Raw genomic sequence first — 123,956 nt, forward strand, 5'->3', positions numbered from 1 at the left:
CCACTGCACTATGGGATACCTGATCTATGTCTCAATCTCTCCTAGTAGAGCATTAATTCCTTGTGCATCTTGGCCCAGCTAGGGATCACACTCATTATTAATTATTGTTGAGACAGAGATATTATATGAAGGAATCCTATAAAATACTACAGATATTAATAGGTTTTCAACAAAATACTCTGGAAGAACTACAGAATGCAATAGACAAAGATGTTCTTTTCATAGAACTGGCCAGATCCTCAAGTGATATAAATTGGCCATAGCTCCATTGAAGACAGTGGGTCAGATTGAAAGAGATATTGGCCCAAAGAGAGAAAGAGAGCACATGAATGGCTCTAGATCCTGGTGATTCTATCACTCACCCTAGATGGAGACCCAGGATCTTGTTTCCTTGGTTCCAGTGTCTCTTCTACCCAATGGGGATATGGCCTGCTGAGTTTAATGGAGCTGCACTGATTCAGACCAGCTGAGGCTTTGGCTCAAAGTGTCAGATGCCAGTGCTAGATGCCAAACACAAGTTATCCACAATTCTATGCTCTTTGTTTTGGTTGGTTGTTTGTTTTTAATAAGATCGACACTACTTGAAAAATTTGTATTCCCCCAACATTTTCCCTATAGCTGTTTTCACATCCTTGTTTTTCAGGCTGTAGATGATGGGGTTTAACATGGGAGTCAAGATGCTGTACTGGATGGAGAACATTTCATCCAGAACCATAGATGAGACTGAGTTGGGTTTGGTGTATTGGAAAAAAGCTGTCAAGTACAACAAACCAACCACAATAAGGTGGGAGCTGCAGGTGGAGAAGGCTTTACGCCTGCCCTTGGCAGAGCGTATTCTCAGGATGGTGGAGATGATATGAATGTAGGAGATCAGGGTGAAGAGAAAGGAGCTTGATCCAAGTATGACAACAGAAGTAAAAAGCATCACTTGATTGGTGAGGGTCTCAGTGCAGGACAGACGTAATACACTAGGGAGCTCACAGCTGAAATGGTTGATTTGATTGGGCCCACAGAAATGCAGCTTGAGGGCAAAAACAGTGTTAAGCAGGGCATCTATGAAGCCTATCGCCCATGCACCACTCACCAGCTGAAAACAGATCCCTTTGCTCATTGTATCCATGTAATGTAATGGGTCACAGATGGCAGCGTAGCGGTCATAAGCCATTGCTGAGAGAATATAACCTTCTGTAACAGCTAGCAGGAAAATGAAGAATATCTGTGTAATGCAGCTATTGACAGAAATGGTTTTGTGCTCTGCTAAGAAATGCACCAACATCTTAGGGACAATGGCTGAGGAATAGCAGATATCAACAAAGGATAAATGAGACAGGAAGAAGTACATTGGGGTGTGAAGGTGAGGATCAGCCCTTATCACCAGCATGATCACCATATTTGCCAAAAGCGTGATTAGGTAGACAACTAAAAACACCAGGAAGAGGAAAATCTGCATCTGTGGGTCATTGGAAAGTCCCAGGATAATAAATTCAGTCACTTCGGTTTGATTTCCCATGGATCCTTACTCAGGAAAACAGACCTGTCAGACTGGAAAAAATAAAATTAACACACAAGTAAATTGAAATGTCCTGTGGAGATCGTCTGATCAGTAGGATGAATGTAAAGAGGCCTACTACATCCTATAAAATGTGTGTTTAAAATAGACAAAAATGGCTAGATGCAGAAAGGACTTTGGTGCCAAACTACCACTTTAGTCTCCTAAATCCCAGGATCAGTCCCTCACTAGTACTCACAGAAACTCCGCTCAATTCTAAAAATATTGTACAGAAACTACAGAATATAATATCTGTAGTATCTTATTGGATTGATCCCTATTAAAATCTCTAGAATTCCAGAAGAAGAGGAAGAAATCTGTGAGGTCTAGAAATTCTTGGTTTTCTACCCAACAGAGTATATAGCCTGTCAACCCAAACCAGTATGGAAAATATGGCATTCATAATAATTATCAATTACCTCTAAAGTGGGCCTCAGAAGACCATATCTGGATGACAGCGTCCTCCCCAGCAGAGTGTTTTGTGTGGAGGTGGGCAACCTCATGAATCATGCAACTGTCCAAACAACCAGAGATCATTTGTGACAACAGAGTGAAAAGGATTCGTCTTATAAACCAAGAGGTGATCTGCGGTTGTTTTTTGACAAAACCAGAAGAGAGAGCCTGGAGCAAACAAATGCTTCAACACTGGAAGGAGAGAAACGACAACACTGAGAAAGAAATGACCGAACATAGACTCACTGCACAACTGAGAGCTTCATTCCAAAGAGGAGAATTTACACAAATGAAGATTGAAAGCCTGAAAACGGAGATTAGTCATGTAGAACTATGTACAAATGTTTTGGTGGGAGCAGTGACATAGGATAAACAGAAACCAGAAATGGAAGTAAATGTGAGGACAAATATGAGTGAAAAAGTACCTGAAGAAAGTACAGAAAATCTGAAGGATTTGTTGATCAAGATCATGCAGAGCCTAAGAGACACTGAGCATCAGCCCTACCAATTGTGAAATTTGTAGACCATCACACACTGGATAATACAATGAAAGCACTTAATGAAATGGTCAAGGAAACTGGAGAAGAAACAACAAGAATTAGCCAGTACAATTACATAATTTATGCTACAGTTACAGTAGCAGCTCTTGGTTTAGCATCAAGCGATCTGAACATATGAACCATTGGAAAACTTCCTATCTTCAAAAACCTTCATGAATGTTAAAACAGAAGAGTACGGTTTTATATTGAGATACCAGCCTACTGGATGAATTTGAGAAAAATCATTTGAAGAGAAAAAAGCAGCAAACAGCCTTGGAGATGAAATATAAGAGCTGGGAGAGTATGAAGTAACAAGTAAAGAGCAAGCTGATCGCTTAGTGTCATGGACTTGAAAGATTTCAGCACAAAGTTATTAGTATCAAGAGAACAGCCACTTCACCAGAGACTGTAGGAGATTCTTTCATCTGATGATATTGAAAAAAAGAATAGGCAAAAATAGAGAGCCAATAAATGATGTTGGAGAGTTACACTGTTTCTGGAAGGAAATCTGGTCTCAGACTGTACAACAGAAGCAGAGAGTGAACCGGATTAGAAATGAAAGAAAACGTTTACAAAACACACCACAGAGGAATACACAGAAAGACCACAGAAAGAAATGAGGTACTAAGATAAATGAAGAAATGGAAATCAGCTGGACCAGACAGGATACATGGATTCTGGCTGAAACACCTTACAATACTCCATAATTGTTTATTTGAACAACTTAATAAATGTTTGAAGAATGGATTTCCAAGATGGATGGTGACAGGGACAACTCTTCTCATTCAGCAGAAAAAAAAGAATGAAAGAAGCAGGTTGCAGTGATCCTATGAATTATAGAACTGACCACGTTTAAAACTATATGGAAACTTCTAACAATAATTCTGGCAAAGAAGATCTGGATAAGGCTAGCTCACACATGGAATGCTGGTTCCTGACCAAAAGGCAGCACAGTAAACCTGAAAGGAACAAAATTCCACCTCTGGCTAAACAGGAGGATCACAGAAGATGCAAAACAAAGAAGGAAAAAAGTTAGTGATTGTGTGGGCAGACTACCAGAGAGCATCCAACAGTGTCTCACAATCAGGGATCACTGATACACCGAAAATGTCCAAGGTTCATCCACAGATCATTTCCTTTCTGCAGCAATCTATGTTTAACTGGAGCACTCGACTCTACCAGGAAGAGACTCATTGATGTGGTTCAAATTAAAAGAGAAATCTTTCAAGAGGATTCCTTAACACCAGTGCTGTTTGTGGTAACCATGCTGCCACTGACATGGATGCTTGTCGAGATAACCACAATTTAACATATTTAGTCAAAGAGCAACAGACCAGTTTGGTTGATATAAAGCTACGCATTGGCTTGGCTAACTGTGTGTCAGCATCTCTAAAGATGGCCAGACTGGTACAATCTGATAACATACAAATTAATGAAGGAACTATCCAGGATATCTCAGTATGACCCCTACAAATATCTTGGAATCAGGGAACTGTCAGAGCTACAAAAAAAACCGAAAGAAAAAATTGAGGAAAGAATATTACAGATGTACAAGAACTACTCTATGGACAAAACTCAAGTCTAGGAATTTGATCTGAGCCATTAATATGTTGGGGGATGCTGGTAGTACAGAAATGTTGCTGGAGTGATCAAGTGGAATGAAGAGGAGAAGGAAAAAAAATGGACATCCAAAGAAGACAGACAGCTGCTGGTGATGCATAGAGTATTAGATAGCAATCAAGTCATAGACAGGATGTACATCCAGTGATGTGATGAAGGAAAAACTTCTGCTATCTGTGGAGGAAGCAATTGATACATGAAGACTAATAATATCAAAATATATGAGGAAGTCAACCAATACAGAGTGTCTGTTTCACGATAACAAGCAATGAGTGAGCTGCATGCAAGCTAAGAAAGAATGAAAGAAAAGAGAAGCAAACTGCTAAAAAGATCTGATAGATTTACATAGAGATCAATACAACGGACAGTGGTGGAGAGAGATCAAACGTATTGGTGATAGAAGATTGACAAACTCATGATTTGTAGAAGGATCCCTCAGAAAAGGAAACAGAGCCTCATTATGAGTGGACAAGAAAATTCCTTAAGGGGCTTAATTATTTAAGAAGTAAAATTGTCCGACAACTGTTCCCGAGCTGCAGAATGTGTTCTGAAAAGGAAGAGATGATGGAGCATGTGTTGAGCACCACTACAAGCCTATCTGGGAGAGAATATTTGAACAGACACAGTGAGGTTGCCAAGTGTCCATGTGTGCCACAATCTATATGCTCAAGAGAATGAAGAGGTTAAGATTTATGGGCTCTGGCAATTGTCACAGACCGAATGGTGCGGTCAGGCATAGTTGTAGAAAAGAAAACAACAAGCCCATGTTAATTGAAGTTGCTGTGCCAGCAGACAGAAACATAACAATAAAAACATAAAAACAAGGAGAGAGAATGAGGATTATGAAGAATAACAATCCCAGCAGTAATTGAAGCACATGGTACAATCCTTAGGGATAAAAAATTTTAGGACTGCAAGACATCATGGTCAGTGACTTCCAGCAGACAGCTCTCTTAGGCACTGTGAGAATGTGCAGGAAAAGTCAAATGACAATGACAATTGAATGAATTTGAGTACTAAAATGCAAAGGAATTCTGTAAAGGTTTTAACAGAACTCCTGACCACACAAACCTGCAGAGTTCCATCAGCCAGGATTTATTGTGTGACTCATGGGGACACATTTTAGACAGCAGTTTTCTTCTTTTTAAGCTTAAGATTTAATATGTTGTGAAAGCTATTTCTTTTTTTAAAAATCCACCTTGTGTAATACTGAGGGACATTAATAATGATCATAATAAATGAATGTCCCCAGAAAACACTCAAGGAACACTGACATGATTTGAAAATGAGAGGTCTGACTGAAAATTAACAGGACTTTCATGCCTAAAAATCACTTTAAAGTACCTTTGAAAATCTGATCTAGTGGGACTTTAGATTCAGTGTCCTGAACATCTGAATATCAAGCTGCTCACACATAAGAGAATCTCTCCTGCTCTCTTGGAAGTGAGTGGCTATTATCATATTGATTTTTAGTGGCAATGGGAACAAAGCCAGCATTCTGTCCAATGTCAAATCTATGTTAATCCTGTATGTCTCCCGAGAGAGAAATTAAATCCTTTCCCCCGCAGCTAATCAAACAAATGCCCAAGAGATGAGATCTTGTACTAGAATCTGAATGTCAGCATAGGCAAAATCTGTGCGAAGTGAATTCCAAAGCTTAACTCCTTCTCCAGAGAATGTCCATCACACACACACACACACATCCCTCATTTATCTCAGTGCTGTCCTGCATGAGAGAGAGAAAGCTGAGTGATTCAAATAGTAGCTGGGTTGCCAGCCATGGTCCCTGTGCTGTAACTAACTCTATGTGAGCAGACTGCTGCATCCAGGCAGAAGTCAGTGGGACTCCACAGAAAGACCCACCTCTAGATAAGTGGGGCAGAATCTGGTCCTTTAAATTGAAAGAATAAAGAGATTAAAAGGATTAAAATTATGAATCAACTCACCTGCCTATTAAACATGGATCATAAATATGGTGAGATCATTCTGACCTGTAGTTTTCTCTTTCTGTTTTCTTAGTCTACCTAGCTACTTATTGATTTGACTATCTAGTCTGTCTGTCTGTGTCTGGAATAGAGAATCTCAAGACATCCAGTAGCTCTATGGATGCGGCCTTTGGGCCTTTCACTAGGAGGAGTGAAAGCACTGAAGGTGTGCAGGGTTATCTGTGGGAGTGGAGCCAACAGAATTTCCTGAGCTGAGTCCAAGACTAAAAGCTAATTTCATGAGAACTATTTTAAATGCTGTTTTGTTCCCCCTGGGAAAGTTCCCTGAAGTTCAATCTCTGTAACAAGCTCTCAGTAACACTGGGTTGGTTCAGTACTTAAGCAATGCTCTATAGTGCCTAAAAATGAGAGTAATTAGTCTTGGATTATCAAAGGATTTAGGTACCCAATCTCAGCAACAGTCAATAAAAAAGACAGGTATTTAGGCTCCTATTTTCAAAACAGTCTCAGGAGCTAGACGTCCTAATAGCAAATCATTTCATCTCCCCTACACTCCTTTGAAGCTCCAATCATAATATATAATTACCACAAGACGATAACATAGACAGATAGCCTGAAACTTCCCTAATAAATGGACACAAGCTAGGGAATGGGGAAAAAGGAGTAAATAGACTATATGATGACAGTAAACAGCTTTTGAAACAGAGGAGATAAACTGTATGTTTTTTAGAGGAATCATTTATTCACCAAAAAGGAAGTTTTGGTCAACCCCAAATTATTCATGGTTTTACCAGAAATTTTACTGAATTGTTTCAACCAGAAAAAATAAATATTGGGCTAAATTCACAAAAATAGCAGAAGGAAGCGGAGTCCTTTTGCTGCTGCTTTTCTTGTAACTTCAGTCCATTGGTTAGGTTACTTTCTTGGCATGTGGGGGACCATGGTTCTCTTCCCATGGCTATCTGTTTGGGGGGCAGAGATCTCCCATCTCTGAGGAAAGTGCCTGAATTTCTGGGCTATAAGGTATTCTGGAGTATTGAAGCTGTTCCATACTGTATAAATAATTTAATAAAATACTCAATGGATCACAGAGTTGAACCTACCAAAGGAGTTCCCTAACACTGAGCTTCAGTGTAATTTTCCACAAGCTTTCTAGCCCAATGACAGCATCGATAGGAAAGCTTGAGAAAACTCCACTCCAGTGTACCTATATACTGGTGGTTAGAGCCTTCAGCTCGGAGGTAGAATTTTCAGTCCCTGCTCTACAGGTGGTAGAATGAGGAAGTGAACCCACATCTTCCAGAACACCAGTAATTAACCCTGGGCAATGGTTGGAAGAAGGAGCACCACCTCCTCTTTCAGACATTTTGGTCAACCAAGACCCATTGACTTGTGCTCTACATAATTTAGGTGCTTCTGGCAATGTCACTCGCAGTTTCCATTTCATGAGGGAAAATGCTGTAGTTTGTTGTATTGGGGAAACACTCACGGTGCTCTCAGGCAACTTGACTTCGTTTTTCTTTGTTTGTTGTTTGCCTTAAGGTCCTCCTGAGAAGAGTGTGATTGTGATTTGTGTGTGTAAAGCAATGGAGGCTGAGATTTTTCAAAAGAGCCGATGGGATTTAGGCACACAACTTGCATTGAAATGCAATTTTCACTCCGTCAGTGGGAGTTTTACAGGGAATAAGACCTGAGTAAAAAGTGAGATCAGACCTAAGGATTTCGGTATTAAAAAGTACATTGGATAGGACTCTTGTTCATGAAGATTCATATTTTGAAAACCAAGAACTGGGGAGACTGAAGTATTTGAAGAAGTCTCTCTCTCTCCCAACATGGAGATGAAAAAAGATTGGAAGACAACTGACCTATAAGTTAGAAGGCTCAGGGGGAGGAAGGCATGATTCTATTTGAGAAAACTTTACAGGGAGCAATGCAAAGAAATTAAGGAGAATATTTAAAATCTGAGTCTAAGGGAGACCAGTTGGATGTGGCCTTATATTTTAAATGGAACTTAAGGAGTTAGGTACTCAAATCCCATTGACTGTCAACTAACTCCCTTAGGCTTCTTGAAAAATCTCAGCCAGTATATATGTATTTAGACTGGTAGATATCAACAAGGTGAGTGGGAAGGTAGTTCGGCCTACCAGGAGGGTATAAAATGGGGTAAGTTAAAGTAGGTTACTACCTATTTTAATGTTCACCTTTATGGAACCCCTTCAGTGTTCCAGAACCCCACAGGGTCCCACTTTTCTTTAAATCCTTGTGGCCTTTCACCCCATGAGTTCTGCACAGCACGTCCAGTTGAGAGAGACCACTGGTCACACAGACTGATACATTCTTCAGGGACCCATGCGCCTCAGCAAACATTCACAGTGACACTAGGAAGCCTTTTCAACTGGAACACAGCACCGGGGAATCCTTGTGTTGGCACAGAGAAGCACAGCTAGCTGTCAATCCTGGCTAAGCCAGCGCTCCACCCAGCCAAGATGCCATGGAATCCATTCCTCTCTCTCTTTCTCTGTCAGTGCTAGGTGAGGGTTGCTGAGCCGCCCTTAAGCCAGCCACCTCACCTCTTGGCCCATCCTCCTCCTCCTGCAGACCCGTGCTGATTTCACATGTCCCGCCTGCCCAGAGTTATTCATGGGCAGGTGTAAATTGTTCAGTTCTTGGGGCTCTCATTATCTTTCTGGATCCTCCACTGAAATAGGTCAGTTCCAGATGTTCCTTAATGACCTCCCCCTCCAAGACAGTGACTAGAGTTAAGGCCCAAGAACCTTTTAACCCTTTTACATCCACTTCGTAGCAATGCCTAAGCAAGTAAGTCACTGCCATGCATGTCATTTATCAAACTATTACAGAAAACCTCCACTTCATCACATATAAATTTTGACTACACCTCACAGAATACACCCAGATCACTCTACACAACCTGCCCAGTCCTCAGTGATATTTGAAAGACTATCAATGTCAGGATCTCAACAAGGGCAGTCAAGGCCAAGGGTCAAAGCAGGGCAAATCTGAGGCTAGGAGCAGCCAAGGAGTTTGTGGTCAGTTCCAGGCCAGGGTCGGTATTGAGTGTTAAAATCCAAGTCAGGTTTCAGGGTCCGAGTCAGGAGATAAAGTCCAAGCTCACGACAGAAGTTCAAGAGCATACAACAAGAACAGTCATAACAGCTACAGAGATCCACGTTGTTGTTTGGATGCTTCCTGGAGTGCTCCTTGGGTTTAAGTAGGGCAGGGAGCCAATGAGGAATCATTGGGCTGCCGTCTGTCAAACCCTGGAGATGGAACTTCCTATGATCTGTGTAGACAGAGGGTCATGGGAAGTGGAATGCAAGCTGTTATAGTTGCTGTTGGGAGGCAGCCTGGAACTATTAACTGCCTGGTAGCTCTGGAGATCTGGGTTCTGAACATCTGGGGGTTTACATTCAAATAAAGAGAACTAGTAGACTTGTTCTAGTTTAGGGTTTTGAAGTCAATTGGAGAATTAATAGGATTTAAGCACCTTGCTCCCTTCCAAACCTTTAAAATCCCAAACTTGAGCTCTCTAACAACCAGGGTAAATCTTCATTGCCAGGGCCGGATACAGGTTTTTTTGCCACACCATGCAAAAACAATTTTGGCTGCCCCTCATCCTAGCCCTGGGCTCACCCCCTGCACTCCCCTGCTGCTCCAGCCCTAGACTCTTCCCACACACCCGCAATCCCCTACCATCCCAGCCCTGGGCTCTCCCACGCAACCTGCCCCCTCCTGCCATCCCAACTCTAGGTCACTGGTAATTCCCTCCCAGGATGGGTCATTCAGCAGGAATTTTGGATGTGCACAGAACACACATAGGGCTGGTTCCCATATGGTTACAGGACTGCAGTAAAGGGGAACAATTTTCAGCTTGTGTGATTGGAGGATATCTGTTGAAAATAGCAATTCCAGTCCTAAAAACCACTGGGAAGCATTTCTTGCTTCTTCATTTCTTATCCTACTTTTTCTACAGCAAATTGCAGTGGATCAGTATATTTGATTTGGGAGAAATGAAGTAACATCTGCCCAAATTGAGCCTGAGCACTCCTGAATTTTCAGGGTGTTCAAATCTGGAAGATAGGTGCTAGATTCCCTTTCTGAATATTATCTAAATCTGGAAAAGAAAAGTCAATTTCTGCTTCCATGGCTCCAAAGTGGAAATACTCCTACGTGCCTGGTACTGTATCTAAAGCTGCCGAAGTCGCCTAGCAGAGCCTCCCCTCCCTTACTTTTCATTTTAAATTCTAGTGCAGGGTATGGCAATCTTTCAAAAGTGCTGTGCTGAGTCTTCATTTATTCACTCTAATTTAAGGTTTTGTGTTCCAGTAACGCATTATAACATTTTTAGAAGGTCTCTTTCTATAAGTCTATAATATATAACTAAACTATTGTTGTATGTAAAGTAAATAAGGATTTTAAAATGTTTAAGAAGCTTCATTTCAAATTAAATTAAAATGCAGAGCCCCTCAGACTGGTGGCCAGACCTGGGCAGTGTGAGTGCCACTGAAAATCAGCTCGCATGCTGCCTTCAGCACGTGTGCCATAGGTTGCCTCCCCGGTTCTAGTGGGATCCACACACCTCTCTTGCTAGGCTTCAGATAGAGAGGTGCACTGTCCATTTAGATCACCCACTTCCTTCTTTGTGGGCTGCAAGCTGAGGTCACACCAGTATCCATAATGCAGTCTGGGAAAGTCTTCTGAAGGAGATATCTGGGGCAAAGTCTTCTACTCCTTGGGCATACTTGTTCCCCTTTCACAGTGCCACCCCTTTCGACTCGCAGCATGGCTCAGCTACTTCACTCCCTACCCCTCCCTTTCCAGTTGATAGCAGCCAAGGGATTACTGGGAAATATAGTTCTTTCCCTGCTCCAGGGCTGGCTCAGTAGGCAGGGAGCAAGGCAACGAAATACAGCTCCCAGGGTCCCGTGCATTCTCAGCTCCCATGCTGAGTCTCCAGCTACTCCATGGCTCCACTTCTCCGGGGTTGTGAGAGAGGAGGAAGTGAGTTAAAAAAAAAAGAATGGCCAAAATGCCACCCCCTGGAAATGTGCTGCCCCAAGCACCTACTTGTTTTGCTGGTGCCTAGAGCCGGCTCTGTTCATTGCTCACGTAGGCTGAGCTGAATGTGTTGTCCAGTATTTTCAATGAAAATAACACTGGTTTTCTGAAAACAAAAAAACAAACAAAACCCCCACATATATACAGTAAGAGTCCTCACAGCTCCCCATGGAAGGCTGTTCCAGAACTTCACTACTCTGATGGTTAGAAACCTTTAAATCATAATTGGACATCTCTTTCTAAAAAGATAAACTCTAGCCCAACCACAGTGTATGAGATTGATGTAAGAATGACCAAGTGGCTTTCTCTGGTTTCAAGTATCAGAGGGGTAGCCGTGTTAGTCTGGATCTCTAAAAGCAGCAAAGAGTCATGTGGCACCTTGTAGACTAACAGACGTATTGGAGCATGGGCTTTCGTGGGTACGGACGAAATGTGTATTCACTCACGAAAGCTCATGCTTCAATATGTCTGTTAGTCTATAAGGTGCCAGAGGACTCTTTGCTGCTCTCTCTGGTTTCTATTACACAAGAGATAGAGCTGAGATGATTGTAATGGTCCCTTCTCGCCTTAAAATCCATGAATTAAACGTTGATATTGTCATAGCTCCTAAAAGCCAACAACAATGGATTCCCATTGTGCTAGATGCTGTACAAAGAAACATAAAATGGCAATCCCTAGTTCTGATTTGCTAGAGTTTTACATTGCACTGACATTACAAAGGGACAATGCACGGGGGGGAAGGCCAGGCATAATCAAGACCGATACCTGTAAGAGTGGTGTGCTCTTCCCTCATTCATCTTAATGAGGTGCAAACTCTGAGACCTCATGATTTCAAATTACATACCAGCAATGTCATTTTTGCAGAAACATCAAACTCTGTGTGTTTATCTCATCTCCTTGAGGTGTTAAATCTAAAACACAATGATCACAATGTTAATGTCATTGCTGGTCATTTTTGCATATGTGTTTGTGTCTGTTGAATGTAATATCAAATATTGGAGTGTAGGAAAGTAAGGCTACTGGTTGTGGCAAATAGGAAACTAAGGCCCTTGTTCTATAAATTGCTTTGTTTATGTGTACCCCTGCATTCATATGGAACCTAGCTGAGGTCAGTGGCGAGGCATGTGAGCACATGGTTGAGGCTCTGCTGGCAATATTTGGATGAAGTATTCCCCATGTCTAATCACTACCGGCACTGCCTACAAGGGGCAGGACATACAAAATCTGCATCTCCCCTCTGCTGCTAAATACATAATTTGCCTCCTGGGTGCCAATCCAGGTGTAAGCACAGCATAGCTCTCTGCCCTGTTCTGAATAGTTTACCAAGAGTTGTAGTGGATTCTTCATCACTGACAGTTTTTAAATCAAGCCTGGATTTTGGTTTTTTCCTAAAGATCTGCATTAGGAATTATACTGGGGATTATTCTATGGCCTGTGTTATACAGGAGATTGGACTAGGTGATCACAATGGTTCCTTCTGGCCTTGCAGTCTGAGAATTTAGCCAAGCTCACGCAGGAAACATGTACTTGAGCAGGGAACTGAAAGTAGTTTTCCCAACTTCCAAGCTAGTGTCCTAGCTACTGGCACATCCTTCATTTGGTATTAAATAGTATATGTATAGGGCATCCAAATCCCTTTATCAGCTTTGACAAAGGTTGGACTTTGGGCTATTGACTTCAATGAGACTAATTGTGTGTATAAGGTGAGAAAGGATTTAGCAATCAAGATAGGACAGAGCCCCCGGTCATGCACTTAGCATGGATTTTTACTGAAAAGCTTTCTCAATGTCTCTTTGACCTCCTTGTTTCTCAGGCTGTATACAATGGGGTTGATCAGTGGTGTCACCACTGTGTACAACACGGAAAAGGTCTTGTTTAAGTTTGGCCACTGGTTGGCTACGGGAGCCGCGTAGACCACCATAAGTGTGCCATAGAACACAGACACCACAATGAGGTGGGAGGAGCAGATGGAGAAGGCTTTCTGCTTCCCAGAGGTGGAAGAGATCTTCAGGATGGTGGAGATTATTTTGTAGTAGGACAGTAGGGTTAGAAGGAAAGGCAAGAAGGACACAAGGGAGGCTATGATGAAAGCCGGTATCCTGACCATGTAGGTATCCCCACAGGAGAGTTTAATGATGGGTGTCAGGTCACAGAAGAAATGGTCGATCTCCTTGGAAGCACAGAAGGGTAACCTAGAAACCATGAGCATGGTGACCACCAGTGAAAGGAACCCAATGACCCACGACCCCACTACCAACTGAAAGCAAAGCTGGAAGCTCATGGTGGAGGCGTAATGCAGTGGTTTGCATATGGCCAAGTAACGGTCGTAGGACATGGCAGCAAGCAGGAAGCACTCGGAAACCACCAGAGATCCGAAGATGTAGAACTGCAGGAGACAAGAAGAGAAGGAAATGTCTTCTTGCACCACCAGGAGAGTTTTCAGCATCTTGGGGGTGATGCTGGTAGTGTAGCAGACTTCCAGGACAGACAGGTTGCCCAGGAAAAAGTACATGGGGTTGTGCAGGTTGTGGTTATATGATACCGTCACAATGATCAGGATATTCCCAGTGAGTGTTACTATGTAGATAGCCAGGAACACCATGAATACAGGGATCTTCAGCTCATGAAGGTCACCGAATCCCAGGAGAATGAACTCTGTGATGGTCGTTTGGTTTTCCCCCTCTACATCAGGCATGTCTTCACAGAGAGAAAAAGAAACTCAGAAGAATATTGTTAGCTCGGAGAACAGGGCTTTATTAATAATAATTATTAATTACTATTTATTTTATTACTATATCACATAAAAGTATCAGTACCGGACCAGACCCAAGTTGTACCAGATGCTGTGCAAACACAGAACAAAATGGACAGTTTCTGCCCCAAGGATTTTACAGTCTAATTATCAGATGAGGGACAACAGATGGACACATACATACAGGAGAGTACAAGGAAACACTGAGATTGTATTCTTTGATTCCAAGGCTGGAAGGGACCATTGTTATCATCTAGTCTGACCTACTGTATAACACAGGCCAGAGAAGTTCTCCAAAATATTTCCTAGAGCAGATCTGTTAGAAAAAAGCATCCAATCTGGATTTAAAAATGGTCGGTGATGAAAAATCCAACATGACCCTTGGTAAATGGTTCCAATGATTAATTACTCTCATTGTTAAAAATTGACACCTTATTTCCAGTCTGAATTTGTCTAGCTTCAACTTCCAGCCACTGGACCATGTTAGGCCTATCTCTGCTAGACTGGAGAACCCATTATCAAATATTTCTTCCCCATGAAGGTACTTATAGACTATTATCAAGTCACCCCTTATTCTTTTCTTTGTTAGGCAAACAGGTTGAACTCCTTGAGTCTTTTACTATAACACATGTTCTCAATTCCTTTAATCATTCTCATGGCTCTTCTATGAACCCTCTCCAATTTATCAACATTCTTCTTGACCTGTGGACACCAGCACTGGACACTGAATTCCAGAAATGGTCACACCAGTACCAAATACAGAGGTAAAATAACCTCTCTGCTCCTACTGTTTATGCATATCAGGATTGCATTAACCCTTTTGGCCATAGCGTCGCACTGGAAGCTCATGTTCAATTGATAGGCATTGGTCTCTGCATACCAATAGCCTAACCATTGTCAAGTTTTTTGTAGATATCATGACAAGGAAGTGTCTTTAGGAGGGAATAGAAGGTGGATAATGAAGTAGATTTGTGGGACAGCACTGGAGAAAGCATAAAATTGCCGGTTTTACTTTTATGAATTATTAGTAAACTTGGTCATATCTTTTTTTCTCTGCAACATTTTTGAAAACTTTCATTGAGAAACTGCAGATTATTAGCTGAAGCCGATTTTTTTAGTGAAAACCTGAATATTTTCTGCTGAAAACTGCTAAAAATGTAAAAATTTTGACCAAAAATTGATAGTGTTTGATTTTCAAATTAAAAATAATGGGTCAGGATTATTATTTTTTTTCTTGGGGGGGTGTTGTTTGTTTACAGGAGCAAACACTTTCCTCTATAATTTTCATTTTGTCAAAAACCCAGTTTTCTGCAGAAAAAAATGTTTTGATGGAATTTTTTTGACTGGTCCTAATTATTGGTGTTCCCCCTTTCCCTCTTTATTCTTCATAAATAAGAGTTTTTCCTCCAGTAGAAAATTTAATTTTGCCCTTCAGTTTCAACATGCAAAAACTGTGTGATTAAAATTGAGGCTTTGCAGACCCATATTAACTTACATTGATTTGTAAAGACACATTTGATATTTTCCTTTTTTTCACCCATCATGGTGTCAAGTGTACAGAGTAAGGAAACATGGTTATAGTTCACATTGGCCAAACCTGAGAAACATTTTTATTTTAAATGAGCTCCTCTGGTCCACACAGACTCTTTTCTTTTTTAAGGGAAAAAGGTGATGGTAGACACAATAAATGTAAAACAGCATTGATAATATCTGTATATGATTGCACACAACAGCGAGTAATTCTCAGACATGGTCAAAATTGGATGAACAAAAATTTTCCCATTTTAAAATGTAATTTAAATAAAATTGAAAGGAAAACAACTGAAATAATTTTTTTTATTTTCATCTAAAATACTGTTAGTTTTACATTTAAACTTATAATGTCATTTAAGTCAAAATGTCAATATCAGAATACATTTTTCATTTCATTTTGACATTTCATTTTTTTTCATTTTGACTTATAATTTCAAAATAAAATGTTTTTTATGTCAAAATAAACTTTTCATGTTGATCAAAAATGTTATTTTTTCAATTTAAAATACACAAATTTTTGTTTGACAATTTTTAAAATATTTCAATAATTTGCCTCGATTTGGGATGAGAACAAATGTTGAAGTATCAAAATTTCCTACCAGATGCAAATTCCATATTTTGAGGAGCCTTACTGATTCTGCAAATCCTATGACATATAGGTCAGCTTTGAAGAATTAATTTTTTTTGGCAAATGTTGGTAAATGTCGATGTCACAGTAGACATACAGACTGAGGGGAAATATTTCCATCTATAGTAATTGAAATGTATAGGTAGGCAAAGTTAAAAAACGACCAGAAATCCTTCAATAACTACAAAAAACTTCAATAGAATTATGACAATTTGCAGCAGCTGAAGATGTGGAATTCATGTGAATGGATGCTCCCCATAGTAAGCACTAAGCATGTTTTTAATTGTAGAAATCTTAGGGACTAATTTTCAAGTCCGTATCCACTGAAAAGTCTCATCACATTCAATGGGAACTTCTGTTAGTTAAGACTGCAGAGTCAAACTCGTGCAGATCTTACATAGTGTCTTCAATGGAGTTTGGCCAATTTGAAAGTGTTAAGGATCTTGTCTTGCATATGTTTAAGAAAACCAATTCAACACACAAAAAATGGCAAATCTTTCTCTGCAAAAGAGAGGGACAACACAGCTTAATACAAAAAGGGAAAACTTTGAAATGCTGCCAAATGCAAGGTTTTCAGACATACACAGCTGATTCATTTCACAATCAAGACAAGAGGTTCTTTAGGAGACTAAGTCCTATTTTTAAAAGTAACTTAGGCTCTTAGGGGTTGAAATCCTTGCCTAAATGGGACGTAAATCAACCAGCATATCTATTATGGAATAACCTATCTGCAACATCTATTCCAGAATCACTCCCCATGTAAACACTGTATTCCAGAATAAAAATTACTTTATTACAGAATAATTACTCTGCTTACAAAGCAGAGTGATTTTTCGAGACTAAAATCACTTTTATTCTGAATATAGTGTCCATATGGGGGAGTTATTCCATGATAGCTAAATTAGTCCAGAATAGTTATGCCAGTCAATTTCCCCTATCTAGACAAAATCTAAATCCCATTGACTTTCAATGAAAAAAAACAAAACTATTTTCTGGAAACAAAACTCTGAAGTTGTCTTTATTTCACTCAATTTCCCCCTATTTTCAATATTTGTACTGATTTGTACTGATTTGTATATTTGTACCGATTGTATTGTGAAAGCTGGCTGACCCTCCTTAATAGATTACAAGTGGCCAGTAGGTGGGGGGAGAGTAAGTACTCCTCATGGACACAGTAGCTTGCATTTTTGCACTCTCTCTTTTCCTCTGCCTCAAAGCAGGAAGATCCTGCTCCAAACCAGTTAGTTCTACTTAGATAAGGGAAACATGAGATTTTACACTTACCAATCAAGTATTAACACGCAAGGGTCTTTGTCTGAATGTGTATAAAAAGTTTGTGAAATTTGTGTAAGACAGAGTCTTTTGTACCAAGGTATAGGCTCTCCTTTTTCTGCAGAATAAAGCATTTTTCCTCCTCTATCAGGCTGTTAATTGGCTCTCAGCTAGGCAGACCCGATATTTCGGTAACAGTCCAGAATAGTTATGCCGGTCAATTTCCCCTATCTAGACAAAATCTAAATCCCATTGACTTTCAATGAAAAAAAAAAACTATTTTCTGGAAACAAAACTCTGAAGTTGTCTTTATTTCACTCATTTTCCCCTATTTTCAATATTTGTATTGATTTTTTAAAAGATATTTTTGTTTTAATATAATTTTGCACATTTTTTTTCAATTTCCCGTGGTAAAATTTCAATTTTGATACAAAGCCATTTTTTGGGCAAAGAGGGAAAAATGTGTTCAAAATATTTTGACCAGCTATATTATGGACTTTAGAGGAAGTTATTTCAGATTTATAGATCTCTTACGTGATATCAGAATCTAGAACTTTGCTTTCATTTCTAAGTACCTTAATAATAAAAACAGTATTTCAATTCACAAATTCCATATTTTCTGTACCTATAAATGCTTAACCCCGTTATATAGAGACACTAAGTATTATGGCAATTGGTATGGCATGAAAAGAATAGAAAATGAGGTGGTTTACTCTTAACTAAGAATGATCATATTTTACCTTCAAAAGTGCTGTGACCAGAATGCATCATTTAACTCCTCTCAGAAATTCAGCAGTTGAAGTTGTCTTATGTGGATCTAACACGACTCACTGTTTTCTCTGTGCATATACAGTTATTTCAACAAATGACCTCATGCTTCTTGCAGTGGTTTTGTACTGTGTAGATGCACACAGTAAAGAACATCAGTATCACCGGTTGCCTTTATCTGCAGGGAGTAGCAGAACTGAAGACTGTGGACAGGTCCTATTTAGTTGATTTCTTCTATTAACTATTATCCATCAGGGAATTTCTAGCAGCAGCCCGATGTCTGCACAGTGTAACAACATTGAATTGTTGCACCACAGTTCTATTTCCATTTGGGAAAATTTACCTTTCATGTGATAGACCAAAGCTCTGGTGGATGAAGATGGAGGATGCTCTACACCTACTGGTCCAGACATTGCATGACAAAGACAAAAAAAACACCCTATCACTCATGGGTAAATACTTGTCACAAAACAATCACTCCATATCTGACCTCATAGTCCTTGTCCTCAAAGGAAACCTAAACGACACCCTCAAAGGATGAGTTTGGGAGCTTAAATTCATAACTTTGCTAGAAACTAAAAATCATGGACTTAATAAAGATACTGAATCTATGGCTTATTACAACAATCTATAACCCACTAATCCCCCTTTTTCCCCCCTGGATAAAGATCTGGGGAAGAATGTAGTGCTTAGATTAATAGATTCTAATGCCAGAAGGGACCACTGTGCTAATCTAGTCTGACTCCCTGTATAACAGAGGCAACATAACTTCTCCAAAATAATTCCTAGAACATATCTAAGAGGTTACTCACACTATATATGTCCTGTGGATGAATATAAAGTTTAAGTCAAGCAAGTGTATTTTATCTGGCCAGCCTGATCCAGCACATCCAAAACACACAGCTTGTGATTTTCAAGGCTGTCACAGGGTGTGATTTCCAGAAGGGGCCTAAGGGAGCTAGGTGGGATTGAATTTCAGTGGGATTGGGGACCCGATTCCCTTACGCTCCTCTGTGAATCCCAGCCTAATGGATTTGGATTCCCACTTCAGTTAAGGGAAACTGGTGATCTTTGAAAATCTCAACCACAGCAATCTACTCAGGAAAATGGCAACTGAGGTTTTGAAAAGGAAAGAAGGGAGTTAAGTGTCCAAATCCCACAGAGAGTCAATGGGTCAATGGGAGCTATATGTTTAACTCCTTTACACTTTGCCTGCCTGTGATAAAGAATCAGATCTGGAATTTTAATCATCACTAGATATATCAGGCCAAATTCTCCCATCACTTTCACTGAGGTAAATGATGAGTGGCTGCATTAAAGTCATTGGAGATAGATCAGTGCAAAAAACTGGTGTGAGTGAATTATCAGGGCAGTTGTTTGTCCTTCTTTTAACCACAAAAATTAGGGGCTGAGTCCTGCAAACACTCAAATGGGCCTTACTCATGTGAATAGGTCTGCGGACATCAGTGGTTTCACTGATAACATTGTGATATCTGAGGTAAGTACTATCATGAGTAACAGCTGGCAGGGTCAGCCCACTGAATAGTTCTTAGTCAGGAAATACTGATTGTGCCAGATATTCAGCTGCTGTAGACTGACATAGCTCTGTTGGTTTACACCAGCTGGGCATTTCATCCCATTGACCTCAGTGAAGCTATGCTAGTTTAAAACGGATGGGGAAATGGCCCATTGAATCCAATGGAGCTATGAAAATACACACCAGCTGGGGATCTGGTTCCACTGACTTCAGTGGAGGTATGGCCAAGTTGCACCAGCTGGGGAACTGGCCCGTTGATGTAAGGGTAACTATTCCTGATTTATACTAGAGAAACCAGGAGGGAGGGAGATCAGGCCCACAGACACTGACATCTATATTTTTTTGAAATAATAATCCCTAGCACTGTTCAAGTGGGATTCTCAAATAGATTAAGTGTCAATATCCCCAGATGGGGAAGGTGAGGCATAGAAGTCTATGATGATTATTTCATTCCCATGCTGCTGGGGGAAGAGTTGGCCAACCATGTTAAGCTAGCCAAGAGTGTAGGAATATGGTCTCCCGCAACCAGGGTAAGCAAGCGTTCACACCTATCCCTGTTCCTGAGCCTTCTACCAGGGCCCCATCTGTGTTATCAGAGACCCAGACTCAAGTGGTGGAACTGAACCTCATTCCAAAGCCTGCGACAGCAGTAGTAGATCCAGTCCCAGAGACCCAACCAGAACCATTCCCAGAACTGGAACTGATGGAGCAACCAGCACCAGAACCATTGCCAGCACTGAATCCAGCACTTGCAACGCCATCTGCAACTCTAATGCCAGAGTGCACCACCGAGATTGCACTGGCAGGAACAGCTAAATCTGAACAAGAGGCTCAGCCGGTGCCTGAAATACAACCTAGTGCACCAGCGGAAAGTGGTTCACAGTCAACAGAAACAACCCCATCATTTACATCACTTCCTGAGGGACCAAGCCCAAGTCTACAATCCAGTAAGGAACTGATGTCTCCAGTGTCAATGTAGCAGTTCCAGGTAGAGCAGAAAGCAGATGAGAGACTAAGAGAGCTTGAATGGCAGTACAGAGCAACCCCACCATCTCTCAGCTCTTCTAATAGGTCCTGATTTTTTGTAGAAAGAGGACTTTTATACAAGGAAACTCTTTCTGGTGGGCACATGAGGACCAATATCCTCAAAGACAGTTGGTAGTTCCCGCTAGGTATTGGGTAAAGCTCTTGAGCTTAGTCCATGATCATCCTAGTGACCATGCTGGAGTGAACAGAAGCAAAGAACGTTTGGGGAAGTCATTTCATTGGGGGTGAATGGGCAAGGATGTTTCTACCTATGTCCAGTCTTGTGAGGTGTGCCAAAGAATGGGAAAACCCCAAGAGCAGGTCAAAGCCCCTCTCCAGCCACTCCCCATAATTGAGGTCCCATTTCAGAGAGTAGCTGTAGATATTCTGGGTCCTTTTCCTAAGAAGAGACCCAGAGGAAAGCTGTATATACTGACTTACATGGATTTTTGCCATCTGAGGGTTGGAAGCGGTAGTAAAATTTAGCACATAAATAGTGTTTGCAGAATTGGAACCTAAATGTTAATTAGTAATATCCACACAGGGCCTGATTCAAAGTCCATTGAACTCACTGGAAAGATGCCCATTAATTTCAATGAGCTGAGGATCAGACTCATAGATTATTTTTTAGGGCCACATTTTCAAAGGAATTTAGGTGCAAGAATCAAAAAAGGGGTTTCGGTGCCTAACTTCCACTTTAGATATCTAAATCCCAAGATCAGGTACCACTCAGATTCAGAAGGCCCCCGCTCGACTGCCATCAAACTCTGTAAGCACCTAAACTCACTTGTCACCTGTATTTTTGAAGGAAAAGATCCCCAGACATCTATGTTTCTGCCTCTGGGCATGTACACAGCTGCTTCCCTCTAGGCGTCCAGACCACTATGCCAGAATGTGATTCAGGAATCAGGGGAAGATAGGCATTCCTCTGCCTAACTCAGCTGTGGGGCCTGATCCCAGAGGCAGGCTCAGAGGCCGTTTATCAGATTGGGCTCCTCCCATGAGCTCACACAAAGTGGGAGTGGATAAAAAAAGGAGAGTCTCCCTTGTACCTTTCAGCTTAATGGTCAGGGCACTCGTCTGGGGTATGAGAGGCTGTGGCTCAAGTTCCCCCCTACCCCATCCATTGAGATGTTCTGATTGGGGGTGTGGCCTCAATCTCTCCTGTTGAAGCTGCTCCACTTGGATAAATAACGAGAGACCTTGGAGCAAAGGGACTAGATGCTGGGGGCTCCCACTTCCTGGGTGAGTGCCCTAACCACCAGGCTACAGCATGACCCTACGCGTGTGCCTTTGCTCTCTAGCACAATGATTCTTGAATTATGTAATCCACAGTGGAACAGCTTCAACCAGAGAGACTGAGAGATCCCCTCATTAGACTATCCCATAGCCCAGTGGCTTGGGAACTCATCGCAGAGGTGGCTAAGCCCTGCTCATATCTCTTCTCCCTTCGAAGGGATGTTCTTGTTCTTTTTCTTCCCTGGGGCTCTTTACAAAAATGGAGTAAGCACCTAGTGCCAAGAGAGAGTTCACAGCTGTGACTCCCAAGCAGGGAGAGGTGCCTCCCTTCAGCCCGGACTCAGGCACCCGACTCCCTGCGCGGGATGGGGCTCAGGACACACTCCTCTCCTTGGCATCACCCATTAGCTAGCTTAGGCAAGCAGCCGCTTATCTCATCTCTCCTCTTCCATTGAATAGGGAGCTTGGGCGCCAAACTCCAGGTTTGCAAAACCAAGTGATTCTCTCTGCCTAAGCCTTAGGTATCGTGATGCAGAGCATTGCAGTGCCCAAGCCCCTCTGTGAATCTAGTCCCCAGGCCAATTAATGCACAGCCCGTTAGTGCAGTTTAGAAATCACACCCCCTTAGAGCAAATTATTTCTCAGTGTAGATCAGTCCTCCAGCACTAAGAACAGGATTCCCAAAAGCCAGCACGCTGAGCAGGAGCCAGTCCATTAGCCAGTAGGAAATGATGAGCCGAGGGTGTGATCCCTGCACTCAGGATTCTCTGTCCTGAACACTCTTCTGTAGCTAGGCACCAAAGTCTCTCCTACCAGCTATTTTGTGGGGAGTTAGGTGTACACTACTACCATTCACCTCCTCACTTACACCAACTGAGTGAGAGGCGCATCAGGGCCTGTGACTTCAATGGGGTCACAGTGGTGCTTTGGAAACTGTGTTAAAATTGGGAAGTGTAGGGGACAATTTCCTGGTGCAAGTGCTGGAGAAACCAACTAGGGGCAGAGCTCTTCTTGATCTACTGCTCACAAACTGGAAAGAATTAGTAGAGGAAGCAAAAGTGGATGGACTTTGACTCCCTCAGGGAACTGATGGGCAGAATCCCCCAGGAGAATAATATGAAGGGGAAAGAAGTCCAGGAGAACTGGCTGTATTTTAAGGAATTCTTATTGAGGTTGCAGGAACAAACTATCCTGATGTGTAGAGAAAATAGTAAATATGGCGGGCGATCAGCTTGTCTTAACAGTGAAATCCCTGCTGATCTTAAACACAAAAAGGAAACTTACAAGAAGTGGAAGATTGGACAAATGACCAGGGAGGAGTATAAAAGTATTGCTCAGGCATGCAGGAATGAAATCAGAAAGGCCAAATCACAACTGGAGTTGCAGCTAGCAAGGGCTGTTAAGAGTAACAAGAAGGGTTTCTACAGGTATGTTAGCAACAAAAAGAAAGTCAAGAAAAGTGTGGGCCCCTTACTGAAAGAGGGAGGCAACCTAGTGACAGAGGATATGAAAAAAACTAATGTACTCAATGATTTTTTTGCCTCTGTCTTCACAGCTCCCAGACCACTGCACTGGGTAACACAGCATGGGGAGGAGGTCACCAGCCCTCTGTGGAGAAAGAAGTGGTTCAGGCCTGTTAAGAAAAGCTGGATGAGCACAAGTCAATGAGGCCGGATACACTGCATCCGAGGATGCTAAATGAGTTGGTGGATGTGATTGCAGAGCCATTGACCATTATCTTTGAAAACTCATGGCAATTGGGGGAGTTTCCAGATAACTGGAAAAAGGCTAATGTAGTGCCCATTTTTAAAAAAGGGAAGATGGAAGATGTGGGGAACTACAGAACAGTCAGCCTCACCTCAGTCCTTGGAAAAATCATGAAGCAGGTCCTCAAAGAATCAATTCTGAAGCACTTAGAGGAAAGGAAAGTGATCAGGAACAGTCAGCATGGATTCACCACGGGCAAATCTTACCTGACTAACGTAATTGCCTTCTATGACAAAATAACTGGCTCTGTGGATGAGGCGAGAGCAGTGAACATGTTATTCCTTGTGTCATGGTACAATTCCCCACTCTGAACCTTAGTGTCCAAAAGATGGGGTACCAGCATGAATTCCTCTAAGTTCAATTACCAGCTTAGTACTTGTAGCGCTGCCACCAATCAGGAATTCCAGTGCCTGGTATACCCTGGTCCCCCCGAAACCTTGCCCGGAGACCCCCAAGACCCAGACCCTCTGGATCTTAACACAAGAAAAGTAAACTCTTTCCCTCACCGTTGCCTCTCCCAGGCTTCCCCTCCCTGGGTTACCCTGGAAGATCACTGTGTGATTCAAACTCCTTGAATCACAAAACAGAGAGGACAATTCACCTTCCTCCCTCCTTCTCTTTCCCCCCTCCCAGACTCTTCCTGAGAGAAAGTAATCCTGGCACAGAGAGAAATCAGCCTCTCTCTCCCTCTTCCCTCCTTTCTCCCCACCAATTCCCTGGTGAATCCAGATGCAATCCCCTGGGGTCTCACCAGAATAAAAAAACAATCAGGTTCTTAAACAAGAAAAGCTTTTAATTAAAGAAGGAAAAACAGTAAAAATTATCTTTGTAAATTTAAAATGGAATAGGTACAGGGTCTTTCAGCTATAGACACTAGGAATGCCCTCCCAGCCTAAATATACAAGTACAAATTAAAATCTTTTCAGCAAAATACCAGTTTGAACTCCTTCCAGCCAAATGCACAATTAGAACTCCTTCCAGCCAAAAGCACATTTGCAAATAAAGAAAACAAACATAAGCCTAACTCGCATTATCTATCTAGTACTCACTATTTGGAATCTATAAGAACCTGTATCAAGGAGATTGGAGAGAAACCTAGTTGCACATCTGATCTCTCTGAGCTCCCAGAGTGAACCACAACCAAAAACTAACAGCACAGCACAAAAACTTCCCTCCCTCAAGATTTGAAAGTATCCTGTCCTCTGATTGGTCCTCTGGTCAGGTGACAACCAGGCTTACTGAACTAGTTAACCCTTTACAGTCAAAGAGATATAAAGTACTTCTGTGCTATTAACTTTTCTTATCTGTTTATGACACCTTGACTTTAGCAAAGCTTTTAATACAGTCTCCCACGGTATTCTTGCTAGCAAATTAACGAAGTATGGACTGTATGAAAGGACTATATGGTGGATAGAAAGCTGGCTAGATCATCAGGCTCAACAGGTAGTGATCAATGGCTCCATGTCTTGTTGGCAGCTCATATCAAGCAGAGTGCCCCAAGGGTCAGTCTTGGGGCCAGTTTTGTTCAATATGTTCATTAATGATCTAGAGGATGGCATGGACTGCACCTTCAGCAAGTTTGCAGATGACACTAAACTGGGAGGAGTGGTAGATATGTTGGAGGGTATGGATAGGATACAGAGGGACCTAGACAAATTAGAGGATTGGGCTGAAAGAAGTCTGATGAGATTCAAAAAGGACTAGTGCACAGTCCTGCACTTAGGACAGAAGAATCCTAGGCACTGCTGCAGACTAGGGACCGAATGGCTAGGCAGCAGTTCTGTAGACAAGGCCCCAGGAGTTACAGTGGATGAGAAGCTGGATATGAGTCAACAGTGTGCCCTTGTTGCCAAGAAGGCTAACGGCATTTTGGGCTGTATAAGTAGGGCCATTGGCAGCAGATTGAGGGAAGTGCTCATTCCCCTCTGATTGGCATTGCTGAGGCCTCATCTGGAGTACTGTGTCCAGTTTTGGACCCCAGACTACAAGAAGGATGTGGAAAAATTGGAAAGAGTCCAGCAGCAGGCAACAAAAATGATTAGAGGGCTGGAGCACATGACTTATGAGGAGAGGCTAAGGGAACTGGGATTGTTTAATCTGCAGAAGAGAAGAACGAGGGGGGATTTGAGAACTGCTTTCAACTACCTGAAAGGGGATTCCAAAGAGCATGGATCTAGACTGTTTTCAATGGTACCAAAAGACAGAAAAAGGAGTAATGGTCTCAAGTTGCATTGGGGGAGGTTTAGGTTGGATATTATGAAAAACGTTTTCACTAGGAGGGTGGTGAAGCACTGGAATGGGTTACCTAGGGAGGTGGTGGAATCTCCTTCCTTAGAGGTTTTTAAGGTCAGGTTTGACAAAGCCTTGGCTGGGATGATTTAGCTGGGGGTTGCTCCTGCTTTTGAGCAGGGGGTTGGACTAGATGACCTCCTGAGGTCCCTTCCAACCATGATATTCTATGATTCCATGATTCTTTGATATAATTGTTCCCCAACACAACGGAGGATGTGCACTCCGGTATTTTAGCTAGGCGACTACCAATCCCACCACATAACACTGTGCGGAGCTCAGTGAAGGGAAGCTTAGAGTCTGGGGAAGCTGAAAGAGAGGCTGTCTGGGGCAGAACCTGAACGCTATTGGAGGATTAGCTTGGGAAGTCGGTGAGGACCACGGCACAGGACCATGAAGGAGAGCTGTGGAGTCCTCTCCCAAGGGAAGCTGGGCACTGGGGCAAGGCCTGACAGAAGCGAAGCATATACCTAGGACATAAGATTGGGATCACCTCATCCCAAGAGACCCAGAAGGAGGTATCATAACCTTAGTCCCAGATTTGGACCTTAGCGTCCAAAATATGGGGGTTAGCATGAAAACCTCCAAGCTTAGTTACCTGCTTGGACCTGGTACCTGCTGCCACCACCCAAAAAATTAGAGTGTTTTGGGGCACTCTGGTCCCCCTGAAAAACCTTCCCTGGGGACCCCAAGACCCAAATCCCTTGAGTCTCACAACAAAGGGAAATAATCCTTTTTCCCTTCCCCCCTCCAGGTGCTCCTGGAGAGATACACAGACACAAGCTCTGTGAAACTACACAGAGAGACTCCCCCTCTCTGTTCCCAATCCTGAAAACAAAAAGTACTTTTCTATTCCCCCAGAGGGAATGCAAAGTCAGGCTAGCAATCCAACACACAGATCTCCCCTTGATTTCTTCCTCCCACCAATTCCCTGGTGAGTACAGACTCAATTTCCCTGAAGTAAAGAAAACTTCAACAGGTCTTAAAAGAAAGCTTTATATAAAAAGAAAGAAAAATACATACAAATGTGCTCTCTGTATTAAGATGATACAACACAGGGTCAATTGCTTAAAAGAATATTGAATAAACAGCCTTATTCAAAAAGAATACAAATCAAAGCACTCCAGCACTTATATTCATGCAAATACCAAAGAAAAGAAACCATAGAACTTACTATCTGATCTCTTTGTCCTTACACTTAGAAACAGAAGACTAGAAAGTAGAACTACTTCTCCAAAGCTCAGAGAAAGCAGGCAGGCAGACAAAAGACTCAGACACACAATTCCCTCCACCCAAAGTTGAAAAAATCCGGTTTCCTGATTGGTCCTCTGGTCAGGTGCTTCAGGTGAAAGAGACATTAACCCTTAGCTATCTGTTTATGACACGCCCCCCAAATTGCAGACAGTGGGGAAGCTCACTGGCGGCGATTTCCTTCTAGAACTTGAAAATAAACAGATTAAGACAACACATACACCTTTACATATACTCCTAAGTATATAACTAACAGACTTCTACATTTTAAGAACACTTTTTAACTACTGAATTCTGGGAAACTCTCACGGGAGAGTGCATCAGCTACTTTGTTAGAAGCTCCTGTGATGTGTTGAATTTCAAAATCAAAATCTTGGAGAGCTAAACTCCAACGAAGAAGTTTCTTGTTGTTCCCCTTGGCAGTATGAAGCCACTTTAGTGCAGCATGGTCAGTTTGTAGTTGGAACCGCCGTCCCCAAACATATGGGCGTAGCTTTTCCAGGGCGTACACAATGGCATAGCATTCCTTTTCACTGACTGACCAGTGACTTTCCCTCTCAGACAGTTTCTTGCTGAGAAACACGACAGGATGGAAGTTGTGATCTGTTGCTTCCTGCATGAGCACTGCTCCTATACCACGCTCAGATGCATCTGTGGTTACTAGGAATGGCTTGTCAAAGTCCGGGGCCCTGAGCACAGGGTCAGACATGAGCGTTGCCTTAAGTTGGGTAAAGGCCTTTTGACACTCATCAGTCCACTTAACTGCATTTGGCTGGGTCTTTTTGGTCAGGTCGGTCAGTGGGGCAGCGATTTGGCTGTAGTGTGGTACAAATCGCCTGTAGTATCCGGCCAAGCCTAAGAAGGATTGGACCTGCTTCTTGGACCGTGGGACAGGCCACTTTTGGATAGCATCCACCTTGGCCTGTAGGGGGTTTATGGTTCCTCGACCCACCTGGTGCCCCAGGTAAGTCACTCTGTTTTGGCCTATTTGACACTTTTTGGCCTTAACAGTTAGTCCTGCCTGCCTGATGCGCTCAAAGACCTTTTCCAGGTGTAGTAGGTGTTCGGGCCAGGAGTCTGAAAAAATGGCCACATCATCGAGGTAGGCAACTGCAAATTCTCCCAGTCCAGCTAGTAGACCATCTACCAGCCTCTGGAAGGTGGCGCGTGCATTTCGAAGGCCGAAAGGAAGGACATTGAATTCATACACCCCTGCATGGGTGACGAATGCTGACCTCTCCTTGGCAGGTTCATCTAGCGGTACTTGCCAGTACCCCTTGGTTAAGTCTATTGTAGAGATGAACTGGGCATGTCCCAACTTTTCCAATAGCTCATCGGTACGTGGCATTGGATAGTTGTCCGGACGAGTTACAGCATTTAGCTTACGGTAGTCCACGCAAAAGCGTATTTCCCCATCTGGTTTGGGTACCAGAACCACTGGAGATGCCCATGCACTGGTAGATGGGCGGATTATACCCATCTGTAGCATGTTCTGGATCTCCCGTTCTATAGCAGCTTGGGCATGAGGAGACACTTGGTAGGGTGGGGTTCTGATTGGGTGAGCATTACCTGTATCAATGGAGTGGTATGCCCGTTCAGTGCGTCCTGGGGTGGCTGAGAACAATGGGGCGAAGCTAGTGCACAGCTCCTTGATTTGTTGCCGCTGCAGACGTTCCAGGGTGGTTGAGAGGTTCACCTCTTCCACGCCACCGTCTTTTTTCCCGTCGTAGTAGACACCGTCAGGCCACTCAGCATCCTCTCCCTGGACTGTAAACTGACAAACCTGTAAGTCTCTGGAATAGAAAGGCTTGAGAGAATTAACATGGTACACTTTAGGCTTTAGTGAGGAATTGGGAAATGCTGTGAGGTAGTCTACAGCTCCCAGGCGCTCTTGGACCGTGAAGGGCCCTTCCCATGATGCTTCCATCTTATGGGCCTGTTGCGCCTTCAAGACCATAACCTGGTCTCCTACCTTGAAGGAACGTTCTCTGGCATGTCTGTCATACCAGGCCTTTTGCTCTTCTTGAGCATCCTTTAGGTTCTCTCTAGCAAGGGCTAAAGAGTGTCGGAGGGTGCTTTGTAGGTTGCTTACAAAGTCCAGAATGTTAGTTCCTGGAGAAGGCGTAAACCCCTCCCATTGCTGCCTCACCAACTGTAATGGCCCCTTAACCTCGTGACCATACACAAGTTCAAATGGTGAAAACCCTAAACTGGGATGTGGTACAGCCCTGTAGGCAAACAGCAACTGCTGCAACACTAGGTCCCAATTATTGGAGAATTCGTTGATGAATTTTCGTATCATGGCCCCCAAAGTTCCATTGAACCTTTCAACCAGGCCATTGGTTTGATGGTGGTACGGGGTGGCAACCAAGTGATTCACCCCATGAGCTTCCCACAGTTTTTCCATGGTCCCTGCCAGGAAATTAGACCCTGAATCTGTAAGGATGTCGCAGGGCCAACCTACCCTGGCAAAGATGTCTGTTAAGGCTAGGCACACAGTGTTAGCCCTGGTGTTGCCTAGAGCGACTGCTTCTGGCCATCGGGTAGCAAAGTCCACTAAAGTCAGTACGTACTGCTTTCCTCTGGGCGTCTTTTTTGGGAAAGGGCCCAGAATATCCACAGCTACTCGCTGAAATGGGACCTCAATTATGGGGAGTGGCTGGAGAGGGGCCTTGACCTGGTCTTGAGGCTTTCCCACTCTTTGGCATACCTCACAAGACCGGACATACTTGGCAACGTCCTTGCCCATCCCCTCCCAGTGGAAGGACTTCCCCAACCGGTCTTTGGTTCTGTTCACCCCAGCATGGCCACTGGGATGATCATGGGCTAAGCTTAAGAGCTTCCCCCGGTACTTAGTTGGAACCACCAACTGTTTTTGCGGCTGCCATTCTTCCCGGTGTCCACCAGAAAGAATTTCCTTGTATAAAAGTCCTTGGTCTATAACAAACCGGGATCGATTAGAAGAGCTGAGAGGCGGTGGGGTGCTCCGTGCCGCCGCCCAAGCTTTCTGAAGGCTGTCATCCGCTTCCTGCTCAGCCTGGAACTGTTCCCTTGAGGCTGGGGTCACCAGTTCTTCCTCAGACTGTGGGCTTGGGCTTGGTCCCTCCGGAAGTGATGTAGGTGATGGGGTTGTTTCCGTTGCTGGTGAACCGCTCTCCGCTGGTGCACCTGAGGGTATTTCAGGCTCTGGCTGAGCCTTTTGGGTATGGCTGTCTTTTGCTTCTGCCAGTTGTGGCTCGCTGGCGCCCTCTGGCGTTGAGTTTGAAGATGTGGTTGCACTTGCTGGTGCTGGTTGCTGTTCCAGTTCCGGGCCTGGGACTGGAGGTGCTGTGGCTGTTTCAGTGTTAGGCATGGAATCCGGGTCCACTACCTCTGTCTGGGTCTCTGGTAACACAGACGGGGCGTCTGTGGACGGCTCAGGAACAGGAATGGGTCTGGAAGCTTGCCTGGTTTGGCTACGTGTAACCATTCCCACTCTCTTGGCCCGCCTCACCTGGTTGGCCAAGTCTTCCCCCAGTAGCATGGGGATAGGATAATTGTCATAGACTGCAAAAGTCCACATTCCTGACCAGCCTTTGTACTGGACAGGCAGTTGAGCTGTAGGCAAGTCTACAGCTTGTGACATGAAGGGGTAAATTGTAACTTTGGCCTTTGGGTTGATGAATTTGGGGTCAACGAAGGATTGGTGGATAGCTGACACTTGTGCCCCCGTGTCTCTCCACGCAGTAACCTTCTTTCCGCCCACTCTCAAATTTTCCCTTCGCTCCAAGGGTATTTGAGAGGCATCCGGGCCTGGGGATCTTTGGTGTGATGGTGGTGTAATGAATTGCACTCGCATGGTGTTCTTGGGACAGTTGGCCTTGATATGTCCCAGTTCATTACACTTAAAGCATCTTCCATCTGATGGGTCACTGGGCCGAGGTGAGTTACTGGAGACTGGTGAGGTTGAAGGGTAGGGTATCTGTGGCTTTACTTGGGTGGTATGTGGGGTCTTTGGCTGTCCTCGGTTGTAGGGTTTATGGTCTGTGTGCCCCCTGGGGTAATCGTTCCCCTTGACAGTAGCTTTCTTGCTTTCTGCCAGTTCCATCCATTTGGCTCCAATCTCCCCCGCCTCAGCGATATCTTTGGGATTTCCATCTTGTATGTACCGTGTGATGTCTTCAGGAACACCATCCAAGAACTGCTCCATTTGTATGAGGAGGTTCAGTTCTTCCAAGGTTTGAATGTTGTTTCCTGTTATCCAGGCCTCATAGTTTTTTGCAATGTAGTAGGCGTGTTTGGGAAATGACACCTCGGGTTTCCACTTTTGGGTTCTGAAGCGCCGACGGGCATGATCTGGGGTTATCCCCATTCGGTATCTGGCCTTGGTTAGAAAAAGTTTATAGTTATTCATTTGCAGCTTAGGCATTTCAGCTGCCACCTCTGCTAAAGGTCCACTGAGCTGTGACCTCAATTCTACCATGTACTGGTCTTCGGGGATGTTGTACCCAAGACAGGCTCTTTCAAAATTTTCCAAGAAGGCCTCGGTGTCATCACCTGCCTTGTAGGTGGGAAATTTCCTGTGCTGTGGAGCAATAATGGGTGCCGGGTTGTTAGGGTTGGCTGGCCCATGCAGCCCAGCTTTTGCCAAGTCCAGTTCATGTTTTCTCTGATTTTCCTTCTCTTCATTCTCTTTTTGTTGTTTTTCCATTTCTTTTTGTTGTTTTTCCATTTCTTTTTGGTGCTTTTCCATTTCTCGGCGGTGGGCCAACTCTTCTTCTGCTTGTTTCCTTCGGTAGGCCACCTCTTCTTCTTCTAGTTTTCTTTTGTGTGCTGCCTCTTGGGCTGCCTGTTCTCTTTGGAAGGCTGCCAGTTTGATGCTTTCTTCCTTTTCTTTCATCTCCATTTCTTTTTGTTTTATTTCCAGTTGTCGCCTGTGTTCAGCTTCTTTGAGTTGCTCTTCGGCCTCAATTTTTGCCTTAGAAGTCATGATTCCTGTTTTCTTGTGTTGGGGTGCCCTCCGGTGTTTATCTTCTGAACTGCAGGCTCTCTGTTGCCTCCTGAAGTCTGCCTAGCAACAGTGCTTTTTTTCCTTTTCTCTCTCTAGCTAATGTTCAATGAAAGGAAACCAGAAAAACCACTTTATTTGCATGCATATAAGTGCTGGTACTTGCCTCCTAATGGGAGGGCTATTGCATGACAAAAGACCCTTAACAGTTTGGTAATGGCTTCTTGCTTATTATGCAAGCCACAAACTGCCAGAGAGAGCAGAAAAAAAAATTCTCTCTGGTTCCCTTTTAAAACCAACTGTTTCTCTCTCTGCTAAAAAGCCCTTAGCAGAGAAAAGAAAAATATAATATTCCTACTGGCTTCTGGATTCTGTCTATATCCCACCAGCTGCCACTCATATCATAACCTTAGTCCCAGATTTGGACCTTAGTGTCCAAAATATGGGGGTTAGCATGAAAACCTCCAAGCTTAGTTACCTGCTTGGACCTGGTACCTGCTGCCACCACCCAAAAAATTAGAGTGTTTTGGGGCACTCTGGTCCCCCTGAAAAACCTTCCCTGGGGACCCCAAGACCCAAATCCCTTGAGTCTCACAACAAAGGGAAATAATCCTTTTTCCCTTCCCCCCTCCAGGAGAGATACACAGACACAAGCTCTGTGAAACTACACAGAGTGACTCCCCCTCTCTGTTCCCAATCCTGAAAACAAAAAGTACTTTTCTATTCCCCCAGAGGGAATGCAAAGTCAGGCTAGCAATCCAACACACAGATCTCCCCTTGATTTCTTCCTCCCACCAATTCCCTGGTGAGTACAGACTCAATTTCCCTGAAGTAAAGAAAACTTCAACAGGTCTTAAAAGAAAGCTTTATATAAAAAGAAAGAAAAATACATACAAATGTGCTCTCTGTATTAAGATGATACAACACAGGGTCAATTGCTTAAAAGAATATTGAATAAACAGCCTTATTCAAAAAGAATACAAATCAAAGCACTCCAGCACTTATATTCATGCAAATACCAAAGAAAAGAAACCATAGAACTTACTATCTGATCTCTTTGTCCTTACACTTAGAAACAGAAGACTAGAAAGTAGAACTACTTCTCCAAAGCTCAGAGAAAGCAGGCAGGCAGACAAAAGACTCAGACACACAATTCCCTCCACCCAAAGTTGAAAAAATCCGGTTTCCTGATTGGTCCTCTGGTCAGGTGCTTCAGGTGAAAGAGACATTAACCCTTAGCTATCTGTTTATGACAGGAGGGCAGCAAATATAGGAAGAGGCCTTGGGGAGGAGAATTGGGTCAACTTGTGGCTACAGTGGGAGAAAGTTCCTTTCCCAGGACCAGGGCCCATAGCAGAGGGTAATGTTGAAGATTGGCCCAGGCACTCCCTTTCAGCCTCTCAGTGCCAGTGTGCCCTAGAACCCTGACTGATTTAAGCTTTCAGAGCCTGAACAGAGTCCAGCCAGTGCCCCTATCATGTTGGTGTGGGTTCCCTCATGCTACCACCCTTGGAAAGGGTGCAGCAGCCCCTGATATTAAGGGGAGGAAGAGGCGATTAACCAGAACCCAGGAGGGTTGGAAGCTGAGACCAGGAAGAGGTGGGCCAAAGGCTGTTGTGGGCCCATCACAGATTTAGGATGGAAGATTAGTGTTTTCCTTCAGACTTTGATTGCATCAGAAGGGATAGGACAGAAGGTTTAGCTAGAGGGCTGAGTCACCTCTGTAACTGAACTGTGCTAAAAGATGAAAGAATCATTGAAAACTGAGGAGGGAAACTGAGGCAGGTTGACTTCAGTGCCACACCATGAGGGGATGTGCTGCAGGACTGCACCCTGCTACAGGTCTCCTTGAGAATCCCAGTCTTGATGCCTACTCCATTCTTTGAACTTCAGAATAAAGGCTACCTTGTATCAGGTAAGAAGGAAACAGACACCACAATAACAGAGTTAGCTAATTAGACAGATGTATAGACGGGGATCTGAACTCAAGCCATTGTCATGTGTTGGAAGTTGCAGTAAGTGCCCAATGGCTTTATAAACAAGCAGAGTGGAGCCCACTCCTAAGCCTTGTCTAGCGGATGACAGCACACTCTGCCCCTATGGCCCTGAAATAAGGGAAGAATGCAAGTGACACTGCTTTGCCCAAGAAAACATATCACTTACTGGCCTGAGGGCCCTTAACCTTCATACAGCTGTGTGACACGTGATACTTGTACCATGGGTGCTGCTGTCCTGTAAAGGCACCTCCTCAGCAGTGGGAATGGAACAGTGAGTCCTAGTGGATGAGAAAAGGGGGGCTATACCATTTAATGGGCATTAGGGCCAGCAGTGGGTGAGGGATGGGGAAGTGAGTTAATTTATTTTGGTTTACATCTGCTCAAGTTCTGGTGAGATACTTTGAAAATATGGGAACTGGGACTGCTTGACATGAATCAGGAGGAATTCCATTGATGCACATACGTTTACACTGGACAGTCTGTAAATTAAATTGAATGGAAAATTAAATCCTAAAATTACATATGTGAATTAATGGGAATATATGGGAGGGGAAATAAATGACCTCACGTGTTTCAGTGGAAGGACAGGTGAAGTGAGGTGTGTGAACCAGGGAATGATTGTTTTATTTGGTGGTGTACGTGCAAGGCCCTTTGTTTTCATTTTTTAAAAAAATATATTGTTGTTAAACATTTCCTGGAAATTTGTCAGTGTTTATTATAAAAATTTAAAAAAGCAGCTGAAAAATCAATGCAAATAAATTAACCTCACAGTTTCTGGGTAAATATTGAGGTTAATATTGGAAGGTGGGAGAACTGAGAAAAACAGCAAATAGAAAGTAAAAACAGTTAAATGCTGTGATTTATTTCATGAACAGTACATACACATATGCACATGTATGTTTTTGTGTGTGTGGATCTTCTACTACATTGCCGTAATTTAACAGAAACTCATGTATTATTAACATAAACTTCTACCTGATGTAATGTACTGGAGTTTCTTGACATAATCAGTATTTTCATGTACTTGAGAGGTGCAAAATTCAGGTGAAAAATGGTAAAAATAATAGTTTTTGGAAAATCTGGAAAATTTTCAGTAAAAATTGGTAAAAACTGAAAAAGAAGGCCCTCTGCATGTGTTAGAGTGATACTGTGTGTGGGGATCCTTATATGTGCACCTCCTTATGTGGAGTGTGTGTGTGTGTGTGTGTGTGTGTGTGCGTGCTTATGTGTATTTCTGTAGGTGCGTGTATCTCTGTGTCTCCCCCTGTGCCTGCATGTGTATCAGTGTGTGCATGTTGGGAAACGAATGCTTGGTTAGTATTCATGTATGGCTGCTCTGTGCATGTGAATTGTGATTTGCTGTGTAACAGGCAGCTGAAGCCAGATCCTCAGCTGGTGTCAATGAATGTAGCCCCACTGAGGACACCCAAGTTAGCTGATGAAAATGAGTGCGATGATCTAGCCTGATGTTCCGATATCTCCCTGATTTCTTCCCTGTACCTCTAATGTCCAGGTACAATTGTGCTCCACAGTGCAGTAACTGCAACTGGCTGATGCTAAATGCACCTCTGCCTGATATATCCAGGGGTTCATCTGCATCACTGGCAGCAGTTGTGCATTGCCACTGTCTTAGAACTCTGTCCAGGCCTCTCTGTGAATCACTTGGTGGTCTCAGTCTAATTCATAGCAGCAATGGGCCTGAATGAAGCTTCCTGGACTTCAGGAAGTGAGACAAAAGAAGCTTAGATCCAAACACCCCCAATAGAGGTGGGGAGTTTCAGAATCCAGAACTGAATTTCACAGCCCTGGTCATTCGCTTGTCATTAGTTGGACAAGCAGTCACATGAAAACCACAATCCTGTGGACCAATGGCTCTCAAACTAGAGCTGCCGCTTGTTCAGGAAAAGCTCCTGGCAGGCCGGACCAGTTTGTTTACCTGCTTTGTCCACAAATTTGGCCAACTGCAGCTCCCAGTGGCCACGGTTCACCACTCTAGGCCAATGGGGGCTGCAGAAAGTGGCGCAGGCCGAGGGACATACTGGCCACTACTTCCCACAGCCCCCATTGGCCGAGCAGTGAACCGCGGTCAGTGGAAGCCGCGATCGGCCGAACTTGCAGACGCAGCAGGTAAACAAACCTGCCAAGTCCACCAGGGGCTTTCTCTGAACAAGTGGTGGCTCTAATTTGAAAACCAATGCTGTAGACCACACCAACTGGCCTCCTTAATGGCAGGCTCACAAGCCATGTTAAGGGACAATAGGCATGGAGTGTGAACCAACTTTTGGGTTCTGACCCATAGAAATGATTATCTCAGGGCACTTATGCAGCACACTTCATAATTGGGGAGAGTAGGGGTAAGGCCAGCAGGAGAGAACATGAGCACATGTATCCCCATTGATCTACCTAATCATCTCTTTATCTAACTATCCATCCATCCATCTGTCCATCTGTATAATCATCTGTCCATCCATCTAATTGTCTTTTTTGCTGCCTATCTGTCCATCAATATGTCTGTCCATTTCTTCCTCCTTCTGCTCTTTGTCCATCCAATTATCTACCCATTGGTCTGGCCAATTGTCTGTCTTCACTTCTGTGACTCTGCCTTGCACACTGTTCATTTGTCTAATCATCTCTCCAGCCACCTGGCTAGTGATGTTTACATTCTCCTTATCTAATCTACCACTAATGGACCCACCCCCATGGAAAGTGGACTTCAATGGGCAGGGGCTGCTAAATGGGGACATGTCACAGTCAAAGGCATTAAATTGAAAGATGTAGCCTGATTTTTGCTAACTAAGGAACATTCCTCCTCACTCTGTGCAGCTAATTTCACAGTCAAAACAGGTGGGAATTGGAGGCGAGGAGCCTCACAGTGTGACTAAGTAAGAGCAGCAGTGACAAAGGGATAGACTTTAACAAGTGCTCTGTTGGTCCCTGGTGGCTGATCAGAGAAGTGGCAATACACAGTCTGTCCATGGTGCACAAGATGTTTGACCTTAACGATGCAGCTGTTTTTATAGGTCTGCTCACAGATCTGTGACAGATGCCCCATTTGCAGGACCCCTGGTCAATTTCACTTGGAACAAGTTAATTTCACTGATGCTTTGCTCAGATAAAAATAATTAAAAAAAAATAAAAGCTACTTCATTGTGTGCTTGTTAAAACCACCCCGATTAGCAACACACCTACTAAAAAGAAATCTCTCCAATTAGGCATGAAGCACCTGTGACTCTATAGAGATGTACAGGGGGACACACAGGTAATTAAAACTTCACTTGCCTTAATCAAGCACTCTGAAGAATGTTAAATCCAGCTAAGAGCTGGGTACTGGCTGGAGATTTAACAAACCTCTCAAGGAATTATGAGCTAGTGGCAGAAACTAAGTTACTCATTATTTTAATGGGTCCCATTGAGGGCCATTAGAATGGAAAAGCTGCCGGGAAATGCAGGTCTCAGTGGAAGTCCGGTTGTTGCTGATTAGAAAAGAAAGTCAGAGGCATTGATTAAAGTTAGACAAAGGAAGGGATTCCTATGTCAAGTAGCCCCTGATGGTTAAAGTGAAAGGGGTCAAGCCGTTCATTCCCAGTCCCTGTGAACTGTGATCCCTTCCTTTGTAAATTCCATCAGGCCCTCAGGTAGTGAGGGAATATAAGGGGGAGGGATGACTGCAATGAAACTGACATGTAAACAAACCTCAGATTCCCACTAGGTTAGCGAAGACAGCCTGGCCCAGATGTGGTGAGCAAAAGGCAAGTCCAGGTTTCTAAGCCTCAGTGACAGAGCTCAGACAATGTACCTGGGTTGTGACAGGCATTGCTGTCTTGCCCATGAACCCTAGCTCAGCCGATGCCCTGAATCCTAACCCACAGCCCCCTCCATTGTTCCATCTCCGGGTTGTCACACACACACAGGTCTGGTGATGCACCTCAATCCCAGCCTGCAGCTCCTTGTTATCCCAGCCCTGGGTTCCTCTCTGACACAACTCTACTCATGCACTTCAATCCTGATCTGCAGCACCCTGTGCTCCCCTCATCCATGCACAGTTCTTCAATTGCCCCTCAGTCCTGATCTGCAGCCCCTGCTATTCCAGCTTTGGTCTCTCACTCCTGCCCCCACATCTCTGCTGAAGCCCATTAGTCCTGACCCACAATCCCTCTGCTATCCCAGGATTGGCTCCTTTCACAGCTTTGGTGACATGCCTCAGTCCTGACTTGCATTACCCCTGTTATTCGTGTCCCAAAACTGCTCCCCAGCTTGGCCAATATATCATAATAACGAGTTACAACCATTCTGTCATTGCTGTCCTACCCCAAACACACACCTCTGACAATGCTCCTCAGTCCTGGCCCTCTGCTAGTCAAGTTCACACCCACCCACACACCCCGCTTTGAATGCCACAATCCTGACCCTTGCTAGCCCAGGCCTGCTGTCTTCAGAGCTCTGGTATTTCTCCTAATTCCGACCTGCCAGTCCAGTCCTGGAACAGAGCTGAGCTGTCTCAGTGCATCAAAAAGCAGCTTGCACTTTCCATCCCCTATGCGCACACACACACACACACACACACACACACAAAACCTACTTCCCCCAACATATCAATAACAGATAGACACACATGCACTCTGAAACACTCATTCCTTGCAGCAGGAACACATACACAGGGAGAGAGAGAACAGGGCTGGTTACCACCATCAGTGCATAACACTGACACCCAGCGATTCCTGCTCAGAGATGAAGGCTGATCTTGGATTAGAGGCACTTGACTGGCCCTCAGAACCCTTAGCTCAGTTCCTGGCTTTGCCCCTGACATTGCATGTGGCACTGAGACTTTGACTAAGGTTGAAGTTTACAAACCAAAAATAATGGGACTTGTATCTCCAAACCCCACAAGCAGGCTAGGAAAACCTCAGTCTTAAATACCACGGACTAGACCTTCAGCTGGTAGAAAATGACCATAGCTCCACTGGAGTCAATGGGGCCAGATCCCTGCTGGTGTCAATTGGCCATAGCTCAATTAAAGTCAAACTCAGTGTGTGATTTACGTAAATCAATCAGCCCGTGCCTCAGTTTCCCTACTGTTAAAAAAGGGATAATTGCACTTCTCGCCCTCACAAGGGTGTTATGACATTAAAGTCTGTTCATGACTGTGAGATGTGCAGACACCACGAGAATAAGGCCTATGTAAATACCTAGAACATATAGCTTGGTGGATTTGCAGCATCTGAGGATCCAGTCTTCTGTGCCTCAGTTCCTCTCCCTTTAACATGGGGATAATTCCATCTCCTTACCCCACATGAATGAAGGGAGGTTATATTTATCATTAGTTGTGGAGTGCTCCGAGTCTACCATGCTTGGAGGCATTTAGCTACCTACATAGATATTGTAGTCCAAAACAATGAGCCCCAACCCTACTGAAATCAAAGATCAAGCTCCTATTGGCCTCAGTGTTACCAGGACTGTGTCCTATGCGTGATACTTGCTGAGGAATTAACAATACAGAGGCAAATCTCTGTGGGTATGTGAGGCACTGCAATCCCATCTACATTTCAAGTGCCCCCAACATGGCTAACAAGCTGTTTTGGTTGAGCAATTTTAGACTCCTACTTTAGGGCCAGAAGGGCCTATCTAGTCTGACCTCCTGACTATGACAGACCACAGAACCTCCCTCTTCCCCTCCTCTAATAGACCCATAACGTCTGGCTGAATTACTGAAATCCTCAATTCTTGATTTAAAGACTTCAAATTACAGAGAATCCATCGTTTACTGTAGTCCAAATCAGCAAGTGACCCGTTCCCCATGCTGCAGAGGAAGGCGAAAGTGAGTGAGACTCACCCAGCTATAAGAATTCTTTGTAGCACTCTTCATCTAGTGTCCCATCTCTGGCCATTGGTGCTATTTGCTAATAGCAGTCACAGATGGGCCATATGCCATTCTGACAGATAGACAGGAAGCATTTGGAAATGCATCGTGACAGAAAAGTAAAAAGGAGAGACTGAGAGCATAGCTCATATCAAAGAGATTCTGTTTGCTTTATATGATTGCTAGAGAGCAGCACAGGGTCATAAATGAGAAGGAAGCAGCATTATAGGAAATGGATGGAAGGAGACAATAATTGATAGGTTTTAAGGCCAGAAGGGACCACTGTGATAGTCTAGATATCCAACTGTTTAAAACAGGTCGTAGGACTTCTGTGAATTAATTCCTGCTTCAAATCCAATAGTTGTGATTGAACTAGAGCAGATCTTAGAAAAATAAATCAGAAAGAGGCAGATTGCCTGTGAAATGACAAAGATGAATATGAATAAAATACATTGAACATCACATTACTATTGTTAAAACAATGAGGAGTCCTTCTGGCACCTCAGAGACTAACAAATTTATTTCGGCATAAGCTTTCGTGGGCTGGAACCCACTTCATCAGATGCATGGAGTGGAAAATACAGGGCAGGGCCAAACTGGGCAGTCTCTATGCAAAAGAATAAATGGACACAAATCTGACATCAGGAATCATAACATTCAAAAACCAGTAGGAGAACACTTCAAACTCCCTGGTCACTCAATAACAGACCTAAAAGTGGCAATTCTTCAGCAAAAAAACCTTCAAAAATAGACTCCAACTGATTTGAAATTGCAGAACTGGAATTAATTTGCAAACTAGACACCATGAGATTAGGCCTGAATAAAGACTGGAAGTGGTTGGGTCATTACAAAACCTAAACCTAATTTCCCCAATATCAATTTCCCCCAATACTAATTTCCTCCTACTGTTAACTCACACTTTCTTGTCAACTGTTTGAAATGGGCCACTCTCATTTCCACTACAAAAATTATTTGTTCTCCCTTGGAATACTGCTGTTAATTGAATTGTCTCGTTAGACAGACTTCATACTTGGTAAAACATCTCCCATCTTTTCACGTATTTATACTTGCTCCTGTATTCTCCACTCCATGCATCTGATGAAGTGGGTTCTAGCCCATGAAAGCTTATGCCTAAATAAATTTGTTAAGTCTCTAAGGTGCCACAAGGACTTCTGATTGTTTTTGCTGATACAGACTAACCCGGTTACCACTCTGAAACTGATTATTATTGTTGTTATGACCACTTTCTGCTCTTGATAGTCATCTAGTGAGTGATTTTCAATATTATAGTACCCAGAGGCCATAACTAAGATGTGGGCACAGTGAAACAGAGTTAGAGACAGTCCCTGCACTAAAAGGCTTACAGACTAAATAGAGAAAGCAGACAAAGGGACGGGAGGAGAAACTGAGGCACAGAGGAGGGAAGTGACTTGCCCAAGGTCACACAACGTGTCAGTGACAGAGCCAGGAATAAAATCCAGGGTTCAAGTTTTAGTAGAGAAAAATTTAGAATATAATTCATTTGAACATTATGGTATTGGACTGAAAATGAATAGGCGTGTTTATATTATCATTATCATCTTGCATTATTACAGCCCCCAGATGCTCCAGTCAAGACTGAGGCCCCGTTGTGCTGGGTGCTGTACAAACACATAGTGAAAAACAGTCCATGCCCAAAAGAGGTTATGATTAGGCTCAAAAGGATTAGATTTTTATTGGTAATGTCGATAAATGTCAGTTTCATCGGACACACACAGACAAAATATTTCCATCAATAATAATCAACATTTGCAGATAGGCAAAATAAGAAAAATGCTCTTATAGAACTTATTAGAGTTTAATTAAAGGCTAATCACTTTGTATAGTTTGACATGATTTGTTTACAATTTGTGTTTTAATGGTTATAAAGTTTTAACTTTTTAAATCTCAACGTCTACCATTGCTATATAATTATTGTCTGACACCCCCCCAATGTCTGACCTCCCCATATAGTTTCCCTCAACTGTGACAATGTAAAATCAATAAAAACTGAAAAAAGCTTTAAAATAAGCATCGATATTATCAGCCGAAGTTATTAAAAAAGCTAAATTGTGCTAAGCCTACTTATGGTGGAAATAGACAAGACAGACAAAGGTGGGAAGGAAACAAAGGCCCAGAGAAGTTAATTTAATGAAGACATTTAAATACATGAGGAGTGATGGGAAATTTTATACTTTCATAGTTTTATAGTGTTTAAGGCAAGAAGAGACAACTAAATCATCTAGTCTAGTGTTTCTCAAACTCGGGGTCCCAACCCAAAAGGAGGTCGCAAACCTATTGTAGGGAGGTCATGAGAGCGGAGGCTGCTGGCAGGGCACCCAGCTCTGAAGGTAGCACCACTGCCAGCAGCAGCGCAGAAGTAAGAGTGGGATGGTAGGGTCATCACTTTTTGGAGGGGGGTCATCACAGCCTGAAATATTTAAAAAAAGAGATCTACTTGGGTCATTGGAGATGAGAGTTTTAAATGACTTTATTCTTTCATGAAAATTGATGATGATCTTCATCAACACTATCTCTGAGCTAGCACTTTTCACAAGGGGACATCGAGGTGTCTGAAGAAACAGGCTAAATATCACCATCTCCCAATTTACAAATGGGGACTGCGAGGTTCAGAGAGGGAAAAGTGATCCATCAGGCCAATGGAAAAGCCAAGATTGGAACCCAATATCTGGTCCCAGACTCCAATAGCTCATTAGTAAAATGTCTTTGAACAAGGAAAAGAGTTCAGCTGATCAAAAAAACTCAAAGTCACCTGGATTCTATATGAGGATTGGTGCGGATGTGAAGTTTTCACCCTGACCTGTAGCTTTTGGACTCATATAAGTAAAAACATACTCTGGCTCACAAGTGCATTGTGAAAGGACACTGAATGAGCATAACCCTGAATGAGCGAATCACTGAAGAGACATCTACCATCACCGATGGTAGACTTAATGTTTGCAAAGCCCTGATATGCCTACCCTAGCTAAGAGATTAAGAAACTCCCTTTATCTCGTGCAATTTATACCAAATAATGTCTTAGATAATCCCTGGGTTCCTGTAGGCTTAGGTCCCTGAAAGTTTCTCATGGGTCACACTTATTTTCACTCAATAATTAATTAAAACATTTAACCTCATACACTTTTCAGCCCTAAGTAAAGCTCTAGGAAAGACATTATTTTATTTTATTTATGCATAGATATCAGTGCTCAGATCCCCAGAGAGAAAAAATCAGTGTAGCCCCACTGACTTTGTTCTCTCCATGGCAGTCTGCTCCCAACTTAATATTCTCCATCTCTTGATTTCACCATGTAAACTTTATTGTGGTGTTTGCTGGTGTCTCTTTGTGTTCTGGGGATGAGAGAACTTCCTTGACACTGTTGGTTTTCTATATAGTGTTATGTCTATTCTTCCCCACAGAAGTTAGGCGGTTGGATGCCACACAGTTAAAGGCTGTTCTATTCTCTGCTCATGACACTCATAGATTTGTACTGTCTCCTATCTATGTTGTATATCAGGTCAGCTGAGAATTGGGGACACCATTGAATCAGCATTTCTCGTTATGGGACCATGCAAAGCAGTATTGTTAGTGGGTCTATGTGTGTCAGCCTGTCACAGGCATGGCTTCTCTCCTGCTTTCTTCCCTGCAGAAACTGAACAGAGTCAACTGGTTGCGCTTTCACCGGACCCTGTTATTTTAAGTTCCCTCCACCATTTCCACAACCACCCCAATGCAACAATCTATTTACAGCACCTACAGCACTTTTTGTCTCTCTCCCCAGGACCTGAGGGGAACTGAGATCTCGCTTCCTTGAGGCCTCCATGTAACTGAGCTCAGCTAACCCTGGTCCCTGCTCTCTCTTCCTGTTTTGGACTCCTTCCTGCCTTTTTATGAGCCTTGGACTGATGGGCTAATTGGCTCCTTATCCCATCCAGCAGGCCAGTGTGATTGTCTAATTACTCCTCTCATCTTTCTCAGGGGGAACTAATTAACATCCAACTGATAAGAGTGCAGGCTTATCTGTTCGCTCGCTGCACTCTGGTCACTCAACCCCTATCTTGCTGCCAGAAGAAATGGAACCTGAGACTTCCACAAGGAACACCTGAGTCGGTACAGCCTGAGCTAAAGAGTCACTAGATACCAACCTAAATATATAACACTTTCTTCATCCTTTATAGACTGGACGCAGAGAAGGGGCAGGGAATATAGACTGATGAGGGGCTTATATACTTCCTCTGAGCAAAGGAAGATCAACCGGGCCCCTGAAGACCACATCACTTCAAATCCCCACTTGGGTGATAAATGCCATTTGTGTGACATACCAGGGATTGAACTAGGGGCCTCCAGAGCTAAAAAGCAAAAGTTGCTATTGCTTGAGCACTATGAGCTGCAGCAGACCCATGCCTTACGTAGATCAGAAGACACCTTGCCTGGGGTTATAGTCCTAGCAGCTTCTCAGCCCAAGTTTCAGTAGGCATTGGGTGGCAGCTGGGATGTGGGAGCTGTCTGGTGACTCCCAGACCTGGGCCCAAGACCTGGGACATCATATGGGCTTCCTTAAATTCTTTAGGAAAAATTCACAGATTCCATTTTGGGGACTTTTCAGAAGAACCTAAGGAAGTTAGGCATCTAACTTCTAATGAAGTTCAATGGGAATTTGATACCTAACTCCCTAAGACCCCTTTGAAAACCCCCACCAAGGACAACTAACCTGGAAAATGACCATGGATGGGATTAGGGGGAAGGGACTGCAGGCAATGAAGAGTGATTCAATCCTACTAAAAAATAAAGTACTCCCATTAGACGAAATCGACAGCATCCCTCCTCCCAGTTACAGTAAAACCCCATTGCAATTCTCATCTAGAAAATAGACATCATCATCAGACTTCGTATGAAATGGTTGGCTGAGTGAATTTTGTTTAGTTTTGGCCTAACTAGTTCAAAGCAGTATTGTTCATCCTCACAGGAATATCATAAGAATGTTCTTTCAGGGATTACATCCCAAAAGCCAGTGGATGGAATAAATACACCTCTCTTTCCTCCCACGCATTTAGTCCTTTCAAGCTAGGATAGTGGACCACTCTTCTTAAAAATGTATGCCATGACTGAATTATTTAAGCCCCCAATTGTTGTCACACTGTGTCCATTGGGCATTCTGCTGGAGACTGCAGTGGAGCAAGGTCTGATCTTTAGTTTCTTCTTCTGAATTTTCCATGCAGAAGAAGAAACTACTTTGTGTGTGTGTGTGTGTGTGTGTGTGTGTGTGTACATTCATACCCATGCTCAAGTGCATGTATCTCTGTGTATCTGTGTGTGTGTGTATCTACCTAGTCAAATCCCTCTGACAATCTATCTATTAGAATATCAATTCATCTCTTGATCTATGAATCTATCTTTCTCTCTCCATCTAATCCAACATTCTGTCCTCATCTAATCATATGTCAGGCCCTTTGCATAAGAATATAAGAATGGTCATACTGGGTCAGATCAATGTTCCATCTAGCCCAGTATCCTCTCTTCCGACAGTGGTCAATGCCAGGTACTTCAGAGGGAATGAACAGAACAGGGCATTTTCCGAGTGATCCATCCCGTCATCCAGTCTCAGCTTCTGGCAGTCAGAGGCTTAGGGACACTGAGATCATGGGGTTGTATCCCTGACCATCTTGACTAATAGCCATGGATGGACCTGGAACTTATCTAATTCTATTTTGAACCCAGTTATACTTTTGACTTCACAACAATGTTTCCAAGTCTTCCTATTTGGTCAAAATCTTCCCATCTGCCTTAAATTGTTCTATATAATGCACTTTGCACAGTGGGCCATCACTGTTTGCTTAGATTGTTTGATTTCCTTTTCTCTATTTGATTTCCAGTGTGTGTCTGTGTCTGTGTGTCCTGTTGCCTGCTGCTAGAAAGGATGAGCCCTGCTCGGTGTGTGTGAGAGAGACCCTGTTGCCCACCGATGGAGAGAAAGAGCCCTGGGGTGTGTGTGTGTATGTTTCCCTGTTGCTCCTTGTAGCAGGGGATGCGCCCTTCTGTGTGTGTGTCTATGTGTATTGAATATCCATGGGAATGATCCTGTGGTCATGGTATATTTTAGGTGTCAGAAGACCTCAGTTCCATTTCTGGGGATGCTGACTCACTGTGACCTTGCCCAAGTCCCTTTACCTTCCAACCCTCACTTTCTTCCTTAGTAGCTCACTACAGTTAGATGCATTGCTTTGTGATCCAGACATTGAAGATGCTAAGGATAATTATCAATATTTTTTTTATTTCAATATTGCCTTTTCACTGTAATGTCTATTAGTATGAAATTCCTTCTCAATAAATAATCTTGAAGCAAATGTCTGCAGAAAAAGTCTTTTCTTAAATTGTCAGATCTTTCTTATTGCAAGCTCCTTATAGCAAGTGTCTGAGACAAAGGTCCTCCATTGGTGTAAATCAGTATGATTCTACTGATGTCAATGGAGCCATGAGGGTTTACACCTGCTGAGGAACTAACCCTAGGTCTTCTTTTGTATAATGAGAGAAAGCAAGGCATTTAGGATGCTCTTGTGATAATGGCAGCAATGATTTAAATTCCTCTTTAATATGTAGGGAAGAATAATATATTTAGCACACCAAGGGCCAAAATCCCCCATTGATTTCAGTATTCTTTTATCTGAGATGCAGTTGACCCAAAATGCTTTTAATACTTCCAACGGCTTTAAACACAGTCCTTATTTATGTGAGTTACGACCTCAGTGGGAATACTTACATGAGTTTAACTCTTGTCATGATGAAGGCATGGATGAGATCAGAGTTTTGCCTGCATTTTGGAAATTCTATTTAGTAAACATGGTTGTAGAAAAAATATTCCCAAAGGCAAAAAGACTGGTCCCATTTTGAATTCTTGTGTAGATGGGTGGGGGGAGGGTAAATGCTCTGAGGCATAAGAATTAGATCCCCAGCTGGTGTAAATCAGTGTAACATCATTGCTGTCAATGGACTGGATCCTCAGCCAATGTACATTAGCGTAGCTTTACTGATTTCAAGTTATTATTTCCTGATAGTGAGGCTCAGTTGCATATTTATATACATAATGGCAGCAGCTTTTTGTTTGAAGGATTTCAACAGATGGGAAACTAGTACTAATTGTATAGTTAATATTCACATATTTGGGGTTCTTCAGGTTCAGTTCCAGAGTCTGTTTGTTACCCATAAAGGGGACCCATTCTGAGAGAGACCCTGGCCAGAACCAGACCATCCTTGATGGGGTTTGTGTACCTTGCAGAGCTGCATATTCTTCTATTTGTGGTGTTTCTAACTACCTACACCTCATCATTCTGGTGGGAAATTTGTTCATTATCTTCCTGATAAAACTCAACCCACCTCTTCACACCCCCATGTATTTCCTCATTGTAAGCCTGTCCTTCTTGGAAATAGAACAGGGGTAGGCAACCTATGGCATGTGTGCTGAAGGCTGCACGCAAGCTGATTTTCAGTGGCACTCACATTGCCTGGGTCCTGGCCACCAGTACGGGGGGCTCTGCATTTTAATTTAATTTTAAATGAAGCTTCTTAAACATTTAAAAAACCTTATTTATTTTACATACAATAATTGTTTAGTTATATATTATAGACTTATAGAAAGAGATCTTCAAAAAATGTTAAAATGTTTTACTGGCACGCAAAACCTTTTATTAGAGTGAATAAATGAAGACTCAGCACACCACTTCTGAAAGGTTCCCAATCCCTGAAATAGAATATCAGGATTGGAATTAACCTCAGGAGGTCATCTAGTCCAACCCTCTGCTCAAAGTAGGATGAATCCCCAAATGGTCCCCTCAAGGGTTGAACTGAAAACCCTGCGTTTAGCAGGCTAACATTCAAGCCACTGAGCTAGCCCTTAGACTCTGAATCACTACCTGGTGGAGCATAGAAGCATTTCCATGGCAGCCTGCACAGCCCAGATGTATGTTTTCACCATCCTGGGCATCTCTGAATGCTGCCTCCTAGCAGCCATGGCGTATGATCATTATGTGGCCATATGCCACCCCTTGCACTACACAGCCATCATGAGTAGTTGGGTGGGCAGGCAGCTAGCAACCACCTCATGTGTCTTCAGTATCTTGGTGGAAGTGGTTCAGACCACGTGGATCTTCAGCCAGTCCTTCTGCGGCTCCAACCGCTTCCACCATTCTTCCGTGACATCCCACCAATGGTGAAGATGGTGTGCACAGACATGTCCAAGATCAGGATTGTTTTCTTGGCCATGCCAGTGCTGTTCATCATGAGACCTTTCCTATTGATAATCTTGTCCAACATCAATAAAGATTTCCCCACCTTCTCCTCCCACCTCATGGTGATGATTTTGTTCTATGGAATGTCCCTAATTTCCTACTTGAAGCCCAAGTCTAGCTACAGCCCAGAGAGTGATCAGATGATTTACCTCATGTACAAGGTCATGACGCCAGTATTTAACCCAATAATATACACGCTGAGGAACAAAGAGGGGAAGGAAGCCTTTAGTAAAACAATAGAGAAGAGCATCTTTTCAGACAACTGGAGAAATTAGAGAAAAAAAGGAGAGTTAGTCAAAATAGGAAGAATAAGAGAAATACACCAGCATTTTCCTGAATTTCTCCCCTTTTGCCCTCTTTTCTTCATTGACGTTTTGCAATTGGGTGGGGGAATGACCTGTTCTATACCTGGTGGGAAAACGGGTAAGGAAAATTGTATTTTTTAAAAAATCCACTATTTTAATCTAAATTTTAAGGATTTTTGTATTTAACTTCTGAAATTCAAAACTTTTTGGCCAGATTGCAAGTTGATTGAAAAACAAAAGAGAATATGTAATAAAAGTGCTGTCTCCAAATTCTATCTTCAAAATTTGAAATGTTAGAGGAAAAAATATGTATGTGGTTGAAAAGGAGAAATATTTCATAACATTTCCACCTTGCGTGTGTAAACCTAACAGTTTCCATCAAAATTTCAATAATGTAAAAATTCCCATCAGTTCTACAGTAAAGTGCAATCAGCTACCTCTTTTCCTGCTCTATCACTCCAGTACAAACATGTTTGGCTGTCTCTTAATGCATTTCCCCAGACTCCCTGACCCAATTTCAAACAACAATTCTCAGCACTTGTGAATGACTTTCTGTCGAATACTCTGATAGAGCTTTACAAACCTACATTGCTCGTGCCACACAACAGCTCTGTGAGGAAGATCTTAACTTCTATGATGTTCTGCACAGGTGCAGGTGTCTATGCTAGGAGCACTGATTATAACTTCAGGATGTATATCACATATTCCTTGATTTTTAAGGCCATAGGAGACCACCATGATAATCCAGTCTAAACTTCTGCCGAGCACAGGCCAGCGAATTCAGTCCAGTAAATCCTGCATTAAGTATGCACCAAATATACTACATATTAGATATGTAAAATAATAACTGTGTTAAATACTCTTCTATAACTACTTGAGGGTCCGAGTATAACAATATTGACTAAATAACTATGTACATTGTACATATTTGCATGATAATTATCTCTGTGTGTTCTGATGTAGATATACTCTTTTGAGGGCTTGTCTGCCTATGTTACTACCTAAATGTAACAAATATACATTTAAAACCTATGTACCTCACTGAGCATTCATATGTATCTCTAAAATGAATTCATAAGCAGCTTAAAACATACACCCACATGAACGAACTGATGTGAATTGGTATTAAGTATATGATTTTTTTTGTATTACTTGTGGCAGAGCTCTGACCTTGCCCCCATGGGTCCTGCACTTCTAGGCCGTTTATGCTGTCCTCAGTGACTCACTGTGATCCTCCAAATAGCCCTTCTCTCTCTAGGGCCAGCCTTACAAGCTTCTGAGCCCTTTTCATCATAGGCCAGCCAGGAGGTTGGTGAGAGAACTCCCACAGTCCCTGTTGTCCCTGGGGGCTTATTTCAGAACAGTTTAGTCTCCTGTCCTGACAGGGGCCTTACTTCCCTTTCCAGGAGATGTTCCTGTAGTGGTGGGTTGGGGGGAACCCGGGCCCACCCTCTAGTCCGAGTTCCAGCCCAGGGACCCTAATGGTAGCAGCTGTTGACAGCCAATCTTTCACTGCCACAGTTGCTACATTTCCCTGGGCCGCTTCCCCACAGCTCTCCTGCTTCTCTCTTCTTCACTCTTACCATAGGGCTCTCTTAACGATGGTTTGAGGGTGTCTTCATTAACCAGCCACACTTCCTCTGCTCTGGCTCTCCTCTGCCTGACTGGAGTGAGTTCTTTTTATAGAATCAGTGGGGTCTTAATTAGAGTCGGGTGGTCACATTCGCTTAACAGCCTCACCTGACTCTTTGCAGGTTAATTAGAGTCAGGTGTTCTCATTAGCTTGGAGCAGCCCCTGCTCTGGTCAGTCAGGGAACAGAAAACTGTTAATCCAGAGGCCAGTATATCTGCCTTCTGCTATTCTGCCGTACCCAACTGGCCTGAGTCTATCATATACTATACATTGAAACAAGATAGGTTGAGGCAGAATTATTAGTCTATTCGAAATTCTAAAAAAAAAATATAAATATTTATAATAAAAAGCTATAATAAAAAGAAAATTAATATAAAATACCTGGGTGCCTTCAATTCCCATTGAAGTAGATATATAGATAGATAGATGGTGTGTATAGCAATGGACAGATTAATAGAGTGAGAATTTCAAAGGCACCTAGGGGAGTTAGGCACCCAAGTAATGTGAAAGTCCACAAAGGGGTCTTAGACTCATCATTGCAATGCTTAATGTTTGGGCACCCTGCTGCCTAACGGATACCACAACCCTGAGTGAGGTGCTCAGGCTTCCTATACAATGCAAGGGGAGAGTTAAGTGCCTAAAAAGGGGATCCTCTAAAGTCAGCCAGATGAGTGGGGAGCTGTGACCCAGGAAGTCCTTGGATTCATAGCCATGAGCCTCTCCTGGAATTAGTCCCTTCTCACAAAAGAACAGAGAAAATGCATTCCTGAGCTTTGCATGAATAAATTGTAACTAGTAAAGATTTCTGAACTTGGTTCAAGAATAGAAATAAATTGTGAGCCACCGGGCCAAATGTTGAGGTGCTTACTCAGTCCTTACTCATAGAAACTAATGCAGGAGAAGGAGTAGGACCTGTGTTTGAGGAAGCACTGTGCAACCAATGAGGATTAGGCCTTCATCTGGTATATGCTAAAATGGCTCACATAGACCAGTTGAGGATCTGACCCTGAATAAAGACCTAAGGTTTGGCATAATATTAACATTTCAGCTGCACTATTATGTATGCATTTTTGGCACTTGCAGGATGGTAATGGTGTTTCTAACTCTCCTGACTTTATTGCACCAGTAGGGAATTCCCTTCTGGCAGATAATTCCTTTACAGGCCACATGCAGCTGGACACCAGAGCAACAAATTGCTAATAACCTAGGGAACTATTTTCAACAACGCCCAAATGACTCTGAAGCCTGAGTCTCATTTTTTTAAAAGTAATTCGAGCACTTAGGAACCTTTGTATGCTATTTTCAAAACCATCTAAGCAAGTTAGGTGCCTAACGCCCTTGGAAATCAATGCAACATAGGTGTCTAACATGCTTGGAAACTTCTGAAAATCCCCCTGGGAAATATGTGCATCTTTAGGTGCCTGGATACCTTTCTAAATCTGGCCCCAAGTCTTTATACCAGGATAGCTGAATACAGTATGGAAAGGGTATATTTATATCACTAAAACTGAGCCTACTAGAGGGTGATCCAGTTAAACTATAATTATTTTGATTAAAAATATATATACTCCTAACTGAAATACTTATACCAATGCAGGGACTGTGTGTCAACCAGGTTTTTTAAAATCAGGTTCCACACACCATGGCTGACAATGGTTGAATACCTAACACCTAAGAAACACAAAGGTGTGATTGAGGAAAAGCCTAATTTTTTTTTCCCGTAGCAATTTGTGGATGTGAATTATGGGAAGTTAATGCTGCTGACCAGAAGAAAATTGAAGCTTTTGAAATGCAGTGCTGGTAAAGACTCTTGCTTATCTCATGGATGGAAAAATATGAAAAAACAAAAAAAGAAATAAAGACAAATGCCTATGTTAGAAATTTTATTGGAGAGAAGCAGACCCTGATATCGGAAATCACAACTACAAACTTATGTACTTTGGTTACATTAGGTGTGGAGATGGAAATAACTTTGAGAAAGTTATTATGGAAGGAATGGTGGAGGGTCATTGTAATAGGGGACAACCAGTAGGGAGATGGCTGGATGGTATGCAGCAGAGCAGGTATGAGCTGCTGAGTGCTTGACGTTTGTGATGGATCTTGAATGCTGATATCACTGATATTTAGACATGAAAAATGCACTTACTTAAACATATATCAGACAAAGATATGCAGCAGTGGCACACGATAATAAACATATAGACTGAAGGGAGTTAGGCACCCAACCACCTTAAAGTTTGATGAGATATGAGTGCCTAATTCCCTTAAACTCCTTTGAAAGTGCCTAATTCCCTTAAACGCCTTTGAAAATCTACTATCATGACATCTCAATCTAGTTCATGCTGGACAGAAGTGAAACTTAGACTGAGTCTCTCATTAGAAGTGCTGTAGCCAGGCTGGTCCCAGGATACTAGAGATATAAGGTGGGTGAGGTAGTATCTTTTATTGGACCAACTTGTGACCCACTTGGTTTCTCTCACATTAGAAGACATTTTCTCCACCGAAGTACTTTTATCATTAAGTCCAGGTCTTTGATGAAAATGTTCTGGGTTTTCACAAAAAAATAAAACTAATCCTTTGTCACCTTCCTCCCCCAATTTGTTTTGTTTTATTTTTTTGGGAACCAAAATGGAAATGGAAAAACAAATGTGCAAAAGGAAAAAAATGTGTTCTTGTTGAAATTTTAGGTGGGTTAAAAGGACCATCACCTGACTACCTCTACAAATGTTGTTCTCTATCATCAAAATGAGCTGCTTTTGCTAGAAGTCAGGACAGTTACAAATATGATATTTTTCTTCACAAAAATAGCTAGTGATGATTCTGTGGATTACAGACAAGTCAATCTTATTTCAGTTCCAAGTATATTTATTCAAATAATATAAATACAATTATAAAATTGTATAATCCCACATCAGTCTAACCAGGCTCAGAAAAGAGGACAGTAGGACTGAGTGCTCAATTGAAAGACACAGCTTCAGAGAGAGGGTCAGCTCAGCTGAGCCCAGACTCCAGAGGTTGGGGCATCTGGGATAAAGTCAGGGCCACCCAGAGGGGTGGGCAAGTGGGGCAATTTGCCCTGGGCCCCGTAGGGGTCCCTACTAGAGTTTTTCGGGGCTCCTGGAGCAGGGTCCTTCACTTGCTCCTGGGGCCCCGGAAAACTCTTGCGGATCCCGGGCCCCCGGAGCTTCTTCCGCTCCTGGTCTTCACCGGTGGGGGGTCCTTCCACTCCGGAGCGGAAGGACCCACATCTCCGAATTGCCACCGAGGCGGGGGTCCTCCGCCACCGAAGACCCCAGGCCTTCGGAATCCTCTGGGTGGCCCTGGATAAGGTAGGTCTACCTTCAACACCAGGTGAGATAGACATGTATGTAGACACTTTGTAGTTTTAAAAATTATTTTCTCTTATGTTATGCTTCGTTCCCACTGTTAAGATTAAACAATATTTTGTCTTGAGAAATTTGTGTGATCGCTGCATTCAATGCTGGTCACAGCTCCTGAAGAGAAGACATGCAGGTGCTGAATTCTGTCAGATCTGCTGAGTAAACATGGTCAATACACAATGTGCTGCAGCCCAGTCTAAGAGGGGGAGAATCACAGAATTCTGCACCCGGGAGGTGGAGGCATGAAACCTGTGACCTGAAGGGGTGCACTCTGTAGGAACATTTTTTCAACCATGCTTGGGGTAGGGAAGAAGAAAGCATCCTCAGCAGCTAGCCCAAGATCCTAGCAATTCTAATTCATTGAAAAATGCATTTTGGAGGGTACCAAAACTACTTTCTTTGGGTCAAATTTGGCAAATAGTTTTGGCCCAAAAAAGAAACTGAAAATTGTTTGTGGGGATGACATTTCTCTCTGGTGCTATCTGGACCAGTGATCTACTAGGTCACTCCAATCCTCCATTCTAGGAGGCAGCCTTACCCTGCTCTGCTGTGAGAACCCCCACTCTTCGGCTGTTCACACACAGCCTCCAGCATGTAAGCTGCTCCCAGCTACGTGAATGAGAACTTTTAGCCAGCCGCTGAGTGGATTGTGCAACAGAATGACACTAGCCAATATCTCTGGTCCCAGACACAACTCTAGGAATCTCCTGACCCTGCCAGCAGGTAGAGGATATTGGGGGACAACTTCTGCACTGGTGGGGTGCAAAATAAACTTTATTAAGAAAATGCAAAAACAGGGAAAATTCAATAGTGAGGGGTATGGCGTTTGTTAAGGTAGACAATTGGGGACTATTTTAGTAAATAATATAGGGGGTTTCAATAGTGGGGTACAATACAGTGGGGTACAATACAGTTGGTAACCAAGTAACACTGAAGTATTAATGTAACAGGTAGCTAACAATTTCTATGTAAAGGGTGTGTCACAGCAGCATATAACCAACTAACAGTTATGGGTAAAATGTGTTAAATAACCAATAACTTTAGGTAAAAATGTGTCACAGTGGTGTAAATGTAAAATGTGAGGTGTGTCAGAGAGAAAAAGGGTAACCAACGGGTTTTTATGCTAGACTTCAGTAATACAATTGAGGTTTGGCAGCAGTAGGAGTGGGGTGAACACGTGGGGGAAGGGATTAAAAGAGAGAGAGAGAGAGAGAGAGAGAAAGGCAGTGTTAGAGGAATGAGGTTGGGGGATGGGGGAAGAGGAGCATGTGGTGGAGCAGAGACCAAAAGCAGAGGTGCTGCGGAGGGAGATTTAAACTCAGGGAGACACAGAGAGCAGACAGGCTGCAAGTTTAAACAGCAGAGAGACTGCAACGAGTGACTGGGGAGCTCAGAGGGAGACACGGGCAAGCTTGGGGGGGTGGGTTAGGGCAGCGGGAAGACAGACAACCACAGTTATACAGAACACAGCAAAATCTTATTTATGATCTAACTTAACCAAGACTACACAAATTAGCAAGTAACAGAACACAATGCAACAATTCTTTTTTAAACTTAACTTACAGAGCACAATACAAACAATTCTTTAAACCTAACTTAACCACAGCTATGCAAAATGAAATTACAACTTATCTAGACTAAGAACCTGATTCTAATAGGTGCACCTTACGCTATGCCGATTCTTTGATCAGGAGGGGGAGCAATTCCAGAGGGCAGAGTGGTGTGTGCCCAGGGTACAGCCCTTGGGGGGGGTGGCTGCAGCAGTGGGGTGGCTGCAAGCCGGAGGCCTAGGATACAGTCCAGGAAGGCACAGCTTAGCAGCGGCACAGGCTTATTTTTAATAGCAAAGGCGCTGCTGAGCAAGAAACAGATTACAGATACAGACCAAGGAGTTAGCTTGGGTCTGTCTGCTGGGGAAACAAGGCCAGCAGCTAGGACAGGGGGAGTCTGCAAAAAGGAGTTCTTATCAATTCCCAGGACAGCAGCAAGCACAGAGGCAGGAACAGCAGTAGCATCAGAGGATGGAGAGAGGACTCAATTAGCTTACAATAATCAGGAGATCTCCAGGCACAAATTCGTTGTTCGTGGGAGGGGAGTTTAAAAACGGGGTTACGCTCAAAAACAAACGAGAGCAGGGAGAGGGTCCCCCAAAGATCTCTACCTGATCAGACCAGGTGGCAAAGCAAGGACCTTCTCCAATGTTTGTTTTAAAAATGCCAGTTTTTAAAGGTAGACTCAGGCAGTTTCCTGCCAGTAATCCTGATAGGCTCCCTCTGTCACAGGGGAGGGGACACAGGCAAAAACTGCAGGTGAGCACAGAGACATACCTGGGCAGAGTCCTGAACAATAGGTGTGAGTTCACACCTCAGGACTCAAAAGCACATGAGGCCTATGACTCATGCCCAGGATCTTAAAAACACATTAGGTCTTGCAGCTCTGGACATTGCCTACCCTACACAAAGCTCAGGTTTAACAAGGCAATAACAGGACCAACCCTTTGAACACGGCAGTGGTCCCACTTAGCAGGCAGCACAAGTGGCCATTCCTTTGAGAAGGGCAGTGGCCCTGGTAAACAACTTAACAGCCAGGGAGGGGCGGCCACAGGAGGAGAACAAAAACAAAATGGAGTATGGGGACAGCTGTAAGAAACAAAATCGAGTAGGAGGATAGCTGTAAAAGACACCTCCATCTTGCAATGTCCAGTTATGCCCACTGGACCCGGCAAGCTCATATGAGTTTGTCAATTTAACAAACAAATTGATATGTGCCAGCCTTGTTATCCCAAGAGGAGTCACTGACATGCCTCAGACCAAATGCACTGCTTCAGGAAGAATAAACAAACACATTTATTAACTGCAAAAAATTGATTTTAAGTGATTATAAATCTAAGCACAAGTCAGATTGGTCAAATTAAATAAAAGCGAAACACATTCTAAGTTGATTTTAACACTTTCATACCCTTACAAACTTGGATGCTTCTCACCACAGGCTGGCTGGTTGCCCTTCAGCCAGGTTCACCTCTTTGATTAGCACTTCAATCGTTTGGTGGTGGTATCTGTAAATGGAGGTGGAAGAGAGAGAGCATGGCCAATATCTCTCCCTTTTATAAGGTTCTTCCTTCCCTCTTGGCTTTGCCCCCCCCCACTTCAGAGTCAGGTGAGCGTTATCTTATCATAGTCCCAAACCGACCAAGGGAAGGTGGGTGACTCACTTGATAGTCCAATTGATTCTTTGTTGCTGCCTAGGCCAGTGTCCTCTGTTCCTGTGAAGTTGGGCTGGGTTTGTCTAATACATGCCCTGGTGAGGTTTGAACTGTCCCTCTGCTCCTGGAGAGTTTTGCCTGGTCTTATTTTAACATTTTCAATCTCATAACTATATACAGGTAATTATAACCAGTACATTACTATAACAACAATGTTCAGTGCATCATGAGCCTTCCAAAAACATCGGACACGACAAACTTTGCATTGGAAGCCACACAATCATATTATAAGGATGAACATGGAGGTGTGGAGTGTTCCCCCGAGGTACAGAGTGTCATATGGGGGAAATGTCAAAACAAGTCATTGTGACATTTTGGAGACGAAACCTAATTTCTAATCAACATTATATTTATGAAACAATATTTACAATTTCATAATGTGAACTTGAATCAACATGCAAAATGTTTCATTAGAGCCCAGTGATTTTGTTTTGTTTTCTTTTTTCATTTTGGTGAGACAACCAACCAACCAACCCCACAATATGCAGTTTGAAACTGAAACAAACAAATTTTGTACAGATTTTTTGCTTCAGCCACTGAATCAAAAAGTCAATAACTCACCGAGCTCTAAGCAAAAGCCATGGGGACTGGCTGTTTCATGAGAAAGGAGAACTGTAAACTTTGGTTCTTGATTTTCAAAGGGGATACTTTCAAAGGCCTTTGAATTCCTCTAGTCTCCCTTGAAAATCCCATGCTGGAATACCTGGCCTCTACCACTCAAGTGAAAACAGGTCTCCTTTACCTACTAGTAGCTCTCTTGTTCTCTTCTGAGTCCAGGTTCTAGAGGGAGACATAACATAGATATAAACAGAGCCATTAAATCACCCTGTAGGCCACTCCTCTAAACTTTGCATCTGAAACAAGCATATTGCCTCCTTGTGCATCAAAGGAAATGCAAAGTGAAGTGGGATTTGTAAGAAATAGTCAGCATATATTTGTCAAGAACAAATCATGCCAAACCAATCAAATATCCTTCCTTGACAGGTTACTGGGTTGGTGGATGAGGGGAAGCAGCAGATGAGATATATCTTTATTTTAGTAAGGCTTTTGACACAGTCCCACATGACATTCTCCTAAATAGACTATGGAAATACAGTCTAGACAAATTATTATAAGATGGGTTCACAACTGGTTGAAAGACCATACTCAGAGAGGAGGTATGAATGTTTCACTGTCAAACTAAGAGGACATATCTAATGGGGTTACACAGGGTCAGTGCTGGGTCCAATACCATTCAACATTTTAATGAATTACTTTGATAATGTAGTAGAAAGTATGCTTATAGAAGTTGCAGATAACACCAAGCTTTGAGGAGAAACAAGCACTTTGGAGGACAGGATTAGAATTCAAAACAACATTGACCATTTGGAGAACTGGTCTAAATTAATCAGCATCAAATTCAACAAAGATAAGTGCACAGTACTTCACTTAAGAAGGAAAAATCAAATGCACAACTACAAAATGAGGAATGACTGACTAGGTGGTGGTACTGTGGAAAAGATCTGGGGTTATGGTGGATCAAAATATAATATGTTTCAACAATGTGATGCAATTGTGAAAAAGGCTAATATCATTCTGGGATGTCTTAACAGAAGTCTGGTATGTAAGAGAGAGGAGGTAATTGTCCCACACAACTTGGCACTGGTGAGGCATCAGCTAGAGTACTGTGTCCAGTTCTGAGTGCCACACTTTAGGAAAGATGAGGACAAATTGGAAAGAGTACAGAGGAGAGCAACAAAAATGATGAAAGATTTAGAAAACCTGACCTATGCAGAAAGGTGAAAAAATTGGGCATGTGTAGTGTTGAGAAAAGAAGACTGGGGGCACCTGACAAAGACTGTTATAAAGAGTATGGTGATCAATTGTTCTCCATTTCCACTGAAGGTAGGGCAAGAATCAGGGCCTAGGTTTGTTAGATTTTTGGAAAAGCATTCTAACTCTAAAGACTTGGTTCTGCCTCATCACAGGGACTGGAACTGATGACTTCAGGAGGTCCCTTCCAGCCCAACATTTCTATGATTCTGTGATTTTGTTACTGACATAAACAGACAGTTAAGGGTTAAGAAGCTCAGCTAGCCTAGCTGTTACCTGACCAGAGGAACCAATGGGGGGACAAGATGTTTCAAGAGGAAGGAGGGAAGTTCTTCCCTTGTTCTATTCATTAAGTTCTGTGCCAGAGTGAAAAGATCCAGGAATCAACTAGGGTAGTGAGTATTAGAGACAGAATGAATTAGCTTATGTTTATTTCCTTTTGTGACTTTGTCTTATTTGCATTAGAGTGATAATCAAATTGGGTTTTCTTTTGTGTAACTAAGATTTTTGCCCAAGGGAACATCCTCTGTGTTTTAAATCTATTGTCTGTGAGAGCAGCTTACATGCTAATCTCAGAGATATTTCTTTCACCCCTTTTCCTTAATTAAAAGTCTTCTTTTTAAGAACCTGATTGATTTTTTCCTTGTTTTAAGGTCCAAGGAGTTTGGATCAGTGTTTACCAGGAAATTGGTGGAGAAGTCTCTCAAGGTTACCCAGGGAAGGGTTACAGTACTTGGGAAGGAGATATTTTGAGGAGGAAGACAAAGTTTCCCAACTGACTCATAAACAGCTGTTTTAAACGATTTGGGTGGTGGCAGCATACTGATCTAAGCTGGTAATTAAGCTTAGGGGTTCTCATGCAGGTCCCCACATCTGTACCCTAAAGTTCAGAGTGGGAGTGAAACCTACGACAGTTACCCTGTTCAACAGGGGACCACAAATGGTCATCTAGCCCCACTACTGCTATGGGGAGAGGGACCCGTAGCTGTGGCCAATTACCCCCTGCATCTGGTGGAGTTTTAGTGCCACGATGAATGCTGGAGTCCACAGATGCTTGTGTGTTGACACAGGGAGGGCTAACGCCATGCCATGCTTCTCCATGGGTGAAGTGGAGTGAGGCAGGTTCCTGGACTGTCTGCCTGGCACCATCCAGAAGAACTAGGGTCTAGCTTCATAAACTAGGCATGTGGACACTGAGTGTCACCAGACCTAACTTTTAGGTACCTAGAAAACCACTGGAAGTCTGGGATTCCCAAAGGCTGAGTTCAGCTCTCAGGCTCCCTGTGCAATGATTGGGAAGTGACAGGTGCCTCAGAATGAGATTTGCAAAAGCCAGAACTCTGGTTGGGGAATCAGCTAAGGTACCCAATGGACATGACAAGGAGAGGAATGTGTGCTAAGCTCCACCCCTTTCAGGCAGTTCAACACCTAAGCTTTTTTTTGCAAGTGAGGGAAAGAGGCGCTCCTCCATAAGTTTTAGCCTAATGGTTATGAGACACATCTGGGATATGGGAGACCCCAGGTTCACATCTCTCATGCTGAGTGGCAGAAGGGATTTGAACAGCGCTTTGCCACCTCTCAAACCACTGCCCTGTGGGATATTCTGACTGAGGGCTCACTCAATCCCTCCTGCTGGAGTCATTCCAGGGTGGATAAATAATGAAAGTCATTGGAGCAGGGGAATTGGATTCTGGGTCTCCCAGCTGAGTGCTGTAACCACTAGGCTATAGCGTCATTCTTGTGCTTGGTTTCTCTCTGTCTAGCTTACCCAGAGCAGAGAGGGAATACTCCCTCTATATACATCGCTAGGGAAATAGCACCTGCTCAGCTGTAGGCCCCTTTTTTCCCCAAGGCCTCTTCTCCTATAGAGGGATGGGGTAGCCCCTCTTCGAACGAGTCTGAGGAGACCCTCCCAACTCCTGGAAATTCTGTGCTCAGATCAGGGCCGCAGAATGCCAGAAGCCTCTCAAATAAAAATAGACCCATGTACAATGGACAAACCTCACTGCCTTCTCTGAGCTATTAGTGAGATGCACAGATACTGTGGTGATGGGAGTCTTATAAGTAGCTATAGATTCATAGGCCAGAAGTGACCATTGTGATCAGCTAGTATGACCCCCGTATAACACAGGCCAGAGAATTGCCCAAAATAATTTCTAGAGATCTTTTTGGGGAAAAAAAAATCCCATCTTGATTTAAAAATTGTCAGTGATGAAGAATGTACCGCAACCCCTGGTAAGTTGTTCCAATGGTTAATGCACACCTTATTTCTTGATAGTATAGATATGATAGATTAGATAGATACTAAATAATATGAAATCAATTTTATTTTATGTAACACCCTTTTAGACAAAATATACCCCACACATTTTGCAGAGAAAAAAATTACATATAACAGGATTAAATAGTACACAAAAGCAGAGAGAAATGAACATAATTAGTGTAAGTTAATGAGAAATAAACACAGGGAAATGAGAAATACTATAACTGAACTTTTTGGTCACTTTGGGCTTGTTTATTACAGACTCCTGGCTGGGACTGGTGTGTCAGCAGAGCCCCATACTGACATAGCTACACCATCTGCCTGAATGACATAAGCTATACTATCAGACACACGCTTCTGTCAGCATAGTTCCTCTACATGATGGATTTTGGTGGCATAGCATGTCAGTGAGGGACAGTGACTTTTTTCACACTCCTAGCCCACATAGCTATTTGGTAAACTTTGCAGTGTAGACCAGACCTTCCACAGTATTTCTCATCTAAAGATATGAAATAACTTTATAGACAGAAAAAGGTTGGGCAGTTTTGTTTTGTTTTTTGAAGAAGGCTAACTCTCAATGGGAGATGGACACCTACATCCCTTTGGCTCCCATGAAAATCCAAGCCTCAGCCTTTGAGGGAGTTAGGCAATAGGGAATGTTCAATTCACCCACTACTAATATGCACTCATATTAGGGATGGAGCATCAAATGAAACATGGCAGAGGCGTTTACAGGCCTATGGGCTCTTACTCCCATGAGTGAAGGGATTTGTGTGCATTGGCAGGAGGGGAGAGGATGTAAGTCAATCCAACAATTACATATGGCCATGATTTTCAAAGAGGCATAGAAGAGTTCATTGAAAAATCAATGGGAGTTGGGTGCCTAACTCCCTTAGGCTCCCTCGGAAATCTGAGCCCACATGCTTAAGTAGCTGAAGGACTGGCCCAAAATTTCACTTTTTTAGTCAAATGTATATCATAGAATCATAGAAATGTCAGGCTGTAAGGGAACTTGAGAGGTCATCAAGTCCAGCCCCCTGTGCTGAGGCAGGACCAAGTGAAGCTAGACCAGACCTGACAGGTGTCTGTCCAACCTGTTCCTAAAAACCTCCAGTGATGGGGATTCCACAACTTCCCTTAGAAGCCTGTTCCAGAGCCAGAGGCGGCTCCAGGCACCAGCACGCCTAGCGCGTGCTTGGGGCGGCAAGCTATGAGGGGCGCTCTGCCGGTCGCCGCGAGGGCGGCAGGCAGAGTGCCTTCAGTGGCATGCCTGCGGAGGGTCCGCTGGTCCCACGGCTTCGGTAGACCTCCCGCAGGCTGCCACTGAATCTGTGGGACTGGGAACCTCCTGCAGGCAACCCGCCAAAGGCAGCCTGCCTGCCGTGCTTGGGGCAGCAAAATACCTAGACCCTCCCCTGTCCAGAGCTCAACTCCCCTGAGAGTTAGAAAGCTTCTCCTAATAGCTAACCTAAATCTCCCTTGCTGCAGATTAAGCCCATTGCTGCTTCTCCTACCTTCAGTGGGCATGAAGAACAATTGATCCCTCTCATCTTTAGATGAGCCATTAACATATTTGAAGCCTGTTATCAAGTCCTCAGTCAGTCTTCTTTTCTCAAGACTAAACATGCCCACCTTTTTTCACCTTTCCACATAGGTCAGGTTTGCTAAACCTTTTATCATTTGTGTTACTCTCAGCTGCACTCTCTCCGATTTGTCCACATCTTTCATAAATATGTGAAACACATTCAAGGCCACACAGTAACAAACATTATGTTTATAAATTAAGGTTAATAGTAATGTTCTATTGTTGGATCCTTTCTCGAACCTCCCTAGTGATTAACCTCCACATTTAATAACATTTAGCACCATATAAAATCTTTCTCCTATAGATATGAAAGCTCTTTGCAACAGTCCTGAGGCTTCAACTCTGCTGCTCCAACCCCTAGACCCATTCCCCTGCAAGAGTCATCAATTGTAACCTAGGATCCTGACTCCCAGTGTCCCCGTTCTCTAACCACTAAAACCCACTCCCTTCCCAGAAAGCAGAATAGAACCCAGGAGTCCTGATTCCCAGAACCCACATGTTCTAACTTACTACATCCTATTCATGGAAGTAGATACCGATGCCAGCATTCTTGATTCTCTTAGAAGAACATTTTCCTCACTAGGACCTTTTTCATGGCTCTCTTCACATCCTTGTTCCTCAGAGTATAAATCAATGGGTTTAACATGGGGGTGATGATGTTGTACAGCAGATAAATTAACTTGTCATTATCCAGTGAGTAGCTAGAGAGGGGTCTGACATAGGTGAAGATACTACTTCCATAGTAGAGCAGGACTGCAGTGAGATGTGACACACAGGTGGAGAAGGCCTTACTCCTCCCCTCAGGGGAATGTATCTTCACTATCCTTGAAACAATGTACCCATATGAAAGTCCAATGCACAGGGTGGGGCTCCACCCCAAGAAGATGCTGGAGACCAGTATCATGGTGATATTGAATGAGATGTCTCCACAGGAAAGAGCCAGCAGTGGTGGGATATCACAGAAGAAGTAGTTGATCCTGTTGGCCTCACAGAAGGGCAGGTGGATAGTAAGGAATGTGTGCAAGGCTGCATTGAGTGCACCACTAAGCCAAGAAACTGACACCAGCAGAACATAAAACTTCCTGTTCATGAGCAGCGTGTAGCGCAGGGGTTTGCATATGGCCATGTAGCGGTCGTACGCCATGGTGGCCAGCAACATGCACTCAGCACCCACAAAAAAGAGGAAGAAGTAGAGTTGTGTTGCACACCTTGCATAGGAGATACTGCTCCTGCCTGAGACGAGGTGCACCAGCATCTGGGGAACAGTGGTGGTGGTCAGGCAGATGTCTAGGAGGGAGAGGTTTCCCAGGAAGAAGTACATTGGGGTTTGGAGACATGCTTCCACCAAGGAGAGGAAGATGATGAGCATGTTCCCCAAGATGGTGAAGATGTAGATGATGGAGATAACCCAAGACAGTAGGAAATGTAACCCCTGAATATTATGAAATCCAAGAAGGATGAATTCAGTTGGTGTGGTTTGATTCTCCATGACCACATCTTCACCTGGCTGCAGCAGAGAGGAGAATGGTCTATAAAGAAGGGAAAAGGAGTTATCATACAAGAATTTGCATATTTCAGTTTGGTCACTGGCAGAACCAGGAATCTAGAATTTCTTCCTACTAATCCTCTCTAACCATTAGATCCCATTTCCCTCTCAGATCCAGGAATGGAGGCTAGACATCCTGATTCCCTGATCCTGATCTGAACCCTAGAACCTGCTTGTCTTCTGGAGCTTGTATTAGACCCCAGTAATGTCAGTGCTAGAGCATGCCCCATTCCCAGGACTGAAGAATGCTCATGGCTCCTAGACCTCACTGCTCTAACCACTACAATACACTCTCTCCCAGAGCCTGCAATACAATCCATGAGACCTGTCTCCAAGCCCCCTGTGCTAATCCACTAGACCCCACTCACCTGCCAAAACTTGGATTAGAAACCAGGAGTGTTGGCTCCCAACCTTTGCTTCTCTAACCACTAGACCATACTCACCTCTCATAGTTGAGAATAGAACCCAGGAGTCCTGATTCTGAGTCTCCCAGATCACTAAACAGCAGAGCTCACTCCCTTTCTGAGCTTGGGAGAGAACTCAAGAATCCTTCCCTCACTGGTAGGTCACACGCCTTTACGAGTACCTGATGGGGACATAGGAAAACTCCTGATTCACCATCTTTGCTTTAACTCTTAGATACCAGTCTTTCCCTTAGCCAGGACTAGTGCTTATGCATTGGAGAAAGTTTGTCCTTCCATGGACCATATCACACATATTCAAGTGATAAATAAAGGATTTTAATCTTCATGAACTGTAACTCTAGTACTACAGTCAGAGGCATGGTACTGTGAAAACAGTGACAGTGGAGAGAAAGATTATTACCACTAGCTAGTAAAATATAAAAACAATCTAATCTTCATTTCTTTAGCTGCTATACGTTTCCAGATTTCATTCAAAATAAACATTTTAAAAAAGGATAAAAGGATAAGTATGAAATGTATGTACCTGTCAAAGACATAGTAGGTTACAATGTCTTTCTACTAAAGAGCTAGATTCTACCCTTCACAACAACTGTAAATTTCAATTAACTCAGATTAAGAGAGAGAGAGATGCATGTAGATGAAGAGTGAATAATTTAGTGAGATAGAATGAGGAGTATAACTTATTTTTAATTAATAAGATATACAAAATAAGCAATCATTTTATTCTTTCTTTAACTTCTTGATATTTCCACCATGCAAAGTATGGCAGTCCTCTTGGTATTGTGATCCATTTGTTTTCAGTTTAGCTAAATGACATAAATTGCAGTTTCTCGTGATTGCATATATGAAATCTACATGCCCCTCAGTGGCGTGGAAGATTAATACAAAGCTTTACAGAAAAGCCATATTCTGCCTCCACAACACTGGAAAGTTTTGAGCATTCCAACAGAGAGACAAATGGTCAGACAGATAGAGACAGAAAGAAACACCCACAAAAAGAAAAGGGAAAATAATATTATGACAAGCGCTTGCTACCCACCTGATTCTGATAGATTCGATATTGACTGTGAGACAGAGATGATGGTGATGGTGAAGATGACGATTATGAATGCTTTATTAAAAGCATTAGTAAAAGATAGTGGTAATATATAGAATTACCCTATGTTTTATTTTGATCTATTTTATGTTTCCAAATTTTCAGCATACAAAGTGCCGAAGTCCAACTGATATCAGGATACATTAGTTTTCTCCTTACCTAAATCAGAAAGATTATACTCTCTCATGTTTGCAAATTAGCTGTACACTCAGAAACAAAAACAGAGCATAAATAAAGTGTTTATACTGAAAATGTCTGTGCCCTTCAGACACTACAGAAGAGTGAAATTGTGTACCCCATAGCACCGGAAAGTTTCATATAACTCACTAAAGAGAGAAATGGTGAAATAGACTAGATAGATGGAGATTCAAAACATCCATGAAAGAATAAACATTCACAATCATTATAATAGCTATAGTAATATGTGAAATGCCTCTCACCTACCAGTTCAAATAAACAGATGATGCTGGCTCTGCATTACTAACAATGGAGACCTTGAAGGAGAACTTAAATATATATTCTTTAAAAGGACACTTGAGAACACATCCCTAGAGCATTTGTGTTCAAAGATGAAGCTGCTTTGGGTGGAATTCCAGTGGGGAGGAGGGGGAATGGGAGGGAGATATTGTCAGTTTGTTCTCTGGTGAAATACCTGTAACTGTACTGTGTAGTGGTGATGTAAATTGTATTTGGAAATAGTAGTGTTCATGTTGATGTACGTCTATACCCACTGATATCCAAAGCCAGATTGTGGCTCTTTGGAGTGGAGCATAGATCACAGCCACTTTTCTGGTGTCTTTGACAATTTCTGCAGAAATAAGCATCTAATCCCTATGGATGGAAAATAAACGCTCCATATACGACCCTGATAAAGGACCCTATAGGGCTGTGAATGGAAAGAGGTCTTGAGCATCTACAATTCTTAGGGGTCATTTGGAATCCCCAGAGAAAAATATCTGTTCTAACATCATTTAAATCAGTAGATTTATGCCAGGGATGAATTTTGATTCCATTACTTCTCAGATAGGTTGGTAACTCTGAAACCTACTGATGAAATATTGGATGAGATTTTCAAACTTGTTTTTCCTAATGGTAAGAACTGAGACTGGGATTTTCAAAGAGGCCCAAGGGAGTTAGGAACCCAGCTAGCTTTGCACTATGTCCACTGGAAACTGGGTGCCTAACTCCCTGAGGTCCTTTGAAAATCCCAGCTACAGATTTTTATTTGAGCAACTTCATATCAAATTCTATTTTGACTATTTGACAGCATAAACTTTTAAATGCTTATTGGATTTGGAGTAGAGTATGGTATTTTAGTTGGAGGCTGAGATATGGGTGTGGTGTGAGCAGAGACATCAGACTCCATTTGCCTTAGCAGAGAACTAGAGAATGCACTATTGCCATAAGATCCACACATTATTAACTTTTTCCTACGGCCTATCCTAGGCTGCTCTGGAAATCAGAGGACCAAGACCTCTATGAATTCAATTCACCTCCACAGCTGATCAAGCTTCATTTCTCACGCCCACCAGTTACTTATACCCATTCCCCCTCACCTGGCAGTGGGAGCCCAGACAAATCCTTTAGGGACAATGCAGCAGGAAAGCAAGAGACGCAAACACTTTACAACACAACGCCAGAGGAACAGAACTTAGGAGAACAACATCCTCAAGGCACTCCTCTCAGTCTGATCTCACCACCCCTGGTTCTGGTCAGCATCCTTAAGTGATGCTGAGTCTCACAGCCACGTCCTGTTTCCAGGTGCTTTTACTGAGGGAACTTCCCAGCTCCAAATCCTGCCCCTGTTTGCTTCTGTGTAGTGAGTCAATTAAAGTCTGAGGACCTGCCAGCAGAAAACCCATTGTTCCAGGACAGAAGAATCAGTATGCATTGATGGCCAGTGATGGATCTCTCCCTGTGAGTGATTTCCAAGGCATCCTGCACTCTAGCAGGGGCAGCAGTGCTCAGAAAGACTGATGCTGTCAGGATGGGCCACTTTTTCACTAGCATCTGGATGTTCTAAACCAACAAGGAGGTTACAATGGAAAACAAAGGTCTCAGTGAAGGTAACAATCACAAAATTGCTAAAGCACACAGGCATGCTATGTCACCAGCCCTGTACAAACCTAACTCTGCGTTCACAAATTCTTTGTGAGTGAATTTCCCAGGTGTTTTTGTTTCTGTTTGTTTTTTTTTAACAGAAAATGCTGTTGGTAGGAGATTAGAAGTCATTTAGGCAGTTGTAATTGTCAGACATTCATAGAAATGTAGGGCTGAGAGGGACATTCAGAGGTCATCAAGTCCAGCCCTCTGTGCTAAGATAGGAACAAGTAAACCTGGAGCAGCCCTGCTAGGTGTTGTCCAACCTGCTCTGAAAAACCTAAAATGATGGGAATTCCACAACCTCCCTTGGAAGCCTGGTCCAGAATTTAACTGCCCTTCTAATTAGAAAGATTTTCCTAATCTATAACCTACATCTCCCTTGCTACAGATTAAGCCCATTGCTTCTTGTTTTATCTTCAGTGGACATGGAGAACAATTTATCATCGTCCTCTCTATGTCAGCCCTTAACATACTTGAAGACTGTTGTCAGGTCCCACCTCAGCCTTTTTTTTTTTTTTAAGAGTAAACAGGCCAAGTTTTTTTAATCTTTCTTCCTGTCAGGTTTTTGAAACCTTTGATCATTTTTGTTGCTCTCCTCCAGACCATTGCTTCTTGTGGGGCAAGTGAGGCAATTTGCCTCAGTCCCCGGGACCCACAGGGACCCCCACGAGAATATAGTATTCTATAGTATTGCAACTTTTTTTATGGAAGGGGCCCCTGAAATTGCTTTGCCCCAGGCCCCTGAAACCTCTGGATGGCCCTGCTCCAGACTCTCTCCAATTTGTCCACATCTTTCCTAAAACATGGATGTAATAAAATACAGACCAGACTTTAAATGTGACCTGCCCTTCTGGATGCCTCTCGAGTAAGCTGCCCCTTTCTGAGATCCTTCTCAAGCCCCAGGAGTGAACTCCTTCCATGTGGCCAGCTCATGCCTCTACTTCTCTCTGGGGTGGGATCCAGAAATCCAGCCACACTCCAATGGGGTTGCCAGTTTCACCCTTCATGGGTGCCAACCCCATTACCTCTCAGGTCCAGATGTTCTTGGACTCTGCCAAAGTTCCCCGTTGGGACCCTGTGGTCAGGAATAATTTGCAGTGACACAGAAACAAGAGTATTTGTCCAAAACGTGCAAAGTGCTTAGAGAAGCAGATTTTTAAAATAACAAAAAGACCTACAGGACCCATTGTCTTCCTTCTGTTTGGCATTCCCCTCCAGCCCCTGGGTAGACATGACCCATCCTGTTCTCTCTGGGCACCAAGTTACAGCTTGACCACTGCAGTTCCTGCCTCTCACTATGTCTGTATGTCTGTCTTCATCCTGTTGGCTCTGGGTCATTTTGTCAGGTTCCAGCAGAGCCAATCACTTCTTTTTTAACTCTTCAGGGTCTTTTGATCTCAGCCCTAGCCTTAGGAAGAGTAAAACATCCTAACATTGATGGTGCCAGCCAGGTTGGTTCTTCCCCCAGTTGATGACTCAGCCTATTATTGTCTTAACCCTCTGAAGTGAGTACCTCAGAGACTGAATTACCCTTCATGGATTCCTTAACAGCACACTTTACAATCTCCTTTGCTTTAACATTACACAGTCATAGAATCACAGCGTCAGAAGAGACCTCAGAAGGTCATCTACTCCACCCCCGTGCTCAAAGCAGGACCAATCCCCAGACAGATTTTTGCCCTGGATCCCTGAATGCCCCCATCAAGGATTGAGCTCACAACTGTGGGTTTAGCAAGCTCATGCTCAGATCACTGAGCTACCCCCCCCGTCAGATGCCAATATAGAGCTAAAAAGGAAAACCAATTATACATCATATTGTTAGGCAATAATACAGACATTTTCCAACTTTGTGACACCTCCCAAGTTGAGACACTTCAATGGGGCTCAATGATCAGAAAAAAACAACTGTATTTATGAGAACAAAGAAATGTTACTCCTGGTCAAGAATTTCCTCAGAGCCTCCTTGACTTCTTTGTTCCTCAGACTGTATATGATTGGGTTGAATGTTGGAATAATGACCGTGTACAACAGGGCGAGGGCTCGATCGGTGTCCACAGAGTCATTGGAACTGGGCCTCATGTAGGTGATAAAGGCGCTGCAGTAGAATATTATGACTGTGATTAGGTGTGAAGAGCAAGCGGAGAAAGCTTTGTGTCTCCCCTCACCTGAGTGCATCTTCAGAATGGTGCAGATGATGCTTGCATAGGAGGTGATTATTAAGATTAAGGGGACTATTGTGAACACCATAGTGAGAAAGGAAATAATGGCATTGATGAGCGATGTGTCTGTGCTCACCATCCTAAGCACTGGGAGGACGTCGCAGAAGAAGTGATTGATTTTATTCGGCCCATGGAAGGGTAATGTGAATATGGCTGCCGTTTGCTCACATGCCACTAATTTGCCCACAATCCAGACCATAGCTGCCAAGCTTAGGGTGACCTTTCTGCTCATGATGAGTGAGTAACGCATGGGGTTGCATATGGCAACATACCGGTCATAGGACATAACAGTCAGCAGGCCACATTCTGTGCTGCCAAAGAAAATGTAGAAGTACATCTGGACTGCACAGCCCAGGAAAGAGATAGCCTGCTTTTCTGACAGGAGGTTGGTCAAGGTCTTAGGGACGACCACTGAAGTGTAGCAGATCTCCAAGACTGACAAGTTCCTGAGGAAGAAATACATGGGGGTGTGGAGGGCCAGGTCAGCAGCTGTGACAGCGATGATGATGCCATTTCCTATCAGTGTGAAGAGGTAGATGATTAAGATGAGGACAAAAAGAAGGGGCTGCAGATGCTGGAGGTCTGAGAAGCCCAGAAAGATAAACTCTGTCACTGCTGTTAGGTTTTCTTCCATAGCTCAGTCCTGTTGAGACCACATAGGTATTTAGATCCCTCTCAGGGTTTGCATGGTATCTCATAATAGATAGAAAGATAGATTAGATAGAATAACAGTCACACAATCAGCTTCACCCTGTCCCCTTTCTCATCTCTCTATGTTCACACAGCTCATGTGTTCTATCCCTTGGATCTTACTCATCTCTAGTCGGCGATTCTGACACCCTGTCCCACACTCACCTCAGGAACGGACATTGGTAGCTGCTGTGTCCACTCCAGAGGGGGAGTTGGGCCACACCTGAGCGGCACTGCGACCCCGTGCACTTGGTCACAATGCCTAGCTGGGTACAGCCCAGCAGGACAGGCACTGCAGGAGTCACCACTGCAGAGTGAGCCATGGACACACAAAAAAAGTCATGAACAGATGGGAAAATCACTGTGTCTGTGACTTCTTTCCCATTGTGACAGACATGCAGCCCTATGAATGATTATTAAAGAGCACCTCCACATGTGTTCCCACTTCCCTACCTCACACAGTGCCATCTCATTAATGAGAATGAGATACTAGAGTATTGAGAGAATAAACACTATACAAACCAACAACAAACAGCCCAGACACATGGCTGGTCTTGTCTAACCTTACACTTCACTGCCAGCAAATGTGGTTAGATTTACCTCTCACGTTACTGGAACACAGCTGGACCAATTTCTGTTCTTCTTGACAGATAAGATTCTCCAGTGTGTCTGTGGGACTCTCAAATCTGGGTGAGATGAGAGAGAATCCTGTAGATGAATATATTTTAGGTATCATTGAAAATGACATTGCAAATAGATAGAGTCGATAGGCAGATAGATGAATCATTCATTACTATTAGTTACCTTGATAGAAAGACATTATGCATAATACCTTTGAAAAGAGAACAAAATTAAGAATAATTCTGTAGATTAGATACATAAGAGTAAATTAGATTGAGTGATTAGATGAGAGAAAGAGAGAGAGAGTGAAAGAGATTGTCTATTTTTCCTTCAATTCTGGAGATAATTTAGGTGTTGATGGCTCCATAAAAAGAACTTGGGGTCATAATAGTAAAGAAGGAAAATGCCTCAGACTGTCCCACAAATACCTTACTCTGAGCAGTCAAATCTTCCCACTTCTGAGCAGTTCCATCATTTCTGAAACTGACTTATCTTGACCAAGAAGCTTCTCTGCTAGTGAATCTCAGACATCAGTCCTTTCTGTACTGTTCAGTGACTACTGGGATAAAATCCCCAGGGTTCTTTCTGACTATGAGTGCCTGAGAGAATTTTTAATTGTATTCTGTTTGTAAGCACTTTGATCAATTAAATCAACTCAGCAATAAAGAAACTACCATTAAATTCAGAGATGGTTCAATCCAAACTGCAATGTCAATCATTCTTGTTGATCAAGGTCAGAATATTGGTTTACTCTCAGTTCTCCAAGCATTTACAGTAGACATATTCTTCATCATGATTAAGATGTGTTTGTTGCAATAAGGGTCTGAGACCTTAGAGCCTAGATGATTTATTTAAGCTTCTTAGGAACAGGCTCCTGAAGGACATGTAACAAGGATGTATAAATTGTATCTACAAATGTCAAGAACAAATATAACTGATAGGTAGGCCAAAAGCTTTTAGCACTAATTGCCAGTGATCTCAAAAGCATAGATCTTGGTGGAACTGGTGTGAAGTTTGACTAGTCTTTAAGGAGATATGGTGTTCACTTCATCATGATCTCAACATCCAACTGGGAACAAATTGCCCCTCCACCCCCGCCACCCCCTTTGGCACTCTCAGGACGGAGCTGAGAACTCACTGGACCATGGGTAGTTATTAACTCCCCTCTTATCCCTAGAGTGACTTCTTAAAGAAAGAGTTGAGGCACACTGGTCAAGAGTGTGTGTAGGGAAATTCACAGTGTCATTTCCATGCTGTAATAGATCTACAGAAAGCCAAGGACAGCATCCTCCAGGGATGTCAGCTCTTCCCACCATTGATTTTTAAATCTCCAGTTCAGATCTATCCCCTGGCAGACGTGACTCTAATTTGTTACCACATGATGGCTGCTTGTTGTCTCATGTGAAATGTATGCAGTGGTTCTCAGACCAGCTCCCAGAGGACAAGTCACGGACATTGAACTAGCCTGGGACACATGGATGCACGCTCCCCAGGGCAGGGCTGAATCAGGTTATTGGGACAGAGTGCTGGAACTGTCAGCACTTCAGCCATAGCCTGAGCTGTTTGATGGGTCACTGGAGGAACTCTATCCTCCTGTGCAGAGTTGCATTATTGCCTTGTTTTATAACGTTTTTTTCACCTTCCTCTGAGACATCAGATCTTTGAAATTGACAAAGTTATGATACTGATGGTAACAGTCTCAGACTTTAGAGATAAACTTTTGTTAACAGTGATTTTTGCCAATCATGATTATTAAGAAGAGGTGGTATATGAATAATAAAACCTCTGATTTTTGCATTAGAATATCAAGGTTGGAAGGGACCTCATGAGGTCATCTAGTCCAACCCCCTGCTCAAAGCAGGACTAATCCCCTGTCAGATTTTTACCCAAGTTCCCTGAATGATCCCCTCAAGGACTGAATTCACAACCCTGGGTTTAGTAGGCCAATGCTCAAACCACTGAGCTATCCCTCCCCCAATTTATAAATATGTGTGTGAATAACATAGTAAGGATACTTCTCCAATGACCTGAGAGAAGTCTGTTCCAAGAAGATTGACTGTTTATAGCAGGTAGCTGAGTATCAGCTTTTCTGGATTCAGTTCCTAGCTCTGGGAGAGGAGTGGATGTAGCAATTAAAGTGTGTTGGGTGGGTGGCGAGGGGGCAGATGAGAGTCAAGATTTTTAAAGAACAGGGCACATCAGGGAGCTGGTTCTGAGTATGTATGTACTTCATAATCTCTCTCTTCCTTTCTGTGGAGGCCAACTGTCTTCTTTAATTGACAGCTCTTCAGAGAAGGGACCAAATTTTCAATTATACCCTTATTATGGGCAGATCAATAGATTCCCTGTCCTGTTTGGATCATCTGAGCATGGATATCACTTTATACACGTTTGTAGACTAGGATTTTCAAAGGATCCTAGTGGATTTAGGCTCCAAAATGCAATTCAAAACCAAGGGGAGTTGGGTGACTGACAGTCTTAGCCTTTAATATTTTAGCCATATCATCAAAGTCTACAAAAATGATCGAATGACCATAGACTGGTGGACAGAGTCTGTGACTGGTTTCATTCCCCTGAAGAAAGTCTCAGTTTTCAACAGACTGGAAAGGACTAAAGAAAGAGATTCTTTTTTCTGGGACATGATTCCTTTAAAACATGAAGGCGAAGACTCACAGTCATCCAACTCCTATTGATTTGAATGGCATTTGAGAGCTTCCTCAGTTAGAATTTTGTGAAATTCCAAGTGGGCTGTCACTGTAGTTATGGAATACACATCTTGTACACCTTGACAAATTTCTTCACACCCATCCCTCAAACTTTTCACACTCTAGATGTCAAAATTGGTTCTTGCCCCTCAATGCTGGTTGGTCAGGGGCCAGTGCTAAGAGACTTGTTTGGGGAAGTGCTAAGGGGGGCATAATGTAGGTCCTGCACCCAATGAGCATCTGCTCTGGGGCACAGGCAGGAATTTTGGTGGTAGTTCCTCCTCTCCCCTTGACCAATCAGCACTGAAATACAGAAATCACAGTTGTCAATATCTCCTGAAACCACGCTTCCCAGGGTATGCGTTTGGAGTGTTTGGTTTTATCTCCAGCCCCCATGACACCTCCTGCATCCTACCCACACTCCCATGTGTCTATCGGTCTCAATCTAGGGCTCCATGCATGTCCCAAGGGAGCATGAGCCAATTGGTGGGGCCTTGTGGTCAGTGGGACCCTCAAACCCCAGACTCAACCGAGAAGGTATCTAGGTCAGAATCCTGACCTCTGGTCAGTCAAGTGTTGACAACTTTTGCATCTTCAATCTATTTTGAAAATCACCACCTGAATAGATAGAGTCAATAGGTAAATAGATGAGTCATTTATTTCAATGACAAGTGTCAGAGATGTAGCCATGTTAGTCTGGATCTGTAAAAAGCAACAAAGAGTTCTGTGGCATTTTATAGATCAACAGACATATTGGAGCATAAGCTTTCATGGGTGAATATTCACATGCATCTAACAAAGTGAGTTTTCACCCACGAAAGCTTATGCTCCAATACATCTGTTAGTCTATAAGGTGCCACAGGACTCTTTGTCGCATATTTTGATGAGTTAGCTTGAGAGAGATAATGATGCACAGTCCATTTCACCATGATTGCACCATCGCACTGGCACAATATGTGTACCTGATAATCACTCCTACATAACTGTCATTTATTTCATAGTCTTTACTATTTATTATTCATATTTCAGGATCAACCAGGATCCCCAGTAATAGACCAAGACAACATGGGCTAGATTCACAAAGGGACATAGATGTTCCAGTGCTGATCATTGAAGCAGCTTATTTTTAGTACCTAGAAATTCACAGGGATTCACAAAGCCTCAGTTTATCCACCCAACTCCCTATACAATGAAAGGGGAAAGGTAGGCACCTAAAAATGGGATTGACAAAAGCCAGCATGCTCAGGGGTTTCTTATCTAGGCTAGCCAATGGGAGATTCCAGGGAGGTGTCTATCAGTCAGCTGTGAACACTTTCTTGGGGTAAGGCATCAAAGGTGTTTTTTGCAAGAGGGCTGGGGAGTGAGAAGGATGCCTCATTCATCACTCTTAGTTCAGCCATTTGGGTACTCAACTAGAAGGTGAAAGATCCAGCTTCAATTTCCCCCTCTGCCTTAGGAGAAAAGGGATTTGAACAGGGAACTACCACTTCTTAGGAGAGTACTATAACTTAGAAGAGTACTATAACTATTACTCTTGTTTAATTTCCCCTTCTTTTCCCCTCACAAAACCCATTCAGAAGTTAATATGCTTCCTTGACAAGTTCATGCTTCTCTTCAAGGCTGTCCTCAGGGAATCTTTCATCTGCTGGTTCCTCATGCTGAAGATGAAGGGGCTCATGAGAGGGGTCACCACTGTGTTGAGCAGGGCCACCAGCTTGTTGAGCGAGATTTCGCTGCCAGAAGGCCGGACATACATGAAGATGCAGCTGCCATAGCCCATGGTGATGATGATGAAGTGGGAGGAGCAGGTGGAGAAAGCCTTGTTGCGTCCTGAGTGGGATGTTATCCTGAAGATGGTGGCAACAATACAAGTGTAGGACACCACCGTCAGGATCAAGGAGCCCAGCAGGATGGCGGAGGAGGTCATGAAACTCAGCAGCTCCACAAAGCTCGTGTCCACACTGAACAGCTTGACCAAGGCCAAGCTTTCACAGAAGAAGTGGTCAATCTGGTTGGCATTGCAGAAGGGCAGGGTGATGACCAGGATGGTGGGGATGATGGTGGCCAGGAACCCCGTTGCCCATGACCCCACCACGAGCTGGAAGCAGAGCTGAGCATTCATGACCATGGTGTAGCGCAGTGGGTTGCAGATGGCCACATAGCGATCATAGGACATAACGGCCAGAAGGACAAACTCACTGCAGCCCAAAAGGAAGTAGAAGTAGCACTGAGTGATACAAGGCAGGTAGGAGATGGACCTGTCACCTGTCAGAAAGCTGGCAATCACCTTGGGTATGACAGAAGATGTAATAAGGATCTCCAAACAGGAGAGGTTCCAGAGGAAGTAGTGCATGGGGCTGTGGAGGTGACGGTCTAAGAGGATGATGGTGATGATCATGATATTGCCAGACAAGATCAGCAAGTAAGAGGCCAAGAAGCCAACAGCAATGAGGCATTCCAGAGGGCGGGAGTAGAGGAAGCCAATGAGGATGAATTCGGTCACGTTCGTTTGGTTCCACATGGCTACATTGGATCTATCTGTGAGGAGTAGAGGGAGGATGGAGGGAATAGAGAATAATGTGTCAGATGAACAGGAGAAAAGAAAAGTAGAAAAACAGAAGAGTAGAGAAGAGGAAAGAAAAGATCAGAAGAGAACATAAAAAAAAAAGGAAGAGAGATAAGGAGGAAAAATGATAAACTGTAGAGGAAGAAAGCAAAGGTGAAATAAGAAAAGTGAAGACGACAAAAAAACAATACATTAAATAAAAATTTATCTTGTGGGCAATGGATGGGATGGGAAGAACAACAAGTCAATGTGAGAAGGGAAGGGAAGACAATGAGAAGAGGAAACAAATGGCAAACAGAAGAGGAAAGAAAAGTGGAGAAGAGAAAAGCTCAAAAAATAAAGAAGAGCAGAACTGGGTGGAATTCTTTCCCTGGGCAAATTTTTTACTTTTTTGGGGGTGTGGAGGAGAGAGGGGAAGAAAAAAGAAAAGTTTTCAGCTGAAAACTCTTCAAAATTTCTGGTTTTTATTTTCTTAATGAAAAGTCAAAAATTGTCCTCAGAAAGCAGACACTTACCACAAAGGTTTTAGTTTAATTGAAAACCCATTATTTTTTTATGTCAAAAAACAGTTTTGATAGAAATATTTGGACTAGCCTTAAAAATAAGGAAAGAAAAAACAAGTAATAGGAGTGAGTGGGTGAGATTCTGTGGCTTGCGTTGTTCAGGAGGTCAGATTAGTTGAACATAATGGTCCCTTCTGACCTTAAGTCTATGAGTCTAAAAGAAAGGAGAAGTAAAATTAAAATAAAGGAACAGAGAAAAGCAATAAAGGAAAGGAGAGGGTGAAAATGAAAGGAGAGAAATGAAGAAAGAGAATAAAAAGGAAAGGAGAAAAATACAGGAAACAAAAAAAAAAGGCAGGAAAGAAAAAAACAAAGAAGAAGAAAAAAAGATGAGTGAAAGAAAAGAAAGGAGAGAAAGGAAAAAGGGAAAATGAAAATATAAGAAAAACTTTATCAAAACAGAGATAAAATATATTTTAAAAAGGAAAGAGAAGAGGGAAAAGAAAAACAAGAAAAGGAAATAAATAAACAGAAAGGGGGGCTATCATAACCTTAGTCCCAGATTTGGACCTTAGCGTCCAAAATATGGGGGTTAGCATGAAAAACCTCCAAGCTTAGTTACCAGCTTGGACCTGGTACCTGCTGCCACCACCCAAAAAATTAGAGTGTTTTGGGGCACTCTGGTCCCCCTGAAAAACCTTCCCTGGGACCCCAAGACCCAAATCCCTTGAGTCTCACAACAAAGGGAAATAATCCTTTTTCCCTTCCCCCCTCCAGGTGCTCCTGAAGAGATACACAGACACAAGCTCTGTGAAACTACACAGAGGGACTCCCCCTCTCTGTTTCCAATCCTGGAAACAAAAAGTACTTTCCTATTCCCCCAGAGGGAATGCAAAATCAGGCTAGCAAATCCAACACACAGATCTCCCCTGATTTCTTCCTCCCACCAATTCCCTGGTGAGTACAGACTCAATTTCCCTGAAGTAAAGAAAAACTTCAACAGGTCTTAAAAGAAAGCTTTATATAAAAAGAAAGAAAAATACATACAAATGGTCTCTCTGTATTAAGATGATACAATACAGGGTCGATTGCTTAAAAGAATATTGAATAAACAGCCTTATTCAAAAAGAATACAAATCAAAGCACTCCAGCACTTATATTCATGCAAATACCAAAGAAAAGAAACCATATAACTTACTCTCTGATCTCTTTGTCCTTACACTTAGAAACAGAAGACTAGAAAGTAGAAACTACTTCTCCAAAGCTCAGAGAAAGCAGGCAGACAGACAAAAGACTCAGACACCAAACTCCCTCCACCCAGAGTTGAAAAAATCCGGTTTTCTGATTGGTCCTCTGGTCAGGTGCTTCAGATGAAAGAGACATTAACCCTTAGCTATCTGTTTATGACACGCCCCCCAAATTGCAGACAGTGGGGAAGCTCACTGGCGGCGATTTCCTTCTAGAACTTTAAAATAAACAGATTACTACAACACATGCACCTTTACATATACCACTAAGTATATAACTAACAGACTTCTACATTTTAAGAACACTTTTTAACTACTGAATTCTGGGAAACTCTCACGGGAGAGAGCATCAGCAACTTGGTTAGAAGCTCCTGTGATGTGTTGAATTTCAAAATCAAAATCTTGGAGAGCTAAACTCCAACGAAGAAGTTTCTTGTTGTTCCCCTTGGCAGTATGAAGCCACTTTAGTGCAGCATGGTCAGTTTGTAGTTGGAACCGCCATCCCCAAACATATGGGCGTAGCTTTTCCAGGGCGTACACAATGGCATAGCATTCCTTTTCACTGACTGACCAGTGACTTTCCCTCTCAGACAGTTTCTTGCTGAGAAACACGACAGGATGGAAGTTGTGATCTGTTGCTTCCTGCATGAGCACCGCTCCTATACCACGCTCAGATGCATCTGTGGTTACTAGGAATGGCTTGTCAAAGTCCGGGGCCCTGAGCACAGGGTCAGACATGAGCATCGCCTTAAGCTGGGTAAAGGCCTTTTGACACTCATCAGTCCACTTAACTGCATTTGGCTGGGTCTTTTTGGTCAGGTCGGTCAGTGGGGCAGCGATTTGGCTGTTGTGTGGTACAAATCGCCTGTAGTATCCGGCTAAGCCTAAGAAGGATTGGACCTGCTTCTTGGACCGTGGGACAGGCCACTTTTGGATAGCATCCACCTTGGCCTGTAGGGGGTTTATGGTTCCTCGACCCACCTGGTGCCCCAGGTAAGTCACTCTGTTTTGGCCTATTTGACACTTTTTGGCCTTAACAGTTAGTCCTGCCTGCCTGATGCGCTCAAAGACCTTTTCCAGGTGTAGCAGGTGTTCGGGCCAGGAGTCTGAAAAAATGGCCACATCATCGAGGTAGGCAACTGCAAATTCTCCCAGTCCAGCTAGTAGACCATCTACCAGCCTCTGGAAGGTGGCGGGTGCATTTCGAAGGCTGAAAGGAAGGACATTGAATTCATACAACCCCGCATGGGTGACGAATGCTGACCTCTCCTTGGCAGGTTCATCTAGCGGTACTTGCCAGTACCCCTTGGTTAAGTCTATTGTAGAGATGAACTGGGCACGTCCCAACTTCTCCAATAGCTCATCGGTACGTGGCATTGGATAGTTGTCCGGACGAGTTACAGCATTTAGCTTACGGTAGTCCACGCAAAAGCGTATTTCCCCATCTGGTTTGGGTACCAGAACCACTGGAGATGCCCATGCACTGGTAGATGAGCGGATTATACCCATCTGTAGCATGTTCTGGATCTCCCGTTCTATAGCAGCTTGGGCATGAGGAGACACTCGGTAGGGTGGGGTTCTGATTGGGTGAGCATTACCTGTATCAATGGAGTGGTATGCCCGTTCAGTCCGTCCCGGGGTGGCTGAGAACAATGGGGCGAAGCTAGTGCACAGCTCCTTGATTTGTTGCCGCTGCAGACGTTCCAGGGTGGTGGAAGAGGTTCACCTCTTCCACGCCACCGTCTTTTTTCCCGTCGTAGTAGACACCGTCAGGCCACTCAGCATCATCTCCCTGGACTGTAAACTGACAAACCTGTAAGTCTCTGGAATAAAAAGGCTTGAGAGAATTAACATGGTACACTTTAGGCTTTAGTGAGGAATTGGGAAATGCTATGAGGTAGTTTACAGCTCCCAGGCGCTCTTGGACCGTGAATGGCCCTTCCCATGATGCTTCCATCTTATGGGCCTGTTGCGCCTTCAAGACCATAACCTGGTCTCCTACCTTGAAGGAACGTTGTCTGGCATGTCTGTCATACCAGGCCTTTTGCTCTTCTTGAGCATCCTTTAGGTTCTCTCTAGCAAGGGCTAAAGAGTGTCGGAGGGTGCTTTGTAGGTTGCTTACAAAGTCCAGAATGTTAGTTCCTGGAGAAGGCGTAAACCCCTCCCATTGCTGCTTCACCAACTGTAATGGCCCCTTAACCTCGTGACCATACACAAGTTCAAATGGTGAAAACCCTAAACTGGGATGTGGTACAGCCCTGTAGGCAAACAGCAACTGCTGCAACACTAGGTCCCAATTATTGGAGAATTCGTTGATGAATTTTCGTATCATGGCCCCCAAAGTTCCATTGAACCTTTCCACCAGGCCATTGGTTTGATGGTGGTACGGGGTGGCAACCAAGTGATTCACCCCATGAGTTTCCCACAGTTTTTCCATGGTCCCTGCCAGGAAATTAGACCCTGAATCTGTAAGGATGTCAGAGGGCCAACCTACCCTGGCAAAGATGTCTGTTAGGGCCAGGCACACAGTGTTAGCCCTGGTGTTGCCTAGAGCGACTGCTTCTGGCCATCGGGTAGCAAAGTCCACTAAAGTCAGTACGTACTGCTTTCCTCTGGGCGTCTTTTTTGGGAAAGGGCCCAGAATATCCACAGCTACTCGCTGAAATGGGACCTTAATTATGGGGAGTGGCTGGAGAGGGGGCCTTGACCTGGTCTTGAGGCTTTCCCACTCTTTGGCATACCTCACAAGACCGGACATACTTGGCAACGTCCTTGCCCATCCCCTCCCAGTGGAAGGACTTCCCCAACCGGTCTTTGGTTCTGTTCACCCCAGCATGGTCACTGGGATGATCATGGGCTAAGCTTAAGAGCTTCCCCCGGTACTTAGTTGGAACCACCAACTGTTTTTGCGGCTGCCATTCTTCCCGGTGTCCACCAGAAAGAATTTCCTTGTATAAAAGTCCTTGGTCTATAACAAACCGGGATCGATTAGAAGAGCTGAGAGGCGGTGGGGTGCTCCGTGCTGCCGCCCAAGCTTTCTGAAGGCTGTCATCCACTTCCTGCTCAGTCTGGAACTGTTCCCTTGAGGCTGGGGTCACCAGTTCTTCCTCAGACTGTGGACTTGGGCTTGGTCCCTCTGGAAGCGATGTAGGTGATGGGGTTGTTTCCGTTGCTGGTGAACCGCTCTCCGCTGGTGCACCTGAGGGTATTTCAGGCTGTGGCTGAGCCTTTTGGGTATGGCTGTCTTTTGCTTCTGCCAGTTCTGGCTCGCTGGCGCCCTCTGGCGTTGAGTTTGAAGATGTGGTTGCACTTGCTGGTGCTGGTTGCTGTTCCAGTTCCGGGCCTGGGACTGGAGATGCTGTGGCTGTTTCAGTGGTAGGCATGGAATCCGGGTCCACTACCTCTGCCTGGGTCTCTGGTAACACAGACGGGGCCTCTGTGGACGGCTCAGGAACAGGAATGGGTCTGGAAGCTTGCCTGGTTTGGCTACGTGTAACCATTCCCACTCTCTTGGCCCGCCTCACCTGGTTGGCCAAGTCTTCCCCCAGTAGTATGGGGATAGGATAATTGTCATAGACTGCAAAAGTCCACATTCCTGACCAGCCTTTGTACTGGACAGGCAGTTGAGCTGTAGGCAAGTCTACAGCTTGTGACATGAAGGGGTAAATTGTAACTTTGGCCTTTGGGTTGATGAATTTGGGGTCAACGAAGGATTGGTGGATAGCTGACACTTGTGCCCCCGTGTCTCTCCACGCAGTAACCTTCTTTCCGCCCACTCTCAAATTTTCCCTTCGCTCCAAGGGTATTTGAGAGGCATCCGGGCCTGGGGATCTTTGGGGTGATGGTGGTGTAATGAATTGCACTCGCATGGTGTTCTTGGGACAGTTGGCCTTGATATGTCCCAGTTCATTACACTTAAAGCATCTTCCATCTGATGGGTCACTGGGCCGAGGTGAGTTACTGGAGACTGGTGAGGTTGAAGGGTAGGGTATCTGTGGCTTTACTTGGGTGGTATGTGGGGTCTTTGGCTGTCCTCGGTTGTAGGGTTTATGGTCTGTGTGCCCCCTGGGGTAATCGTTCCCCTTGACAGTAGCTTTCTTGCTTTCTGCCAGTTCCATCCATTTGGCTCCAATTTCCCCCCGCCTCAGCGATATCTTTGGGATTTCCATCTTGTATGTACCGTGTGATGTCTTCAGGAAACACCATCCAAGAACTGCTCCATTTGTATGAGGAGGTGCAGTTCTTCCAAGTTTTGAATGTTGTTTCCTGTTATCCAGGCCTCATAGTTTTTTGCAATGTAGTAGGCGTGTTTGGGAAATGACACCTCTGGTTTCCACTTTTGGGTTCTGAAGCGCCGACGGGCATGATCTGGGGTTATCCCCATTCTGTATCTGGCCTTGCTTTGAAAAAGTTTATAGTCATTCATTTGCTGCTTAGGCATTTCAGCTGCCACCTCTGCTAAAGGTCCACTGAGCTGTGACCTTAATTCTACCATGTACTGGTCTTCGGGAATGCTGTACCCAAGACAGGCTCTTTCAAAATTTTCCAAGAAGGCCTCGGTGTCATCACCTGCCTTGTAGGTGGGAAATTTCCTGTGCTGTGGAGCAATAATTGGCGCCGGGTTGTTAGGGTTGGCTGGCACATGCAGCCCAGCTTTTGCCAACTCCAGTTCATGTTTTCTCTGTTTTTCCTTCTCTTCATTCTCTTTTTGTTGTTTTTTCCATTTCTTTTTGTTGTTTTTCCATTTCTCGGTGGTGGACCGCCTCTTCTTCTTCTTGCTTCCTTCTGTGGGCCAACTCTTCTTCTGCTTGTTTCCTTTGGTAGGCCACCTCTTCTTCTTCTAGTTTTCTTTTGTGTGCTGCCTCTTTGGCTGCCTGTTCTCTTTGGTAGGCTGCCTGTTCTCTTTGGTAGGCTGCCTCTCTGATCTGTTCTTCTCTTTCTTTCATCTCCATCTCTTTTTGTTTTATTTCCAGTTGTCGCCTGTGTTCAGCGTCTTTGATTTGTTCTTCGGCTTCAATTTTTGCCTTAGAAGTCATGCTTTCTGTTTTCTTGTGTTGGGGTGCCCTCCGGTGTTTATCTTCTGAACTGCAGGTTCTCTGTTGCCTCCTGAAGTCTGCCTAGCAACAGTGCCTTTAGCTAATTTTCAATGTTAAGTAAACCTGAAAAAACACTTTATTTGCATTCATATAGTGCTGGTAATGACTCTCAATGGGAGTGCTATTGTGTGACAAAAGACCCTTAACAGTCTGGTAATGGCTTCTTGCTTAAGATGCAAGCCACAAACTGCCAGAGAGAGCAGAAAAGAAAATTCTCTCTGGTTCCCTTTTAAAACCAACTGTTTCTCTCTCTGCTAAAAAGCCCTTAGCCGAGAAAAGAAAAATATAATATTCCTACTGGCTTCTGGATTCTGTCTATATCCCACCACTGCTACACCATATCATAACCTTAGTCCCAGATTTGGACCTTAGCGTCCAAAATATGGGGGTTAGCATGAAAAACCTCCAAGCTTAGTTACCAGCTTGGACCTGGTACCTGCTGCCACCACCCAAAAAATTAGAGTGTTTTGGGGCACTCTGGTCCCCCTGAAAAACCTTCCCTGGGACCCCAAGACCCAAATCCCTTGAGTCTCACAACAAAGGGAAATAATCCTTTTTCCCTTCCCCCCTCCAGGTGCTCCTGAAGAGATACACAGACACAAGCTCTGTGAAACTACACAGAGGGACTCCCCCTCTCTGTTTCCAATCCTGGAAACAAAAAGTACTTTCCTATTCCCCCAGAGGGAATGCAAAATCAGGCTAGCAAATCCAACACACAGATCTCCCCTGATTTCTTCCTCCCACCAATTCCCTGGTGAGTACAGACTCAATTTCCCTGAAGTAAAGAAAAACTTCAACAGGTCTTAAAAGAAAGCTTTATATAAAAAGAAAGAAAAATACATACAAATGGTCTCTCTGTATTAAGATGATACAATACAGGGTCGATTGCTTAAAAGAATATTGAATAAACAGCCTTATTCAAAAAGAATACAAATCAAAGCACTCCAGCACTTATATTCATGCAAATACCAAAGAAAAGAAACCATATAACTTACTCTCTGATCTCTTTGTCCTTACACTTAGAAACAGAAGACTAGAAAGTAGAAACTACTTCTCCAAAGCTCAGAGAAAGCAGGCAGACAGACAAAAGACTCAGACACCAAACTCCCTCCACCCAGAGTTGAAAAAATCCGGTTTTCTGATTGGTCCTCTGGTCAGGTGCTTCAGGTGAAAGAGACATTAACCCTTAGCTATCTGTTTATGACAGGGGCAGAACAGCTACTCACATTAGTCTAGGTCTGTGATGTTAGGAAGATACAATAAGGCCAAGCTGGCTACACACAGATTGAGCCCTGTGCCTCAGTTATCACCAACTACTGTAAAACAAATTCTTGTAGAGTAATTTTTTAAATTCTAGTCCCTGCTCTTTTGGATTAAATAATAAAGTAGTTTATTCTGAACTTCTTCGGATACTGAAAAGTAGTAATCATTCTGGTTTTTCCCTTCATGTCAAGCCGCAAGAAGCCCTCAAACAGCACCTGCAACATCAGGATCTTTTAACTTGTCCAGTGGGTTTTGTCGCATCTAAGCGAATTCTACTTTCATATGTTAACTCTAGTTCTTCTGGTCTCACAAACTACTTGCCATTCTCTGTGAAGTAGGTCTGCCTCAACTGGGTGAAGCTGATTAGTTTTAATGATCACAGGTACCCTAGGGGATCCACTCACTGGAGAATCCCAGAGCCACTTTTTGAGATGTACATGGAAAGATAAAAAATCATGACACTTTCCAGGAAATTTTAACTAGGTTACCATCTGTGAACCCAACTACTGGTATCTTTCAGAATGTTTTAGCCTTTGCCCATATGTCATTGACTCACTTGTGATGGCAGAGACCTTTAAGGTGCAATTTCATTCATTTCATGTGCCTCCTACCATATAATTGTTGTATTTCTTACACTTCTTTGGTACGCAGCATAGTCCAGTGGGCTATGCACTGGTCTGGGAAACACGAGATGTTCACTTCTAATTATTTGTATTCCATTTGCTCAGGGCAGCTCCTTTAGCGCTAAGACGCAGATCCAGAAAAGCATTTAGGTGTCTAACTACTGCTGTGACAATTGGACCCATCATTTTTGCCTGCTTGGGAATTAACTATGGAAAGTTCACTAATAAATTTTATAAACAGGTTAAGTCTCAACCATTGCCTCAAATGAAATGGGATTGGAGGAACTTTAACAATAATAGCTCCAGCCCATCTCAACTAATTTCTTCACTTTCCCTTCAAAGGACAGTTATTATTGTCTTTGATGCCATCAAAGAGACTGACAGACGAGGGTGGTTGGTTTTTTTTTCCCTTCTAAAACTTTTTTCAGCTAAATGGACAGGGAGCGAGGGACGTTGTCAATGTGAAAACCTTATTTAATACCTTACCTTTCAAATGCTTTAACTGTGCTTTCTTCTTTTCTGTATCTTTAATAAAAGGTTAAAAGGATTTTAATGGTGTGTTTGCCATTGGATTAAGCAGGCTGAGGCCTGTGTGTGTCAAACCCTGAACCTTGTTTAACATTGTTTGATGTTGGACAGTGACAGGGTTATGGTAACACCTTTGACTTTTTGGGCCCACATATTCCATCTTAATTAACACAACGCTACTACTTTAGACACCTACGTTCAAAATTTAGGCAGCACTGAGATCCTCCATGCCCCCACTTAGCTGTTGCCTAACTCTGTAAGTGCCTTAATTCACTCAATGCCTAAAGTTTTGCTGCAAAAGTCCCCTAAGTGCTTATGTTTCTGCTTCTAGGCATGCACACTGCTGCCTCACTTGAGGTGCCTGGTTGCCTCTCAAGTCTGAGTCCCAGTCGGATCCTCAAACCAAGTGAACATAGGCATTGCTGCACTTCTTTCTCCTGTGGAACTTGATCTGGTAGGTTGGTTCTGAGCATGCCGAAATCCACACAAAACAGTGGAGGGAGGAAGGATGATTTCCCTCATAACTAGGCTAGGAGGGATTCAGTTTTTATTGGTGAATATTAATAAATGTCGATTTCACCAAACACCCACAAACCGATGAAAAAATATTGCCATCGATAATCAAAACTGACAGATAGACAAAGTAAGAAAAATGCTACTTGAGAACTGATTACAGTTTGATTTAAGGATATTTACTATGTATATTTTCACATGTGATGTTGACAATGTGTATTATAACATTTTGTAAAGCTTTAACTTTTTGAAAGTCAGCATCTACTGTCATTAAACAATTATTGTATGATCCCTTCCACCATAATTTCGTGCAACTTTGAAAATTTAAAAAGATAAACATTGTGGTGTTGGGGAGGAGCTTAAAACCCCTGATTTTGCAAAACTCTGAAATTTTAAATCAATAAAAATTGGGGGGGAGCTTAAAAATAAACTTCAATAATATTGCTCAAAATTAATTTTTTTTAAGAAATCAATTCTGCCAACTCGACTCATAACTTGTAACCTAGGGGTAACGACACACATGGAGGATGAGGGATCCTATGTCCCTAACCTCAGGTATCTAAAAGGGTGTCATCAGGAGAAGGGAGAAAACTTGTTCACCTTAGCCTCCAATGATAGAACAAGAAGCAATGGGCTTAAACTGCAGCAAGGGAGATTTAGGTTGGACATTAGGAAAAAGTTCCTAACTATCAGGGTATTTAAACACTGGAATAGATTGCCTAGGGAAGTTGTGGAATCTCCATCTCTGGAGATATTTAGGAGTAGGTTAGATAAATGTCTATTAGGGATGGTCTAGACAGTATTTGGTCCTGCCGTGAGGGCAGGGGACTGGACTCGATGACCTCTCGAGGTCCCTTCCAGTCCTAGAGTCTATGAGTCTATGAGTCTTGTTTCTGATTTTCATTGGGTGTCCAAGGCCCAGATCCACAAACAGACTAAGGCATTGCAATGTGTGGGAACACCTAATTTTAAGACACCAAGATTGCCAGTGGAATCCACAAGTCCTGATTTAGGCACCCAGGATCCCTATACAATGAATGGGAAGAGACGGGCACCTAAGAATGGGATCCACAAAAGCCATCATGCTAGGCAGGGAGATGCTTAAATTAGACAAAGCCAGATGCCAATGAGAGGGATGTGTCTTAAGCCTGCTCCTAAATCTCGGCTGGAGGTAGGCACCTAGTTTTGTTTGGGATTTGCAGCTGTGAATCCTCTCCTGGAGTTAGGTAACTATGTCGTTTTTTGCAAGACATGCCCGGGGGAGAAGAAGCAGTGCTTTATAGCTTTTAACCCACTTGTTAAGACACTCACCTGAGACATTAGAGACCCGGAGAGGGAATCTGAACCACAGTATCTCACATCCCAGGTGAGCACCCTAACAATTGAGCTAAAGTTCCCCTGCTGTCCCCTGTGTGGAGTTGAGCTACTTCAGAGCACTCCTATTGGATCAGACCCTGCACGTGAGATGAGCTAAGAATTGCCACTGTGAATGACAATGAATAATCATTGGGCCAGGGACAAGATCATGAGGATGACTCTAAAGCCTAGTGTTTTGAGCCTTCACCTAGGATGTACAAGAGCTAAGTTCATGTCTCTGTTTCTTATTTATACATAGTGGAGCAGCTTCAACATCAAAGACTGAGAAAGAGCCCTACACCAGACCATCCCATAATCCAATGATTAGGGCTTTCTTTTGTAGTGTGGAAGACCCAACTTCACAAATCTTCTCCACATGAGGTACGGAGGGAACTGTTGGATTTTCTATAGCACATTGTGGCCCACACACTTGGATCGGGTCAAACCTTTATTTGAACCAAAAGCATTTCTTGAGGTTAACAGCCACTGTTAAAGCAGTAGATAGTAACAGATAGGCAGGAGAAGGTTAGGACCAGTTACCTCTCTGAGGAAGCTGAGTCAGGAACTCTGGGTGGAGAATTGGCTCTGAGCCATGGGAAGGGGAATCTCAGAGAACGAGGCCCAGGAGTGTTTCTGAGGTGGAGGATTGTGAGAGGGGAGGAAAGGTATTAGGGGCTGGAGGTTTTGTTTGGGGGTCTGAGCTGTGTGAGGCAGAGGGAAGGACACAGCCGGGGACTAGAGTAAGAACATTCAGGGGGTGGAGGATGCGGCAGAGGCTGGAGTCAAAGGGCCTGAATCTCCTCTCCCTGAAACCAGACACACGTCACTGTAACACCATGGACTTACCTTGAGATGAATGACTGGGAAATCAGCCCTATTGACTCCAGTGGAGTTACTCCTGATTTACACCAGGATGAGTGAGAGGGAAATCAGTTGACTGCAGTGAAGTATTTCTAACTTTTCTTACCATTGGTACATTTGGGTGCTGATTTATTGTGCACGGCAAGAGATCAAACCGCGGCTCAGATCCTCACACCAGGGACTCCAAAGCTCAGTAGAGTTCAGTCCACCTACTCGCCCTCGGGGGAAATAAAGTGGCAGCGTTATCAACCACAGAGTTTAGTTCTCAGTTAGGCATCAGCCTTTGAAGTGGTTGGAGTCACGCCAAACAGATTGCACTGTGAATGTGCATGGTGAAAGGAGGAGCTGGTTGAAAGCTATTTCTGACTCGCAGCCCCATAGCTACTGAAAGGAGAATGTTCTGGCCAAGAAACTAGGCTGGAGAACTTCCTATCAGAGGAATACCATCTCCTTTTCTGGCTGCCTGGCTCAGTCTTACTTCTATTTCCTGCTGGGTATTTTAGAGAATGTTTTGTTGGCCATGATGTCCTGAGATCAATATGTGGCCATATGTTACCTACTGAACTATAGCACCATCATGAATAGAAAGGTCTGCACCTGGTTGGTGATGGGATCAGGGATGCAGGGATTCTTCTCCATCTTGGTCCCTACCATGATCAAATTTAAATTGCCCTGCTGTGGCCCCAACATCATCAACCATTTCTTCTGCTACCATGGCCACTTGTTATACCTCGCCTGTGCCGTCATCTTGTTGGTGGAATTCATTGACTTCATCATCTCGCTGTCTGTGTTGCTAGGCTCCCTGCTGCTGATGGTTATCTCCTACATGTATGTTATCTGCACCATCATCCATATCCCTTCTGCCAAGGACAGAGAGAAAGCTTTCTCCACCTGTGCGTCTCATTTCACTGTGGTCACCATTGGCTACAGCACCTCCATCTTCATCTATGTCAGGCCCTCGCAAGTCCCCTCTTTGTGGTCTTGTCCCCTGTCTGGTACTGAGAGAAAACCAGATGTGGTTTTGTCCAGTATCACGGACTTTGGAGGCATGCAAGGTCACACTGGTGGATAGGGCCACAGCTTTCCCAGAAGTACCAGAATGTCCGGTATTCTAGGAATGCATCAGTGGCCAACCTAGTTGAGGGCAGAGTTGGGCAACATTTTTCCAAGCCATTGGCAGATTGTTTAACTCAGTTAAAAACATAGCAGCATCTGTCAATGGCAGGGAAGTGATTGAGATACACCCAGAAAATCATGGCAGGTTATCCGCACCACATGTTGGAGAAGAAAGCGAACACCCCCCGAGGTCCCTGCCAATCTGACAGGGCGGAAAATTCCTTCCTGACCACCACATGATGATCAGTTAGACGCTGATTATGTTTGCAAGAACTAGCCAGCCAAACACCCAAGAAAGAGAGATAATGGCTCAGTGCCACCTCAGAGCCCTGGCACATCACACCCAATGCCTCAGAGATTAAAAAAAACCCTCCCAGAATACACTGGGGGGGTGGGAAGAATCCCTTCCGGATAAGACATACGCTGGAAGTGGAACCCAGTGTTGCTGAGCCCTACCCTCCACCATCACAAGCAGCCCCGTCATACAATCTTACTCAGGCATGTCTCCATCTCTCTCTTAAAATGAATTTGGTCACTTGCCCTCCACAACTTCTATTTGGTGGCTGCTCCAGAACCTCTCCCTGCTGGTGGATAGAAACCTCTCTGTAATTTCTAGCCAGTCTCTCCATCACTCACATGACCAAATATACATGTAAGCCAGGCTGACACAGTCTGGCTCTTTGTCCCCTTTTAATGGTTAGGCCACAAATGGTGGTTTATAAGACAGTGGGCCCAGTCGCCAGCTGGTGGCAATGGATATACAGCTCCATTGGAAGCAGTAGCTCATATCCACAGATGCTGCAAATTGCTTTATGTCCACCAAAGTCAATGGAATTACACGGATGTGTTGAGGATCTACCCCCAAATGTCTTCTCTCACCTACCCCAGTGTTACACCAGTCTGACTCCTCAGGTTCCAATGAAGCCACTCCTGATCTATACACACAAGCACATCTCCAGTCATTGTTTTCACTGGCCATGGAACACGTGTTAGTAGACAAGCAGTGTAACGGGTATTGTTTTCGCACAGAATGAAAGTATGATTCCTTTTGCACACACGTTTTACAAACATTTAACTCCGCAACTGGACCAGATTTTCTACTGGTGAAAGTCACCCAACCAGCAGTGATATCAGTGGAGTTAATCTGGATTTGCATTGGTGCAACTGAGATCAGAATCAGACCCGGTTGCGTGCAAGCTATTTGGTCATGGAAATAACCTACATTAATGAACAAATACTACACAAGTAAACTTTTATTAGATAAAGACAGAAAATTAATTCTTGGTGAATTACCTACACCCAGTCAGTCTCCTCAGGGCAGCTTTGATCTCCTAGTTCCTCATGCTGTAGATAATTGGATTCATGATTGGTGGCAATACAGAATAAAGAACAGCCATCACAAGATCCAGAGCAGATGGGGAGCTGGAGGTGGGTTTCAGGTAGGCAAAGATGGCAGTGCAAACAAACAAGGAGACCACAGTGAGGTGAGGAAGGCAGGTGGAGAAGGCTTTATGCCGGCCCTGTTCAGGGGGGATTCTCAACACTGATTTGAAGATCTGAACATACTACACAATGATAAAAATAAAGCAGCCTAAGACTAAACATATACTAAAGGCAATAACCCCAACTTCACTCATATATGAGTCAGAGCAGGTGAGCTTGAGTAGCTGGGGGATTTCACAGAAGAACTGATCCACCATGTTGCCTCCACAAAAGGTCAATGCAAACGTGTTCCCAGTGTGTAGCACAGAGCAGAGAATCCCACTGATGCAGGCACCAGCTGCCATTTGGACACATGCTCTGCTGTTCATCATTGTCTCATAGTGCAGTGGTTGGCAGATGGTGACATATCGGTCATATGCCATGACAATAAGAAGGGAATAATCTGCTACCAGCAAAAAGAGGAGGAAAAAGACTTGAGTAACACATCCAGCATAGGAAATGGATTTGGTGTTCATGAGGGAGTTGGCCATGGATTTGGGGATGGTGACAGAAATGGAGCCAAGGTCTACAATGGACAGATTCATCAGGAAGAAGTACATGGGGATGTGAAGATTGTGGTCGAAGACTATAACCATGAAGATGAAAAGATTCCCCACCAGGGCTGTCAGGTAAATCACTAGAAACACCACAAAGTGCAAAATCTGCAGCTTCCGAACATCAGAGAATCCCAGGAGAAGGAACTCAGTCACACGGGTTCGGTTGGACATTTTCTTTCGCAGGTTGGGGAAAACTGCCCCACTGACTGCAGTGGAGTTACTCCTGATTTACACTGGGGTGAGAGAAAGTAGAATCAGCTCAATGGACTCCAGTGGAGTTACTTCTAATTTACACCAGGGTGATGGAGAGGAGAATTAGGAATAATTGTGTTCAAGGTATTTGTATACCTCTGTCACCCAAAGGTAGGCGAACTCTGGATAACAGTGAAAAAATGTTACTACCCTCAGTTTATTGTGGGGAATTGAGGGTCTGGCTGGCCATATTCTGCTGTCAGAGGCACTGCTGCAAATGTGGGTAATTTCACTGCATGCCATGGAATTACTCCCACTTTATACTGCTCTAACCTGGAGCAGCATTTCACATGGAGGTGACCCAACCCAGTCATAATTACATGGTAAACTCGAGTTAGGAACTCTGATGCTCCATCCCCCGTTCTAGCCAGATTTCCATGCTCGCTGTGAGAGACAGATGTTCCAGTTCCCTTCTGCTTCTCTACTCACTCAACTCAACTCCCTCCCAGAGCTTGGAAGAGAACCCATGAGTGCTGACTCCCAGTTCGCCCCCTGTACTAAACCAGTAAATCCAACACTCCTCCCGGAGCTGAAAATACAGGCCAGGAGTTCTGGCTCTACCCACTGGACTCAACTCCCTCCCAGAGCTGGGAATAATAGTGACGTGTCATGACTCCCAGTCCCCTCCTCTAATGACTTCATCAGACTGTATCTCATCCTCTGTCCCAGCGACTCTCCATTGCCCTCAGGAATGACTGCTGCAAGTGACAATGGAGAGTCATAGGGCTAATGAACGCAAGTGAGAATGATTCTCCAGCGTGGTAATTGGGGCATTCACCTGTTGTCTGGAAGAGTTCAAGTCCCTGCTCCAGTGACTAATTATTCATAAAAAGTGGAGCAGCTTCAACAGGAGAGACTGAGACAGTCTCATTTCAGAACAGGCCATAGCCTAGTGCAGGGGTCAGCAGCCTTTCAGAAGTCCTGTGCTGAGTCTTCATTTATTCACTCTAATTTAAGGTTTCGCGTGCCAGTAATACATTTTAACGTTTTTAGAAGGTCTTTTTCTATAAGTAAATAGTATAAAACTAAACTATTGTTGTATGTAAAGTAAATAAGAGTTTTAAATTTTTTAAGAAGCTTCATTTAAAATTAAATTAAAATGCAGAGCTGGGCCGGTGGCTGGGCCCCCCGAAAATCAGTTTGCGTGCCACCTTTGGCACGCATGCCATAGGTTGCCTATCCCTGGCCTAGTGGCTCAGGTACCCTCCTGTAAAGTGGGAATTCAAACCTCTTCTCCTCATCAGTCAGACGGAGGGATTGAACCTGAGTTTGTCACAAGCCTGCAGAGTGCCCTAACCACTCAGCTTCAAGTTGTGTGGGATACCCGTCCCAGAGTCCTTATGAGAGACAGAAATAGAACCCCTAGATCTGGTTCCTTTCCTCTACACACTGGACTGAATTTCTACCCAGAGCCACAAATAAAACTCAGGAGGCCTGGCTCTCAGTCCCTGCTTATCATACCCACTAGACCCCAATCCCTTTCCAGGGCTAGGGATAGAACCCAAGAGTCCTGGCTCCTAGTCACCACTACTCTAACTCACTTGACTCAACTGCCCTTGCAGCCTTTTAATAGAAAGAAGTAACTATAAACAGAACTAGACACAAATTGATGATAGATAGATAGATAGATAGATAGATTAACAAACTAATAGAGAGACACAATTAAGAAAAGAACAGATGCAGAGAGTGCGAGAGAAATACAGAACTAACAAAAACTAACAGACAGAGAAGTAAAAACAAACTAATTGAGAGAGAAAAGTACAAACAGACAGACAGACAGCAATAACAACAAACTAATGTATACAGAGAGAAAAGTATCAATGAGCTGATAGTGTTTGTCACAATTTTTGGACTACTTTAATGTAAACTCCTTAGTCCATTCTAAAAAAATGTGTGTCAATTTCATCAATTTCCCCACTCCCAATAGAAGGAAACTTAGGCACAGATATTCTACCCTCTCTTTCTGAAAAGTAAATTCTTTGGACTGCTCCAGTTTCCCATGCCGAAATTGAGTTAAGAGTGAAACTATGAAAAAAAAATTTGTTGTCACTTACAATTTCATCCTTAGAGTGCCACTGTGTAACTCCCAAATATATTTAATTTCAAGAGCAAACTTATGGTGTGGAATCCTCCCAGACTGAGATGTCTTTTCTCCTCCAGCTACAGACTGCAATTGGTATCCCCCTCTCTCTGTAGCCCCATACACACTGCTCTGTCGGCCAATCTCTCTATCTAATGATCTTATCACTGTACTATGAGAGGCCTTTCCCCCACCGCATTGAGGCTGAGCTGTTGGAAATACACTGAGATCTGTGCTGTCTGCAGATGAGCTGTGTGTCAAAAAGACTGGTGCTGCAGAAAGGTGATTTATCCATATCTGTTTTCTAATGGCTTGTGAGACTCACTGCCTGGAGCCCTCAACAGCCCAGAGGCAACAATTAATTCTCTTGTCCTCTACTTCCCCGAAGAGTTTCCAGAAACTAAAATAACGACAATTCCAATGAGGCAGCAGGGTCTAGAGGAAAGATTGTGAGGCAAACACTGTGGGAACACAGGACTCTACTCCAGATGACTGTCATAAATTTGTCACCCTGCAGCTGACCTGCTGTGTTACCTTGGTAAAGTCCTTCCCTGGGGCTGTCTTTTCCCTCCCACCCTTTGCCTGTCCCTGGGACGGAGACTGTGTCTTACCGAATACAATGGGCCTCTCATATCAGGATCAACTATCAGACAATTAATTAATTAATTAATTATTAAAAAGCTATGTCCAAAGTGTCCTGAGATCTGATCCTAACTATTTCTCTGACTCTGCTCAGTCCCTTCACCGCTCCATTCCTCAGTTCTCATCCCTAAAATGGGGATAAAGTTACAACTTGGAGTAGCTGTAATACTTGGAATAGTTACAACATCTACCAATGTGATATATGCCATCATGTACCAGCAATGCCCCTCTACCATGTACATTGGCCAAACCGGACAGTCTCTGCTTAAAAGAATAAATGGACCCCAATCACACATCAAGAATTATAAGACCCAGAGCACAAGGTTGCATCCCTGATACTCTAGGTTACTAGCAATTGATGGATCTATCCTCTATGAACTTATCATGTCTAGCTATCCATCCATCCCTATACATACCCCTCCATCTACTGATCGATCAATCAGTCTGAGGCTTTTTTACTGCCACCCATCACCATGGTATCAGAGCACTTTCCACATAAAAACAGTTACCATATCAAAGTCACACCTGGTGTCTCTGTCTCTTCTCCTTTTCTCAGAGCTGAAAGTAAACATTCTGCCCCTGCTGCAGCCCCAAAGCCAGAGGAGCTCTCTGCCCCAGTTATTGACCCAGGGCTGGAAGAGCTGTCAGCCTCCGCTATGGCCATGGGTCTCAACATGTCAGCTGCTGCCCCTGGTGGCAGGATTCTTTTGCTATAATGGACCAGTGGCTTTAACAAATGGCTTGGATCCCCATGGGCTGGTTACAGTGAGGATGTACTGTATTTTGTTGGTTGGTTGATTTGTTTCTTTGTTCCAGATGTTTTTGGTGGGTGGGGATTTGGGAGGGCGAGGTGTGTTTGATTGGAGGGGAATATCCATTTGATGTCATCAAGTATTGGGTACTACCAGATCAGGCTCCAGACGGAGCATGCACCTATTTTTCACTGGTTCATGGATCGCTAGTAGACACAGGGGCTTCCCTGACTGGACTTAGGCATCTCTCTCTGAGCTAGCACACACTCCTCTCCTTGGCATCTCCCATTGGCTAGCTCAGGCATCTCCCCTCTTAGCATGCTGGATTTTGTGACTCCCATTCTTAAGTGTCTGTCTCTCTATATCTATTTTATAGGGAGCCCAGGGGCCTGACTCAGGCTGTGTGTGACCCTATTGTTGTCCCAGTAGTTTTCTAGGTGCCTAAAAGTTAGGTGTTGCTGCACTGCGGGTCACCACGCCTGGGTCAATAAGTTTTGGACACCTATATCCTTTAGAAAAACCTACTAGGCACCTAAACACCTTTCAAATCTGGGCCTTAAGTGATGAAGTGCAGGTGTCTATACTGAGCAATGATACCCTGGTATGAAGCTGTGGGTTCATTGACTTATGATTTTTGATATCCACCAGAGATCATAGAATCACAGAAACGCTGGGCTGGGAGGTACTGAAATCCAAGGGAAATCGGGTGCCGAGCTCTTTGAAAATCCCTTCTTAAATTGCTGGAAAAAATAATCCTCCCCTTTGAAGAACATGCCCATATCTCTGCTGATTCCATGGCTGGTGCCAGCCCACCTGATAGAGAAAAGTGAACTCTGTCTTTTGTAGGTAGATTATGGAATCACAGAACCATAGAAATGTGGGGCTGAAAAGGACCCTGAGAAGCTGAGGCAGGATCTAGTAAACGTAGGCCAGTCCTGACAGGTGCTTGTCCAACCTCTTCTTCAAAAACATCCAGTGATGGGGATTCCAAACCCTCCCTTGGCAGCCTATTCCAGAGTTTAACTGTCCTTAGAGTTAAAAACTTTTCCTAATCTCTAACCTAAATCTCCCTTGCTGCAGATTCAGCCCATTACTTCTCGTCCTATCTTCAGTGGACATGGATAACAACTGATCACCATCCTCTTTATAACAGCCCATAACACATTTGAAGACTGTTATCACGTCCCCACTCAGACTTCTTTTCTCTTCCCAGTACAGCAACTGCCACTGAGGATATGATCAAAGAGCAGCAACATCTCTTGTGCCATATGCTAAACCATATGATGGGACACAAATACAATAAGGCTCAGAACTTCAAATCTATCATATTCCCCAAGTAACTTTGAAAATTCTCTTCAATAGGACAGGATGTCCAATTCACCTTGGCACCTTTTACCAAGGCCCATGCTGGATTCTCTATCGCTTGATGTCTTTAGATCAAGACTGAATGCTCTTCTGGAACATGCATTCATGAAAAATTAGTTTTTGGTCCCAAGACGGGAGTAACCTGCTTGTGTTCTATAGGAGGTCAGAAGACTCAGACTGGGTGAGCTAATGGTCCCTTCTGGCCTTAAATTCTATGAATATTCTCCAAAAATTTCCATTGATGGGACCTAGGGTCCAGATCCTCTAGGGACCTTTAAAATTCTAGACTACAGCCTGTTTTCCATCTCTTGTTAGTTTGGTCCTTAACTGAGAGCCCTTGAGAACTAAATCCTTCTTTTCACTTATAAAGTAAGTGCACTTCTCCAAGGCACTGTGACTGACACATAACCTGGACGTGTCACATCTAGGGAGAGGACAAGAGGTTGGTCTAAGACCAGAGATACTATTTTCTAAGACTCCTGAGGAGTTGAACACAAGTTCCCAAAGACTCCTTTAACTCCATTAGGCCTTTCTCCAGAAGGGAGCCACAATATTCACTGTTGGACAATATATCCACCACCAGTTCCTCTGGGACAGAATGCAAGAGATCTGGTTTGTTGGAACATATTCCTGGTAGAGGAGGTATCTAAGAAGCTGCTCAGAAGCTGTTCAAGAGGGATGAGCATGGTGGATCGAGGGAGCTGGCAATTCATTTGGTTATAAACTGGATAATCTCCTTTTCGTGTGGCTTGTCCCCTGTCTGGTACCGAGAGAAAACCAGACTTGCTTTTGTTCAGTATCATGGATGAGGGAAGCATGCAAGGTCACAGTGATGGGAGGGGCCACATAGGCAGGGGCAGGGCCACAGCTTTCCCAGAAGTACCAGAATGTCTGGTGTGATGTTGCACTCCATAATGCTTTATAGAAATATGTTTATGAGTGTAAATATGACATGACTGGAATATGTCTTACGCTAGATTGCCAAGTAACATATCTCTGCAAAGGTGATGATAGGGAAACCAATCCCCCCCCTTAGGTTAACCCTTAGTTTAATAGCCTTGTTTATGTAAGTTTTACGGGCCCACATATAGAGGCCTTAGGCTTCTGCTAACTAATACTTGTAGGAGTTAAAGGTTTAACTGCTTTAAGGATAAGGAAACGGGGTATACAGCACTGACAAATAAGGACCCGGAAAAGAGACAACGGGTCCCCTCGAAATCTGTTCTGCTAAAGATGAATATATTTGTTTTGACTTGCATATGATGCATAAGGTGGATCCCAAGGAGGGGTCACCAGGTAACCAGCTCAATACTGCCCTATCATATAATACTCGATAATGACTTCTAATGGAATTCCCCTTTAGCTTGAGTAAGTTTTATAACAAAGGCTTTGTTGGCTTTATGCTAACTTGCCTTAATAACTTATCTGTCTGTATAAAGTTAAAAGCTTGCTTATCAGTATAAAATTAATACTTGTCTGTCAGCACAAAAGCCATCTGGCTGGAACTGGGGAAACTGGACTCCAAAAGAGGATCCCAGGAGACCATGTGAAGCTTGCTCAAAGTAACCGCAAATAGGGGTAACTGAACAGTCAGGGCCGTGTGATGGACAAAGAACATCAACAAGGAAATATAAAAGTCAGTTGCTTGCAAAATTGCAATATGTATGCCATATAAGGAAAATATTAATTGTGTTTTGCAGTGTAAGCTATATAATAATCCAAATAAGGTTATATTAGTACGTAAGCAAGATATGATAATTTGCAGTTTTAAGCTTTATAAGGTGCAGGGAAATTTGTAAGGGCAGAGCAGCTTACCCCTTGCTAGGGGAATATGCCAGCTCTCCCGGTATGCATACCTGTGTAACAATAAAGAAGCCTCAGGCTGTCTGATCAAATCATTAAGGTGGTGGTTTTTTTCCCCGACAGTTATGATCTACTGGATATATTCATCCTAATTACATGCATGTATCATTTTTCTATTTGAAGTTATGAGTGTGGCTATGTATTTCTTTGATTTTAAGTAGCGTCAGTGAAGCAGTTGGTCACCTTCTTGAGAAAAGACTATTCTCAGTAAGAGCCCTATCAAGAAACACTTCAGTTAACAATGAACTCTGAGAGATGCCAATCCACATCTGAGCTTTCCTGGGAATATGGCATCGGCTGGTAAAGTTCTGAGTCATGCATGGACATGTGACTTGCCCATGTGACTCCAAAACTCCATCTTGCAGCATGGATTTAAGCAGGATAAAGACCATGCATCTTTGGTCTCCAGGGTGCAGAGGGACTAGGAACGGGTATCTCTGAGATGATGCAGGAATAAACCAGCCCCTCCTCTCACTAAGGAGTCCCTCCCCTCTTTGGTCTCACTCCCGCTGCTGTTCTGCTGTAGCGTGGTAGGCAACATTAGCCTCTGATTAGTGCAGGAATAAGGTCCCCTGAAGTTCTCAGGCCACTTGCCTGTTTGTGAGGATCACCATTTAATCAAAGCTGGCACCCGGGGGACTCAACCAGAGATATCTAGGGCCCAAAGTACTAGCTTCTACAGCTTGAACTGAACAGCCAGGCTGTCTAACAGTCACTGGAACAGCCTCCTACCCTCTAGATGTGACACAGAGGGGCCTCATAACACGTACTTCCCATGGGTGCAACACTGCACAGCTGCAGAGGTCAAGGGCTCCATCTGAGCTGGAGTCACCTCCCTCAGCCAGAAAGACAAGGTGTCACAGAGAGTTGTACTAATGCAATGCCATGGTGTCAAACCTTAGTCCCAGATTTGGACCTTAGCGTCCAAAATATGGGGGTTAGCATGAAAACCTCCAAGCTTAGTTACCAGCTTGGACCTGGTACTTGCTGCCACCACCCAAAAAATTAGAGTGTTTTGGGGCACTCTGGCCCCCCCGAAACCCTTCCCTGGGGACCCCAAGACCCAAACCCTTGAGTCTCACAACAAAGGGAAATAAATCTTTTCCCTTCCCCCCCTCCAGGTGCTCCTGGAGAGATACATAGACACAAGCTCTGTGAATCTAAACAGAGGGAGTCCACCCTCTGTAATTCCAATCCTGGAAACAAAAGCACTTTCCTCTTCACCCAGAGGGAATGCAAAATCAGACTAGTAAATCTAACACACACAGATCTCCCTCTGACTTCTTCCTCCCACCAATTCCCTGGTGAGTACAGACTCAATTTCCCTGAAGTTTCCCAGAAAAGAAAACTCCAACAGGTCTCAAAAAGAAAGCTTTATATAAAAAAGAAAGAAAAATACATACAAATGGTCTCTCTGTATTAAGGTGACAAATACAGGGTCAATTGCTTAAAAGAATATTGAATAAACAGCCTTATTCAAAAAGAATACAAATCAAAGCACTCCAGCCACTATAGACATGTAAATACAAAAACAACAAAACCATGTTTGGTACTCACAACTTGGAAACAGAAGATTAGAAAACAGAAATCACTTCTCAAAGCTGAGAGAAAAGCAGGCAGACAGATAACAAAGACTCAGACACCAACTTCCCTCCACCCAGAGTTGAAAAAATCCGGTTTCGTGATTGATCCTCTGGTCAGGTGCTTCAGGTGAAAGAGACATTAACTCTTAGCTATCTGTTTATGACACATGGACTCTACTGGAGTTTATTCTCTGTATGGCCCCTTCTCCTCTCCCTTGTCCCTGCACATCCATAAAGTCACAGAGTTCAAGGCCAGAAGGGACGAGCAGATCATCCAGTCTGACCTGCTCTATGCCAACACCACCCGGCACCCACAGACCAAACCCAACAACTGAAATAAGACCAAAGTGTCACAGCCCTCAGGAGACTAAACAGTTCTTTGCTACTGGCAGACAAGAGAAGAGACCGAGGGGCACCAGTGCCTGAAGCGCCCGCAATGGCAGGGAAATGATTGAGATACACCCAGAAAATCCTGGCATGTGACAACCACCACACGCTGCAGAGGAAAGCGACCCTCACCCCTCAAGGTCCCTGCTAATCTGAATAAGAGGGAAATTCCTTCCTGACCCTCACACAGTGATCAGTTAGACCCTGAGCAAGTGGGCAAGAATCATGCAGCCAAGCAACCGAGAGAGAGAGAGAGAATGTCTCCATGCCACCTCAAAGCCCTGGCACAGCCCAACCAATATCCCATTTCAAGCTGGGGCCACCCCAAATGCTTCAGAGATTTAAAAAAAAAATCTCCCAGAATACACTGGGGGAGGAGGAATCCCTTCCTGACCCCTGCCAGTGGCCAGATGGAAAGCCGAAGCACGAGCTTTTAGGGACATAAGACATATGCCACAAGTGACCCTCAGGGTTGCTGAGCCCTTCCCCACAGCATTACAAGCAGCCCAGTCATACAATCCCACTCAGACATGTGTCCAGGTCGCTCTTAAAACTAATTCAGTCATTTGCCCTCCACAATTGCTTTTGGGAGGCTGCTCCAGAAGCTCGCCCCACTGGTGGATAGAAAACTCCCCATAATTTCTAGCCAGTCTGTCCATCTCTCACACACCTGAATGTGCATATGAGCCAGGCTAACACAGTCTGGTTCCTAGTCCCCCTCTAGTGGTTAGGTCACAAATGGTGGTTTGTAAGACAATGGACCCACTCCCCAGCTGGTGGCAATGGATATGCAGCTCCATTGGAAGCAGTAGCTCAGATCCACAGATGCTGCAAATTGATTTAGCGCCACCAAAGTCAATGGAACTACACTGATGTGCTGAGGATCTACTCAAAATGTCTTCTCTCACCTACCCCAGTCTTACATCAGTCTGACTCCTTTGGTTCCAATAAAGCCACTCCTGATTTATACACAGAAGCAAGACAACTCCCATCATTGTTTTCACTGGCCATGCAAGTGACCAAGCAGTATAACAGGTATTGTTTTGGTACGGAATGAAAGTCTTTTTCCATTTGCGCACATACTTTAAACCCATTTAACTCCACAACTGGGCCAGATTTTCTGCTGGTGTAAATCACCCCAGCAGCAGTGACATCAGCGGAGTTAATCTGGATTTGCATTGGTGCAACTGAGATCAGAATCAGATCAGGTTGTGTGCAAGCTGTTTGGTCATGGAAATAACCTACATTAATGAACAAATACTACATAAGCAAATTTTTATTAGATAAAGACAGAAAATTAATTCTTGGTGAATTACCTACACCTAGTCAGTCTCCTCAGGGCAGCTTTGATCTCCTCATTCCTCATGCTGTAGATAATTGGATTCATGATTGGTGGCAATACAGAATAAAGAACAGCCATCACAAGATCCAGAGCAGATGGGGAGCTGGAGGTGGGTTTCAGGTAGGCAAAGATGGCAGTGCAAACAAACAAGGAGACCACAGTGAGGTGAGGAAGGCAGGTGGATAGGGCTTTATGTTGGCCCTGTTCAGAGGCGATTCTCAACACTGATTTGAAGATCTGAACATATGACACAATGATAAAAATAAAGCAGCCTAAGACTAAACACACACTAAAGACAAGAACCCCAACTTCACTAAGATATGAGTTGGAGTAGGTGAGCTTCAGTAGCTGGGGGATCTCACAGAAGAACTGATCCACCATGTTGCCTCCACAGGTCAATGCAAACGTGTTCCCAGTGTGTAGTAAAGAGTTGAGAATTCCACCGATCCAGGCACCAGCTACCATTTGGACACAAGCTCTGCTGTTCATGATTGTCTCATAGTGCAGTGGTTGGCAGATGGCGACATATCAGTCATATGCCATGACAATAAGAAGGGAAAATTTTGCTCCCACCAAGAAGACAAGGAAAAAGACTTGAGCAACACATCCAGCATAGGAAATGGACTTGGTGTTCATGAGGGAGTTGGCTATGGATTTGGGGACAATGACAAAGATGGAGCCAAGATCTAGAATGGACAGATTCATCAGGAAGAAGTACATGGGGGTTTGAAGGTGGTGGTTGAAGGTTATGGCCATGAAGATAAGAAGATTCCCCACCACGGCTGTCAGGTAAATCACTAGAAACATCACAAAGTGCAACATCTGCATCTCTCAAACTTCAGAGAATCCCAGGAGAAGAAACTCGATCAAGGTGGTTCGGTTGGACATTTTCTTTCTCAGGACATCGTGTGATGTCTGTGGAGAGAGGTTTCGGGGAAAAGACCACCACCTTGTCAATTGATCAGACAGCCTGAGGCTCCTTTTATTGAGAAATCATCAATACATGCGTGCACACACGGAGATACAGCGTGTCCCCTAGCAAGGGTTAAGCCGCTCTCCCAAACTGATTTTTGCCACAGCTTATAAAGCGTAAAACCGCAAATTATCATATTTGCTTACACATAAATCATAACCTTATTTGGCAATCATATGGCATATATTGCAGACGAGCAATTAACATTATCCTTATATGGTAGGTATAACATATGTAAAATTGCAAGCTCTTATCTTTTACTTCCTTAAGGATGTTTACATGACTGTCAGAAGACCCTGACATCAGTTACCCTACTTGCGGTCTAGCCGACCTGCCTCATAAGGCCCCTTGGGACTCAGTGTCCGGTGTTCAGTTTCCGATTCTGGCCAGCTGTTGCTATGCTGATACTTGGATTATTTATGCTAACGCAGGCCTTTTAATATGTTACTGTAGGGCAGTGGTGAGCTGGTTCTTAGGGGAATTTTTCCCTTATGCTAGCAGCATGATCATGGTTTGTGTATAACGAAACTGCCTTCTGGGAATGCAGTTCCGCAGTGGTTATGTTAGCAACTTATTTCTTATGTGTTAGTACTTTAGGCCTATAGTCTTATGATTTAGTATAAGCGGATTAGATCTGTTATAAGAGGGGTAAATTTCCCTGTCAGAGGGAAAAGAGAAAGGGCCAGGATTAGATCAGTAAAACAACTATCTTTTTTTTAAAAAACACCTTAATACCCTTGAGTTAGACCCTTAGTTTGTGAGGATTGGTGTAATATGGGAATGAGTATGGAGAAAACATCCTCACTGACTCCAATGGAGTTAGTCCTGATTTACACTGGGGTGAGAGAAAGTAGAATCAGCTCAATGGACTCCAGTGCAGTTACTCCTAATTTACACCAGGCTGATTGAGAGGAGAATTAGGAACAATTGCTTTCCAGGTATTTGTATACCTCTGTCTCCCAGAGATGGGTAACTCCAGATAACGTTGTATAAATGTTACTAATCTCAATTTACCAACGAGAATCAGGGGTCCGCCTGGCCAGATTCTGCTGTCAGGGGCACTGCTTCAAATGTGGGGTAATTTCACTGCATGCCATGGAATTACTGCCACTTTATACTGCTCTAAACTGGAGCAGCATCTTGCATGGAAGTGATTGAACCCTGCCACAATTACACAGTGAAATCGAGTTGGGAATACAGACAGTACCTCTGAAACGCCATCCCCTTCTTCTAGCTGGGGTTTCATGCTCACTTCAAGAGAAAGATGATCTGGTTCCCTCCTGCTTCTCTGACTACTTATCTAAACTCCCTCCCAGAGCTTGGAAGAGAAACCAGGAGTCCTGACTCCCAGTTCGCCCCCTGAACTAACTCAGTAAATCCAATACCCATCCTGGAGCTGGAAATACAGTCCAGGACTTCTGGCTCTATCCACTACACTTAACTCCCTCCCAGAGCTGGGAACAAAAGTGAAGTGTCATGACTCCCAGTTCCCTCCTCTAACGACTGCATCAGACTGTATCTCAGTCTCTGTCCCAGTGGCTCACCATTGCCATCAGCAATGACTGCTGCGAGTGACAATGGAGAGTCATTGGGCTAATGAACACAAGTGAGAAGAATTCTCCAGCGTGGTACTTGGGTCACTCACCTTTTGTCTGGAAAAGTTCAAGTCCCTGCTCCAATGACTATTTAATTATTGATACAGAGTGGAGCAGCTTCAACAGGAGAGACAGAGACTGTCTCATTTCAGAACAGCCCTTAGCCTAGCGGCTTAGGGACCCTTCTGTAAAGTGGGAATTCAAACCCCTTCTCATCATCAGTCAGAGGGAGGGATTGAGTCTGAGTTTGTCATAAGCCAGCAGAGTGCCCTAACCACTCAGCTTCAAGTTATGAGGGGTGCCTGTCCCAGAGTCCTTATGAGAGACAGAAATAGAACCCCCAGTTCTGGTTCCTCTCCTCTCCACCCTGGACTGAATTTCCACCCAGAGCCACACATGAAACTCAGAAGGTCTGGCTCTTGTCCCCGCTACTCTTACCCACTAGACCCCACTCTTTTTCCAGAGCTGGGGATAGAACCCAGGAGTCCAGGCTCCTAGTTCACACCACTCAAACCCACTTGACTCAACGGCCCTTGCAGCAATTTAATAGACAGAAGTAACAATAAACGGAGGAGTAGACACAAATTGATAGATAGATAGATCAACAAAGAGAGAGACACAAGTAAGAAAAGTATAGATACAGACAGTGCGAGAGAAACACAGATCTAACAAAAACTAACAGATAGAGATATAAAATCAACTAACTGAGAGAGAAAAGTACAAACAGACAGACAGACAGCAATAACAACAAACTAATGTATACAGAGAGAAAAGTATCAATGAGCTGATAGTGTGTGTCACAATTTTTGGATTACTTTAATGTAAATCCTCAATCTATTCTAAAAAATGTGTGTCAATTTCATCAATTTCCCCACTCCCAATAGACGGAAACTGAGGCACAGATATTCTGCCCTCTCTTTCCTAAGGAAAGTTCTTTTGACTGCCTCAGTTTCCTATGTGAAATTGAGCTAAGAGTGAAACTATGAAAAAAAAATCTATTATCACTTACAATTTCATCCTTAAAGTGCCACAGTGTAACTCCCAACTATATTGAATTGCAAGAGCAAACTTACAGTGCTGGTCTGTGTGGAATCTTCCCAGACTGAGATGTCTTTTCTCCTCCAGCTACAGACTGCAATTGGTTTCCCCCTCTCTCTCTAGCCCCATACACACTGCTCTATCTACCAATCTCTCTATCTAATGCCCTTATCACTGTACTATGAGAGGCTGTTACCCCACCACACTGAGTCTGAGCTGCTGGAAGTACGCTGAGATCTGTGCTGTCTGCAGATGTATGCTGTGTGTCAAAAAGGCTGGTGCTGCAGGAAGGTGATTTATACATGTCTGTTTTCTAAGGACTTGTGGGACTCAATGCCTGGAGCCCTCAACAGCCCAGAGGCAACAATTAATTTCTCTGGCCATCTACTTCCCTGAAGAGTTTCCAGAAACTAAAATAATCACAATTCCAATGAGGCAGCAGGATCTAGAGGAAAAATTGTGGGTCAAACTGCGGGCACACAGGACTGTACTCCAGATGTCTGTCATCAATTCCTAATTGATGCGAAGACTGTGTCTTACCTAATATAATGGGCCTCTCATATCAGATAATTTATTAATAAAAAGCTAGAGTCCAAGGTATCCTGAGATATGATCCCAACTATACCTCTGAGTTTGTTCAGTCCCTTCACTGCTCCATTCTTCAGTTGTCATCCCTACAATGAGGATAATAGTTACAACTTGGTGTAGTTGGAATAGTTATGATATCTACCAATGTGATATATGCCATCATGTGCCAGCAATGTCCCTCGGCCATGTACATTGGCCAAACCAGACAGTCTTTATGGAATGTCATAACATATTTCCCAGATTTGGACCTTAGCGTCCAAAATATGGGTGTTAGCATGAAAACCTCCAAGCTTAGTTACCAGCTTGGACCTGGTAAAGCTGCCACCACCCAAAAAATTAGAGTGTTTTGGGGCACTCTGGTCCCCCAACAACCTTCCCTGGGGACCCCAAGACCCAAATTCCTTGAGTCTTACAACAAAGGGGAATAAACCATTTCCCCCTCCCTTCTCCCTTCCAGGTGTTCCCTCCCTGCGTTCCTGGAGAGATACACAGAAGCAAGCTCCGTGAATCTAAACAGAGGGACTCCACTCTCCCTATTTCCAGTCCTGGAAACACATGTACTGAGAGAGAGAGCCAAGCTGCCCCCCCCACCCCCCTCCTTCACCCAGAGGGAATGCAAAGTCAGGCTAGTAAATCTAACACACACAGATTTCCCCCTGACTTCTTCCTCCCACCAATTCCCTGGTGAGCTACAGACTCAATTCCCTGGAGTTCCCCACTAAAGAAAAACTCCAACAGGTCTTAAAAAGAAAGCTTTATGTAAAAAGAAAGAAAAATACATAAACATGGTCTCTCTGTATTAAGGTGACAAATACAGGGTCAATTGCTTAAAGGAAATATGAATAAACAGCCTTATTCAAAAGAACACAATTCAAAACACTCCAGCAACTACACACACGTAAATACAAAAGAAAAAAAACAATAACCCCTATTGTTTTATGATCTTTGTACTCACAACTTGGAAACAGAAGATTAGAAAGCAGGAGACAGAAAAATCCTTCCCATAGCCGAGAGGGACAGACACAAGACAAAGAACAAAGGACTCACACACAAACTTCCCTCCACCCAGATTTGAAAAAGTCTTGTTTCCTGATTGGTCCTCTTGTCAGGTGTTTCCAGTTACTCCTTTCCAGGTGAAAGAGACATTAACCCTTAGCTATCTGTTTATGGCATGGAAAAGAATAAATGGACCCCAATCAGACATCAAGAATTATAACATTCAAAAACCTGTCAGAGAACACTTCTCTCTCCCTCGTCACTCGATTATAGATCTAAAAGTCGCCACATTCCAACAAAAAAAACCCTTCAAAAAAAGACTCCAACGAGAGAATGCTGAATTGGAATTAAGTTGCAAAATGGACACCATTAAATTAGGCTTGAATAAAGACTGGGAATGGATGGGTCTTACACAAAGTAAAACGATTTCCCCATGTTTTTTCCAACTCTCACCCCGCTCCCCGTCCTTTTAACTTCTTGACAACTGCTGCAAATGGACCATTACATAGTCAGCAAAATAGACAGAGGACAGATAGATACTTAGATATTTGGTGACCTCTTATTCAGTGCTCAAAGTATATTCACCTGCAAAAAAAACAACAACAACAAAACACCAGCACACCTGTCCAATTGCTTTGCATATGAATATTTGTTAGACATACTTGTTCTGTTAATATGTGAATACAGAAATGTCACTCCGTACTATGGTAAAACCCTGTTAAATAGAAAGATTTGGTGACTATATTCCTGTTTGATATCTCTTTAAACCAAAGTTCGCAGTTGTAAGGATAGTTTTGTTTCTGATATTTAGACAGCAAGGATTTGTAAACTTTTTAAATCTTCCTAAATAAACAGTTTAAAAAATAGGCATGTTGATGAAGCTGCTAGAGTAAAGTTCAGCTCCTACTTTAGACTGATATAAATTTGGAGTAAATCCACCAACATTAAAGTAGATCAATAGAAGTAATCAGGATTTTTATCAGTGTGTGAGAGAAGATTTATGTCCATTCCTAAAATGGACCACAAAAGTTTGCGCTGGTCAGAGGTTAAAAAAGTGGCATTGTCAGTTGAAGTATAAAACAATTTCCTGTTTTGGAATGAAACATTCTGATTTTCCAGTACAAAACAACATTTCATTTATGTATTTTTTTCCTTAATTTTACTTTGAAACATGGTCAACATTGAAAGAAAATATTTAGATTTTGTCAAAATGAAACCTGAAACATTTTTTTTTAACGTTTTGATTCACCTGGAATTTGGAAAAATACCATTTTCAGTTTGACCCACAATTATTTTTTTTCTGATTTTTCAAAATTTCCAGTGAAATGAAAAATCTATTAGTCGCCCAGCTCTATTTGGATTTTGCCTTCTGCATATCATGGGGAATTTGATGTGCTAGATTATGAGCAATAAGAAAGGAGGAAGGTAGCTTTCATTGTGTTCAATAGTTGCCATTTAAACACACAGGCAAACACTCACACAAGCATCCATGCAGTATCTTCCATAGACTGATGCACACACACATGCACCATGATGCTCATTCATACTTCACACAACCAGGCACACATACACTATCCAACATGCAAACACTCACTCTAACACAGCAGCCTAAATGCACCAAACACACTCTTTCCCCCAGCACAAAAACAAACATAGACACACACTCACTGACTCTCACACACAAACACAACACCTTTATGTACCAGTTTAGATGGTGTACTGTGTATAGTGATGTTACAAAACAAGGAACCAGAACTGAGTTTGGCATCAGTTTCCACAAATTCTCTTGGCTGAGAATTGGCAATGCAGTGTGGAGGTATCATAACATTTTTCCCAGATCTGGACCTTAGCGTCCAAAATATGCATGTTAGCATGAATACCTCCAAGCTTACCAGCTTGGACCTGGTAAAGCTGCCACCAGTCAGGAATCTATACAGTGCCTGGCACACTGTGGTCTCCCCAAAACCTTCCCTGGGGGACTCCCAGACTCAGATTCCTTGAGTCTCACAACAAAGGGGAATAAACCGTTTCCCTTCCCCCCTCCGGGTGTTCCCTCCCTGGGTTCCTGGAGAGATATACAGAAGCAAGCTCCATGAATCTAAACAGAGGGACTCCACCCTCCCTGTTTCCAGTCCTGGAAAACAGAAGTACCGAGAGCTAATCTCTCTTCCCCCGTCACCCAGAGGGTATGCAAAGTCAGGCTTAGTAAATCTAACACAAAGAGATTTTCCCTCTGACTTCTTCCTCCCACCAATTCCCTGGTGAGCTGCAGACTCAATTCCCTGGAGTCCCCACTAAAGAAAAACTCCAACAGGTCTTAAAAAGAAAGCTTTATATAAAAAGAAAGAAAAAGACATAAAAATGGTCTCTCTGTATTAAGGTGACAAATACAGGGATCATTTGCTTAAAAGAAAAAAAATGAATAAACAGCCTTATTCAAAATGAATACAATTTAACACATTCCAGCAACTATACCCATGTAAATACAAAAGAAAACAATATAAACCTATGGTCTTCCTATCTTTGTACTTACAACTTGGAAACAGAAGATTAGAAAGCCAGGAGACAGAAAGATCATTCTCAGAGCCGAGAGGGTCAGACCCAAGACAAAGGACAAAGAACTCACACCCAAAACTTCCCTCCACCCAGATTTGAAAAAATCTTGTTTCCTGATTGGTCCTCTGGTCAGGTGTTTCAGGTTACTCCTTTCCAGGTGAAAGAGACATTAACCCTTAGCTATCTGTTTATAACAAGAGGAGATGTCTACAAACCCCTCGCACAACCAGCTCCGCAGCACTGAAATGGAAACTTGGGAACCCATTGGAAATCTGCTGGCTTCTTGGTGCTGAGGCACTTGCATGATCTATCTCTTTATTCCTGTATATAGTCTGTTGCCCCACTGTCTTGAACCTTCTGTCTCAACTACATATAACCATTACTGTGATATTTGAGGAATATTTCGGGCTAATGTCATTTCTCCTACATGAGAGTATTTATTTATATTGCCCTCAGAACACTCCCAATATTATTATTACCTATTTTTGGTGAAAAAAAGGCAAATCTGCAAAATCTACACAGAGCCTGCCTTCTCCTAGGGTGAGGCCAAAGCAGTGTGGTGGTTTATTTTTCTTACCACCTTTGAGATGCTGTAGAGTCAGGTGCCTGTTGTGAATGAGAGGAATATTCACACCATGTGCTGTGTCCAGGGCCTTATTTCTGGGTAGCACTTTTACCTTTCTCCAGGGTATGTGAAAGAAGACAACTGGGTTTGGAATATAGGTAGCTGATGTATTGATCTATAGTTATAAATTGCAGAACAAGTCTATTTAGGAGCCAAATTTGAGTTACTTATAAGTGTTTAATCAAGCAAGGCTGGATGAACCAAACTAGGATCTCAATAACAGCAGAGTAAAGCTGAAGTCATTGGAGTTATTTTGGCTTCATCCCTAAGATCAGAATTTCCTCCACTGTGAGTTTTGCCTGTCCATCCCATTGTCCCAGTTTGGCAGTGGTGTAACCTCACTGAAATCAGTGTAGTTATGGTGGCATAAAACTGGTATAATGGAGAGGACAATATAGATCAAGGACTTCAGGATTTAAAAAAACAAACCCCCCCACACACTCTGGTTACTATTCTTTATTCACGTGCAACATTTGAATGAGAATTATGCATAATGCAGACAACAGCTTTAATCTTTTATGACAACTAAACTAATAGTTCACTGTTATGGTCTTGTCTTGCCTATGCAATGTTCCTTCTATTGCTACCTGTATAAGCAGTCTTGGAAGAATCACATTTTTATCAGTAAATATTGGCAAATGTTGATTTCACCATACACACACAAACCAGCAAAAAAATATTTCCTTCAACAATCAACATTTCCAGCAAGACAAAGTAAGAAAAATGCTGTTTGAGAACTTATGAGTGTTTGATTTAAGGATATTGACTTTATATATTTTCATGTCATGTTGAAACGTTGTGCTTTCATAGTTATCAAGTTTTAACTTTTTGAATCTCAATATGTACTATCATTAAATAAATTTTGTCTGACTCCCTTCATAATCTCGTGTAACTGTGAAAATTTAAGCTGATAAAAATAAAAAAATGCTTAATGATAAACATCAATATTATCAATCAGACACAGGAGGAGTTGATCCAGATTATATATATATATAGTGACAAAGTTCCTCCTCTACCTCAGTGGGTCCTGCACTTATTGGCAGATTTGCTCACCTCAGTGATCTCTCCCACAGTCTGGATCAACTCCTCCTGTGTCTGATCAGGAGTTGGGAGGTTTGGGGGGAACTGGGGCCCGCCCTCTACTCTGGGTTCCAGCCCAGGGCCCTATGGATTTGCAGCTGTCTATAGTGCCTCTTGTAACAGCTGTGTGACAGCTACACCTCCCTGGGCTACTTCCCCAAGGCCTCCTCCAAACATCTTCTTTATCTTCACCACAGGACTTTCCTCTTGGTGTCTGATAACACTTGTACTCCGTAGTACTTCAGCAGCACACCCTCTCACTCTCAGCTCCTTGTGCCTCTTGCTCCCAGCTCCTAACACGCAGTTCCTCTCATCTGGCTCCTTCCCCCCACCTGACTGGAGTGAGCTCCTTTTTAAACCCAGGTGCCCTGATTAGCCTGTCTTGATTGGCTGCAGGTGTTCTGATCAGCCTGTCTGCCTTAATTGGTTCTAGCAGGTTCCTGATTACTCTAGTGCAGCCCCTGCTCTGGTCACTCAGGGAACAGAAAACTACTCACCCAGTGACCAGTATATTTGCCCTCTACCAGACTCCTGCACCCCACTGGCCTGGGTCTGTCACATATCCCTCCCCCCTGCTCAATACCAAGGGGTTGGGCAGCTTGGGAAGCCAGACAGTACACACATGACAAGCCATCGGCATTACCGTGACTGCTCCCTGCTCTGTGTTGCACACGGAACTGGAAAGGTTGGAGGGATAAGAACCTCCTGGTCACTCTTGTGTTCTACTCCTTGTTCCACTGCATCCATTGGAGAGGGGCACGGTCAGTCACGAGGACAAGTCTGTGCCCGAGCAAGTAGTAGTGCAGTGCTTCCATGGCCCATTTTACGGCAAGGCACTCTCTCTCCACCACTGCATATTTTTGTTCCCTCGGAAGGAATTTCCTACTGAGGTAGAGAATTGAGTGTTCCTCCTCCCCGAAAATCTGTGATAGAACGGCCCCCAATCCTATTTCTGATGCATCCGTGTCATAAACAGATAGCTAAGGGTTAATGTCTTTTTCACCTGAAGCACCTGACCAGAGGACCAATCAGAAAACCGGATTTTTTCAACTTTGGGTGGAGGGAATTGAGTGTCTGAGTCTTTTGTCTGTCTGCCTGCTTTCTCTGAGCTTTGGAGAAGTAGTTTCTACTTTCTAGTCTTCTGTTTCTAAGTGTAAGGACAAAGAGATCAGATAGTAAGTTCTATGGTTTCTTTTCTTTGGTATTTGCATGAATATAAGTGCTGGAGTGCTTTGATTTGTATTCTTTTTGAATAAGGCTGTTTATTCAATATTCTTTTAAGCAATCGACCCTGTATTGTATCATCTTAATACAGAGAGAACATTTGTATGTATTTTTCTTTCTTTTTATATAAAGCTTTCTTTTAAGACCTGTTGGAGTTTTTCTTTACTTCAGGGAAATTGAGTCTGTACTCACCAGGGAATTGGTGGGAGGAAGAAATCAGGGGGGGAGATCTGTGTGTGTTGGATTTGCTAGCCTGATTTTGCATTCCCTCTGGGGGAATAGGAAAGTACTTTTTGTTTCCAGGATTGGGAACAGAGAGGGAGATTCACTCTGTTTGGATTCACAGAGCTTGTGTCTGTGTATCTCTCCAGGAGCACCTGGAGGGGGGAAGGGAAAAAGGATTATTTCCCTTTGTTGTGAGACTCAAGGGATTTGGGTCTTGGGGTCCCCAGGGAAGGTTTTTCAGGGGGACCAGAGTGCCCCAAAACACTCTAATTTTTTGGGTGGTGGCAGCAAGTACCAGGTCCAAGCTGGTAACTAAGCTTGGAGGTTTTCATGCTAACCCCCATATTTTGGACGCTAAGGTCCAAATCTGGGACTACTAAGGTTATGATAATCCGTCTGCAGGATAAATTCCTTGGTGAAATCAGGGGCTATTAGTACAGGGTTACTGCAGAGGGCAGTCCTTAGGTCTGTGAATGCTTCCTCTGCTGCATCAGACCACCTTACCAGATCAGGTCCACGGGCTTTTACTAGGTCAGTCGGGGGCTTGCCCTTGTGGCAAAGTGGGGGATAAATCGTCAGTAATACACCGCTACACCTCGGAATGCCCGGACTTGTTTCTTGCGACGTGCTCGCGGCCAATTTTGGATGGCCTCCAACTTGTTCACTTGGGGTTTTACCAGACCTTTTCCCACAATGTAGCCAAGCTATTTGCCCTCTGTAAACCCTACAGCGCACTTGGCAGGGTTTGCTGTAAGGCCAGCTCGCCTGAAGGTATCAAGGACTGCCTCCGCCTTCTCTAGGTGAGTTTCCCAGTCTGGGGTATGAATGACCACATCGTCCAAGTAGGCAGCAGCATAACTGTTATGCAGGCGTAATAGCTTATCCATGAGGGGCTGGAAAGTAGCTGGGGTCCCATGTAGTCCAAAAGGGAGGATAGTATATTGAAAAAGACCCCCTGCTGTAGAGAATGCAGTCTTTTCCTTTGCGTCTTTCGCAAGGCAAATCTGCCAGTACCCCTTTTTCAAGTCCAGAGTAGTCAAGTACCGGGCATTCCCCAGATGGTCCACTAACTCATCTATGCCAGGTATGAGGTACACATCAAACTGGGATACTTCATTTAGTCGCCGGAAGTCATTGCAAAACCTTGTGGTGCCATCAGGTTTGGGCACCAGCACGATTGGGCTGGACCACTGACTGTGGGATTCTTCGATGATCCCCAACTCCAGCATTTTTTTTACTTCTGCCTTTATTTCCTCCCTTTTGGCCGCTGGCACCCGATAGGGCCTCATTGTTATTCTGGCCCCAGGGTTCGTGACGATGTGGTGATACGTCTCGGCTGTTCAACCCGGTTTTGTCGAGAACACATCTTGGTTCCGGAATATCATCTCAGACACCTCATTCTTCTGATCTGGTGTTAAATCAGGAGACACTCTCACTTGTTTGGAAGGCTTGTTTTCCTGGGTTAGGTCTTGTTGGACACTTATGCAAGCCTCTTGTGCATGCCAGGGTTTCAGAAGGTTGACGTGATAAATATGTTCTTGTTTCGGCGTCCTGGCTGCCGCACCTTGTAGGTTACTTCTCCCTCGGATTCAACCACCTCCTAGGGCCCCTGACATTGGGCCAGAAGCTTGCTTTCTGCTGTGGTTACCAACACCATCACCCAATCCCCTGGTTGGAACTGTCAGACTTTTGCCTGGTGATTGTAATATGTTCTCTGAGCCTCCTGGGCCTTTTCCAAATGTTCCCGTACAATAGGGGTGACACGGGCTATCCGGTCTCTCATCTGTATTACATGTTTTATTATATTTCTCCCCGCATTGGGTTCCTCTTCCCAGATCTCTTTGGTGATGTCTAGTATGCCATAGGGGTGATGCCCATATAATAACTCTAAGGGGGAAAACCAAGGTGAGGCCTGAGGTACCTCCCGGATAGCAAACATAAGGTAGGGTAGTAGGGCGTCCCAGTCCTTCCCGTCCCGACTTACCACCTTCCTTATCATAGACTTGAGGGTTAGGTTAAACCTTTTGTGGCAAATTGCCAGTACTGTTATGCTGAGTCTCGTGCTTTCTCTTCTTTGGGGAAGGTTCAGGGGGCCATTGCTTGCCTCTGAATTGGTATTTTAATTACCCCACTAGTGTCCTTGAGGAGGGCAGTGGAGAGGGAGGGACCTGGTCCCTCCCTCTTCTCCAGGTCCCAACCCAGGGGCCCTAAGGTTAGTGGTGAACCACTTGAACTGGCGGTTCCTTCCCCTGGGCTACTTCCCTCTTCTGCCCTTCAGCTTGTGAGGGGGGTTTCTTGCCCTCCTTCTGCACAAGCCAGGTGCCCCTAACCTAGGGTTTTTGGAATTCTCAGCCCACCGCAGCACTCCTCCAAACTTTCCTTTGTTTCTCTTCGAAACTGTTTTCTGCTCTAACTTCTTCAAACTGTTCTCTGTTCCAATACCAAACCTTTCTGCTCCAACTCCCACCCTGTCTGACTGAAGCAGGGGTTTTTATCATGTGACTGACTTCTGGTGCTTTAATTGGCTTCAGGTGCTCTAATTGGCTTCAGGTTCTCTAGTTAATCTATAGGAAACCTTCCTCCCCTTACAGGGAATAAAGCTTCCTGCTAACACTTTCCTGCTGCCCTCTGGCCATGCTGTATCACACTTTCTACCAATCCATCAGTCTGCAGATGGTAGACTGAAGTTCTCAGGGTATGTATATGGAGCAGTATACAGAGGTCCTTCATTAGTTTTGACATAAATGGGGTTCCTTGGTCTGTTAATATCTCCTTTGGTAGCCCCACTCTGGCAAAAATCCCCAAAAGCTCTTTGGCTATCATTTTAGAGGTTGTGTTCCACAGGGGGATGGCTTCTGGGTAGCAAGTAGCATAGTCCAAAACAACAAGTATATATTGGTGGCCCCGAGCCATCTTCTCCAGGAGTCCCATGGCTATTTGCTCAAAGGGGACCTCTATGATGGGAAGGGATACTAAAGGTGCCCTCAGGTGGGGATGGGGACTGTGCAGCTGACACTCTGGGCAGGACGCACAGTACCTCCATACTTCTTCGTGTACTCCGGGCCAGAAGAACAGTCGTAGGACTCGTGCCAGGGTCTTCTCTACCCCCAAATGCCCCCCAAAAAGGTGACTATGAGCAAGACTTAATACAGCCTTCCGGTGTTTGTGAGGTACTAGGATCTGCTGTATCTTCTGCCCTTGTACTGGTGCAACTAGGTATAAGAGATTCTTCTTCATTACGAAGTAGGGTCCTGGTCCCTGGGTTTTCCCTTCCACAGGGACCCCATCTATTTCAGTCACCTTCTTCCTAATGTTGTTGTACCTTGGGTCTTCGGCCTCGTCTCCAAAATTTCCTCTTCCAGGACTAATCTGCCCAAGATCTAGGGGCCCAGTCTCTGTTGCCTCTACTGGCTCAGAAACGCTAGGGTGAGGGTCAGACTCTGGTGCTTTTCCCTCCGGGGTGGCCTCCTTTTCAGCTGCTTGGATCCTCCTGCCTACGAGAACGACCCTCTGGCTTTGAGTCAGTGTTTGGGTTCCCAAGGCCTTAGCTGCTTCCTTTCCCTTTTCTACTTTCTACCATGTCTGGGAATGGAAAATAAATCTGGGGATATTTCAGAAAAAAACGGGGGCTGACAATCTACTATGGAGGCCTCACCTAACTTCAGGGTTCCCCTTTTCCTCCAATCCTCCTACTGGGAGTAAGTTTCCAAACCCTGGGAAGTCCATCCCTATGAGCACCGGGTATGGGAGTTTAGGGACTTCACCTGCTGCTACCTCAGTAGTGTTCCCCTGAATTTCGAGTTTTACTGGGATGGTGGGGTAATAACCAACCGTCCCATGGACACATGTTATCCCCGTACGCTTAGCCCACAGCAACTGACTACACTTCACAAGCTTCCCCGAGACAAGCGTGATAGCACTCCTCAAATCAACCAGTGCTGTGGTCTCTACCCCATTTAGCTTTACTGGTCTGGTATACATATGTGGGGTTAGTGAGACCCCCACAAGGTGGATTAGGGAGCATGGGTCTGCCCAGTTCCCAAGGTTACACAGCATCGGCTCCTCAGCATTGGGACACTGTGCAGTTATATGTCCCCATTCCCCGCAGGCACAACATCTGTATGGAGCCCTAGGCATTCCCCGGTCTCTTGGTTTGGGCAGTCAAACCAAATGATCCTCTTCTCTCCCAGTTCTCTGAGTCTTTGTGGCTTCTGGTGAGCCTTCAGCCCCTCTCTTTTTCCACCTGGGCTCCCCTGGTGGCCCCATCACTCGAGTTCTAGGGCTTAGCGCTGCTAGTTTAACCTGGGGTGCCTCTTCCTTAACTGGTCGTGTCAGCTCCCTCGCTGTCCTTCGCCTCTCTACCAGTGCAACAACCTCACCATAGGTGGAAGGTTTGTTCTGGCTTACCCAGGTACGAAGGTCTGGCGGTAGTCCCCTCATGTATTAATTGATGCCCAGAACCTCTAGTATCTCTTCTGGACTCCGGGACTCTGTTCGCAACCACTTTCATGTGAGATGGAAGAGGTCATACAATTGGGACCGTGGGGTTTTATTTTCCTGGTATCTCCACTCATGATAGCGCTGGGCCCGCACTGCAGTCATTACCCCGGATCTGGCCAGGATCTCTGCTTTCAGCTGGGGGTAGTCTGCTGCAGCCTCTTCAGGCAGATCATAGTAAGCCTTCTGGGCCTCTCCACACAGGAATGGGGCAAGGATGCCAGACCACTGATCTTGAGGCCAGGCCTCCTGTAGGGCTGTCCTCTCAAAGGCCAGAAGGTATGCCTCTACATCATCCTCCCGCGTCATTTTCTGCAGCCAATGGCTGGCCCGTATGAACTGCGTCCTACCATGGCCACGGTTCAGCTCTGTAAGGGTCTTTACCTGGTTTACCAGTTCTCGCAACATAGCTCGGTCTTGAGAAACCTGGTCCATCAGCAGACGATTAGTCTCTTGCTGCAGCCGCACTGCCTCCTGTTGGGCAGCTACCTGGACACGGGTAGCCTCCTGCTGGTCCGCCGTAGCTTGTATCAATGCCCGCACTAAGTCTTCCATTGTGGTGAAAAAAAATAAACCCTCTAACTTTTTTTTTTTAAAATCACCCTCCTTCTTCTGCTGAGTTGTGCACACCAATATCCCACTGTTGACACCAATTGTGACAAAGTTCCTCCTCTACCTTGGTGGGTAATGCACTTATTAGCAGATTTGCTCACCTCAGTGATCTCCCCCACAATCTGGACAAACTCCTCCTGTGTCTGATCAGGAGCTGGGAGGTTTGGAGGGAACCCGGGCCTGCCCACTATTCTGGGTTCCAGCCCAGGGCCCTATGGATTTGCAGCTGTCTATAGTGCCTCTTGTAACAGATGTGTGAGAGCTACTGTCATAAACAGATAGCTAAGGGTTAATGTCTCTTTCACCTGAAGCACCTGACCAGAGGACCAATCAGGAAACCGGATTTTTTCAACTTTGGGTGGAGGGAATTGTGTGTCTGAGTCTTTTGTCTGCCTGCCTGCTTTCTCTGAGCTTTGGAGAAGTAGTTTCTACTTTCTAGTCTTCTGTTTCTAAGTGTAAGAACAAAGAGATCAGATAGTAAGTTATATGGTTTCTTTTCTTTGGTATTTGCATAAATATAAGTGCTGGAGTGCTTTGATTTGTATTCTTTTTGAATAAGGCTCTTTATTCAATATTCTTTTAAGCAATTGACCCTGTGTTGTATCATCTTAATACAGAGAGCCCATTTGTATGTATTTTTCTTTCTTTTTATATAAAGCTTTCTTTTAAGACCTGTTGGAGTTTTTCTTTACTTCAGGAAAATTGAGTCTGTACTCACCAGGGAATTGGTGGGAGGAAGAAATCAAGGGGAGATCTGTGTGTTGGATTGCTAGCCTGCTTTTGCATTCCCTCTGGGGGAATAGGAAAGTACTATTTGTTTCCAGGATTGGGAACAGAGAGGGGGAGTCTCTCTGTGTAGTTTCACAGAGCTTGTGTCTGTGTATCTCTCCAGGAGCACCTGGAGGGGGGAAGGGAAAAAGGATTATTTCCCTTTGTTGTGAGACTCAAGGGATTTGGGTCTTGGGGTCCCAGGGAAGGTTTTTCAGGGGGACCAGAGTGCCCCAAAACACTCTAATTTTTTGGGTGGTGGCAGCAGGTACCAGGTCCAAGCTGGTAACTAAGCTTGGAGGTTTTCATACTAACCCCCATATTTTGGACGCTAAGGTCCAAATCTGGGACTAAGGTTATCACATGAGTGGCAGCAGGTGGGATATAGACAGAATCCAGAAGCCAGTAGGAATATTATATTTTTCTCTTCTCTGCTAAGGGCTTTTTAGCAGAGAGAAACAGTTGGTTTTAAAAGGGAACCAGAGAGAATTTTTTTTTCTGCTCTCTCTGGCAGTTTGTGGCTTGCATGTTAAGCAAGAAGCCATTACCAGACTGTTAAGGGTCTTTTGTCATGCAATAGCCCTCCCATTAGGAGGCAAGTTCCAGCACTATAGGCATGCAAATAAAGTGGTTTTTCAGGTTTACTTAACATTGAAGATTAGCTAAAGGCACTGTTGCTAGGCAGACTTCAGGAGGCAACAGAGAGCCTGCAGTTCAGAAGATAAACACCGGAGGGCACCCCAACACAAGAAAACAGGAATCATGACTTCTAAGGCAAAAATTGAGGCCGAAGAGCAACTCAAAGAAGCTGAACACAGGCGACAACTGGAAATAAAACAAAAAGAGATGGAGATGAAAGAAAAGGAAGAAAGCATGAAACTGGCAGCCTTCCAAAGAGAACAGGCAGCCCAAGAGGCAGCACACAAAAGAAAACTAGAAGAAGAAGAGGTAGCCTACCGAAGGAAACAAGCAGAAGAAGAGTTGGCCCACAGAAGGAAGCAAGAAGAAGAGGAGCACCAGCGGAGAGCGGTTCACCAGCAACGGAAACAACCCCATCACCTACATCGCTTCCAGAGGGACCAAGCCCAAGTCCACAGTCTGAGGAAGAACTGGTGACCCCAGCCTCAAGGGAACAGTTCCAGGCTGAGCAGGAAGCGGATGACAGCCTTCAGAAAGCGTGGGCGGCGGCACGGAGCACCCCACCGCCTCTCAGCTCTTCTAATCGATCCCGGTTTGTTATAGACCAAGGACTTTTATACAAGGAAATTCTTTCTGGTGGACACCGGGAAGAATGGCAGCCGCAAAAACAGTTGGTGGTTCCAACTAAGTACCGGGGGAAGCTCTTAAGCTTAGCCCATGATCATCCCAGTGGCCATGCTGGGGTGAACAGAACCAAGGACCGGTTGGGGAAGTCCTTCCACTGGGAGGGGATGGGCAAGGACGTTGCCAAGTATGTCCGGTCTTGTGAGGTATGCCAAAGAGTGGGAAAGCCTCAAGACCAGGTCAAGGCCCCTCTCCAGCCACTCCCCATAATTGAGGTCCCATTTCAGCGAGTAGCTGTGGATATTCTGGGCCCTTTCCCAAAAAAGACGCCCAGAGGAAAGCAGTACGTACTGACTTTAGTGGACTTTGCTACCCGATGGCCAGAAGCAGTCGCTCTAGGCAACACCAGGGCTAACACTGTGTGCCTGGCCCTTAACAGACATCTTTGCCAGGGTAGGTTGGCCCTGCGACATCCTTACAGATTCAGGGTCTAATTTCCTGGCAGGGACCATGGAAAAACTGTGGGAAACTCATGGGGTGAATCACTTGGTTGCCACCCCGTACCACCATCAAACCAATGGCCTGGTGGAAAGGTTCAATGGAACTTTGGGGGCCATGATACGAAAATTCATCAACGAATTCTCCAATAATTGGGACCTAGTGTTGCAGCAGTTGCTGTTTGCCTACAGGGCTGTACCACATCCCAGTTTAGGGTTTTCACCATTTGAACTTGTGTATGGTCACGAGGTTAAGGGACCATTACAGTTGGTGAAGCAGCAATGGGAGGAGTTTACGCCTTCTCCAGGAACTAACATTCTGGACTTTGTAAGCAACCTACAAAGCACCCTCCGACACTCTTTAGCCCTTGCTAGAAGAAACCTAAAGGATGCTCAAGAAGAGCAAAAGGCCTGGTATGACAGACATGCCAGAGAACGTTCCTTCAAGGTAGGAGACCAGGTTATGGTCTTGAAGGCGCAACAGGCCCATAAGATGAAAGCATCATGGAAAGGGCCATTCACGGTCCAAGAGCGCCTGGGAGCTGTAAACTACCTCATAGCATTTCCCAATTCCTCACTAAAGCCTAAAGTGTACCATGTTAATTCTCTCAAGCCTTTCTATTCCAGAGACTTACAGGTTTGTCAGTTTACAGTCCAGGGAGATGATGCTAAGTGGCCTGACGGTGTCTACTACGACGGGAAAAAAGACGGTGGCGTGAAAGAGGTGAACCTCTCAACCACCCTGGAATGTCTGCAGCGGCAACAAATCAAGGAGCTGTGCACTAGCTTCGCCCCATTGTTCTTAGCCACCCCAGGACGGACTGAACGGGCATACCACTCCATTGATACAGGTAATGCTCACCCAATCAGAACCCCACCCTACCGAGTGTCTCCTCATGCCCAAGCTGCTATAGAACGGGAGATCCAGAACATGCTACAGATGGGTATAATCCGCCCATCTACCAGTGCATGGGCATCTCCAGTGGTTCTGGTACCCAAACCAGATGGGAAAATACGCTTTTGCGTGGACTACCGTAAGCTAAATGCTGTAACTCGTCCGGACAACTATCCAATGCCACGTACCGATGAGCTATTAAAAAAGTTGGGACGTGCCCAGTTCATCTCTACAATAGACTTAACCAAGGGGTACTGGCAAGTACCGCTAGATGAACCTGCCAAGGAGAGGTCAGCATTCGTCACCCATGCGGGGATGTATGAATTCAATGTCCTTCCTTTCGGCCTTCGAAATGCACCCGCCACCTTCCAAAGGCTGGTAGATGGTCTACTAGCTGGACTGGGAAAATTTGCAGTTGCCTACCTCGATGATGTGGCCATTTTTTTCCGACTCCTGGCCCGAACACCTACTACACCTGGAAAAGGTCTTTGAGCGCATCAGGCAGGCAGGACTAACTGTTAAGGCCAAAAAGTGTCAAATAGGGCCAAAACAGAGTGACTTACCTGGGGCACCAGGTGGGTCGAGGAACCATAAACCCCCTACAGGCCAAGGTGGATGCTATCCAAAAGTGGCCTGTCCCACGGTCCAAGAAGCAGGTCCAATCCTTCTTAGGCTTGGCCGGATACTACAGGCGATTTGTACCACACTACAGCCAAATCGCTGCCCCACTGACCGACCTGACCAAAAAGACCCAGCCAAATGCAGTTAAGTGGACTAATAGAGTGTCAAAAGGCCTTTACCCAACTTAAGGCAACGCTCATGTCTGACCCTGTGCTCAGGGCCCCGGACTTTGAACAAGCCATTCCTAGTAACCACGGATGCATCTGAAGCGTGGTATAGGAGCAGTGCTCATGCAGGAAGCAACAGATCACAACTTCCATCCTGTCGTGTTTCTCAGCAAGAAACTGTCTGAGAGGGAAAGTCACTGGTCAGTCAGTGAAAAGGAATGCTATGCCATTGTGTACGCCCTGAAAAAGCTACGCCCATATGTTTGGGGACGGCGGGTTCCAACTACAAACTGACCATGCTGCACTAAAGTGGCTTCATACTGCCAAGGGGAACAACAAGAAACTTCTTCGTTGGAGTTTAGCTCTCCAAGATTTTGATTTTGAAAATTCAGCACATCACAGGAGCTTCTAACAAAGTAGCTGATGCACTCTCCCGTGAGAGTTTCCCAGAAATTCAGTAGTTAAAAAGTGTTCTTAAAATGTAGAAGTCTGTTAGTTATATACTTAGGAGTATGTGTAAAGGTGTATGTGTTGTATTAATCTGTTTATTTTCAAGTTCTAGAAGGAAATCGCCGCCAGTGAGCTTCCCCACTGTCTGCCATTTGGGGGGCGTGTCATAAACAGATAGCTAAGGGTTAATGTCTCTTTCACCTGAAGCACCTGACCAGAGGACCAATCAGGAAACCGGATTTTTTCAACTTTGGGTGGAGGGAATTGTGTGTCTGAGTCTTTTGTCTGTCTGCCTGCTTTCTCTGAGCTTTGGAGAAGTAGTTTCTACTTTCTAGTCTTCTGTTTCTAAGTGTAAGGACAAAGAGATCAGATAGTAAGTTATATGGTTTCTTTTCTTTGGTATTTGCATAAATATAAGTGCTGGAGTGCTTTGATTTGTATTCTTTTTGAATAAGGCTCTTTATTCAATATTCTTTTAAGCAATCGACCCTGTAGTTGTATCATCTTAATACAGAGAGACCATTTGTATGTATTTTTCTTTCTTTTTATATAAAGCTTTCTTTTAAGACCTGTTGGAGTTTTTCTTTACTTCAGGGAAATTGAGTCTGTACTCACCAGGGAATTGGTGGGAGGAAGAAATCAAGGGGGGAGATCTGTGTGTTGGATTGCTAGCCTGCTTTTGCATTCCCTCTGGGGGAATAGGAAAGTACTATTTGTTTCCAGGATTGGGAACAGAGAGGGAGAGTCTCTCTGTTGTAGTTCACAGAGCTTGTGTCTGTGTATCTCTCCAGGAGCACCTGGAGGGGGGAAGGGAAAAAGGATTATTTCCCTTTGTTGTGAGACTCAAGGGATTTGGGTCTTGGGGTCCCAGGGAAGGTTTTTCAGGGGGACCAGAGTGCCCCAAAACACTCTAATTTTTTGGGTGGTGGCAGCAAGGTACCAGGTCCAAGCTGGTAACTAAGCTTGGAGGTTTTCATACTAACCCCCATATTTTGGACGCTAAGGTCCAAATCTGGGACTACTAAGGTTATGATAATCCGTCTGCAGGATAAATTCCTTGGTGAAATCAGGGGCTATTAGTACAGGGTTACTGCAGAGGGCAGTCCCTTAGGTCTGTGAATGCTTCCTCTGCTGCATCAGACCACCTTACCAGATCAGGTCCACGGGCTTTTACTAGGTCAGTCGGGGGCTTGCCCTTGTGGCAAAGTGGGGGATAAATCGTCAGTAATACACCGCTACACCTCGGAATGCCCGGACTTGTTTCTTGCGACGTGCTC

At 43.9% G+C, this 123,956-nt stretch overlaps 5 protein-coding genes and 4 pseudogenes across 5 annotated transcripts; 2 read left to right on the forward strand and 7 right to left on the reverse strand.

The window, feature by feature from the left end:
- Positions 1-577: 577 nt before the first annotated feature.
- Positions 578-1,555, reverse strand: LOC127032543 (olfactory receptor 5A1-like). Its single transcript, XM_050919846.1, has one exon. It carries the CDS (start codon positions 1,508-1,510, stop codon positions 578-580), a length of 933 nt encoding a protein of 310 aa, XP_050775803.1. The 5' UTR covers positions 1,511-1,555.
- Positions 1,556-12,936: 11,381 nt separating this feature from the next.
- Positions 12,937-13,878, reverse strand: LOC127032148 (olfactory receptor 6F1-like). The gene has a single exon (XM_050919162.1). The coding sequence runs from the start codon at positions 13,876-13,878 to the stop codon at positions 12,937-12,939; it is 942 nt and encodes a 313-aa protein (XP_050775119.1).
- A 30,440-nt stretch (positions 13,879-44,318) lies between these two features.
- Positions 44,319-48,662, forward strand: LOC127032149 (olfactory receptor 10A2-like; annotated as a pseudogene).
- A 14,524-nt stretch (positions 48,663-63,186) lies between these two features.
- On the reverse strand, positions 63,187-64,521 carry LOC127032558 (olfactory receptor 5V1-like). Its single transcript, XM_050919858.1, has one exon. The coding sequence runs from the start codon at positions 64,114-64,116 to the stop codon at positions 63,187-63,189; it is 930 nt and encodes a 309-aa protein (XP_050775815.1). The 5' UTR covers positions 64,117-64,521.
- Positions 64,522-69,655: 5,134 nt separating this feature from the next.
- Positions 69,656-70,674, reverse strand: LOC127032486 (olfactory receptor 10A7-like; annotated as a pseudogene).
- A 4,931-nt stretch (positions 70,675-75,605) lies between these two features.
- Positions 75,606-76,696, reverse strand: LOC127032511 (olfactory receptor 49-like). Its single transcript, XM_050919820.1, has one exon. The coding sequence runs from the start codon at positions 76,551-76,553 to the stop codon at positions 75,606-75,608; it is 948 nt and encodes a 315-aa protein (XP_050775777.1). The 5' UTR covers positions 76,554-76,696.
- Positions 76,697-86,891: 10,195 nt separating this feature from the next.
- Positions 86,892-89,564, forward strand: LOC127032150 (olfactory receptor 49-like; the record flags this gene model as incomplete). Its single annotated transcript, XM_050919163.1, has 2 exons — positions 86,892-86,926; positions 89,159-89,564. Coding segments are annotated over exons 1-2 (441 nt in total), but the record flags the coding sequence as incomplete, so codon positions are not given.
- Positions 89,565-90,862: 1,298 nt separating this feature from the next.
- Positions 90,863-92,609, reverse strand: LOC127032592 (olfactory receptor 14A16-like; annotated as a pseudogene).
- Positions 92,610-101,979: 9,370 nt separating this feature from the next.
- Positions 101,980-102,897, reverse strand: LOC127032582 (olfactory receptor 14A16-like; annotated as a pseudogene).
- Between the last annotated feature and the right edge of the window lie 21,059 nt (positions 102,898-123,956).

The sequence above is a fragment of the Gopherus flavomarginatus genome, chromosome 12, assembly GCF_025201925.1.
Source record: "Gopherus flavomarginatus isolate rGopFla2 chromosome 12, rGopFla2.mat.asm, whole genome shotgun sequence".
Taxonomy (NCBI): Eukaryota; Metazoa; Chordata; order Testudines; family Testudinidae; genus Gopherus; species Gopherus flavomarginatus.

Excerpts from the sequence above, each read along its gene's own strand:
- LOC127032558 (XM_050919858.1), bottom strand. The coding sequence starts at position 64,116 with ATGGAGAATCAAACCACACCAACTGAATTCATCCTTCTTGGATTTCAT.
- LOC127032511 (XM_050919820.1), bottom strand. The coding sequence starts at position 76,553 with ATGTGGAACCAAACGAACGTGACCGAATTCATCCTCATTGGCTTCCTC.
- LOC127032543 (XM_050919846.1), bottom strand. The coding sequence starts at position 1,510 with ATGGGAAATCAAACCGAAGTGACTGAATTTATTATCCTGGGACTTTCC.
- LOC127032148 (XM_050919162.1), bottom strand. The coding sequence starts at position 13,878 with ATGCCTGATGTAGAGGGGGAAAACCAAACGACCATCACAGAGTTCATT.